Source organism: Schistocerca americana, chromosome X (assembly GCF_021461395.2).
Source record: "Schistocerca americana isolate TAMUIC-IGC-003095 chromosome X, iqSchAmer2.1, whole genome shotgun sequence".
In the NCBI taxonomy this organism is placed as follows: domain Eukaryota; kingdom Metazoa; phylum Arthropoda; class Insecta; order Orthoptera; family Acrididae; genus Schistocerca; species Schistocerca americana.
Window position 1 is genome coordinate 231,463,936 of NC_060130.1, and position 144,179 is coordinate 231,608,114.

Genomic DNA, 144,179 nt, shown 5'->3' on the forward strand with positions numbered 1-144,179 from the left:
ACAAGGAGCGTGTGTCCTTTGTTGTGTATTGTTTGGTTGCGATCGTGCTTCTGGGGTGCGTAGTGAGGACGACCCCACTGCCTCACATACGATATGCAGAAGAACATCAGATTGTATGCCCGTAAGACTCGAAGCATAATCATTTTCAATAATACATTGGATAAAATCCCGTGAGATGGCTGCTCTCTGGGCTTGAACAATCTGCAAGACGAGTTGATGTGATTTTTCGTACCAACACTCGTATCAGCAAATTACAGTAAAACACATCACTATACAAGAAAGTCGTTAACCGCTATACTTGTGCACAGCCATTAACTAACAATTTATGAAAACCGTGTAGGGACCATTGCCATCTAGCTGGCAAGTTCTCTTGAGCAGAATGCAAAGCGTGCAATCTGAACTACCATGACACATGCCCGTTTTGTTTTACAATATTAGTGAGTATGATGCTCATTTTCCTGTTGATCCCTTGGCTGATTGTGGTTTTTGCAGTGTTCTGGTTAGTGTTCTACCTGACAGCACTAGAAAATATATTTCATTTTCCAAGCGAATCATCAAGAGTATTACGCTGTGCATAGTCGACTCACTACTGTGCATGGATGACTTTAACCATATGCTGAAACCATGCATTATGGAACCATGCAACAGACTTGACCTGTGTGTCCTGATGTTACTTAGTTTCAGCTCATGATAAAGCAAAAGGTTTTCCCACATGAAAAGCTGGATTCGATAGAGAAACTCAATGAAATCATATTGTCCCACATTTTCGAGTAATCTTACCGACAATGCCATAACGGATACGGAATGTAGACGTGAACTATGGGCATGACCTGAGTATTTGGCAGTAGTTCAAAATCTCTGATTTAGAGGGTTATGCTGTTCCTTAAATGGACGCAGATGTAGGCGTCCTTGCAGACATTTTCGAAACAGAGTGTACTCGTGTAAACATATACGTTGGGTCCTGAATTCTACTACACCACACAATGTCTTTCAAAGGACGCAATGCTGAAAAGCACAGAAGTCAACATCGAACCCAAAACCGAAGTCGACATGCAGTTTTTTCTTGAGTGTGGGATTCATGGGTGTGGTGTCACCGCCGGACACCACACTTGCTAGGTGGTAGCTTTAAATCGGCCGCGGTCCATTAGTACATGTCGGACCCGCGTGTCGCCACTGTGTGATCGCAGACCGAGCGCCACCACAAGGCAGGTCTCGAGAGACTGACTAGCACTCGCCCCAGTTGTACGGACGACGTAGCTAGCGACTATACTGACGAAGCCTCGCTCCTTTGCCGAGCCGATAGTTAGAATAGCCTTCAGCTAAGTCAATGGCTACGACCTAGCAAGGCGCCATTAGTAACATTGCATGTATCTAAAGAGTCTCACTTGTATCGCCACAATCTCCAGATGTACCAAAAGGATGGATTAAAATTAAGTATTCCAGAAGCTACGTACTTTTCTTTGTAGCATTCATTACGTATCCTGTTTCAGACCTCACGCCATCCTGCTTTAACTTAGCGCGTGCCTTTCGGCTTCCTCTCATTGTGTCTAGGCTGTCTTGTCTAGACACAACAATGGGATACTTTACAAATGTGCCCACAGGCACAGCAAGGCAAATACCCTGCGGATGGGTGAAGAGCTCAACAAAACATTTGGTTTACATCCTATACTTCAATATCAACACTTTATATATGTGGGGTCCTCTTCCCCCCGCCCCCCTCCCACCCAGTCGCTTATTATAGGGTGCCTGAGGCCTGAGGGATGCTGCGCTCTCGGAATCCTATGCAACCATTTCAAGCAAATAACATTAAAAGTTTTTATTACAAATAAGAAGATTGACAATACTTAACTCTGAATTTACAACGGTGTTGAAAGCGATGGGCGACATGAAAACAGAAAGTCTTTTGCTGCATACAAGGCCCATGTAAGCAGTTGATATGGATCACACGTCACTGCCATAGTAGTGCTCTCCTAGTATAGTGCGAATACTGTCCTGGTCTGCAAGTCCCGGTCTGGTACTGTCCTAATACTGTGCGGATACAGTCCGGCAGAGGCCTCGCGTGGATCTGCACGGAGATAGCTTGTCCTCCGACGTGTGATGGAGTTCGCAGCAGTTATTGCTTTGCCTCCCATGCATGGCGATGTAATGCGTCTTCACATGTAGATTGTCTTCTTGGGTGTCTCCTCAGCACAGTTTGCGGCCCAGCGTCCGGATTTGGGCGCTGTGTGACGGGCCAGCACGTTCGTAAAAGGTGCGGGCGGTCGCCTGGAAGAGGTCACGGAGCAGAGGTACTTCCGCGATGTTGTGAAGATGAGCGGTGGTAAAATCGTAAGGCAGGTGTAAGGCCAGCCGAAGGATGCGATTCTGCAGTGTCTCCAGCTTCTTCAGGTTCGTGTCGGCGGCGTTCCCCCAGACGACGGCGGCGTATTGGAGTACAGGGCGGAGCAGCGCCTTGTAGAGAGTGATTCCCAGCCGCGGTGGTAGTTGGGAGCCGGGATTCAGCACCGGGTACAGGACGCGGAGCCTGTTCCGCACTTTGGTCTTCACTTCGCGGATGTGCGGAACCCACGTGAGTCGGCGGTCGATGGTGACGCCGAGGTAATGCGCCGTTGGGCGCCACGGGACAGGGCTGTCACCGACGTTGAGCGGTTGCAGACCTGCAGGAACGAGTCGCCTGGTGACGATCAGGAACTGCGCCTTGGCCCCATTGAATTGTAGACGCCACTTGACGGCCCAGGCCGCCAGGGTGTCAACGGCGACCTGCAGATGGCGGCGCATGACGGCGGCATTGAGGCTCCTCGTATATAGAGCCGTGTCATCCGCGTACAGGGCGAGCCGCACACGGTCGATCTTCGGCGCATCAGAAGTGTACAGCGAGTACAGGAGTGGCCCCAAGACCGAGCCCTGTGGCACACCGGCGTTGATGCGGCGGACGGAGGACAAGCCGTGCGCGGCCCGCACATGGAAGGTCCTATCGGCAAGATAGGAACGGATGAGACGGACGTGCGACGTCGGGACCCCAAGTTCAAAAAGTCTGAATGGGAGGCCGCGGTGCCACACGCTGTCGAAAGCACGCGACACGTCCAGGAACACCGCGCCGAAGTACTCGCGCTGCTCGAGGGCGCGAACGTATCTTCCACTAGCCGAAGGAGTTGGTGAACTGCCGAGTGGCCCCTGCGAAAGCCGAACTGCTCTTCGGGCAGGAGGTCTTCCTCGTCAACGTGGCGCTGCACCCGCCTGATGTACACCCTTTCAAAGACCTTGGAGACGGCCGGCAGTAAACTAATGGGTCTGTAGTTCGCGGGCTGACGCAGATCCTTCCCCATCTTCGGGACCGCCACGATCTCTGCATGCTTCCAGGACTGAGGAAAACTGCAGGACCGGAGGATTACATTAAAGACGTCGGCGAGATGAGTGACAGCCACCGGCGGCAACTTCTGGAGTAGGGCGTTGGAAACTTCGTCTGGGCCCGCAGCTTTCCTGGGGTTCAGGGCACGCAGGATGCACGACACCTCCTCCGCCGTCGTCTCTTCAATGACGTCATCGCCGTCGCGTGCCTCCAAGTAGCGTGGCAGCCGGTCAGCAACCAGGTCGTCGTGGACAGCGTCGGTCGGGTCTTCGATCGGCGCAAACGCAGCCTCAAAGACGTCGGCGAGGGCATCAGCCTTCGCAGCTGGTTCGCAGACAGCATGACCATGGACCATCAGCGGAGGGATACGTTGCGTGCGGCGTAGGAAACGCTTCGTCGTCTGCCAGGCCGTGCCGTCGTCAAGACAGAGGGTGGCGACCTTGTTATTCCAGTCGCGATTGCGATGGTTGTCAATGGCGGCCCGGATGTCCCGACGCATCCTGTTGAGGAGGCGCTTGGTGTCGGCATTGCTTGTCCTCTGCCACTCCCGGTAGACCCGGTTTGTTCGCAGTGATGGCCGCAAGGATGTCCGGCGGCAGCTGTCGGGAGTAGTCAGGCGGAGTGTGAGGTCGGTGCGGCGTAGCTATAGTGGCAGCGTCGATCGTGGTTGCCGCGAAGTGCAGAAGTGCTGCGTCCGCTCCAGCTTCCGCAGGGGGCGGCGCGGCGGCGAGTGAGTCGGTCACGGCTGCTTGAAACCTGTCCCAGTCGATGCCAGCAAGTGAGATGCCTCTCCCGGGCTGTTGTAGGGCGTCTAGGTCGATATCAAAAACCACTGGGACATGATCAGAAGACAGTGCCGTCCTCGTCGTGGCGGTGATCTGATCAGGGATGCCCTTGACGACCGCGATGTCGATTATATCCGGGAGGCCACGGGAAGGGAAGATTGTCGGGTCGTACGGCCCCACCATAAGCGCACGGTGACGTTCCGCTACCCGGAGCAGGCAGTGGCCAGCGGCATTGGTGGTCCTGGAGTTCCAGGAGACATGTTTACTATTGAAGTCCCCGGCGACGAACACCTGCCCCCTCAAGGAGAGCAGAGCATCGATGTCAGCAGGGTCCAGTGGACGAGACGGCGGTCGATAGGCAGCGACAAACGTGATGGCGCCCGCCGAGGTGTGAACGACGACACCAGTGGCCTCCAGCGTTGCCAGTAGTGGAAGTTGTATCACGTGATGACGAATGCCATTGCGGACGTAATCGGCTGTCCCACCACCCGCCGTCAGTCGATCGGTGCGATAGCTGGAGTAGTTTGCCGGCCTGACGTCGACCCCAGGCTTCAGGTGGGTTTCGTTGATAAGGCAGACGTCGACGGCTTCATCTCGAAGAAATTGGCGGAGTTCGCCAGCTGGAGTGCGGACGCCGTTGGCATTCCACTCGACGACCGTGAGCCCTCTAACGCTGCCCACGGTGCAGCTGGTGAGGGTTGACAGCGGTCGGGGCCGGAGAGGCCATCGGCACTGCAGCGGTGAGTTGCTGTGACAGGACTTCGATCAACTTCGTAGCACTGGTCACCAGGGCAGTGAGCTGCGCGACGAGGTTGGCCAGATCAGCGGTGGAGGCAGCCGGCGTGGCCCCGTCGCTGGAAGGGGGAGGCGGGGCTGCTTCGCTGTGAGAGTCCACCTGGGGCTGCTCGACTGACGGTGCTGAGCGCTGGGTACCCACGGGGCGGTGACCCCCGCGCCGGTGGTTGGGGGGGCGCGGTTCGGCCGACGTCCCGGGAGGGGCAGTACACGGGTCCGCCACTAGCAGCTGTGGTGGAGGCGCAGGAGCCTCAGGTGTCGGCACGGCCTCGGATGCGGCAGGAGCAGGAGCAGCCGACGCAGCCGGGACGGCGGAGGGCGCCCCTGACGTTGCCGCCGCGAAAGAGACCCCGGGCCGTCTCGTTGCCGGCTTCTTCGGACGTGGCGCTGGTGTTTGGCCACGTTGGCGAGCGATGGCACGCTTCCACACCTCACACCCACGATAACTGGCCACGTGAGCACCGCCACAGAGTGCACATGTCGGCTTCTCGGTGGGCGGACGGGGACACGCAAGTCCTGCGTGGGCGCCGGCGCATTTAACACGTCTGTCCGGCATAGAGCAGTGGCGCGCGACGTGATTGATCCGCTGGCAGCGAAAGCACTGCACAGGGCCTCTCCGGGAGCGAAGATCTTCGGTCCGAACCGGAACGTCGGTGACCCGCGTCAATTGGTAGAGTTTGCGGTTCTCCACGGTGTCGGAGCAGACGACCAGGAAGAGCGGCATATCATCGCGTGATTTAGGCGACTTCATCTTCACGACTGCCCGGACGTAGAAGCCCAGGTCAGCGAGTTCACGATGCAGGTGATCGGTTTTCATGTTGAACGGGAGGTCGCGGATTACAATCTTCAAGACCTTGTCAGGTGCGGAAGCGTGGGTATAGAATGGGATACCACGCTCAGACGCCTCCTGAGTGACTCGGCGATAATCGTCAGCAGTGTGGAGTGTGACCCTGTACAGGTCACGCCCGGCAGGCTTCACGGTGTACACGGCCGTTGTCCAGCTGCGCAACAACTTCTGCAGTTCCCCATAGGCCGGCCGAAACTGGAGGACCAACGGAAGATGGGAGACTTTCTTCGGCGCAGGATCGCGCGGCAGCTGGTCCGGCGCGTCAGCGAGCGCGTCGAATGAGTTGGCGACGGCAGTTGGAAGCATTGTCGATGACTGCATGCGTCTTGCAGTTCGCCGGGCCGGGACAAAACCGTCGGCGTCAGGGGCGAAATCCTGCTTGGCCCTCTTCTCGATCGGCGAGCTGCGAACAGCGGACGTCGCGGCCGTTGCCCTCCTCTTCTGTTTCCCGCTTCGTCCGCGTGGCTGAGGGACGGTGGAGCTCTCACCTTCAGAATCGGGGAGCGGAGCAGACAGCGCTGTCTTCAAGGTTTCTGGAGCTGTGTCCATCAAATCCATAGCCATAGCACTGGTCGTCGTAAGTGGGGGGCCAGATGGGGCCGCCGACGGCGCAAGCGCGGCCGGACGGCGATCTGCCACACCCTTCGCGTCGCTAGCCAGCACAGGTACGTCCTTCTCGCGGCTGCACATCCCAGCGACTTGTGCGTCGTGCGTCCCTGGGTGACGCGTCCGGCCGAGGCTGGCAGGAGAGGCGCTAATATTCTCTTCGGCTAGAGTGCGCTCCTGTCGTGGTGCGGGCCTTGTTAGCCGGCTATTGGCTGACGCCGTTTCACAGCCTTCTTTGCTCTCGCGATCTTCGTCTTCATGCCGCCGCTTGTATGTCATGCAACAATCTCTGCTTACTGAAGGGTTTCGACGACTGTCTGATGATGAAATCATCGGATTGGACGTACTCTCAAATGTGGCAGCGGGTTATGATGTAGGATGTGTCGTGGACGTGGACATGGCATATCCTAATAGTCTGCAAAGGCGCGTACAGCGATTTTCTCTTATGTCCAGAGCACTGTGTTCTGCTAAACGGATCCGTCTCCTAGCTGATGACACTATAGAGTGAAAAAAGAGATATATTGCACTATAGAAACCTCCCCCAGTGCCTAAGTTTGCGAATAAGACTGCTTAGAGTCATCCACGCTGTTAAATTCGATGAGTCACAATGACGAAGAAATACACTGAAATTAACATTTGTAAGATACCATCCCTGAGCAATAACGTTGAGAAAATTAAAAAAAAATTATGAATGACGCAATATTTTGAAAACATTGCAGAATATTAGAAACCACCACGAAATTCACTTAACGTGAGATGGACGTTATTGGGCAAAAATTTATGTTGCCAGGTCAAGTTTCACATGGGACACAATCTTCAACCAAGAATTTGTCGCTCTAGGGATGGATTAGGCTTGGTAAAGTTCAAAAAATCTGTTTTTGTTGGTATGTCTAGACTGAACCTATCCAAACTCCACATATACCAGTTTCATTACTGGTTTTCAAAAACTAATTTTTCAGCCCCATTCGGTAAAAGGTTGTGATCTGCATCAAGAAATGAGGTGCCACCTCAATGCATTTGACATGCGTAAATGCGATGGATAATCCTTATTTCATAACGCCAACAAAGAAAAAGACTGTCCGTGTAATGGAAGACGAGGCGAATATCTCACTGACTAAGCAGTTTTATGGCTTAAATCTAAAATGGTCCCACTCAAAGGCAAACGAAGAGCGTTCTGCATGAGGTTTCAATGGCTCGTATGCCTGACGATTACCTGGAACGCCTGGGTTGTTGACTGGTGGTCCTGCTCCTCTTAATCAACATAAGGCGCGCCAGGTTAATATTCAATTCGTAAGCCATGAGACACACACTGCACCGCAGCTGAAAATAGGTCTATAACGTCGTTATAATAAGTAGGCCATTTGTGAGGATGGAATCGGAACCCTCCGTACTTGCAATATTCACTTGGGTGACAGAGACATATTTGTAAATGAACATGTGTGCATTTGTGAGCATATGCAGAATAGTACGACCCATTTATCATAGTGTTTAAGTACCTGAACTGAATACAATTTATGTGTCTAATTTGATTGCAGTCCATGAACTGTATATATTGTAGTTTCATTGGTTTTTATTTTTTTCCCTGCTTCTTGTCATCCAAGTCAGTATTATTATTAGCTTTTTGTCTATTTTTTTATTTCCCATGTAACAAAACGTCTCTAACACTGCAACTTCATTATCAGGGAAAGGTATTGTACAGTCTCTTTCTAACATTACAATAGCTGTAAAGTTTGGGTGTAAACTTTTTGAAGACTCCCACGAGAAGAAGAACATATTGCATATAAAAAAGGTTATGCATTAAATGAAAATTTGTAGCGAAGGACAATAATTATGTAGAAAGTGCTTAAAACTGCATAAAAAGTTTGTAAAGGTGTTGCATGCAAATTCAAGAGGCCCCTCCAGAGATGATGTAGCAAAACGTGTTCTTCGTTTCATTTCCTAAACCCGAAAAGAGAGCGATACAAAAACTGGACATGGGACGATAATTAGGATCCAATACGAGCCAAAGGCAGACAAGTTCTCGTGTACTATCATCTACGTTATGAGAACAATTAACAAAAATTGTATCAAGCAGGCCACTTCAATCTGCCTGCTCAACGGCATGATTGGCTAACTCCAATGCTAATTAACTCATTAACGCCGTAAAGTATCAATTTTTTATCTGAACAATTATTCCTCAGCAAAGCATACTCTACAACACCCTTACACGCTTTCCAGGATGATTCTGACCACCCTGTGTATTTTGAATAACCAAAAAATAGTTTGTTACCACATACCTGTATAACTGCTGTTAGTTACTAATCATACCTTGATACCAGCGCCCAGTTGTACTAGTATACATACAAGAGGTTCAAATTACTCATTGTGAAAGCAAGTGTTCGATACATGAGTACAAATGCTGCTAAGATAAAAGTGCAGTATGTAGATGGGAAGTGTAACTGTGTTCACAAAATAATTACTTGGAATTTTGCGTACTGTATCACACATATTGGTCCAGAGGACACATGATCGTATCCGGTTCTATAGACGCATCAAAGACATGTTTAAAACTCTCCTGTACTATATGAATGCCATAGACGACATGTGTCGATGTAACTTCATGATAAAGTAAAAAATTAACCACACTGCGAATAAATTTATTACCATATATTTTTCTTCAAACCTTACTTGCACATGTAGTGGAGCTTGTTCAAACGTGTTGGTAAAGAAGGAGAAGAAGTTACAATAATAATAATAATAATTTAAAAATCATTTATTAGTCACCAAACTTAAAATTAATTTTACATTATCTGGAGCAGACATAGAAAAGTTGGAATCATTGTATTTTTCTTCATCTTAATACTCTTGCTTAAGTCTTGAGAGGGATGGCCACCCATATGATTCCAGGTTTTGAACTGCAGTGTTATTGTAAAACTATATATCCACAAAACACTCGTTTTGCTGCAGGAAAGTATTTCTCTCTCACTTAATAAAATAATCACAAAATTTTTGCTGACGTTGAAGGCGTGGGGCCAGACCTACGATTTCGCTCAGAAGATAGATTTAGAATAGGTAAATCTATGTTTATAGCATTTGTTGACTTAGGAAAAGGTTTTGACGGTGTTGACAGGAACTCACTCTTAGAAATTCCGAAGTAGCGTGGTAAAATACATTGAGCGAGATGTTATTTACAACTTGTATAGAAACCAGACTGCAGTTATAAAAGTCGAGGTGCATGGAAGGGAAGCAATGGTTGAGAAGTGAGGGAGACATGTTTGTAGCCTATTCCCGACATTATTCAATCTTTACATTGAGCAATCAGTACAGGGAACCAATGAAAAGACATGAAAAGTACGTGGAAGGGCAGTTGAACGGAAGGAGCAGTGTCTTGCAAAGCGTATAGCAAATGAGGAGCAATAAAAGCAAAAGAAGCGTAATTCAATGTAGAGGAATTGAATCAGGCTATGCTGAGGAAATTAGATTAGGAAATGGGACACTAAAAGTAGAAGATGAATTTTACTATTTGGGCATTAAAATAACTGATGACTGACGAAGTAAAGAAGATACACTCCTGGAAATGGAAAAAAGAACACATTGACACCGGTGTGTCAGACACACCATACTTGCTCCGGACACTGCGAGAGGGCTGTACAACCAATGATCACACGCACGGCACAGCGGACACACCAGGAACCGCGGTGTTGGCCGTCGAATGGCGCTAGCTGCGCAGCATTCGTGCACCGCCGCCGTCAGTGTCAGCCAGTTTGCCGTGGCATACGGAGCTCCATCGCAGTCTTTAACACTGGTAGCGTGCAGCGACAGCGTGGACGTGAACCGTATGTGCAGTTGACGGACTTTGAGCGAGGGCGTATAGTGGGCATGCGGGAGGCCGGGTGGACGTACCGCCGAATTGCTCAACACGTGGGGCGTGAGGTCTCCACAGTACATCGATGTTGTCGCCAGTGGTCGGCGGAAGGTGCACGTGCCCGTCGACCTGGGACCGGACCGCAGCGACGCACGGATGCACGCCAAGACCGTAGGATCCTACGCAGTGCTGTAGGGGACCGCACCGCCACTTCCCAGCAAATTAGGGACACTGTTGCTCCTGGGGCATCGGCGAGGACCATTCGCAACCGTCTCCATGAAGCTGGGCTACGGTCCCGCACACCGTTAGGCCGTCTTCCGCTCACGCCCCAACATCGTGCAGCCCGCCTCCAGTGGTGTCGCGACAGGCGTGAATGGAGGGACGAATGGAGACGTGTCGTCTTCAGCGATGAGAGTCGCTTCTGCCTTGGTGCCAATGATGGTCGTATGCGTGTTTGGCGCCGTGCAGGTGAGCGGCACAATCAGGACCGCATACGACCGAGGCACACAGGGCCAACACCCGGCATCATGGTGTGGGGAGCGATCTCCTATACTGGCCGTACACCACTGGTGATCGTCGAGAGGACACTGAATAGTGCACGGTACATTCAAACCGTCATCGAACCCATCGTTCTACCATTCCTAGACCGGCAAGGGAACTTGCTGTTCCAACAGGACAATGCACGTCCGCATGTATCCCGTGCCACCCAACGTGCTCTAGAAGGTGTAAGTCAACTACCCTGGCCAGCAAGATCTCCGGATCTGTCCCCCATTGAGCATGTTTGGGACTGGATGAAGCGTCGTCTCACGCGGTCTGCACGTCCAGCACGAACGCTGGTCCAACTGAGGCGCCAGGTGGAAATGGCATGGCAAGCCGTTCCACAGGGCTACATCCAGCATCTCTACGATCGTCTCCATGGGAGAATAGCAGCCTGCATTGCTGCGAAAGGTGGATATACACTGTACTAGTGCCGACATTGTGCATGCTCTGTTGCCTGTGTCTATGTGCCTGTGGATCTGTCAGTGTGATCATTTGATGTATCTGACCCCAGGAATGTGTCAATGAAGTTTCCCCTTCCTGGGACAATGAATTCACGGTGTTCTTATTTCAATTTCCAGGAGTGTATTTGTCTGGAGTGTAGCCTTTATGGAAGTGAAACGTGGCCGACAAACATTTCACACAAGAGGAGGACAGAACTTTTTGTAATGTGGTGGTACGGAAAAAAACGTGAAGATCTGATGGTAGATCACGTAAATAATGAGTAGGTACTGAAGAGAATTGAAGAGGAAAGGAATATGTGGCACAACTTGGGATCAGTTGGTAAGACACGTTCTGAGACCTCAAGGGGTCACCAGTTTAGTATTAGCAGGAAGTGTAATGTTAACATTATAGATGGCAACCAAGATAAGAAGACAATATACGGGTTCACATGGATATAGGTTGCAGCAGTAGTATTCGCCGATGAGCTGAATCAAACCAATTTTCGGACTGAAGACAACAACAACAACAACAATTTTCTTTCAAAAGCTTTGCTAACAATAAATTCGAAAACAAGATTTCCGGCGACGTCAGGAATTTTTGGAAAATAAATCAACTTATTCTCTGTAAAGATTACCGTGGGTTCACTAATTGACACCGTAAACGAAACGACAGAGAAAATAGTGGATGAAAGCCAGTGTGCCTGCATCAAATAGGGAGAGGTTGATATTATTGACGAGAGCTTAATAGGCTGCAATGGATTCTTCTTGAATATTACCTAGCTAAGTGAAGACGTAGACCAGTAGGTTGCATGGGTTTGTGTAGGGCTTTGTTCATCATATTTTTCGGTGGTGCTTTGTAGGCTGCTCGTCCACTCACACTAAGATGATTGATTTTGATAAAACTTGCCCTAAGGTACGGTTGATAGATTCTGGCCCACTAACACGCTACAACAAATACTTCCATAGGTATGAGAGCTGTTTCGTTTCTTGCGTCGAAATAATACGTCGCAACATCAAAGTCATCACGATCGATGGCTAGAATATGAAAACGGTAGGAACTACTGTAAAGGAGTTTGTCAGTTCATACCTGCATGAAGGAATTCTATCGGAAGATGAAATGTATGAAACAGTCTGACATGGTTCCATAAATTAGGAAGACTAATTCGGTTAAGGGTAATAATGAACCTTACTCCGCAACTGAACACCCAGAGACAAAATTTCAGTTCTGTCATATAACTTGCGCTCCTGGACTATTTGTTGGTGCACGGATAGCACACCACCTTCACATCATAAAAAATAGACACGAGGTTCCCTTTCACCTGAAAGAGTATTTTTATTATGCAAAAGTGAAATGTGTGATTTGCAGCCTAGATTAGCATCTACGTGACTACAGTGCAATTCACAGTTATGTGTTCGGCAGGCTATATTTCGACCGTATCGCTCTCGAATGACACATGAGATAAATGAGCACCTAAATCTTTCCGTGCGATATCTGATTTCTCTCATTTTATTATGTCGTTCATCTCTCCCTATCTATCCGGCAGTCTACAAAATAGTTTCGCTTTCGGTGGAGAAAATTCATGATAGAAATTTCGTGTAAAGATTTAGCCGAAAAGAAAATAGCATTTGTTTTAATGATTTCCACATGATCTCACATACCACACCAGTGAGTCTCTCTACCACATTTCAACATTTCACTACAGCACAAAACAAGTTGCCTTTCGTTGCACTTTTTCGATGTCTTCCAGCAATGTTATCTGGTAAGGATGCAATACCTTGCTGAACATTCCAAAAGAGGACGAACAAGTGAACTGTAGGTAGTGTCTTCAGCACATTCAGCCTACACAGTGACTTTCAAGCTTTCACACACACTAAATTTTGATAGATTTTGTGTATTGTGCCTTAACGTTGTACCTAGATTACACAGTACCTAACGCAGTATCAAAAAATATAGCATGATACAGTTTACAGTTAATGTAGACCTAAATCCTAGACATACAAAGTGTGCACACGCATGAAAGGACATAGAAGTTGGAAAAGTAATAAATAAATAAATAAAAAGGAGAACTAGGTGTGCGTCTAGGAAGTAGAGTTTACATAGGAATAACCCGACGTCGTCACAGCCAGTCCATATAAGATGATACGGAACGTCAGTGATGGATTATGCCCGTCAATTTTTGGCTCGTTGTCTGCCCTAAAAGCCTGAGAGGATACGCAATGGAGTGGGATGCAGCTATTCGCCGTGCTGATGTTCTTCCACAAAATTACGAAATCATCATCTCCAACACACTCATTCCTTTACGTGTTTTTATATAGCAGCTCCCTTGCTCCTTGTAGACGAACATTTATCGACTCAGTCCGCGAACAGAATTGTAGCTTGATGGAGAAGAGCGGAAGGTCTCATAGTTTCATGGTCCAGCGGCGAAGTTTCTGGCTCCATGTTAAGGAGGTCCACCGTTCCGCAGGGATGAGCAGGTCGCAAGGACACACACTACACGCCACCTGGCACAGAGACCAGCTGTGTGCAGCTGCCGGTACACGGTGGGCCTTGAAACGTGTCTCCTAGGCAGATTTGATAACAGTTACGCCGCATATCTTCACCAGTTGTTTCATTTCGTTTTGCCATTAACGTCACAGACCGTAAACGTTGAGTGAACTTTTGGGGTCGATGTTAATTTTTCCGGTGGCTTAATATGCGTAGCATGCTTCCAAGCTGTCTTTACACCCTTCCCATCAGTTCAGAAGACAAATTACGTCCGTTATCTCCATTCTGGACGTGCATTCTCTCACCTGACACAAATGATGTTTCAGTAATTAATGCAACGATACGCGTGAAAGAAGTTTGGTGCACACTCTATCAGGCACCTGCAACTATTTGACGTTGCAATCTTCAGGATGCATTCGTGACTAAATCTCAATGTTGCTGGACGTCAAAATATTACATTTATAGTAGTTGCTACAGTTTTCATGTATTTCAGCATCTTTTGAGCAAGTAACCACATTGTAGTTTCCTTTTTTGAGTCAGAGTAATCTCGCTTTGTCCCTTACCTTTATCCTCTACATTTCCTTAATTATTTTTTAAAATCATTAGTTTGACTTCTGATAGCAACAGCTCTTAATGTGTACAATAGTAATAAAAATTATAATAAAATACTTCTACACTCTGCCGGCCATTGTGGCCGAGCGGTTCTAGGCGCTTCGGTCTGGAACCGCTACGGTCGCAGGTTCGAATCCTTCCTCGGGCATGGAGGTGTGTGACGTCCTTAGGTTAGTTAGGTTTAAGTAGTTCTAACTTCTAGGGACTGATGACCTCAGATGTTAAGTCCCATAGTGCTCAGAGCCATTTTTTGAACTTCTACACTCTACGTGGAAATAAATAAATATTCGTTGGGTAGCACTGGCGCATCTGTTGTTCAAGGGAAAAAGAGTAGAGATATCAAACACGTAAAAATAAATATTTGCTATCTTCAACCAACCGGGTACATCTAACAGCGCAGTACTTCACTAGACGTAGTCTTGGTAGAGATAGTATGCCCTTGATATCCTCTTAGTTCTGAACTTTCAACCACATACAAGGGGTCGGTAATCTAACGTGAACTTACGTTAGAACTACCGCGCAAACTGGCGCATTTACATAAACAAATCGTCGACAGAGTGAAGAGAAACTATAATCGAGAGGAAAGTCTGAGAACCGACAGAGAATTGAATGCAAAACGTTTTGCTCTCTATTCTGACATCGACCTGTTGGTATAAACAATATACAAGCTGCCAGAATGAGTTTTTCACCTTGTACCGGGGTGATCGCTGCTATGAAACTTCTTAGCACATAAAACTGTGTGCCGGATTGAGACCTCTATTACAGGCAGTATTCAACTGAGTTTCATCCTGCACAGACCGAACAGCAGTCTCTGAGAATTAAAAACACTTAGAACTTAGGATTTATGTGTTTTGGAGAAAAAAACCGATAGCTGTCTTATGCGGATCTTGGTGGTGGTATACGGACCTGTCGCGTCACTGTGATGGGGTGCAGCTACGAGAGTTTGCTTCCAAAAGTGGAATATTGGAGAAAAGTTTAATTTAAAACTCATACTAATCATACTTTGGTTCATATCATTGGACCTACACACCAACAGTAAGCAAAGGACATAGCATTTAACAAAGGAAACATCCCATTGCACTCCTCTCATATTTAGTAGTAAAATGTCCCAGTGGACAGAGAGTCAAAAATTGAACACAGATCAAGCACGAAAACAAGAATAAGATGTACTAAACTGTGAAAAAAGAAGCAAAATCGAAACAGTGAACGGTCCAAGGTCAAGATGTTAAACATCGAGCGACTTGTGAGAATCACGGCCTCGTGGTTGCGTTGTAACAATGTTAGGCTGCGAAGCCGATGATCCGTGTTCTAATCTCCCTCGTGTCTACCACCCCCTCCTCCCCCTTCCCACTTTTTTTTGGAAAAGTTACGATCTTTTCGTCCGGTCATTGACGTTCTGTTCTCCTTCAGTCTTGGCAACTGTCATACTATACACTGGTTTTGGAATATGAGTCATGTGGTAATAACAGTTTACTGTCGCAAGTAAATGTAATGAATAGTGAGAGCAGGCGAGATGCTGCATAGATCTCTCACAGAGATGAGACCAACAGATGAACAGCTGTGAACTATGTCACAACAAAAGGAATTCAAGAGTCAAAACTTCCAAAATGGAACGCAGGAGTCGTAACATCTGGTACTTGTGTAGAACAAAGCAGGTACATACGTCTACCACGACACAGGCACAGATGTGGAATACAGCTAACAGACAAGTCAATGACCGGACGGACAGTTCGTGCGCGGGGGACATTTGAATACGGATCGCGCCCTTTGTAGCCCAACACCGTGTCAACCGACGGCGCTGGTATTCAAATGCACTCGATGTTACATATCTTCAGCTTGGAACGTTCACTGTTTCGATTTTTTTTTTCACAGCTCAGTACATCTTCTTCCTGTTAACATGCTTGATATATGTTCAGTTTCTGATGGGCTGTCCACTGGCCCATCATACCTCTAAATTTGACGGGGCTGCGATGGGGAGTTTCCATTGTAAGCATGATGCACCAGTTAACGACAGAGTGTCCTGCAAAAGAGTCCCTGATTTCAAAATTAAATAGCTCAAAAATTAATATCAATAGACGAGTGCAACAAAATGTATGTTTATTCTGAAGGATATAAGAATATTATACAGAAATTTTACAAAGTTTCGAGGTAATTCGAAAAGCTGTTCACAGATGGCGCTGCACGCTGTGTAACTCATACAGTATCAGCGTGCATAATTAAACTCGACATCTGCAAGCAGTCTTTGAAGTCACATCATAATCTTTTCCGAATTCCCACCACTTGCAGTACGGAGATGGCGCAAACGATCAACGAAATTTGCAATCAAATCCTGTAGTGTCTCAGCGGAAATGGATTGAGATGCCACAAAGTTCGCCGATTCAAGCTCGTCCAACGTGGTGCGAGGGTTCTGGTAGACATATTCTTTCAATGTGCCACACAAAAAGTAATCACAAAGAGTCTGATCTGACAAATATGAAGGCCACTCCATCTCTGCGCCAGTAAATGTGCACTAATATAAAGCAATGACTCTATTCCCACAATATGCGTCAAGAAAGCGAAAACGTTTTCGGTGTGATGTGGTTTGGGCTCATCTTGCATGAACCGCTCTGTGCTTGGTCGATCCTCCAACGCTAGCTGAGTGGCGACAGATTGTTCCAAAATTGCAATGTAACGTTCACTTGTGATCGTTTCTCGCATGACAAAATGACCAGTTATGTCTGCTCTGCATACCAATCCCAAACAGTAACCTTGGGAGAATGCACTTGCTTCGCTTAACACAAATGGTGATTTTCGGAAACTCAGAATCACCTTGCCTTAATATGCAACGTAATTGCTTGGTAGTCAGAAGATATTTAATGGTGTCATTGTGCTGGAACATCAGCTTGATGCAGTGTGCAGACAGTATGTGTCCTACGTATTGCAGTTCGCGTTGAAAGAAGATGGACTTATGTTTGTTACATTTCTAATTTGCCCGTTATAAAATTTTGAAAATAGATTCCAGTTCCTATAAGAGTTCCGGTGGAGTTGTGTCAGAGAAAATTATGTCCTCAAAATAGTTCACGGCATTCGGAATTAATGATTCTGAATACTGTGTGAACAAACTCGGTGCATTGGTTATTCCGCAGAGTAACCGTTTGTAATGGTAGAGACCAAATGGAGTGTTTATCGCCATAAATCTCTCTTTGTCTTCGTCCAAAAGAATTTGCAAATACGCTTCTTTAAGATTCAGCTTGGCAAAGTACATACCACAAGCTAGATCCAGCTTGGCAAAGTACATACCACAAGCTAATTTTAAGATCAATTCTTCCAGCTTGAGAACAGAGTGGGAATTTTCATAGATCGAGAATTAACTGTCGCTTTGAAATCGCCGCAGGTGAGAAGTGAGCCGTTCCGTTTCTGTACAACAATGGTTGATGTTGCCCACTAGCTACTGGTTGCGGCTTCGATGACTACTTAATCATGTTCATGCTTTATTTTTTAACGGCAAACTTTGCAGAACTTCGGCACCGTATTTGGCTTCAGCTTAATGTGGGCCTTTGATACTGCTTTTTGCAGCCGAGAAGAAATAATCGTATTTTTGCAACAGCAGATTTAGTTTTCATTTGGAATGACAGTATGAATCTGATTTGCTTCTTTATGAATGGTGAAGCCCGAAGCTTTGAAGAGGCACAATCCTCATAAATTTCTAATACGTAACATCTGTTGAAAACTGTCTGCAGGTTAACGAATGATTTTGACGATGCTGTGTCAATTTGAAAACTGAACAGCAATTCGTTAACTCGAAGAGCTACAGAAAATGGTTTTTTATTGACAGGAAAGATGGTTGGTATTCACGTGTGTCGCCCGTCAAAGTTTTGGAATTACGGATGTTCGTTATGAAGAGTACTTGACTTTTTACCATTAACCATAGCAGTTTGTTTGCGTGTCTCCCGTTTTGGTCTGTTATGCTTCGTTTCGCACACCTTAGCTTCATGCCTCGTCTGTCTGAAGTAATTACAACGTGCGTTGCAATGGAAACTATCATCACTTTTGTGTTTTACACCTCAGCTTGAACAAGGCTGTGATTTAGAACTTATAAACTTGTTTTCTGGCTGTTTAAGTCGAGTAGCGTGTGTTTGTCCGAATATCCAAATGAATGGCAAACGATCTTGTAAAGACCAGTTTGTTAGTAGATGATAAGCACGTCGCGAATTAGTGAATCTGCATAAGATTTCTTGACCATTCATTAATGTTTTTCACAACGAAATTTATGTTTCCGAGTCAAGCCTTGGAATTGAGTAATCCACTCCTTATAGCTTCTACATGACTTCATGAAACAAAAAAATCCAGCAGCAACATGAATTTGAGAGTCGAAATAATTTTCAAGCATTTCTATAATGTTAGAATATGAGAGCGTCACAGGTTCCCAAGTAAGTGACAATTTCTGAAGAATTTGAAATATAGCGACACACCACGACAAACAATATTTCCGAGATTAAATTCGAAGTGCTGAAAGTACTGAATATTTATTATTTTTCACTTTATCCTGTACACGATCAACTGTTAGTGTCACACTAGATTTTCTTTGTCGCAAGTCTTTCTCTTCACCGATACGACTCTACCACTTTTAGAGTTGCTCGTATTTCAGTATTTATCGAAGGTCACTATCCAACGGCAGTCCACTCCGTTTTGTACGAAAAGTGTTGTGCAGGCCACATGGATTCATCATAATTTCACTGGGTTTTCCGTACCGCAACAGCCAGACCGAAACTGGTTGCAGCGGATGTATATTCTTTGCATTAATAATCACTTTTACAGATACTTCCCGACATTTAATATTCTACATCGCATTTGCACGCAATTCACTGCTACATCTGCGTGTCGATATAAAATAACGCCTACGGGCTTCACGAAATGATATTCACCACAACTTACTAAACATCTGTGCTCCTTTCAAAGCAGATCGCCTGTGGAACCTCATATTACCGGATAAGCTCGAATGAACGGAAATACAGCAAGAAATGTTCATTTTCTCTCAGAATGCACAACCCAACTGACTGACTCTATCGTGTAACGGTGTTCGAGCTGGTTTTAATGTCAGGGAGCAGGAAGGAAACAGATTTTTCAACGAAATACTGACCTCGGTCGTTCGCGTGGTACAGTGTTACAGGAAGTAATCAGTCTGGAAATCTAAATTCAACTATCGTTATGCCTTAGCAGCGATCAACACACTTAAATTAATATTCACTAAACACGGAAAAGCCTTTCGAGACTCGGGCTCTCATCATCAGGCTGTCATCCTTCAAACAATCAAACAAAAACTACTGTGTGTGAAATCTTATGGGACTTAACTGCTAAGGTGATCAGTCCCTAAGCTTACACACTACCTAACCTAAATTATCCTAAGGACAAACACACACACCCATGCCCGAGGGAGGACTCTAACCTCTGCCGGGACCAGCCGCACAGTCCATGACTGCAGCGCCCTAGATCGCTCGGCTAATCCTGCGCACAAAAACTGCTAACACATTCATAGTAACCGTCATAACATGTAGTATGATTGAGAAAAGTTCCCGAGAACGCAGCAAGTAGCAAGTAACTAACAAAATTTGGCACAAGCAATAACAATACAGCATCATAAATTTAGAAAAAGCGATCACCAACCATACTAGCCTCGGATAAAGTATTGGACTAAGTGAACAAAAAGGTTGATTCTATTAGAATAAGCCAACGTGTCCCCGATAACGATGCTCCAGCCGACAAGTAGCATCTGTACGCTGTTGTGCACACAAAAGCACTAAGGGCGAGTGCGACTACAGAGGGGATAGAAGTGGGCGAATACAAAGCAAGACGAGGATTTTTAATATATGTGTTTTAGTATTCCCTCAGAATTATTGAGATTCTTGGGAGAGCCAGCTATCAAAAAAGTGTTCCACCTAGCTGGCTTTTATTGTGTGCCCCAGGGAAGCGTGATAGTACCGCTTTTGATCTCTATATACATACATGATTTAGCGGACAGGGTGGACAGCAATCTGCGGTTGTTTGCTGATGATACAGTACTGTACGGCAAGGTGTCGAAGTTGAGTGACTGTAGGAAGGTAGAAGACGACTTAGACAAAATTTGCTGTTGGTGTTATGAATAGCAGCTAGCCCTAATTGAAAAAATGTAAGTTAATGCGGATGAGTAAGAAGAACAAACCTATAATGTTCGGATGCAGTCTTACTAGTGTTCCGTTTGACACAGTCAATTCGTTTAAATATCTGTGTGTAACGTTGCAAAGCAATATGAGGTGGAACGACCATGTGAAAACTGTAGTATGGAAGGCAAATGGTCGGCATTGGTTTATTGGGCGAATTTTAGGAAAGAGTGGTTCACCTGTAAAGGTTGGTTCAAATGGCTCTGTGCACTATGGGACTTAACATCTGAGGTCATCAGTCCCCTAGAACTTAGAACTACGTAAACCTAACTAACCTAAGGACATCACACACATCCACGCCCGAGGCAGGATTCGAACCTGCGTCCGTAGCGGTCGCGCGGTTCCAAACTGTAGCGCCTAGAACCGCTCGGCCACTCCGGCCGGCCCTGTAAAGGAGACCGCAAATAACACGCTGGTGCGACCTACTATTCAGTACTGCTAGAGTGTTTGGAATCCGTACCAGGTCGGACTGAAGGAAAACATCGAAACGATTCAGAGGCTGGCTGCTACATTTGTTACCAGTAGATTTGAATAACACATAAGTGTTACGCAGATGCTTGGGGAACTCAAACGGGAATCCCTGGATGGAAGGCGACATTCTTTTTGAGAAACACTTCTGAGAAAATTTAGAGAACCGGCATTTGAAGCAGACTGCCGAACGACTCTACTGCTGCAACATACATAGCGCGTAAGGACCACGAAGAGAAGCTACGAGAAATTAGGGCTCATATAGAGGTGTACAGACAGTCTTTATTATTTCGCTTAATTTGTGAGTGGAACAGGAGCGGAAATAACAAGTAGTGGCACAGGGTACCCTCCGCCACGCACCGTACGGTGGCTCGCGGAGTATCGATGTAGATGTAGAATTCAGGAAGAATGTTATAATTCCAATTCCAAAGACGGCAATCACTGACACGTATGAATCCTACTGAACCATCACTTTATTAACTTATGGTTGCAAAATACTGAAACGAATTATTTAGAGAAGAATGAAAAAACTGACAGAAGCTGACCTTGGAAAAGATCAGTTTGGGTTCCAGAAAAATGAAGGAACACGTGAGGCAATATTGACATTACGACTGATCTTAGAAGATGGACGAAGAAAGGAATTAGAGACAGCATTTCATAATGTTGACAGGATTACACTACTTAAAATTTTAACGGTAGTAGAGATAAGATGCAAAGACCTAAATGTTATTTCAACTTTTATAGAAGCGAGACTAAAGTTATGAGAGTAAGTACATAACAGGAAAGTAGTGATAGAGAAGTGAGTGGGACATGTGTGTAGTCTATCACCGATGTTATTCAGTCTGTACGTTTAGCAAGCTGTGAAGGAAACCTGGCGAAATTTTGAAAGGGAGTTCAAATTCGGCAAGCAAGAAATAAAACTTTAACGTTTGGCGATGACTCTGTAATTCTGTCAGAGGTGACTAAAATCTCGCAAGAACAGCTGAACGGAATGGATAGTGTCTTACAAAGAGATTGTAAGGTGATCGTCAACAAAAGTAAAACATGGGTAATGGAATCTAGTCGAATTAAATCAGGCGAAGCTGAGGAAGTTAGATCAGGAAGTGAGACGGCAAGGAATTAACGTGTTTTGCTATTTGGCCAGCAAAGTAACTGCTGTGGCCGAACCAGGGAAGATATAAAACACAGAATGGCAATATCAGGGAAAGCATTTCTGAAAAATAAAAATTTGTTTACATTTTTTATACAATTAGGCGTTAGAAAGTCTTTCTTGTAGATTATAGCAACTGAGACGAAAGGAGAACAGAAGCTTTTGCATTGTGGTGCTATACGAGGATGCAAAAGCTTAGAAGGATAGATCGAATTACAAAACAGTGGGTACTGAATCGAAATGAGAAAAAAAGAAATTCACGTCACAAACTGATTAAAAGAAGGGATCAGTTGATAGTACATATCCTGAGACATCAAAAAGTTGTCAGTTTGGTAATGGAAGGAAATATGGGGAGTAAAAACTGTACAGGGAGGTTAGTGCTTGAATACTGTAAACACGTGCAAATGGTTGTAGGTTGTGAGGATTATGCAGCGATGAACAAGCTTGCATACAACACGTGGGAAGTTGCATCAAACCAGTCTTCGGACTCAAGCCCCCAACAACAACAACAGTACGCGTGTTTTAGTAGTTCTTATGACATGATTTGAACAGTGCTTCGTTTTGTACACCGTCGCTTCATGCCTCGTCTTTCTGCAGTAATTACAACGTGCGTTGCAATGCAAACTATCATCACTTTTGTGTTTTACACCTCAGCGTGAACAAGGCTGTAATTTAGAATTTCTAAACTTGTTTTCTGATGATGAGAACGTTGGCCCTTGAAACATTACTTGCTGCGTGCTCGGCAACTTTTCTCAGACATACCATACATTATGACTGCTCCTATGAACGTTCCTATGTTTTGTGAACTTTGCTTTAAGTGTGCTAATTGCTAGAAAGCTGTAACAATTGAATACAACAATTACTACTTCATGCCTTCAGAAGTGGATAACAGTAAACGTAACTAGTTGCTACTCATTCTCACTATATACTACAATCAGATCTGATGAGAAGCCCAAACTTTGTCATGGTTTCTTCAGTTAATGGCCAACATGTTGTTTGCTCTACAGATTTTACGTTTGACCAGTTTCCTCAAAACTGAAAAATTATTAATGATTCCGAAATATTCATGGTTGTTATTAGTATGGCACATCAGTCTATACCGTTTTTATTTTTTAAATCTATTTTTGATGACATAATACTAGTTACTATAACATAAATAATTGTGTCAACGATAAATGATTTAGTTTTTTAAGCAATTTATATCACGGACGTAGTTAAACAAACGAAATATTAACTCAAGCGGGTCCGCAGCTCGTGGTCGTGCGGTAGCGTTCTCGCATCCCGCGCCCGGGTTCCCGGTTTCGATTCCCGGCGGGGTCAGGGACTTTCTCTGCCTCGTGATGACTGGCTGTTGTGTGCTGTCCTTAGGTTAGTTAGGTTTAATTAGTTCTAAATTCTAGGGGACTGATGACCATAGATGTTAAGTCCCATAGTGCTCAGAGCCATTTGAGCCAACTCAAGCGGCTTGTGTTGATGTGGTGTTTCCTTACACGCTACCACGTGCTGTCATGAATACTTTGAGTTTTCATATTAAATACCGTGATTAACAAAGCAAATGTGATTGCTTTCTCCTCGATTTTAGTCTCTAAAGAATCATTTACAGAAATGTGACATATCTCTATAGATAGCTGTGAACGAGACGTCAACACTAGCAGCTCAGTTAGCTTACTAGCTCTATTCTTTATAATTTTTTATTTTATTTTCATTTTATTTTATTTTATTTTTTATTTTTATATTATTTTTTCATAAAATTTTTCAAAATTAGTTAATGCTGATGGGGTATTCTGCAAAATTGCCAATTTTTACAGAAGTTGATTACACACTTTTCGAGAACATTAACTACATATCAACTTTTATATGACAAACAATTTGATATATCATCATTTCGAAAATATTTCCTCTAAACCTAAAATTCCAATTTACCCTTCTGGTTTTGTTTTCCTCCTTAAAAGTGAAAGGGGGCAAAAAAAAAAAGGTACGTATTCCACTATTTTGCCTCCTCTACACGCCCAGAAAGTTTCATCAAGATGTTTTACTGACATATGGGAATGTTCCCTGGTCAGTTCGTGCTGATCAGCACGCCACGCCTTCCTGCGAGAGCTTCACCAGCCGGCCTGTCCTAGGTATTGCGGCCACTTGTAAACACACAGCTCCACTTTCTCTTTGAGCGCCCATCCTGGCTGTGACTGATGGAGTGAGATACTACTCGCTAGATTTAGAGCTATTCTTTGTTGCGATTTTGGCTGTGATTTTGTCGTGCTCCCGGTACTTCGCGTGACTGATCTTCTTGCTGCTGGAGTGCAAGTGTTGAGAAACAGCACTTACAGGAGCATGTATTAGTTATTATGATGTAGGTTTGTATCTGAATGAACATATAAATGTTGGTGACAAGCTTCTTAACCACTGAGAAGAACGTAAGATATTCGCTTGTTTACCTTTGTCCTCATGAGCCTCCTATTCAAACCAAAATTCTCCTCAGTTTCAGGTCTGTACTCCATGAAGCGGTCATGTGGCTCCTGCCTTGCTGCGTCTACCACACGTTGCCTCTCCAGTATGTGACCTGATCGATAGCATCTAGAGCACGGCTAGTCTTTACGTATGGTTACAGGTCTGAGCCGGCCGTTGTGGCCGAGCGGTTCAAGGCGCTTCGGTCCGGAACGGCGCTGCTGCTACGGTCGCAGGTTCGAATCCTGCATCGGGCATGGATGTGTGTGATGTCCTTAGGTTAGTTAGGTTTAAGTAGTTCTACGTCTAGGGGACTGATGACTTCAGATGTTAAGTCCCATAGTGCTGAGAGCCATTTGAACCATTTTGAATTTGAACCATTTTTCAAATTAGGAACTCTGCCTTAATGTTCTCCGCCAAATTTGGTGAGTTGAAAATTATAGCTAGAGCAGCAGTTCTTTCAAGCTGGCGGTCAACTCACTTTCAGATATGTGTGAAATACTACTCCGTCAGGCGAGCATCCTTTCGCAATTTTTTTTCATCACAATGTCAGCAATATCTCAAAATTAGAAATAAAACTGGATGTTCACCTAATTTTTATCGTTTAAGAAGACGTTCTTGTTGCTTACCTGTTGTTGTCTTAAGAACAATCGCTCCATTTTGAAGTCTTTTCTCTGATTTTAAATCTGTTGTCACGCATTATGGGGCCTTTTGACTATAGAAAGGTGACACCTTGTTGACGTCTCTGATTTTCTTGTCATTACAATAAATACTTGTAGATACAGATGTACTGTGTTACTAACGCCAGATGTCTGTTATCTTGATTTCAAAAATGGTTCAAATGGTTCTGAGCACTATGGGACTCAACTGCTGTGGTCATAAGTCCCCTAGAACTTAGAACTACTTAAACCTAACTAACCTAAGGACATCACACACATCCATGCCCGAGGCAGGATTCGAACCTGTGACCGTAGCAGTCGCGCTATCTTGATTTCTCTGGAGGACTAATCTGTTGCGTTCAACAGGGTAGCTGGATGTTACTTAGATCCTACAGCTCACCCTGAAAACTGGAGGGTTTTCCGTTGAGAGAATGATGATTTGTTTTCATTCCACGTACAGCTAGACAGTTTATAGTCTACTCAGTCAGAGCCTCACATACCTGAACTTGCATAATGCATCAGGCGTTTTCCGATAAAGACTGTTTCACTTCAGACACTATTCACACTACTGGTTTTCAGCAAATCTTGATAGTGAGGTTTATTTGTTCCCTGTGACACATACTATTCCACCAACGCGCCATTTAGCACAACCTTGGAGCCACGTACGGCGTATCGAAAACTCGTGCATTACAAAGTGTAGCGATAGTGTCTGGCAGAATTCATAAAGTGAAAACTGCGCTACACCTGCGTTGTCCACGGCTAGAATACCACATTTACGTGCGTGTTACATCTTAAATTGCTTTAAACAGCTACTCCAAGACACTTTGTGACTGAATTCAAAGACTCATCACTAATTACGTAGTTAATCGTTACTGGCTATGTTGTCTATAATAGCACATTACATTTATTTATACCAACGGCGTTGCCATAATTGTAACACCGGTTCCCGCCAGATCGCCGAAGCTAAGCGCTGACAGGCTGGGCTAGCACTTGGATGGGTGACCATCCGGTCTGCCGAGCGCTGTTGGCAAGCGGGGTGCACTCAGCCCTTGTGAGGCACACTGAGGAGCTACTTGATTGAGGAGTAGCGGCTCCGGTCTCGTAAACTGGCATACGGCCGGGAGAGCGGTGTGCTGGCAACATGCACCTCCATATTCGCATACCGTGAAGCCTGTGCGCTGAGGATGACGCGGCAGCCATTCGGTACCCATGGGTCCTCCAGGGCCTGTGGATTTATATTGTGACGACAGCGGTACATGTCGCTATGCGATACTAATTCATTTTCTATCGCTACTTGCAGTAATTTTAGTGAGGATACTGGAGCGATGTGTCTGGAAAGGCAGCCTCACGCACGCCACACTGTGGCTGTGTGACGCCAGAAATGTCTCTATGGCCTTTTTTTCCGCAGAAAACAAACCGTGTATCTCACGAGGTGAAGAGGACTTCCTCTGAGGATTCGGACAGTTTCGTGCAAGTTGGGAAACGACCCCTCTGCGGCTATTGAATGCCGGGCAGCCTGCACTGCTTGTGATCGGTGAGTGTCGTGGCCACCCACCGCCCCCAGAAAATAACAAAGCACGACATTTTTGCATTTCCGTGGAGTTTAAAGGGTCAGACGCCGTGGCGCTGTTCAACCAGTGTGGGAGAGCCAGCTGCATTTGCTCTACAAATTTGGTTCAACCAATGGTATTGGGTCGCTTCTGTGAGAGTTTTCTAACATACGTTTGACCAGTCATGAAGACACTGCTTCAGCCCAGTACCAACTTCGTTCAAAAAAGTGTGTAATCTGCACAAAAGAATGGAAGTTATGTGTGTTTTCCCTTGATTTTTCACGAATTTAGCAACAGTTCTCGCGCAACAGCATGGAATCGTCGCTCCACTTATTGGTTTTTGAAAGTAGGAAATTTAAGGCTGCGAACCTAGATTCAGGGCATTCTATTCCCGGCCATCGAGGAGAGGGGGTCATCTCTGGCCGCTTTCTGGTGCTGACCGGCACACGATGGCTGCTTTGGGGAATGTAAGTGTCGCAATTGTGGCAGCGCGATCCATGTTCTGTGCAGCTCGTTACTTGCTTACTTTGCCATGCAACTTGTGTTGCTTGGTTTGGTTATAGTTTACGTCTTTTTGTTGTAACATTAACTTTCATTTCGCAAGCTGCCCACATAAACAGATTTTGTTGCGCTCCCTCTGTGCAGTCTTCTACACTGTTGATACCTCCCCGCTATATTAATGTCATTTTGAAAGATTTGAAGTGCGTAGAAATTTGCTCTCTGTTAACGTCAATGTTGTTTACATTTATCATCAGAAGAAATAAATAACTATTAATCACAGAACTTAGATTTCAAGATGATTAACTTGCCCCACAACTTTTCCTGGTTAGGTGACCCATTACAAAATAAATATAACTTGTTGTATACCCAATTGGTTTACTTAACTGTGTCGTGGTTGTCGTTGTGCACATTGGCCAATTGCTTATTATTTTCTGATAGCAACGACCGTTGCACTCGCTCGTCCTACATCAGTAAGATTTGGTTTGACGTGTTATCTTGTGACAGCAATGAGCGTTGCACTGGCTCGTCTTATATGACTACGAGTTGGTTTCATTAACCAGAGGCTACAACATTCAGTATTGTGGGTCAGCTGCTGCTGTCTTTGTACCAAGTACTAAGCCTTGCTGCGTCGCATAACGATGTAACGAAATTACCTTGTTGTATAAGACAGCATCTCATGCGAATAGCTTCACATAAAAAAAGACGTCTTCTGCTAACTAGCGTAACTGTAATGCTCCTGTCATACTTCGTCGACGTAAACATGAAACTGCTTTAGCTTCGGACGATATCTGTCAAGTGAGAGCTAAGTTATGAGTTTTAGTTGCTGGAACATCTTCAGTCCATGTGTACGTCTGTAGTGAACTAGGCGACGTTGCGGAAGAGTCAGACACAAATTGAAATTGGAGAAACACGATATCACAGTACGCCTTCTGTGTTCTCGATCTTGCTGCCAAATGACAGAGATACAGCGGTCCGGATCTCATGAAAGAACAGAGTAAACTGAGTTTCATAGGGATGGTGTGTGCGGAAGAGGTGTTCATTCCTATATAGGAATTTTTCGGTTACCAAAAGTCATCACAGGATAACAAAAAATATTTTCTATAGTTTTACAACAAATTGATGTCAACGGGACGTCTGCAGTTTTGGGCAGGTGTCTTGGGACCCATATCAAAGACTGTAAAGGTCTGCAACTATCCGTATTCACGTGGAGCGCTGCGTCGTTTTACTAGAAGAGATGCTAGTTCTATTTTTAACATAGGGAATTGACTGGTTCTCAATCAGGTACAGTAGATTTTATGTTGTCGATCGTTTTCTTTTTTTTTCAATTCTGCGTTAACTTACTTTTACAGAGCGAACAGGAAATCTGCCGACAAAGTTTCTGATTGTTCAAATATATTTTCTCAGTATTATGGCATAAGGCGTCATGGTCTCTGTTGGATCGTTACACAGTAATAACGTAATTATAGTTGATTCACCGTGTTACTACAGCTAATTTTGTTTCATTGAAAATACAGTGACAACAGTAAAGTAGCCGGTAAAATGTTATCGCGAAAATGTACAAACGAAACACACAGATGCAAAAGTACTCTGATGCAACTGCCGTCGTTGTGGGAACAGCTCAGCATAGTGTCTTTGCGCTGATATTCCATTGTATTCGGGGAAGCCGTACATGAGGTGGTTATTGGCCAATGTTACTTCATAAAATCTGCTCATACTGCTCTTTACCAGTGTCAGCCTACAACTGACATTGCTGGAAAAAAAAAAGCGAGACAGAACAGACCAATACTAAATGGAAGCCTGAGGGAAAGAGTAAAGTGCGCATTACCGTTGTCAACATCAAGTACTGTGGATGAATGGAACAATCTGTTGTGAAACAAGGCACACAGCTCATGCCGTCAACATCTGCACTGTTGCGCACATTTTTCAGTGCCACGCAGATACAAAGCTAAACCGAGGCAAGAAGTAAGACTGAAATGCAATTACTCTGTGACGAGCCATTGGAGACTACTGGACCCTTATACGAAAATACTCAGAAAGTATTCCTGTACGGTCTGCAATGTTTTGTCGGTGGAGTGGAGTTCATCCTGTATCTATTATTTACGCATCAGGGTGACGCTCGAAAGTAGTAACTATATTGTGACCTTCGACGAAACAATCTCGGAATGCAGCATTTGAGATTTAAGCCCTGATATATCGCATTCCATTTCTGTGTCGTCATTACTCGTGAGGATCAGACCCTTGCTTCATTTAACACAGGTCGTGGTAAGACAGTGAGGTTTGTGAACAAATCATTTGATTCATGATCGATTCATTATCCGACTTCGTAAGTAACCCTCGAGCTGGTGTTAGAACGCTCAGAAACACATCAGTGTTACATCCATCCAGGAAAAGTATCCAAACTCAACCTGCGCTGTGCCCTGTAGGCGAGGCGACGCTACGTACCGCGCGGGTCGTATAAATAGCGTCGTAGTCGGAATAAGACGGCGCGGGAGACCAGAACGGGCCCTGTGTGAAACTCATAGGCTTTAAGCATGGTTGCCGCTGTCGGAGATTTCAGTATTCCGTTCATTTACAAGTCTGGTTTCATATAGAAAGGGAAACATGATAAAACATGCCCTAGTTAACCAAGCTAATAAGATATTTTGCTCTCCGAAAAAGGCAACAGTTCGAAAAGTTATTTTCACTAATTAACTAATACTTTAGTGTTGCCTCTGCCAGAGAAGTTCGCACTGTACCCACTGCTGGAGTAGCAGCCCATAAGCCGAACTTGGTACTAACAACAGTTAGGTGCTGTCTCACCACATGCTTAAAATTACGCACCACAACAGAGCAGTGGAAATAAACCTTTTTAAGTAACGAAGCACTGCATGTCATACGATGATCCAACTAAGAAGTATAGGATTTGAGAATCTTTTATGAACTATAATTAAATGTGCAGATGTTTTGTTTCGGTGTGATACTATCTTAGCGGACAGAGCTCCGATAAATGGCTACTTTAGATGGTTATGTCATGATGGAGACGTACGAAGATAATGTAAGAGCTTATTTGATGTGTACCACAGATGAACAATTTCTTCGTTGCCCACCGGGGTGGCCGAGCGGTTCTAGGCGCTACAGTCTGGAGCCGCGCGACTGCTACGGTCGCAGGTTCGAATCCTGCCTCGGGCATGGATGTGTGTGATGCCCTTAGGTTAGTTAGGTTTATGTAGTTCTAAGTTCTAGGGGACTGATGACCTCAGAAGTTAAGTCCCGTAGTGCTCAGAGCCATTTGAACCATTTGATCTTCGTTTATGTTGACAGTATTATGAGGTTTTTTGAATAGGGGAAATCTCCTATCATGAGGAACATCTCGTAATACAGTTATAAAGTCATTGACGATGTGTACTCTTGCACTGTCCTGCTTGAAATAACCGTGAGTCTTTTCCCTTGTTAATTGCGAGTTCCCTGGAAAGCTCAACACTGACGCCATGGGCGTACATCGAGAGCTTTCCTGGAAAAACTGTAGCTCCGAAACATCACAAGTATAGTATGGGCGTATGAGCGCACACGGAGAGCTTTCCTGGAAAAACTGTAGCTCCGAAACTTCACAAGTATAGTAGTTGTTGTACTAAGCCTCTGTATGCTACTCATGGACATTTACAGTATTGCTCCGCCCATCAACGAAGTTGTGAAGCTACTTACACCTATCCCCCACCATGCCTGCTTACACCAGGCGCGGATCGTTTTAATAACTCTCTTTTTAGGAGATTTTTATGACTGTGAAAACTGCTATTTTTCCCGTAGACGATTTTGCGGTGGTGACTATTCTGCAAACAGAAGAAATATTTTTCCATAAGGGGCAATTTCCTCAATCATCTACAGTCCAATCTCGATGTTACTGAGTCCAAAATAACAGCGCTCAAATCTGGACTATCATGAGTGGCAAATGGCCGGATGTCTTGCACACAGACCAAAATTTCAGAGTTATAGAAGAACTATATGTTAGGAAACTATAATACCGGAGTCAGCTGTAAGCTCTGTAACAGCCGTCTTGCAGATATCACTGGACTTTATCCTTCTCGTAAGTCCAGGAACAGACCTGAAGTGGAGTGTCCTTCTCCCTTGTAGTGGCCTACGAAGAACATGCCATGTTAATCGCAATTACTGCCAAAGACTTGAAATCACACTTGGTGCTGCTGAGACTTTAGCCCGTGACTGCCCTACTTCTAGGCGCTAGAAAATTCCATCACGCAAAACTTGGTCCAAATGGTGGCTTTTTGGCATTGTGGCACTTCATCAATATACTTCAATCTGCTCTAAATGACAGTGCAAAGACATCTGCGGCTTTATGAGCCTAATGCAGATCTTTTCCCTATGAGTGAGTTAGGAAGCAGAGAGTACTCCTTTCCTGTACAAAGACGCTGGTTTCGGTTTGTGAGGAAAGCGTAGCGCTCATTTATAGCGCATGTACACCTTTTCTTTTCCTATTTTTCTCTTTTAGCGATTACACTAAAGGTATGTGTGCTAGTGGCGGACTGGGGGAGCATCATTCTGGGGCTGTTTGCTGACAACCCTGTGGTGTATGGGAAGGTGTTGCCCTTGAGTGACTGTAGGAGGATACAAGGTGACGTAGACAAAATTTTTAGTTGCTGTGACGAGTGGCAGGAAACTAAGGTAACGCAGATAAGTAGGGAAAACAAACCCAAAATGTTCGGCTACAGTATTAGCAGTGTGCTGCTTGACACAGTGATGTGGTTAAATATCTAGGCGTAACGTCGCAAAGCCATATGAAGTGGAATGAGCACGTAAGGACTGTCGTGGGGAAGGCGAATGTTCGACTTTGGTTCATTGGTAGAATTTTAGGAAAGTATAGTTCATCTGTAAAGGAGACTGCATACAAAACACCAGTGCGACCTATTGTTGGTACTGTTTAAGTATTTCGGATCCGCACCGGATCGGATTAAAGAACGACATGAAGCAATTCTGAGACCGTCTCCTAGATTTGTTACCGGTAGAATCGAAAAACCGCAAGTATTACGGAGACGGTCCTACAGTGTAACTGGAACATGTATCACATAAACGTATTTGCCAGTAATCTTTGGACTATTGGTCATTATTTTTCAAGCAGCCTCCAAACCTTGTTAGTATCCACCGAGACAGCAACGTATAAGCTACTGTGCGATTTTGTCAGCAGTGCCAACATCCCAATATAGCTATTTGCAATGCTAATCTAACGCTATTGGTAATGGAATGCCAGGGGAAGACCAAAGCACACTTAACTGACTGTATTCCCACTGGCTGCTCAGCAGAATACGGAACACTCCGCCTCTAAATGTGTGCCACTACGTACTTCTTAGATGTATGTGTCTGAATGCTGATGTTCCTACACGTATTGCTGTAACACCTAAATCTGGTTCTTCTAGTATATTGCCCTCATGTTCTACCAGATGATACGTAAGGAGCTGCACAAATATTCAATCCCCTATTCGCAGCGTTTGAAACAATTCATATAGGACATACAAATGGACACTTTATTGCTAATTTTGATACTCAGTCATTAATATGTATTGAACTGAGTATCTCTCAAACGTGTACCAAAGACGATTTATCATTTCTTATTGTGTTACCAGTAGAATTTTTATGGCATACTACCTCTGTGTAGTCTGTGTTACATTTCCGTCTCGTTGACTCGTTTCAGTATACCGTGAATGTAAAATTTCTTTAATGTCGGAATCTGTCGATTGGTAAGCTTATGTAACTTTGAACCAGAGTAGAACTTCAACTTATATATATCTGTATTGTCAAAACAAACTATGGTGTAATACTCCAATTGCTGAGATGGCTGTATGGGCACGTTCCGAAAGCCAATAAATTAAAAAAGTCTCTGTAAACAGCGGTCGGAAAGTTTTACCAATCGTGCAATTCCTCGAAAGTAAAAATGCCACTCCTTGGTCGCGGAGACATTCGAGATTTGCTGTGTGAACGTCTTCATCGTTGGAAGAATCAGTTCCTCGTATACGGATCAGTTCCTCGATTACGTGGAGATTGTCAAGAGTGATTGATGTCGATGGCCTTCCTTTCCGTCCAGCATCATCCACGTCTGGATCAAATTTTTGGCACCATTTCACTACTGCTGGACGTGACATTTCATTTTGTTCATATACTGCTAGACTTTCAAGGTGGATCTGCATCCAGGTTAGATGTTTTTCGTGCAAGAATGATACTGTTCACTGTGCTTCAGCCATGAAGTGCGTGTCCAGTAGCTGTGTCGTTTCATTCGCACACTGTGCTGCACCTGTTATCCTTGCTACCGAAGAACTGTGTCCGCAGACAGCCATGACATATACTCTCTTCTAACAATGCACCACTATTGTTGCACAATGCTCTTAGATTGCGACGAAATGTGTAACATTTGTTTTAAGTACGATCGTAGAAGCGCATTGACAAAAATCCGCGACACAAAGCACTGACGAAAATAATATCATTACATTCAAGAATCATGAAGGCTTTTGGTATAAAAAAATGGTAAAATTTCCACCACAGTAAACCCACCTCCGTAGCCGAGACCCCTAACGAAGGCCCGTCCAGTGATGCTCGACTCGGATATCATCCGATTCGAATCCTGGTGGTAGATGAAAGTTTCACTGCCAATATTTCGCCCACGAGGGGAGAAGGGGTATATGCGTAAAGTTCCTTATCACTAGGCTTTTCCCCAATGTCTGAGATTAAATTTCAAACTTTTCCATTGTGTCTAATGAAGTGAGGGCATGTGACACTGTTGAATGTGATCCGCCCGTAGGATAGGAACGTTAAACTCAAGGCCTCCTTGGTGCTATTTGAGAGCAACAGCCTCTGTGCTGCCACAGACGTTCACCCTCTTCCTTCTCTCAGTATCAACATACAACATAAACGTAGCATTACATTATAAATGCATCCATTACACTCACCTCTACTCTAAAAACGTACATAACACAACTGTCACATATCCTGGTTATAAGAATTAGTTGTAACGTGAATTCAAGAACGCATTGCAAAAATTTGTTCAAATGTCTCGTTATACTTCCTACCGTTTCTCATTATAGTTATGCCTTAATTAAATCTGTCATAATAAATAATAGATTTCTTTTTAAAATCAACAATGCAGTTCATGGAATCAATGCCAAAAGTATAACAACCTTCACAAGCACTTAATCTCACTTTGTTGCATAAAGTACTCCATTATTCGGCAATATAGTTTCAATAGCTACCTAGCAACCTCAAAAGTGTCAGCTTCTAATAAAGCACAGCTTAAGAGTAAACTAAAGAATTTATAAATGGCCATCTCCTTCTGTCTCACACAGGAATTTCTTAGCAGTTGTCGGCCGAAGTGGCCGTGCGGTTAAAGGCGCTGCAGTCTGGAACCGCAAGACCGCTACGGTCGCAGGTTCGAATCCTGCCTCGGGCATGGATGTTTGTGATGTCCTTAGGTTAGTTAGGTTTAACTAGTTCTAAGTTCTAGGGGACTAATGACCTCAGCGGTTGAGTCCCATAGTACTCAGAGCCATCTTAGCAGTTGTATTTAACAATACCACGTAGCATAATTTCTATATAGTAATTGACCTCGGCGGAGCATCACTGCAGTAATGCGCTCTATGTGGGAAAGCATTTAAGGATGTTTTGTAAAAATGTATAATGGGTATTTGTTCCACATCCTCGAGAATTTCTTCACTATGGGTCTACGGGCTGAAAAGTCTGTCTAACACAGTCTATTCAAATCTTCATTTCTTGCTTAAATTTTGTTGAGCGATACATGTAGTGTGTTGGCCATGTTGTTTCTCTTACACGCAGTCTTACATGCGTTCTCCTAGTTTTTAACAGTGATTATTTCCACAGCTGCGTATGCTTTAGGTGTTAATTAGTTTGTTGGCACAAGCCACATAATAAGATGTTTTACGTTTTGAACGCGTCGAATCTGCTGTAATTTTTGAAAAAGTCTACAAATAACGCTAAGAGGGAGAAATGTTAAGTATTTAATTCTTTATCGATATCAAATTCTCCGCCAGATGCCTTAGAAGGATCTAAAACCACATCTGCTTGCCTTCTAATAAATCGGAAACGCAACCTTTAGGTTAATGTAACTACTCAATTTTGCATCACCGTGTATAGTGTTGTGAAGAAAGACCTGTATTTTAGCCGCTATAGTCAGACTCTTTCAACCGTGTATAGTGTTGTAAAGAAACAAACTGTGTTCTAGCTGCTATAGTCCAACTCTTTCAGTGTTTCTTTTAACGAAATGGAGCAGGTATGTATGCACAAACGAGTCTGATGAGTGGGATCGTGTGAATTGGAAATATGACCTGTAAAGAGTCGTTGACGGCTTCGGCAGTTCCCACATATCCTCAAACGTGGATTGGAATGTTTTATTTTTTCTGTGACATGGATAAATACTTACCAGTTTAAATGAACAATCAGATATGCAAGATGCTAATAAGTGTCAAGTGTACTGTCCAGTTTTTACATTTCCACCTCTCACGCCTCTTTCTCAGATCTATATGGAATGCAGCCTTCGGTACCTGCCGATTTTCGACACCCACATACAAGTAAAATAATAACGAACATGGCAATTTTGCGCCTGAGGAACGAACATTTCCAGTACTCATTCTTAGGCGATGAATGTGTTTTATCTGTCTTTGTTAGTTAGGGAGTCTAAAGTGTTTAAATCGACATTGTTGAGGCCTCACCGTCTTAGCTTTCATTATCTCTTGTACTTATAGTTTTCTTTCGTCGTACACATAAATGAATAAAACCGTGTGAGGAATCTTAATTTTGGCCTTCTTAATATTAATATATTCAGCATCCTATGTTTCAAAAAGTTAATTGCTTTCACGTGTCTGCTAACTAAAAGGAAGAACATTTGGCGGAATGTTTGCTGTGTTGTATGTAGTAACAGGACTCCCAATACTTTCCTTTCTTTTTTTCCTATATTGCATAATTCAAATGAAAAAAATACCCTCATTATTTAATTTTAATATTGGAAATTTTTAGCAAGCAGGGGGCTAAAATAAATCAAAATTTCATAAATGAGTTTCAGAGTTGCGTATTTTGTAACAGATTCGAAAAATAATTGCAATAATATCCATTACTGGGCGTTAACTTGTGTTGGGTCTCAGAGTTTAAAAAAGTACAAGGTAAGTTGCGTAACATGTATTACAGGTACAAACTGTCTGCACTCGAACTCCGACACGTTTAGTGTAACGTAACCTAATGAGGTGTTCAGATCCTGAACAACAAGGTTAAATACATAGTTTTACAAGTATTTCGCTGCCAAAGTGTCAACGTAACTTCACTTTCTCGGCAACTCATTTCCGCTTACAGTTCCAGACTACTTCTTTCTCTTGTCGAATCTTAGATGTTCTCTAATGAGGAAATTTCGGTACGTAGTGAAAGAAAAAAAAAATGTTCAAATGTGTGTAAAATCTTACGGGACTTAACTGCTAAGGTCATCAGTCCCTAAGCGTACACACTACTTAACCTAAATTATCCTAAGAACAAACACACACACCCATGCCCGAGGGAGGACTCGAACCTCCGCCGGGATCAGCTGCACAGTCCATGACTGCAGTGCCATAGACCGCACGGCTAATCCCCGTATTGAAAGAACAACTTGTCATTACCGGGGACTGAATGTGGCATACAACACTTCTTATAAGTAATCTATACATGCTGTCAACCTGATTTATATATATACTGATAATTATTGAATAATGAAGGAATAATTTACTTAAATCGGTCTCATGTGTTCCCACCTGAGACATTCAGCTACAAAGAAAACAAAGAGAAGGAAGATTATGGTTGAATTTTCATCGGCGTCTAGCACATTACAGACAGAGCTAAGTAGGATAAGAATAGAGCAGAAAAGGAATCGACGTGGCCAAACATTTCTTCGACTTCTTCGTGGAGATTGAAGATCGCGGCCGGAAACCACGCTCTGTTAACGTACGATTCTAATGCCACATAAGCCGAGCAGACGGGTAGCCCGTTGAGGTGTCTCTGCTGTTCCGCAATTACAGACGCGCAATTGCATTGAAGGAGTATCACTGCGCAGGCGCGCCGATATTGTCACGCGGATTGTTTCGCCACAGCCGCCGCATCTGGGTCGGTGCTATAAGGCGACTCGCGAGGCAAATTATGCGACGTTTAGCACTAGCGACTAGCTAGAAAACATTTGTCGGTGGAGAAAGATCTAGTATATTCACTTTTACGCTTATAAAACAGTCTTATTAAGAGTCACCATTTTCCTGTTAACCCGTGAGATAGGGCCAAAATTGTCACAACTCCGAGATCAATGATTAATTCCCTGTAGCACCGGAGGTGGATTCTGAAGAACTCTCTAATACAACCACTGGACTGGCAACGTACACCGCTATGCCAACACATCTACTCTAACCCTAACTGTTTCGTTTCATTTCCCACACAAATTTCCTCAAAAGAAAAGCAGACTGACAGTTCGAAGCAACTCCAACGACGCACCACTTCAAGTTTCCACAGCAACAAATGTAGTTTATTGGTATCAGTTACATCTCACTCATTAAACAATTCCTCCAGCTAGCTAATTCCTCCACAATCTGATAAAAGGCTTGTGTCAAAAAGTTGAAATTCTCGCCTAAAAAGCTAAAAACTTCTAATATTATTTCCATAGTGGCACAGGGAGACAGATTTGCGAATTCTCCCCTAAACTTTTTCTAGTAGCACATTAACTTTATCGATCACCGCCAATAGCAACTCAGATTTTTTTTTAAATGTGCGAGGGTGTTTCGCTTGTAATACTATGTTTCTCTTCAGTGACGAGACAATTTGCGCATTTCAGATCAGTATCAAATAATGAGCGATCACTGACGATGAAGTAACTGCTTGAAACAGAACAGCCGGCCGAAGTGGCTGAGCGGTTCTAGGCGCTACAGTCTGGCACCACGCGACCGCCACGATCGCAGGTTCGAATCCTGCCTCGGGAATGGATGTGTGTGATGTCCTTAGATTAGTTAGGTTTAAGTAGTTCTAAGTTCTAGGGGGCTGATGACCTCAGAAGTTAAGTCCCATAGTGCTCAGACCCATTTGAAACATTTTTTGAAACAGAACATAACTTTACTGCACGGGTATCCAGAGCTAAACTTTTGAATATTCAATACAAACCGTTGCAGCAGTTGTAAATCCTTTATTAAAGGCACGAACGGTGTCATAATTTTAAATTAGATCACCGGAGCAAAGCTGAATAAAAAAAAGAGAGACAGTTAATAATATTACGCAGTTACTGTATGGCAGTGATAAGAAGTGTCCGGAAGACTGAACACTTACGTAAAGCTGTCACGCCGCTTTTACAGTCCGATGTCAAGACATTCTTTAAAATATGGGAAATTTCCCAAAAAGAGACAGTTATGGATTAAAAGCTCGACATGAAACTGGAACCTATGAACACATGGGACGACAGAAAAGATTATAAAACGCATCGGAAAGAGGGAGGTGGGAGGAAGGGGGGAGGAAAGGTGTATGGTAAACAGTACCTCAGCTGAAGCCGCTCCGGGACGGAATGCTGCACGGACTGACCGGATGTCAAAACACAGGCCCCGAGGAAAGCAGCGCATGCGCAGAAGCTTTAACAAAATGGCTGGAAACCGCCGCACGAAAATAAACATATTAATAACAATAGCAGCTGTCTAGTAAATAACTCTTAGATAGACAGATAAAAGCCTAGAACCTGTTGTGGGCCATTTATAAACATAACATTTAGAATTAAAATACCTTAAAAATTGTTATAATTTTTTAAAAATTAAAGAAAATTTTTAAAAGTTATTTAAAAGGGAGTACACCCCTAGTAAAAGCGCCAAGGAGGAGGAGGTAAGGTAGAGAGGGCGGATGAATCAGGCTATTCACTTAAATAACCAAAGTTAGCCAAAATGGTTTTATGCCTCAATTCAGTTTTACAATTTAGTGCTTGGTTTGAAGATTTTCTTAACACACAACAAATCTGCAGCTGTTTCTAGATGTTAAGAACGTCATACTTGCGTTCCGTATGCAAAATTGTGAGTCCAGATGTAATACGAGAAATCCGAACCAGAAATATGTTCCTTAAACCTAACTTCAAAAGACCTTCCAGTTTGGGCTGTATACTTAGATTGTCAATCATCACAGGTGACGTGAACATTTGACGACTTGACGACTTGTGGGGCTCCTGTTTCGTCCTCTTCCTGTGTTTAAACCTCAGCCCATTATTCTTAGGAATGAAATACGCTGGTTAGTAGTCAACTATATATCCACTTTAAATGAAGCCGTTCCGTAGTACGGAATCTTACAATAAGAAACGATCCTAGAGTCCTTCTCCTGCAAGGGGAGTACAGCTGAAATATCCTGTTAGTTCTATCAACATACCGTGACCATAGCAGGACTTTACTGTAGTACACAGGTGACCCGCAAGAAATACGATATACTAATTTGGCCATAAAAGTGCCGAACAAAACGACAAAGGGGAATCCATAGCCAGGACATGATTCTAAACGTAGACGCCATCACCAAACATGAAATAGTTGAATTTAAAACGAAATCCAGGAATTTCAAGACATCCTCCATCTCTTCTGGCGGCCTCCCACTGTTATAGATACGAAGGCACTGATTTTTGAGTATTTAAAAGTCTTCCTTATGCTAGCTAGATAATTATAGGTTATGTCAAATCTACTTTTTGTGATACTGTTGTCTTCAAAAAACTGATGCACTTTGCGTACGCAAAGCTCTACATAAATAATTACCGCCGCTTTAGAGTTGTCAACGCGTACTATAAGGGCCTCTTAGTCCGAAATTTTTTTATTGATACCAACTGTAACGCTGTTCTCTGTGGGAACAGCTGATCAGTGTTTCTGCCCACCCCCTCCCCCCATATCACAGGGATGACAACCGATTATTTTATTAACACTAATCGCCACCTCATTTCGTTGAGCCACAAATCTATAAATCTGTTGCTATGAGGCAGCATGGTGTGAATTATGGGCCAGATCTTTAGTAAGACATTCCATTTCGTTCTCGTCAAAACCAACATTAGTTAGATGTACAATATTAGTGTCAAACCGAAACTCACCATCATAACAGAATTTTCGCTATGGTGTTTCGACACACTTAAGAGTTTACTAATTTTGTGTTGAAGGCGTCTAGCTCAACCCTTTCCTAGTTGTCGAATGCACATTCATTGATCAAAAGAAAAATTTGGCCACTTAACATCTGAGAAAGAAACGAGACTGATATTAATCCTCATTTATACTTTCTGCTCTACAAACTGCATTCGTACTTCATCCCGTAAACTGAAGAATATAAGCCTGTGTAACCTGGACCCTGACAGGGAAATGTTCCTACTGAACATGTGTTTTACGTAGTTGGGAATCTCCTTGTGTGTTAAATGCATTTAATTAAAACTGACGTTTGCTATCACTCTTGCAAGCGATTTCTAGAAATACAGATATTTATAAAATACCCCTAGCAGTCTTGAACATGACAGTTTATTGGACGGGAATCCACAGTCAAAATTTTGCATATTGAATAAAAACGGCTGCAGCTGTTGTAAATCCTTTATTATAGGGACGACCGGTTTCGTAACTTTAAATTACGTCATCAGGTGAAAATATGAATAAAAATATGAAAGAGCCCGTAAACGATATTAAACAAAGACCATATGATAGTGATGAAAAGTGCCCAGAAGATTGGATACTTTCATTAAGTGGTCATCCCACTTTTACAATCCGATCTCGTCTGGCATTGTCTGCTGAAAGAGAGAAGGTGCTACATGTGTGGAAAACTCTTCGAACTCGAAACTCCCATTACGGTACGGTGTTTATCACAAAGCTACATACTTATGTTACATACCGCCATGTTACACGCTAAGATTCGGACCCCTATACAGGAAAAGGGCTTAAGATATGTAGACATAATCATGTACATAGTGATGTAGAATGTTAATAACGATCGTTTTATTAAATAAGCTTTAAGAGTTCTCACATAAAAATTTCAGCACTCTTTCGTAATCCAAACGAGGTTGCGATGAAAATAAAATATTCGCTATACCTGAAGTACGTCAACAAAACGGAAAATAGTTTCCGTTTAACCTATCCCCTGAAAGTGAATGAACTCTATCAGAATTCAGACTTCGAAAATACCTATTACAGTACTCGTTAACGATTATAGTGTGAGTAGGCTGTTTAGGTTTTTATGTTGGTAACACCACGTAGCGCTCTGTATGAAAATCACTGACTGTGGTGTGTACAGTCTGTGGCTGGTTGGCATTGTTGAAATATTCGCTATTGTAGTGTTGGGCAGTTGGATGTGAACAGCGCGTAGCGTTGCGCAGCTGGAGGTGAGCCGCCAGCAGTGGTGGATGTGGGGAGAGAGATGGCAGAATTTTAAGAGCGGACGATCTGGACGTGTAAAGAGTAAATTTGTAATACTGGATGACACGAACTGATTATATATATATATATACTGTATTAGTCTGTACCAGTCAGTAGTCAAGTTTCAGTCTGCGCCTAATAATATTATCATATTCCTGTACATAGCCATGAAGAGAAATGTATAGACACTTTGTCAATTATCAGAGATATGTGAGAATAAGATTAACGTACCAAGGCCAAAGGAACTTCAGATTGTCAATTGTAAATAGCATCCAGAATCAAGTTACGTAAGGTTTATGCTTGTTACTATTTTAATAAATGTGTGTGAAAATTAATCAAGTTCTGTTTAAAGTTGGTCACTGTCAATCTGCTACTCTAAGCCTGCAAGTGGCATTTCTATCATCTGACCTAACGGCAGAAGATAAACACGCCACGATAAGACCACGAGACATATTGCTGACACTCGCCTACTTCGTTAGAAAATGGCTCTGAGCACTATGGGACTTAACATCCATGGTCATCAGTCCGCTAGAACTTAGAACTACTTAAACCTAACTAACCTAAGGACATCACACAACACCCAGCCATCACGAGGCAGAGAAAATCCCTGACCCCACCGGGAATCGAACACGGGAACCCGGGCGTGGGAAGCGAGAACGCTACCGCACGACCACGAGATGCGGGCTACTTCGTTAGAGGGACAAGTCAAATAGTCTGATGGTGTGTGTACCGAAGGTCTTCCAGTACACACACCACACTATGCCTATCAGTAGTTAGTGCCTTCAGTAGTTAGAATCTTTTATTTAACTGGCAGTAGTAGCGCTCGCTGTATTGCAGTAGTTCGAGTAACGAAGATTTTTGTGAGGTAAGTGATTCATGAAAGGTATAGATTATTGTTAGTCAGGGCCATTCTTTTGTAGGGATTTTTGAAAGTCAGATTGCGTTGCGCTAAAAATATTGTGGGTCAGTTTAGTGTTGATCAGAATAAGGAAAGAGAGTAATGTCTGAGTACATTCAGTTTTGCTCAGCTGTTTGAAAATCAAATAACGTAGAGGTTTATCAGCACAGTAATTCAATAATGTTCCTAAGTGGACGTTTCATTAGAGGTGGTAAAATTTCTCATATACTCGTCCAGCATATCAATAGCGACAGAACACTTGTTCAGGTTGGGAAAGGCAGCAACAGCAAATACTCTTGCTCCTTTAAGGAGCTGTCCTGAAATTTGCCTGAAGTGATACGAAAAGGCCGGCCGGTGTGGCCGTGCGGTTCTAGGCGCTTCAGTCTGGAACCGCGTGACCGCTACGGTCGCAGGTTCGAATCCTGCATCGGGCATGGATGAGTGTGATGTCCTTAGGTTAGTTAGGTTTAATTAGTTCTAAGTTCTAGGCGACTAATGACGTCAAAAGTTAAGTCGCATAGTGCTCAGAGACATTTAAACCTTTTTTTGATAAGAAAATCTAAACGGAAAATGATGGGTTGGAATTTGAACTTTGCCCATTAGTCATTAAATGGTGCTGAGGTAATAAAAATGTGTACTAATAGGAAATAGATTAACAGTAACGGCTATGAAACATCCTGGCAGATTAAAACTGTGTGCCGGACCGAGACTCGAACTCGGGACCTTTGCCTTTCGCGGGCAAGCGCTTGCCCGCCAAAGGCAAAGGTCCCGAGTTCGAGTCTCGGTCCGGCACACGGTTTTAATCTGCCAGGAAGATTCATATCAGCGCACACTCTGCTGTAGACTGAAAATTTCATTCTAGAAACAGTAACGGCTGTCCAGTAACGGAACAATATTTATTAGAACAGAATTCTGAAACAGCTACGCAACGTTTCTAGAGTAGATGTTCGGCTCGGAGGAACATGAGTGACTTTCGTTTTATTTGCGAGGAAAGAAGACGTGTTCGGTGAGTTAGTTGGTGGCAGTTTGCCTGGTGATAAATGGGAGCGACGAGTCGGCGAGTCGGGGGCGCGTTTAATGCATTGGGCGGCTGCGGCGTGGGAAGAGCGGCTGGCGCCAGCCGCGGCGGAAGCACTTCCGCAGGTCGCCAGCCGCACGCCTCGCCGCGCCCACCCCAGTTGCCATCCACGCACACTGTCTTCAGGGAAAACACCGACATTCTCAGCCGCTATGCAGCTCCGCAACCGGACAAAACAACTGCAACGGCACCAAGGATGCACTGGAAGACAATAACGGTTACGTCACTAGTGAAAGCTGCAGAGCGATACGATCGAAGCTCTGACTCTTAATCACTATTTTCTGTGGTGACACCACACTTGCTAGGTGGTAGCCTTTAAATCGGCCGCGGTCCGTTAGTATACGTCGGACCCGCGTGTCACCACTATCATTGATTGCAGACCGAGCTCCTTCACACGACAGGTTCTAACAACCCTACCACAACAAAGGTCAAAATTTTAATAACGATTGTGGTGTTGCTCACGCTGCTAAATACTGCATTTTCGGGCAACAACAGTCATATTATGTGGCAGGTGTCATTAGAGCACAGTTAATAGTCATTTCATGTAATAATGAAAAAACTAGGCACTCATCTTTTCGTGTTTCCCACGCTGGTCTCGTCGTAAAATCGTGGCTCAATCGTTGAAAATCTAGGTGGTTGTGATTCCAAGCTCGGATGCAAAGAAGCCTAGGTTTTATTCTGTTATATTCAAAAGTTTTGTAGATGCGCTTCTCAAACCAGTCTTGGAGATTAAACCTTTCAAAGTTAGCACAATAGTGATGTAAAAAAAAAAAAAAAAAAAAATCAGCACTCCGAATTTAAGTTACACTTCCTTTTAATTGCTTTGATTGCAATATCACGTAAACACAAAACATCACTTCACAATACAAAACATACTTGAAAACATCTAGCCCGCATCTCGTGGTCGTGCGGTAGCGTTCTCGCTTCCCACGCCCGGGTTCCCGGGTTCGATTCCCGGCGGGGTCAGGGATTTTCTCTGCCTCGTGATGGCTGGGTGTTGTGTGATGTCCTTAGGTTAGTTAGGTTTAAGTAGTTCTAAGTTCTAGGGGACTGATGACCACAGCTGTTAAGTCCCATAGTGCTCAGAGCCATTTGAACCATCTGAAAACATCTCTCTCACAGTCACTGTTAAAGTTCACATTTTATAAGCGGACTACGTTATGCGTCTTTCCAACATGACGTCCAACACTTGACCGTCTAAAGGTCATACTCTCTAACAACTCAACAACTAACGAACTATCGCTTACGCGCCCAAAAATCAGACTTAGAAGTACGTCAAAGATCATAGTGACAAAAGAAAGAATACACATAAGAATAATATCATTGCAGTATAAACATATCGATGTATCACAAATAAAATAAAATCTGAATGTTGTCTCAGAAATATGTTAAGTAGATAACAGAAATACAGTAGAATATTACTGGTATCGAGAGGATCAGGTGAGGTACCATAACGGTTATGTAATTCAAGTACCATTACAAGGTCTAGCCTAGAGAGACTCCCTAGCACTCGCCCCAGTTGTACAGCCGACTTTGCTAGCGATGGTTCACTGTCTACATACGCTCTCATTTGCAGTGACGGCAGTTTCGCATAGCCTTCAGCTACGTCATTTGCTACGACCTAGCAAGGCGCCATATTCAGTTACTATACGTACTATCTTCAAGAATGTATTCTGTACAGATAATATTGTGAATCATGTACCGTCAAGAACGACGTTCGTCATTAATGGATTAAAGTTAAGTATCAGACTAATTTGTCCGCTTTCTGAATTCTCATTCCTTGTCATGTTCCAGACCTCACGTCAGTATAGTTCTTCCCTCCTCACGCCAGCCTGCATGAGCTAAAACGCGTGCATTTCGTCCTCCACTCGTAACACGGTGTTGGCTCTTCTGCTAACACAAAATTTTCTGTATGTACCATGAGGCAAAATAAGAGGTTGTGCACCTAACGATATTACAAGAAAGAAATGGTGAATGAATTTGCTTGCGAGACGGTTTGATTTTCCCTTTAGGTGACACAGTCTTTCTCAAGTGACACAGCTTTCCACCAACCATCGAACAATCGGTAAGAGTTCTGCTGCATTTTAATTGGGAATGTTGTTCTTAGCTATCCATTAGCTACATTCAGTTGGCAATTCCCACCTTTTTAGAGGACCACTTTGTCACTAGATGTCACGTGGTGGGTTGCACGGGAACATTTACAAAATGGATGTAATATTTCAGGCACTGTTAACAACATATTAATTATGTTTTCTTAATAAAGAAATATAAAATGATGTAAACAGTTTATTACATCTAAGTACTCACTACTGCTCGAAAAAAAAATTAATGGTTATATTGCGAAAGAAAGCTGTAGACCAGTACCATCAGAACTCTTGACTCGTAATCTGTATTTCCTGTATCTTCCATGAGGCAAAGTAAGAGTTCAAAAATGGTTCAAATGGCTCTAAGCATTATGGGACTTAACATCTGAGGTCATCAGTCCCCTGGACTTAGAACTACTTAAACCTAACTAACCTAATGACATCACACACATCCATGCCCGAGGCAGGATTCGTACCTGCGACCGTAGCAGCCGCGTAGTTCCAGACTGAAGCGCCTAGAACCGCTCGACCACGGCGGCCGGCCAAAGTAAGAGGATCTGCACATAACGATATAACATGAAAGGGATTGCTGGAGGTATTTGCTTGCGAGGTTGGTTTGTTTACCCTTTAATTCACAAAGTGGTTCTCAAGCTGAACTGATTTCCAATGTCCGCTGGAGGAACAGATGATGTTTTTTGGTCGGTACTTCAGTCTAGTGACTGATTTTAGAATCACATGAAGGAGTGCGCACTAGAGACCACCATAAGCTGTTTCCACCATTTTCCACAGTTTCTTTTCTCACTAGACATGAGATTGTGTTTCGTGAAACATTTGTAAATATTTCACATTCTACACATTTTACTGCTATATGATATATTAAAGCTATTTGGAATATATTGTTAGTTCCCCAATTCCATAATTTTATAGAAGTAAAATTCTGTATAGTTTTATGTCTAGTTAAATAACTTGTTGACGGTAAAGCAATAATTCTTCGATTATGTACCATCTTGTACCTTGAATCAGAAGAAGACATTTTACCATGGGATATTTGCTAACCAGGTGAGTTACGTTAATGTCTTAACGATTTTAGTTCTCTTGAAAATGGAAATTTTTGTTAGTTTCCAACAGCTTCAGTTTTAAAACGTGTTTAACTTGTGACTAATTCTTGATAATACTTCTACGTTATTTGATTCCACTTAATGATTATTGGTGTGTAGTAGAGCAATAATGTAACAGATGTCTAAATACAGTACTGACAAGATTTTCTCAATTTGAACCTTTTAAAATTTCAGTAGAATATTTGTTCCTAGGTACATGACCAAGTTGTACCTTGGAATATGATTTTACATTTCCAAAAACCTTAATTTTCCAGAGAATTTTTTTTTTTAATTTCAGGAAAAGACTGCAGCTCGTAGAAAGCAAGTGCAGTCACTTAAAAATGGAATCAGAAAATGTGTTAAAATTCTGTTACAGACCTGGCTACAGTCGATAGTGTGAAAAGTGTTGCAAGGTACAAGACTGTCCGCTAATATTGCATTTCTACAGCAGCTTTTCTCTCAGCTGACGTAACTGTCATGTTTATAGTGTGGCGTTTTGTCACCAGACGGCCCGTACCGGACAGCTCTTATACGAGAACTATGAACTGCCTGATGGCACATCCTAAAATGAGAATGAGGCAAAATTTCAAGCAGGCTTTGTCAGTTCACTTTTATAAAACGTACATAGGCAAGATTACGCTGACTTTTTCATAAATCTAATTAATATCTGTCTTACAGGCAGTGCTCCTCTTTCAGGTTCTTCAGGAGCAGCACAATGTATACATCGCAGTTCGACATAAAAAACTCAGCTGTAACATAGAGATCAACAAACAATAAAACCGCTGTTACAACAAAAGGAACTTGGCTTCATCTAAATTGGATGGCACTAGAGTGAGGTAATTCTTTACCAGCGACATCTTATATTTCGTTAATATTTAAAAAATAATTGATGTATTTACTTTATTACATCCAAAAGTCACATAAAAAGTACAATTTCTTTTCCAGTTTTAAAGCAGTGCCGTATAGAGGGTTCAGGTTGTTTTATACACGACTTCACGTCAAAATGGTCCGCGATCCATTGCAAATGGCGAAGTTCACATCCATAGTCGACGGCACTGAAAGATACGGAAAATCAGTGTCATATGACCTCACGTCGATATTTCTCTAGCTACATATTTCGAAGTTGATTAAATAGTGGAGGAACATGATCCTCTGTTTCAGCACAGCTCTACACATGATCCTTCAAATTTTGATGTCGCCCAGCTGCTTTTCTTGTAGCGGGTGATTAGCCAGTTTTATTGCTTGTTGACCTTTATCTTACAGATACAGAGTTTTTTATAGCAGCCTGCGATGTATACATGGTGTTCCTCCTGAAAGGCCCTTAAGAGGCGCACGGCAGGAAGAACAAATTAGAGCTGCCTGGTGGCTATACAATACAATGTGAATAAATAAGAACATAAATAGAATTCGTGGGCAGATGTTTGTGATGAAAATTACTCCATCGGTGAAACAGCCAGTATCAAGAAGAATAAAAATAGATTTTTTGGATGTTATTTCGAAATTAGAGAAACAAAATTATATACAAATGATATAACGCTAAGTGTAATACCGTTTAAATATTTTACCATACATTTGTATATATTTCCTGGAGCAAACCATTGTTAAAGTTTTCATGCGTTATACTATTTGGATAACACATTCCCAATTATTTCAGTGTGTAGAATTTGCCATACGACCTTTGTCAAGAACATCCATCACGAAATTTTTGACTATACATGTACTCAACTACTACGACTACGGGATTCTTAAAGGAGAAATTATATTCGGATTTACATTCACCATTCTGTACTGGGCAGTGTGACGTGTGGTGCAATTAACGCTCCTGCTAATGAGAGCCAATCTCCATTGACGGGGTGTTGCCTTTCAGTGGTGTAATCTCTCGTTGTCTAAAGTGAGTCCACCTTTAAGGACTTGGAATATAAAAGAGATTAACTTTAGTGCTCGTGAAGACACAGAATAAAATTAATGGTCGCATTAAAGATTTTATAAAAAAAGTTATGGCCTGAAGATCTCATAATATAGACACACTGCAGACAATCAAAAGACAGAATGAAAAGTAATCAGGAAAATTTTAGGTCCAAATTATACTGAAGAAGGAGTACATAGATTAACAGCAAATAAAGACATTGAAAGGTATACCAATATTTATTCGGATATGAGAAAAAAATCCAGGTGAAAATTCTAGGGTCATATTAAAAGAATGGAACCAATGACATTAAATCGACAGAATGTGGAATTCTACTAAACTAGCAGTAACACTAAAACTAAAGTAATGAAAGGGACCCGTGCGGTACAAGGGACGCAGGAAAGAAGCACAAATATCTCAGCTTGAGTACCAAACAGAAAACTTTTTGGACAGGAAATTTGCTCCTGGACGGTTGGCGTTGTACAAAAATCTCAAGAAGACCGGAACAATTTAGTCTAACGAACGGATAAGAGCTTATTTTGAGAGAATGAAAGTAATATGGGCACAGATTGACGGTGTCCAGTAACACCAAAATGCGAACATTAATAACAATAACATAAATCCGTGATTTAAGTGACCTCTGGGCTTCTTAGATCGAAGCTTATGGTTCACTGCTACTCGTTACCACAATTACTACTTACAAAGACATGGTAAACACTGGTAAAATAGTAGTCGGCGGAAGCGGTATTTTCTGCTGTTCTGCGAAGATGCACGGATACTGTTAGTGTGAACTAAATATGCATGAGTGTCGTTAGAACGTTTCATTGTCAGTGATAGAAAGAGAAAGAATGCGAGCGAGGTAAGAGTTTAACGTTCCGTCGACATCGACGTGGCCCAGTGGGAGGTTCGAGTCCTCCCTCTGGCATGGGTGTGTGTATTGTACTTAGCGTAAGTTAGTTTAAGTTAAATTAAGTAGTGTGTAAGGCTAGGGACCGATGACCTCATCAGTTAGCTCCCATAGAAACTTACCACTTCAGATTTTCACCTCAGATTTTTCAGATCGACGTGAAGTAAGACAGCTTGCTAGATCAAAGGAACAAAGGGCTCTGTTAAATAATTCATTTTGGCATTCACCACGGGCGAATTTTGGAAATCCATGGAAAACAAAAATATCAGAATAGGAAGTTGTAGCTCCCTAGTTCAGTTATCACGGAAGTGTTACAGAGATTACGACAGTCCCTGTTCTTCAGACCACATAAACGAGGCTTTGAATATGCCACGTACTATTAACGGATGTGAACGTTCTGGGAAACCATATGTCCCGTATGAATCCTGGGAATAAGCCTTAGAACTTCACACATCCTTATTCTGGCTTCTTGTTTCTTCGTTAGTTGAAAGCAGAGGACACCACATCGAAGTAGTTTTGGCTCTCAGTTTGAAGTGCATACCTATGCCGTTATGTAACTGGGAGAGCAAATCACCAGCCTAGATCCATAATGCCCAGCCCCGGCTGAAACCTGGCGCACAGGGCGAAAGGCTACGGAAAGGATTGCAACATCCAGCCTATCTGGACGGCTGGTGCCTCCACTCAAGACAACAACCTACATATGATCAGTTCAACAAGTGTATGAAGCCTACTGCATTGCTGAAACAACAAAAGAGAAAAGATTTTAAGAAAAGTGGATTGGTGCCTCCAAAATTGCCACACAAATACGTGGATTTTACTTGGGAATATCTGGAAGCCAGGAAAAGTTCTTTTCACGAAACACTGTTGGAAAAATTTAGGTTGCCAGCAACTTATATATGAGCTAAAACGATCTTTTTGGGCAACAAGACATGAATTCAACGACAAAATATAACATCTACATTTTGTGTTCAAAAAATGATTCAAATGGCTCTGAGCACTATGAGACTTGACTTCCGAGGCCATCAGTCCCCTAGAACTTAGAACTACTTAAACCTATCTAACCTAAGGACATCACACACATCCATGCCCGAGGCAGGATTCGAACCTGCGGCCGTAGCGGTCGCGCGGTTCCAGACTGTAGCGCCTAGAACCGCTCGACTTTTTGTGTAACCGAGGGAATGTTTCCATGGCACAACATGACTAGCAGAATGGATCGGTTCACAGGACATATCTTGAGGTATCAAAGATTAGTTGATATGGTAATGGGGGAAAATAAAGGCTGTAAAAATTGTAAAACGATACCAAGGGGTGACTAATAAGCAGATTAAAAGTGTTGTAGACAGCAGTAGATGTGCTGAAATGAATAGGCTTGCACGGTATAGAATAGTGTGTAGTGCTGTCTCAAATCAAGATTCTGACTGAAGACCAGAGCAACAACACTGATTGTCATATACGACCAACAAAAGATGTTATGGTGACGTGGGCGTTTGACATTGTCAGCTACTTCAGCTGCTACGATAGTACTTGCAACATATAGCAGGTTGTAGAGCTTTATTGTGTACGTGGTATCTTAACACATCAAACATGTACGAAAAGAATAAAATATTAACACACGTACGTACAATATTTACGAGTTGAAAGAGTGATTATACATAACTTGGAATGCTATGAGTCCTTCAGTGGTGACAGATCAGTTTTTGAATTGTCATTTAGACAAACTGGTTCATTTGATAGCAGTAGTAAGATAAACCTCTGGCTATATCGTGCTATATCGACGTATGCCCACTGCAAGCCTTCCGGGATCTGCGGGCGGAGCTCGGTGTGCGACGCTTGAAAGTGTCTTGCCGACGGAAGAGTTAAACGCAGTGAGTGATGCGAAGACGTCCTCGCCCGTCGGATACTGCAGGCGCTGGAGAGATCAGGGCTCGCTGAGCTGCGCTGGCGGGATGTTTCAGTGTATCGTCCCCCGACGAGACGTGAGCGCCGTGTGTGGTCTACGAGGACACCGTGCATACTGGAAGCTTAATACCACATGCTCCTGTCAGCATGGTCGCGGCCATCTGTTTCAGCACGGCAGTACAGGATACCTTCTTGCCCTGAATTTCGTAGCGTGTTATCATGCACAGTAGGAAAAGTTTTCTTTGCCAGATATATACCGTATCGAAAATGCGTTTGATAAGATCAGTTTGAAATCGATCTAAAAATGTCCTGAAGAGATAAACTGATTTCTCGGCTCGAAAGAGCATTTTGGATATTACTTGAGAATCAGACGAAACACAGCACTGGTTGGAAGACTTGAAGTAACGAATGTCTCATTGGAGCTCGCGCGATGTCATAAAATACGTGTTTTCTACTTCGGAATTAACGTAGTTGTTTCACTTTGAAACATTTTATTTGCGTTACAAATTGGTTCAAATGGCTCTGAGCACTATGGGACTTAACCTCTGAGGTCATCAGTCCCCTAGAACTTAGAACTACTTAAACCTATCTAACCTAAGGACATCACACACATCCATGCTCGAGGCAGGATTCGAACCTGCGGTCGTAGCGGTCGCGCGGTTCCACACTGAAGCGCCTAGAACCGCTCGGCCACATCAGCCGGCTACACCATCGCTGTTTGTTTAGGAACTTATAAGCTACCCACATCCTGCCTAGCTCAGGAAATCCAGTTGCATTAAGAACAGAAGATAGGAAAGGGGAAATCTCATCCACTAATGTTCCATACTGTTTCTGATAATTGTCAAAATGGTTCAAATGGCTCTGAGCACTATGGGACTTAACATCTGAGGTCATCAGTCCCATATAACAATAGAACTACTTAAACCTAACGACATAACACACATCCATGCCCGAGGCAGGATTCAAACCTGCTACCGTAGCGGTCACTGCGGTTCCAGACTGTAGCGCCTAGAACCGCTCGGCCACTATTTGTGTTACAATTAGTTATGTACGCATATATGTCATTAATTTTCCTGTTGCAATGAAATTACCCACTATCGTAGTTTTTCATTCTGATTTAGATTTTCGTGTAAAAGAAAGCTCACACATAATGCACCACGGCGGTTCGCAGGTCAATTTTTAGAACATGACAAATATAAAAATATAAGTCGGTAATTTTAAGTGTTTTAGTTAGGTGGGACTTTTTCCGCACAAGTCTTAATGGTTATCACTAGACTTAGTTTAAGAGAAAGTATAAAGTGAGTTTGCTTTAAAAACTTAACTTTTCGTAGCGTAACTCGGATAGAGTAGTTCTGAATAGTATTGAAACACGCAACATTTCTACGGCACATATATGTTGTTAGCGGTTATTTCAAAGTTTTCTTCACCATTACCCCACATTTATCAAATGGCTCACATGGCTCTGAGCACTATGGGACTTAACATCTATGGTCATCAGTCCCCTAGAACTTTGAACTACTTAAACCTAATTAACCTAAGGACATCACACAACAGCCAAATTTATCCAGCCCAAGGATAAGATGATCTCTTAATGAATGACGAGATGGATTTCTGTTTCCCATAGTTACTAGGACAAAATGTTAGTTTTCTAGCGCAGTGTTCTGTAATGTAATGATTGGTTGTTTTGGGGAAGGAGACCAGACAGCGAGGTCAACGGTCTCATCGGATTAGGGAAGGACGGGGAAGGAAGTCAGCCGTGCCCTTTGAAAGGAACCATCCCGGCATTTGCCTGAAGCGATTTAGATAAATCACGGAAAACCTAAATCAGGATGGCCGGACGCGGGATTGAACCGTCTTCCTCCCGAATGCGAGTCCAGTGTCTAACCACTGCGCCACCTCGCTCGGTGTAATGTAATTTCCTGAGAGATTATAACGTGCGCTGAACTTGTACTTATGCCCTGAAGCTTCCCTGTCGTGGATGTTAGTATCTGTGGTTGAAACGCCATTTTTAATTTAAGGGAAAAGGCTTTCGCAACAGGTTTCTTACATAAAATGTTGTCACTCACAGAGATATCCCGGCGCCAACGATGGTATGACGTCGTAAAACTGATAGCTTCTGCACATAGCTTAGCGAGTAACCCGTTTTTCCATTAACGAAGATTCTAATTTTCATGGCACCCTTGAGTACTGAATTCCAGTAGTTGTGTATGAATAATAGAAACATTCTTTCTATCATGTTCGGCGAAGTATTGAAGCGATGTTTGATATAATTTTGTTTTTCTTTTTGTCTTATTTTTGTTGAGGAAATTGCGTTTTCTAGTGGCTATATGATAAATCTGTATTGTTTCCTTCATTTTTACCATAGCGAACCTCTGTTTCACGTTGCAGACCAATAATTTTCGAATCAAACCTGGATTAAACATTGGAAATTTCAGTTTTGATATAAATACTGTTTATTCTTTAGTAATGGGCAGGAGGATAACTATGCAGAACAAAAATGTTCCGTAGGCTACCCAGGCCTTTATACACTCCTGGAAATGGAAAAAAGAACACATTGACACCGGTGTGTCAGACCCACCATACTTGCTCCGGACACTGCGAGAGGGCTGTACAAGCAATGATCACACGCACGGCACAGCGGACACACCAGGAACCGCGGTGTTGGCCGTCGAATGGCGCTAGCTGCGCAGCATTTGTGCACCGCCGCCGTCAGTGTCAGCCAGTTTGCCGTGGCATACGGAGCTCCATCGCAGTCTTTAACACTGGTAGCATGCCGCGACAGCGTGGAAGTGAACCGTATGTGCAGTTGACGGACTTTGAGCGAGGGCGTAGAATTGCTCAACACGTGGGACGTGAGGTCTCCACAGTACATCGATGTTGTCGCCAGTGGTCGGCGGAAGGTGCACGTGCCCGTCGACCTGGGACCGGACAGCAGCGACGCACGGATGCACACCAAGACCGTAGGATCCTACGCAGTGCCGTAGGGGACCGCACTGCCACCTTCCAGCAAATTAGGGACACTGTTGCTCCTGGGGTATCGGCGACGACCATTCGCAACCGTCTCCATGAAGCTGGGCTACGGTCCCGCACACCGTTAGGCCGTCTTCCGCTCACGCCCCAACATCGTGCAGCCCGCCTCCAGTGGTGTCGCGACAGGCGTTAATGGAGGGACGAATGGAGACGTGTCGTCTTCAGCGATGAGAGTCGCTTCTGCCTTGGTGCCAATGATGGTCGTATGCGTGTTTGGCGCCGTGCAGGTGAGCGCCACAATCAGGACTGCATACGACCGAGGCACACAGGGCCAACACCCGGCATCATGGTGTGGGGAGCGATCTCCTACACTGGCCGTACACCACTGGTGATCGTCGAGGGGACACTGAATAGTGCGCGGTACATCCAAACCGTCATCGAACCCATCGTTCTACCATTCCTAGACCGGCAAGGGAACTTGCTGTTCCAACAGGACAATGCACGTCCGCATGTATCCCGTGCCACACAACGTGCTCTAGAAGGTGTAAGTCAACTACCCTGGCCAGCAAGATCTCCGGATCTGTCCCCCATTGAGCATGTTTGGGACTGGATGAAGCGTCGTCTCACGCGGTCTGCACGTCCAGCACGAACGCTGGTCCAACTGAGGCACCAGGTGGAAATGGCATGGCAAGCCGTTCCACAGGACTACATCCAGCATCTCTACGATCGTGTCCATGGGAGAATAGCAGCCTGCATTGCTGCGAAAGGTGGATATACACTGTACTAGTGCCGACATTGTGCATGCTCTGTTGCCTGTGTGTATGTGCCTGTGGTTCTGTCAGTGTGATCATGTGATGTATCTGACCCCAGGAATGTGTCAATAAAGTTTCCCCTTCCTGGTACAATGAATTCACGGTGTTCTTATTTCAATTTCCAGGAGTGTATATTCTCGCTCAGCTTCTAGAAGGTTCACCGCTTCCGGTTTTTACGGGAATTTAGTAAGACTAGAAACTAAACTCCTCCAGAACAAGCCATGAAGGCCCAATGGTACCGACCGGCCGCCGTGTCATCCTCAGCCCATAGGCGTAATTGGGTGCGGATATGGAGAGGCATGAGGTCAGCACACTGCTCTCCCGGACGCATGTCAGTTTCCGAGACCGAAGCCGCTACTTCTTAATCAAGTAGCTCCTCAGTTTGCCTCACAAGGGTTGAGTGCACCCCGATTGCCAACAGCGCTGGGCAAACTAGGTGGTAACCCACCCAAGTGCTAGCCCAGCCCGACAGCGCTTAACTTCGGTGATCTGACGGGAACTGGTGTTACCACTGCGGCAAAGCCGTTGGCAACTTGGTAAGACATTGATCCCATATCTAACGAAAGCGACCATTATGAGATAACTCGCGACAGGTATGCAACAGACCCAGCGTACAGGTAACGCTGGTATGATATTAACTGCCCAAAGCTTCTAGGAAAACTTACGGTAGCCTACTGTTACCTACGGGTAGAGTCTATCACAACTCTATTCGTAAGGCCATATCATGCCTTTGGTGATTTTCCTGATTTATATTCTGGGAAGTGGCACTGGGAAGTGGTGCCATGCAACAACCGCCAAATTTACACATGAAAGAACCTCGAATCTTGAGACAACAACTATCGTCACAAGTGACAACATCTCTTCGATTTTATTAGCCACTCGTAGGAAAGCTTTAATCTTTCGCCTGTATAAGATTCTTCTTACATTTCGAGGTATGCATGGATTAAGACTGAAATAAGTAAATAAAAAAATTAAATCTTTGATTAGTAATGAAATAAATTTATTACAATATCCATATAATTATTACTACAAGATATTGGCAGAGAACTAAACCTCATTTCTTCAGTTTTAGTCAACATGTATACATCTGTTGAGTGGCAGAGACCAGTCACGTCTGTTTCACTGATAGGGCCAGTAGTAGTAGAAGTAGTGGCAGTTATAGTACTTGTTGAAGAGATGATAGTCATGTAGAATTGCTGGCTGGAACACTCTGAGTGCAGAGCAACCACCTAGCTGGAAAATAATTTGTTTCGTAGTGAGCAGTGGAATCTTTCCATCACAGAATGAGTATTGTGTCTTGTAGTTGGCTGAGAGAGGTGTGTGGAGCATTTAGTGGCATGACTGTGTTATTGATGACGCTTCGACAGTAGAAAGAGGCTGAAATGTGGTGTCAGCTCACACTTATCAGTAGGGAAGCACCGTGGGTGTGAGCCCACGTGCAAGGGGTGTAGGTGAGCCGCGCTTCTGGTGATAAGTTAACTATTCAAGGTCAAACCCTCCCCAACCCCAAGTGTATGGGTAAGATCTAAGTGTATGGGAGGTGGTTAGTTGAATAATCTTCAAAAGTAATGTGGTCTGACTGGGACGTGGTCGAACACACCTGAAACGATACAAAGAAACCCTGTCTCTTCTTCTACATAGCGGTTCTAGGCGCTCAGTCCGGAGCCGCGCGACTACTACGGTCGCAGGTTCGAATCCTGCCTCGAGCATGGATGTGTGTGATGTCCTTAGGTTAGTTAGGTTTAAGTAGTTCTAAGTTCTAGGGGACTGATGACCATAGATATTAAGTCCCATAGTCCTCAGAGCCATTTGAATCTTCTTCTACAAAAATCACTCTAAATTTCATAGTCTACACATACATTTCATATGAGCTGGAGGTGCAAGCATTTACTAATAAGTAATGGAAGAACGAACCCGATTTTCTACCACCGGTCATGTGGCGTGCTAGCAGAACAAAGACACCAACTTTAAAATCCCTGAAATTAAAGGCAAATATAAAATTCAGCTCCACATTTCGCACAAGTGTGCCATGCGAATCTGCCTTAAATAATGGAAGTAATTTCCCCTTACTAACTGCATTAGAGAATAATATGTACCGTTGTACTAAATACCAGGTGACTGCCAACGCACTCAGCAACAAAGTGCTCCATCTCAAAAACACAAGAATCATACAATTCACAACTGAAACTATGGTATGGATATGAAAATTTATCAGTTTTATAAGTAGTGGCATGGCTGTGAGGAAATGAGAAAACTTTATTGAGAGTAATGTTTTGACAATACATAAGACGTGGTGTGTGGCGGGTATCTAGAATCGGGCCAGCTGTCCGTCTGAAGTAGGACTTGTTGACACATTGCCGAGGAAACAGCGGAACTGTAATGGCTAGCGAGGACAACACTCTAGGGCGACAAGGTGCTGATATACAGCCGGATTGTTCAAGAACATTCTAGAAGGTTCCCTGGGGATGTCGGTTCTTACGAAGATCTTCAGAAGAGCCAGGGAAAAACTACTTTACGGTAGAAACGCGCACAAGAACCTCTGAATAACCAGTATATAAGCGACTAGTGCAGAGAACCAAAAGTACTGAAGTGTGGCAGTTTGAAGCAGTCAGTACCAGAAGCTAGAAAAAAATGTTCAAATGTGTGTCAAATCTTATGGGACTTAACTGCTAAGGCCATCAGTCCCTAAGCTTACACACACACACACCCATGTCCGATGGAGGACTTGAACCTCCGCCGGGACCAGATGCACAGTCCCTGACTGCACCGCCCGAGACCGCTCGGCTAATCCCGCGCGGCCCACGAGCTAGAAGAAGTCATTACTAGAAAGTAATTGCAATTAGTGGTCATACGGTGCAGTACCAAAGCGAACCTTTAAGTCATTATAGACTGATACTCTGATGTTGCTGCATTAAACTATGCGAAGACATAGTAATACAACTGCATTTCCGGTAAGCATTGCCGCTGGTGGCCGAGCGGTTCTGGCGCTACAGTCTGGAACCGCGCGACCGCTACGGTGGCAGGTTCGAATCCTGCCTCGGGCTTGGATATGTGTGTTGTCCTTAGGTTAGTTAGGTTTAAGTAGTTCTAAGTTCTAGGGGACTTATGACCTCAGCAGTTGAGTCCCATAGTGCTCAGAGCCATTTGAACCAGCCAGCCGGTAAGCATTCAGCAACAGTTATTATCTTGAGTTCTCTGCCTGTTATAGAAGAATAAACACTGTAGATTTTGTCTCTAGTAGCAATGACTAATATCTGATATTATCTGTGTGTAAAAATCTAGGGAGGAATAATCGCTGCCTCGCAGTTTTCTCCTATTGTGAATAACTTATCTGACTGCTCGAGTCGCCACTCGTATCAGTTAACATTTTCTGTCCGTCAGAATATAAAGAGGCAGAAGTGCTGTTTCGCGCTGGTCCCCAATTGTGGATAAGGTGTTACCAAACGAGTTGCAAGCAGAACTCTCGTCTCTGAAAGTGATAGATAAAACTCAAGAACCAGGGGTTGCTGGAAAGTGCTAATAATAGAGTGGTACGGTGTTGCAAACATATACAGCCACTGTAAGACACTTCTCCAAATAAGACTGAATTGCTGGTAAAATGAATTGTTCCTAAATTGAATCTTTAAGTGCTCGCACCCTTATTGTCTTTCTACGAATCAAACCTATTCTCCCTTCCGAAATCACCTGTGCTAAGCATCCTATCAGACTTTCTGTTTCTCACTCCGTTGAAAGTATCTTAGTAGACCGCTGTCCACATTGTTGTCAAAGCCCTGATTCTGCTACGCAGGCAAAGCCTTCGTCCAAACGGGTGATAGGACCTGATCCGTGACGCGCTTCTATGATACGAGGGCGTGCTGAAAAGTGATACTTCAAATTTTTGTGTGGAAACTCTTAACGTTTAAAAAATGTTTATTAGCATTCTAAAGCCTTATTCTTCACATCTATATATTTATTTCTTAACGTATTCACACTGACGATGAGCACATTTCTCTCAACAAGGAAGTAGTTAGTTAGTACTATCACAGTAGAATGCCTGAATTTGTTGACAGAGCCGCAACCTCACCTCTGGTTGCACCACTTCATCACTATCACAGTGAAGTCCTAGGTTTCATTTGCGTTCTGGAAACAGATGAAAATCGGATGCTGCCAAGTCGGGACTGTTTGGAGGATCGTTGATGACAGTGAAACCAAGCGTTGGATTATTGCACATGTCGCAGCGCTCGTGTGTGATGTGGTATTGTCATGTTGAAGTAGAGAGTGTTACACGTGTGAACGTTTCCTGTGGTTAGAAACTCAATTACAGCACGCTCTTTCTCACGCACCGACATAGTTACGTTACTCGCCGCGACGTTACACCATATAATTCGGAGTCCTCTTGCAGCAGATGGGTGCAACTTGCGGCAGCGATGTGGGGAAGTCGACCATGTAACACGTATGACATGTAATTCCTCAATCTATGTTGAGAACAGAATAAAAAATTCGGAGGAATTATTTTCAGCACGTAGCTGTGAAAAATTTAGTGTCATGTGTGTGGGTTGCGAAGTGAAGAAATTGAAACGTCCCCTTTTGAACAATTACAAATGACTGTGGTTAAACTGACACACAATATTTTGTTAGCGCAACGCAATCTGACTTTCAATAATCCCTACAAAAGAATGGGCCCTGACTAACAGTAAACTATACCTTTCACAAATCACTTACCTCACAAAAATCTTCGCTACTCAAGCTACTGCAATACAGCGAGCGCCACTACTGCCAGCTAAATAAAAGATTCAAACTACTGAAGGCACTAACTACTGATAGGGATAGTTAGCAAATGAAAGATATTAATAGAGAACAAACAATGTATTTACCTTGATATCATCATATATAAATATAGCAGTTCATGACAAATTTCAAAACTCCGCCATCTCTCTCCCCACATCCACCACTGCTGGCGGCTCACCTCCAACTGCGCAACGCTACGCGCTGTTCACATCCAGCTGCCGCTGCCCAACACTACAATGGCAGACAACAATGCAAACTAGCCACAGACTGCACACAGCACAGCCAGTGATTTTCATATTGAGCGCTACGTAACGTTGCCAATAAGAAAACATAAACAGCCTACTTGCAAAACATAAACAGCCTACTTACATAGCCCCCATGCTCCCCACAAAAAATTTTACAAATTGTTTTGGGCAGTGGCCAATACATATTTGTTAAAATTTTTCATAATCGTAATTACAATAACAAAGAAATCAAATGCACACACTTATTGATACAATGTTGGTCAAAAGCTAAAATTTTCTCACAGTCCATAAAGATAGTCCTGATTCATCACAGTAAAATAGCACTGTTTTTCTCAAAGTCTGAGCAGTAAAAGAAAATGCACACAGAAGTAGTGGATTTCCATGCTGTCTTGAAGAAGTAGTGTTGTCCTTCCAACGGAAAGACAGTGCTGACTCTCGACATGCAGACAAGTAATGGGTCACAACGGAGCAAACCCACAGCAGAGTCATTCGAAGTTTTGAAGAATATTGGTAGGTTGGTCGTCACAGAGCAGACCCACTGTAGTCCTGGTAGAGATTACGGTATGGGCGGGCCACCAGAGGTGCAGACCCACTGCAGTCCTTGTAGAAATAATGGTATTGGTGAGTCATCAAAGGTGTATACCCACTGTAGTCCTAGTAGAAATAATGGTATTGGTGGGTCATCAAAGATGCAGACCCACTGCAGTTCTTGTAGAGATGGTCAGCAGCCATCTGTTGTGACTGTGCAGGTGCACAATCACCATTGAAGAGTCTTGCGGATAATGTAGCAAGTCCATAACCACCACTTGTGCACTCACAAAGTTTTTGGAATTGTCCTTAGAACCAGCAATGCTGTTATCCAGTCCCTTGCTGAATTATTAACACACGTGCAAACACCAACAGTCCCTACTTCTCACATATTGTCCATATACTATGACCAACAGAAACGTGTGCAGTGAAATGTAACTTAATTTGAAGAACTGGTGTCTATACAATTATAAATTTACAACATGAAAATACAATTACAAAGGTACAAAATACATCATTAAAGAACATAATAGTACAGATAACATTTGTAGTAATATGGGCTTTACAAAAGAATCGAAATAACATATACATCAATGTTACAGGAATTATGAGATAAGTAGATACATAAAATATCAGAATAACTTTTGGAACATCAACTTTACACATGAGCATTAAAACAAAACAGAATAAATAATGTCTAAGCATATTTACAAGGTAAATAACATATTATTAATGCCAATTATATTTGAGGATAACAGTATTCCTCATCATAGTGAATGTAGCTTAGTACTAGAAGAAGAAAAAATCCAATGAAACTAGACAGAGACAGGAAGAAAACAAATACACAAGGGTACACAAACATATACTGGGATAATACAAAAGGAAAGGACAGGATTTGTTGCACTGCAGTATTTTGCAAACAAAACTTTCTTTACTTCTTGGAGATCTCCCTTCATTCATCATTATTCCCAAAAAGTCCTATCTATACCTGATTTCTGTATTCTATTCATATTTCTTTCAATATAATTATTTCTCAGTGTACAATACTCATTTTGGCCGAAATCTTTTTCATATAACTTCACAACGCATTCTTTACCTACTCTCCATAGTCAGTTTCTTATATAGTCTACCCCTCTTAAGCTAACTTAAATCTACTGAGCTCAGATGCTTAACTAAGGGACGAAGCAATGCAGCAGCACAAAACAATTAATACAAACAACAATAAAAAAAATGGAAATTTGCAAAGCAAGCTACAGTAAATCTAAATTACCACGCAATTCAACATTACAACTAATATGAGGCAATGCGCAGCAAACAAGAAAAATAAATCTGGCTTAGCAGAGTAACACAAATTAAAATTCAGTAGCACGAAAATGAAATAACTTATATCTAAACATGACATAGCTCAAGCAGAAAAATATTACACTAAAAATGGCCATGCCTAATACCTATGTCACATCTTAACACTAGAGTGATGCATCACAAAAACTTACTCTGCAAGAAAGTTACCAAGTCAATAAAAAAATTACTTATGCAATTCATGTGAAAGGAAATGTCTATTTGTGCTCTCTTTTCTAAGAAAGTATATCATAAACGTATTCTTTACTGGGTCTGTAGACAGAAAATAGTGATATTAGTACGTATATTAAATTTTATAATAACCAATGCTGCAGTGCAGCTAGGAACTAAATATTAAACAAAATAGGCAAAACAAGGCGTCAAACGTCATTCACTAGCCATATGGCATTTCATAATGCAGTAAACAATCTTTCAACTAGCAAGACAATAGACATAAAATGTTTCTCATCATTTCATTTCAGTAAATATCATAAATTAAGAACTCTAGAGTGTAATCATGTTTTCAAGTTTGAGGGTGTCGTATTTACGATGCTTTCTACAAAGGAATTTCGATAGCGAGAATAATGGCCTCCCCTTTTTTTTTCTACCACCTAATGGCTTTTTTTCAAGGCGGCTGGCACACCTGGCCGCTCACAACGAATTACGTCACGGTCACTTACCTTTCTTACTGAAATATTTACGACAGCAGTATCCGCTACAGTGACAGTCTCATATAAAAATATTTCACAGGTCAAGAATTTGGGTTACAAATCTGTAGAAACAAAATCCTGTAAATATAACAGAGTCCCTAAACACTACTCATTATTCCTTACCTCATTACACATATACATATTCGTCGACACTTCTTCAATATTTCATCATGAGAAATACGTAGCATAATAAACATTCCTCAACAACATAATACACATCGTCGTCGTAATAATAACATCATAACACCTCAGTCAAATCTCAAAATCGTCATAGCTTTCTGCAATAATTTCAAACCCTAAAAAATATTCTCTGCTCATTTCAATAATGTCATCTACCTCAAACGTACTTTAAAAATCATGATCTCATACCAAATACATCATTCAAAGCTCTCGTAGTATCACAATGGTTCCGAAAAATATGAGCAGTTCGCAAAGTACAGACAAAATACACTCCTGGAAATGGAAAAAAGAACACATTGACACCGGTGTGTCAGACCCACCATACTTGCTCCGGACACTGCGAGAGGGCTGTACAAGCAATGATCACACGCACGGCACAGCGGACACACCAGGAACCGCGGTGTTGGCCGTCGAATGGCGCTAGCTGCGCAGCATTTGTGCACCGCCGCCGTCAGTGTCAGCCAGTTTGCCATGGCATACGGAGCTCCATCGCAATCTTTAACACTGGTAGCATGCCGCGACAGCGTGGACGTGAACCGTATGTGCAGTTGACGGACTTTGAGCGAGGGCGTATAGTGGGCATGCGGGAGGCCGGGTGGACGTACCGCCGAATTGCTCAACACGTGGGGCGTGATGTCTCCACAGTACATCGATGTTGTCGCCAGTGGTCGGCGGAAGGTGCACGTGCCCGTCGATCTGGTACCGGACCGCAGCGACGCGCGGATGCACGCCAAGACCGTAGGATCCTACGCAGTGCCGTAGGGGACCGCACCGCCACTTCCCAGCAAATTAGGGACACTGTTGCTCCTGGGGTATCGGCGAGGACCATTCGCAACCGTCTCCATGAAGCTGGGCTACGGTCCCACACACCGTTAGGCCGTCTTCCGCTCACGCCCCAACATCGTGCAGCCCGCCTCCAGTGGTGTCGCGACAGGCGTGAATGGAGGGACGAATGGAGATGTGTCGTCTTCAGTGATGAGAGTCGCTTCTGCCTTGGTGCCAATGATGGTCGTATGCGTGTTTGGCGCCGTGCAGGTGAGCGCCACAATCAGGACTGCATACGATGGAGGCACACAGGGCCAACACCCGGCATCATGGTGTGTGGAGCGATCTCCTACACTGGCCGTACACCACTGGTGATCGTCGAGGGGACACTGAATAGTGCACGGTACATCCAAACCGTCATCGAACCCATCGTTCTACCATTCCTAGACCGGCAAGGGAACTTGCTGTTCCAACAGGACAATGCACGTCCGCATGTATCCCGTGCCACCCAACGTGCTCTAGAAGGTGTAAGTCAACTACCCTGGCCAGCAAGATCTCCGGATCTGTCCCCCATTGAGCATGTTTGGGACTGGATGAAGCGTCGTCTCACGCGGTCTGCACGTCCAGCACGAACGCTGGTCCAACTGAGGCGCCAGGTGGAAATGGCATGGCAAGCCGTTCCACAGGACTACATCCAGCATCTCTACGATCGTCTCCATGGGAGAATAGCAGCCTGCATTGCTGTGAAAGGTGGATATACACTGTACTAGTGCCGACATTGTGCATGCTCTGTTGCCTGTGTGTATGTGCCTGTGGTTCTGTCAGTGTGATCATGTGATGTATCTGACCCCAGGAATGTGTCAATAAAGTTTCCCCTTCCTGGGACAGTGAATTCACGGTGTTCTTATTTCAATTTCCAGGAGTGTACAACTTCATAAGTGTGAAGTAATCCAACTCTGTTATTGCGTAAACATCTGTCACTGACGTAGTAAAAAAAATGTTTGTTTCTCTGTCAAATAATCAGATAGCTGTGTAATTCTGTGTTAGAGAAATATGGTACCGAAGTGTAAAGTTGTATAAGCAAATACCATATTAGCTAGGACTCCTTGTGCTTGCCAAACACATGGTACACAAAGTAAGTGTGTACCCCCCTGAGGATCAATGTAATTATACCCTCAGGTGCTACAGATTACAGCAAAGGAATGAAATGTATCACGGAAAAACTTCGTATCATTGTTCTTCAAATATCTTTAAAAATAAATGTTTCAAGTACAAAATTAATCACTCAAATGCGTGTCCTGTAGCGCTAAATGTGCGTCTTGCTGTAAGATAATTCTGTGGAAGTGTCGTAATTATCGTCCTCCGAAAGCTAAGTTCTGCAGAAGTCAATGTACTTACCCCATCATAAACGAAAGTGAAATGCTTTGTGTATAGATATCGTAGTTATTACGTACATTACTGTGATCAAGAAAGTACTGTGCTGTAACGTATTGTTGTGCTACAGAAAAGGCTGTCTCCTTGTAGCTATACCACAAAGTTACTACTAAAACATGTTTTACTTTCCAGAAGAATTCAGAAAAATTGTGCAGATATAAAACAGATACACCGCAAAAGCAACAATATAAATTGTGTCACACATTAGTAGCGTCGTGATATAGTCGTGTAGCTGTCAAATAAACTAACCACTTTGCCATCTGGTATCTCACTGAAAGTACTTTAAATCCAGAACATATTTTCAAGTAAACCAAAATGTTGCATTAAAATCTCATTAGCAGTACTGGTAAATGTTCTAAGTATGTAAGCCTGATAGTCGTTACGTAATCGTGCAACTAACAAGCAAGAATGTACACACACAATAACACTGTGTCGTCTGTTCACAATAACAATGCATTCGTAATTTCTGTTTAAATAAGTTCTCTTGGATCTTGACTGGATATTTAAGTTCAAACATTGTTGCATGTTAACAGATTCTAAGTCTGACAAAGCATACTAGTAACGTGAAGTGAAAAGTTTTATGGCAAAGACAAAGTTAAAAAGCAGATTATCTTTCTATAAACGGTTTTACATGTGAAATGTGGTGTAAACCTTTACTCTTCCTAGTACACAGAGTTTCAACTTCAACGCAATTATCATGTGGTTACGTCGGTAAGGAACACTGGAATTTTTCTCAAGGTTAGCGTCTGTGTTATTTTTCTCTGAGCCAGCCGGCGCACGCGGCTGCCTGCTGTGCGAGTCATTGTCTGTCTCTTTGTTGGCGCGCGCCGTTATTGGGATTTGGAGACCTAACTTCTACAAATTCACCGTGACGAGAGGGCCCTGCCCTGTTTAAATCCCGCCAGTTCTGATGCAATTCAGGTCTGTCGTTATGATCATATCGTCTGTCGTCATGTCGGTAGATTCCGTAGTTTCTTCCTTGTCGGTCACGTGGTGGGGAATTTCTCCCTGAATCGTAACTGCACGCTGAACTGTTGCGTCTGAAGTTATTCTGTCTCCCTTCATCATAATTGTTTTTGTTCCCATATTGTCTGCTTCTATGGTAATCTCTGTCATATTCATTACTACGGAAATGCGATCTTTCTCTGTAACTAGTATTACTCTGCCAGTGGTTGTCATATGGGTGGTGTCTGTTTTGGTCACGATTTGCGTTGTAAGAATAGACTTGTCGTGTCCAGTTATTGTTTCTGTCGTCACGGAATTGTGACGGATGTGACCTGTAGTGATTGTTTTCCTGTTTTCGCATCCGGCGACTGTCTGTGTCAATTTCTAGTTCTTGTAACAGTCCCTGAAAAGCTTCAATGTCGTCTTTGCAACGTCCTGCTAAAATAATATGTCGTAAATGTTCAGGCAATTTGAGTAAGCAAATGCGGATGAGTTCTGAGGGGCTGTATGGGTTTGAAAGATACTGATTCTTATGCAACATGTCTTCAAAATATTTCACAAGACTGGAAAATTCAGATTGTTCGAAATGTTTCATCATTATGATGCCATGTTTTACTCGGTCTTGTGTGGCTTGAGACCAATATGCTGAGAGGAAGGCATGGTAAAACTCTCCTTCACTGTGGCAATCGTGAATGACCGATCGCATTCTTACAGCTGGTTCATTCTCTAAGTAGCCACACATAAATTCTAATCTGTGCTCTAATGACCAGTTGGGAGGAAAACAATGAGAGAATTGATGGAGCCACGCTTGTGGATGAATGTCGTTGCCGGAATTCTTAAATGTTTTGAATTTACGTGTAGTAATGAACAGCTTATAGTCAAAATCATCATGTCGGCGAGTCGCATGTCGGTCATTGTTACGTCGTGTCGGCTGTTAAATCTCAAAATTCGGTGCACATTGCCAATTTCTTTCATAATTTCCGAAATGCGCTGTGTTATTATTTTGTGGCTGTTCCGTATTTCTATGTCCCTCTTCCCGTATTGGGGCGCGAGTGTCCTCTGAAATACGTAATTCTTGTACTACTTGTGCCAACTGATCTTGCACTTCCCGGATTTCTCTTTTGTACTGTGTATTGATTTGATTTTGATTTTGTTTGAATTTTCTAATTTCTACATACTCTTCAGTGTCAGTGAAGGCTACCGGTGTTGTGTCATTCAGATCATCATCTACCTTTGTAAATAAGTTAGTGAACTGATCTGAAAGTTCGGCTACTTTATCCGATAGTGAAATTATTTCCTCTGTATGTTTTTCTGAACCAAGTTTCAGAGTATCTACTGTGTCCTTTAAGTTTTCCTGAGTTTTTGCAAGTTGCGTAACCGAATCGGTAGATGCAACTGAGTCAATTTTAGCTTGCAAGGTGTCGTGATTTTCATGAACAATGGTTTGCAGTTCTTTTATGGCTGCTTCGTGATTCTGTAATACATTTTCATGCCGCGAAAAAATGGGTTGAAAATGCTCACAAATTTGTGTTTTTACGTCATTACAGACTTTTTGACATTTCGATTCAATGTTATGTAACTCACTAGTTAAATCTTCACGTGTTTGTTCAAGTGTGGTGTCTAACTTTTGAAGAGTTTGTTCCACTGTGTCTAACTTTTGCTGTGTTTGTCTCTGATTTTGTTCCATTGTGTCTAACTTTTCAAGCTTTTGTCCCATTTGTTGCATTAATTGTAATAACAATGCACTGGTGTCTGAAACATGTTCCTCAGTGCTTTTCGGCAGTGAATTTGCACCGGCAACATTCACATTTTGACAAGCGGAAAATGTGTCTTGACTCATTTGAGAAAACGGTGAGGACGCAAAACCTGAATCTACAGTATTTGCAAAATTGTGTCCTGTCATTTCGGATTCCTGAGGCGAGCTGTTGCCGACCGATCAATCGATAATGCTTCCCTCTTCACTAATTGTTTCACTGTCCACGCCATTGTTTGCAGCCCGCTCCATTTCCCTATGCACAATTACCAAATTACTACTTTGAACATCAGTTAATTCATTACTCGGTGGCGCTAACACACTGCTTTCATTTTCACTGTCATTTCTCAGTTTACTTTGGAGCCTAGTATTACGTTTTTCACACGCCATTATTGTCACAGTATTTCACACGACAACACAGAAAAACACAATTTGAAGATCAAAAATAAGAGAACACATTAACATAGCATTTGCATGCATGCCACAACTGTTTTACTGTACAACAATGAACGTCTGCAACTACAAAGGAGATTTTCTCTACAATTACGCGCTAGCAATAAACAAAATCTACACTAATTACACAAACTACAACAAAAAATCAGAAGATTCCAGTGAGGTATCCTCGGCTAAGGGTCGACATGTGAAACGTCCCCTTTTGAACAATTACAAATGACTGTGCTTAAACTGACACACAATATTTTGTTAGCGCAACGCAATCTGACTTTCAATAATCCCTACAAAAGAATGGGCCCTGACTAACAGTAAACTATACCTTTCACAAATCACTTACCTCACAAAAATCTTCGCTACTTAAGCTACTGCAATACAGCGAGCGCCACTACTGCCAGCTAAATAAAAGATTCAAACTACTGAAGGCACTAACTACTGACAGGGATAGTTAGCAAATGAAAGATATTAATAGAGAACAAACAATGTATTTACCTTGATATCATCATATATAAATATAGCAGTTCATGACAAATTTCAAAACTCCGCCATCTCTCTCCCCACATCCACCACTGCTGGCGGCTCACCTCCAACTGCGCAACGCTACGCGCTGTTCACATCCAGCTGCCGCTGCCCAACACTACAATGGCAGACAACAATGCAAACTAGCCACAGACTGCACACAGCACAGCCAGTGATTTTCATATTGAGCGCTACGTAACGTTGCCAATAAGAAAACATAAACAGCCTACTTACAAAACATAAACAGCCTACTTACAAAATATTCTAAAGTAGGGAATCATGTATAGAGTATCGGAGGAAAAGTAAGAAGATTGTTGGTATCAACCCCTCGAACTGTCTACGGCAAGATGATCGAACATAAGGTCTGTGTAACCGTTCAAAAGAAGCAGTACCCATTCTGAGAGTCGAGCAGAAACTTGGTAAACTTGTCCAGGACAGACAAGTTGCAGGAAAGCCCAACACTGGAAGCATTTCTTGTAGAAGGAGCTACAAGGATACCTTGCAGTGCCACAGTATCATCAGCACAAAGAGTCCAAGCAAAAGACAACAGCAATAGTCATAAGACTCTGTGTATAACACTGTATTAATGTAAGATGACTTCAGGTAGTAGTTCAGACATTAGAGGCATCATTGCGAAGGTTGCTCCTGTATTCATACAGAAATCGTCTAGCGGGGCTAAGTCCGAACTGGGGGCGTTCGTTAAATAGTTCAAATGGCTGTGAGCGCTATGGGACTTAACATCGGAGGTCATCAGTCCCCTAGAAATTAGAATTACTTAAACCTAACTAACCTAAGGACATCACACACATCCATTCCCGAGGCAGGATTCGAACCTGCGGCCGTAGCGGTCGCACGGTTCCAGACTGAAGCGCCTAGAACCGATCGGTCACAGCGGCCGGCGGAGTTCGTTAAGAATGTGAATTACTACTCTGCAAATAGTGACTGCTATGTGAGAATTTAGTGTTATGAACAGAAGTCGAGATATTTTGCTCCATAGCGTAACTGCAGGAAATGTTGGCACTGCAAGGACTATTACCACTGCGCGAACTGAACTGATAGTGTGTCAATGGTGCATCGTCTTTTCTGTCTGTTTGCGAAAGGATCTCCATCTTCGCCAGTACTAGGTGGAAGGAAAGTCGCCTTCAGCTGACAGTGCTCTATCTGGCGGCTGGCAACACTATAAGTGGACGAATACGGCACACTGATGAATATGTCGTGGAAGCACAAATTTATTCCGAAGAGTGAGTGCGAAATGGAGGCGGCTGCTCGCAACTGAGAGGACGCCTGGCGAGTGGTGTTCCTGTGTGGTGGCGGCCTCTTTTGGTATTGTGTATCTCTTGAGTCACGTACACAACAGAGTGGTAACCACAGTTAATGGGAAACATATTAAAACACATGAAAGGGGACATCCTTCAAGACAGTCCATGAGTCAGACTATGAAGAAAGTTGACACGAATGCGAACAGTAGATGTCAAGTAGGATCTACGAATAGAAGGGTAGCTTCCAAATGAAACAGAAATTAAATGAACCACTGAATGTAAGAGGATGACGAAGGAAACATTTGACATGCAAATCAATGGCAAGCCAGGAAACGTAAAGTGGTGAGTTACCTATAAGTTTACTGGTAAATAACGTGGAACGAGGAAGTGGCATGAGAATAGGTTCTAGAGAAGAACAAATCTTAAGGTTGTGTGCAGAATCAAGATCGAATCCACGAAACGAAAAAGAAATGTCTATTCCCAAATCAGAAATTAGGACAGGATAGGACAGAGCAAGGGAAATGTACTATCAGTGTATTGATTAAAAACGTAGCTGGATGTGATCTCAGCACAGCGGAAGTATTAGACAAAGTAAAAGAGAAAGTGACACCAGCAAGTGCAGTCAAGAAGGTATGAACTGTATAGACATACACTGAAACCGCATTGTCTGGGTTAGTGGCTCAATCAAAATGGATCATTTGAATAAAGAATAGTGACACAAACTCTGTAGTGCGTATTATGATGTATTGTGTCATACAAAGAAACGATAAGCCATGCACTCTCAGTATTCCCAGAGCACGCAGAAAAGGTTGTGAGTATAGACGATACAGAATACTGCAACCACAAAAGGCAGTACTGCAGTAACAAATCGAGAAACTGGTTAATGAATATATAATCATTTAAAGTCAGAGTCCATGGAATGCACTTGTGTTGTCAGTACCGAAAAAACGAGACGCCTGTGAAATAGTGAAGCGTAGATTGTTAACAGACTGTAGGAAATTTAACGAAATTTCAGGGGACAAGCCCTTCCCATCCCTGGTATACGTAAGATATAAGACCAAATGGGGAAAGCCAAAGTATTCCTCCACTCTACATCTGGCCAGTGGATGCTATCAGATTTTAATGGAACCAGCAGGTGGAGAAAAGACAGCAGTCAGTGCAAATTATTAGCATTGTGAGTACAAAATGATGCCATTGGGGCTGAATAATGCACCAAGTACGTTTTAGAGACTAATGAATGTTGCTTCGGCAGTATAGTAAGGGACAACGTTTTAATGTATTTAGATGATACAATTTTGTATGGAAATTCATGAAACGCACATAATGAGAAGCTACAGGATATCTAGGATAGATTAAGGGCACATATTAAAGTTACAACCAGGTAAGTACGAAATCCTAGGAAAGGAGGTAATACTCTTTGGACACAAAATAATGGCTGAAGGTGTGGAACGAGATGAGCGAAGCGGGTAAAAGGTGAAGAACTTTTCAGTTCCGAAACTCACGAATTAAAAGCATATTTAGAGCTTGCTGGGAATTATTGTCAGTTAATTTCAAAGTTAAATAAAGTTGTGAAGCCATTGCGTAAATTGCTGAAGACTTAAGTGACATATGAGTGGGGAGATCAGAAACAGGCAGTACTTGAGGACCTGAGGCAGAGATTAGTGAATCCTTCCACACTCAACTATCCAAATTTCTATAATTCGTTTACAGTGACTACTGATACCAGTACAGAAGCGCTGGGAGCAGTTCTGCCCCATCGGAAGATAGGCACAGATTTACCAGCAGTCTATGCTTCACGGTAATCGATTAAGGCTGAAAGGAACTATTTTACACCTGCGTTAGTGAGCTTAACAATTGTATGGCCCACAAAGCAGCTCAAGGCATGTTTCTATGGGAGAAATTTTACCTTAGTAACAGACCACAAACCACTAACATGTTAGAGATCCATCATCAAGCTTACTAAAATGGAGGCTAAAACTAGACGATTGTTCTTATGACAATGTGAACATACCCAGAAAGTTCTATGCAAATGCAGATGTATGAAGTCAGATGCAATCTGATGGTGTAGAGGATACAAATGAAAGTACAGGATACGCAAGAATGGTTAGGAAAAACAACGAATAAAAGGATGATGGCTAGGGCCATAGCGTAGATGTAAAGGCCAATATTACTAAGGAGCTGCACGATAATCTCTTAGGCAGAAATCAACGGATGCACAAAACCTAGGCCATATAAGAATTGTAAACAGTGGAAAGGCCTGAAAAGAGAGACATTGTGATGACAGCATTTGATAAACGTAACATGAGCATTATAGATCTTTCAGATACAACATCTGGCTATACATACACCTTCACATTTGAAGATGACCTGAGCATGGTCATGGTCGTGGAGTCAACCTAAAGCAGGACACTGAGACAGTGGTGCAGATAATTGTAGAAGAACTTATGTTAAGGTACTAAATTTCAACAGCGCTGTTGACAGATCAGGGATCAAATTTTTGAAGAAAAGTGTTCGAGGTGGTATATAAATTATTAAGAATCCAGAAGGTCCAGAGCACAGCGTTTCACCCAGAGACAAAAGGGGCACCCGAGACAGCACACAGGACCCTGGTAGAATATTTGTGACACTTCATAAAAGAGGGACCTAGTACTTGGGAGCTATAGGTACAATATAGTATTTTTGCAATACAACGCCACATAGCAGCTCTGGGTAAATACCATCTGAATTAATGTTTTGGGAGAAAAGTGAAAAATTAGGTCAAGAGATAAGATCCAATTGTATGACAAGAGCATTAGAAAGGATCATTCTAAGAAGCTAGATGCGCAATTCCGACGACTGTAGAACGGTGACTGCAGTAGACTTGGCGAGTGTGACATTTAAGATGTCTAGAAAAAAGAGGATGAAAGTACATGCAAACCAGTTGAAGCGTTATTATTAAACAACAAGAAAAGTCATGATTAGACAGTAGCACGGGAAATTGTGACGTATGTGAAAATGATGACGCTTGATGAGATATTCTATAGAGCGGCCCGAGTAAGAAAGAAGGCTATGCAACAATACAGAGAAGGATTAAGTATCAGTAGAACAGAAGGTAACCTTCTAAGTAATGAAACTTATAGTAATATGGTCAGATTAGAGCAACATTTTCTGGGCTGAATCACACAGCAGACTATATAATAACTAATGAGCAAATATTAAAGAAAAACAGCGTGAATAGGTTGCAACTATTCATTACATATTTACTGAAGATGAGACATGGACATCTAAAGAAAACAGCCAAGTTCATGGCCATCGGTAACACAATATGCAATTAGACTCACTACTTAAAAAATTAAGCACTGAGTATGAACAGTTCATAAGTACCACTGTGGATACATAAAAAGTGACCCAAGCACTACATATCATTAATCCAATACATATAGTAAAATATTTAAGTTTAATTCAAGATGGTTTTAGAAATGTACGATTCCCAGTACCCTCATCAGAAGCACATGAAAATGCTCCTGAAAATAATGTATTTAAATGTATTCTTACCATATCATGTATTAGCTTACGCCATTAGTCCATTCTACTGGTACAGAACAAACAGTTCAATTTATATAGAATGTTGTCACTCTAAACAGGAACAAGAGATTATAGAGGGAATTACATTTATATACAGCCAGAGAAAGGATATTTACTGTTAGATAATTCTAAGAAGAAGAATTTGTATGTTAAACTTTCAGTATATCTATCAGAGATTCCTAAAGGAATAAAGATATGTAAACAGACTTTTGTAATGTTGTCCACGTCTGAAGAGAGCCCACTCAGTTAGCCGTGTGGTCTAACGTACGGCTTTCCGGAGTGAGAAGGAGTGCCTGGTGCCCGGCACGAATCCGCCCGGGGGAGTTGTGTCGAGGTCCGGTGAGCCGGCCAGTCTGTGGATGGTTTTTAGGCGGTTTTCCATCTGCCTCGGTTAATACGGGCTGGTTCCCCTTATTACGCCTCAGCTACACTATGTCGTTGAATGCTGTGCAAACAAGTTCTCCAGGTACGCGTACACCACCATTACTCTACCATGCAAACAGAGGGATTGCACTCGGCTGGTGTGAGACGTTCCCTGGGCGAACCACCGGGGCCGAACCGTACGATAACCCTGAAAGAGTGGTTCAGTGTGAGGCGGCGGAGGGGTGATATGGACTGCGGTAGTCGCCGTGGGATTGTGGACCACTGCGGCTGCGGCGGGGACAGAGTCTCTCCGTCGTTTCTAGGCCCCCGGTTAACATACAATACAATACATACAATGTCTGACCAGAACGAGTGTGAAGTTCAGTCTCTGAAAGTAAGAATATACCAAGGAAATGCATCTGAAATTTAATCACTGTAGAAGAAAGTTTGTGGACACATCTTAATGATAAAGAGTGGCTATACACAAGCCTGAGGGAAGAAAATTTGACCACTTTGTATGAGGAGCAGACCTCCAGCGATATTCACCTGCAAGGTGTGGGATTGCTAATGTTCAATACAAACTGTAAATGGTATGGATCACAGGCGAACATTCAGTCAAGTAGTATAATGCAGATCAATGTCACTACATGTGACATTGTCTCCAATATTACAATGGAAACCGCTTATTGTGAAGAACTGGAGGAAAAGTTGAACACATCAGGGGTTCCATTAGAAATACCATTAACGCATGTAGTGACTAGATTAGACGAACTAGGAGTGCATGGGAAAAGGCTGGACGATGTAGCGCAACTGACTGATAAACAACAAATAGATAATGAGAGAAGAATCAACCACTGTTCCAGAACTACATACACAGGCTTAATCTTAAATACTGTAATAGTTATAGATTGCTATAGCTCACGCTACCCACGTTGTAGATACATATATAAGTTTGTACGGATGATGTTGAATATGGAAATTGTGCCAGTCTGCGTGTTAAGACTGTTATAGTCAACACACCTGAATCTACTCGACTGAGAAGAACAGATGACATTGTCATCTACGGGAGATATCCTCATCAAGAAGGAGTTAAAGTGTAGTTAAACAATCGAAGGTAGGACATACACTCCTGGAAATTGATATAAGAACACCGTGAATTCATTGTCCCAGGAAGGGGAAACTTTATTGACACATTCCTGGGGTCAGATACATCACATGATCGCACTGACAGAACCACAGGCACATAGACACTGGCAACAGAGCATGCACAATGTCGGCACTAGTACAGTGTATATCCACCTTTCGCAGCAATGCAGGCTGCTATTCTCCCATGGAGACGATCGTAGAGATGATGGATGTAGTCCTGTGGAACGGCTTGCCATGCCATTTCCACCTGGCGCCTCAGTTGGACCAGCGTTCGTGCTGGACGTGCAGACCGCGTGAGACGACGCTTCATCCAGTCCCAAACATGCTCAATGGGGGACAGATCCGGAGATCTTGCTGGCCAGGGTAGTTGACTTACACCTTCTAGAGCACGTTGGATGGCACGGGATACATGCGGACGTGCATTGTCCTGTTGGAACAGCAAGTTCGCTTGCCGGTCTAGGAATGGTAGAACGATGGGTTCGATGACGGTTTGGATGTACCGTGCACTATTCAGTGTTCCCTCGACGATCACCAGTGGTGTACGGCCAGTGTAGGAGATCGCTCCCCACACCATGATGCCGGGTGTATGCCCTGTGTGCCTCCATCGTATGCAGTCCTGATTGTGGCGCTCACCTGCACGGCGCCAAACACGCATACGACCATCATTGGCACCAAGGCAGAAGCGACTCTCATCGCTGAAGACGACACGTCTCCATTCGTCCCTCCATTCACGCCTGTCGCGACACCACTGGAGGCGGGCTGCACGATGTTGGGGCGTGAGCGGAAGACGGCCTAACGGTGTGCGGGACCGTAGCCCAGCTTCATGGAGACGGTTGCGAATGGTCCTCGCCGATACCCCAGGAGCAACAGTGTCCCTAATTTGCTGGGAAGTGGCGGTGCGGTCGCCTACGGCACTGCGTAGGATCCTACGGTCTTGGCGTGCATCCGTGCGTCGCTGCGGTCCGGTCCCAGGTCGACGGGCACGTGCACCTTCCGCCGACCACTGGCGACAACATCGATGTACTGTGGAGACCTCACGCCCCACGTATTGAGCAATTCGGCGGTACGTCCACCCGGCCTCCCGCATGCCCACTATACGCCCTCGCTCAAAGTCCGTCAACTGCACATACGGTTCACGTCCACGCTGTCGCGGCATGCTACCAGTGTTAAAGACTGCGATGGAGCTCCGTATGCCACGGCAAACTGGCTGACACTGACGGCGGCGGTGCACAAATGCTGCGCAGCTAGCGCCATTCGACGGCCAACACCGCGGTTCCTGGTGTGTCCGCTGTGCCGTGCGTGTGATCATTGCTTGTACAGCCCTCTCGCAGTGCCCGGAGCAAGTATGGTGGGTCTGACACACCGGTGTCAATGTGTTCTTTTTTCCATTTCCAGGAGTGTATATTGGCATCTTGTAACTATAATGCAAGAAATATCGTGTAAAAACAAATGTGTTTGTAAATTTAAAAGGATTAATGACACACTGTATAAGTGCTCATGAATTATTACAGGGGGGGGGGGGGGTGCGCCAGTGTTCCATCCATATTAAGTAAGAGTTGCTGGCAGGACACTGAAGAAATGGCTGTGATGTAATGGGTAGCGAGGCAAGTTCCTTTGGGCGCCATGGTGACTAGCAGACGCTAGAATACAGCCAGATTGCTTGGAACATACTAGAAGGTTGTAGAGGAATCTCAGTCCTTAGTAAGACATTCGGAAAACTAGGGGAAAACAGCTCTAGAGGAGAGACTTGCACAAGAATCCCTGAAAACCAGTATATAAGCAGCTGGCACAGAAGATCAAAAGCAGTTGAGAGAAGTATTTAGAAGCAATCAATACCAAGAGTTACAGAACAATCACAGTATGTAGTCGTTAGTGACAGTAACGCGACAGACCCCAAAGTCACTATAGAGTGGCGCATTGACAGCTCTACAGTAAAATACTGTGACTATACACATTCTAGGGAGGACAACTGAGTATCTGGTAAGTATCCAGCACCAGTTGTTATCTTGGGTTCTTTGCCTGTTAAAGAACAAGGATTACTGCAGTATTTGTATCTGGTAGCAATAATTAGTGATTGATATTTTCTGCATGTCAGAGTATAGGGAGAAACAACTGCAACGTCGCTTTTGTCTTCAGCTGTGGTTAGGGTAAGTGGTTGTGTATTGTCAAAACGAGCTGCAGGTAGACCACTCGTCTCTGAAAGTGGAAGGTAGAACCGAGCAACCAGGACTTGCTGAAAACGCCTAACATACGAGGTGCATTCAAGTTCTAAGGCCTCCGATTTTTTTTCTAATTAACTACTCACCCGAAATCGATGAAACTGGCGTTACTTCTCGACGTGATCGCCCTGCAGACGTACACATTTTTCACAACGCTGACGCCATGATTCCATGGCAGCGGCGAAGGCTTCTTTAGGAGTTTGTTTTGACCACTGGAAAATCGCTGAGGCAATAGCAGCACAGCTGGTGAATGTGCGGCCACGGAGAGTGTCTTTCATTGTTGGAAAAAGCCAAAAGTCACTAGGAGCCAGGTCAGGTGAGTAGGGTGCATGAGGAATCACTTCAAAGTTGTTATCACGAAGAAACTGTTGCGTAACGTTAGCTCGATGTGCGGGTGCGTTGTCTTGGTGATACAGCACACGCGCAGTCCTTCCCGGACGTTTTTGTTGCAGTGCAGGAAGGAATTTGTTCTTCAAAACATTTTCGTAGGATGCACCTGTTACCGTAGTGCCCTTTGGAACGCAATGGGTAAGGATTACGCCCTCGCTGTCCCAGAACATGGACACCATCATTTTTTCAGCACTGGCAGTTAACCAAAATTTTTTTGGTGGCGATGAATCTGTGTGCTTCCATTGAGCTGACTTGCGCTTTGTTTCTGGATTGAAAAATGGCATCCACGTCTCATCCATTGTCACAACCGACGAAAAGAAAGTCCCATTCATGCTGTCGTTGCGCGTCAACATTGCTTGGCAACATGCCACACGGGCAGCCATGTGGTCGTCCGTCAGCATTCGTGGCACCCACCTGGATGACACTTTTCGCATTTTCAGGTCGTCATGCAGGATTGTGTGCACAGAACCCACAGAAATGCCAACTCTGGAGGCGATCTGTTCAACAGTCATTCGGCGATCCCCCAAAACAATTATCTCCACTTTCTCGATTATGTCGTCAGACCGGCTTGTGCGAGCCCGAGGTTGTTTCGGTTTGTTGTCACATGATGTTCTGCCTTCATTAAACTGTCGCACCCACGAACGCACTTTCGACACATCCATAACTCCATCATCACATGTCTCCTTCAACTGTCGATGAATTTCAATTGGTTTCACACCACGCAAATTCAGAAAACGAATGGTTGTACGCTGTTCAAGTAAGGAAAACGTCGCCATTTTAAGTATTTAAAACAGTTCTCATTCTCGCCGCTGGCGGTAAAATTCCATCTGCCATATGGTGCTGCCATCTCTGGGACGTATTGACAATGAACGCGGCCTCATTTTAAAACAATGCGCATGTTTCTATCTCTTTCCAGTGCGGAGAAAAAAAATCGGAGGCCTTAGAACTTGAATGCACCTCGTATAAAGTGGTAGGACGTACTTATTCACTTGCGAACATACACAGCCACTGTAAGACACCTCTCAGAATGACACTGAGATGTTGGGAAAATAAATTGTTCTTAAATTAAGTCCCTGAGCACTTGCACCCTCGTTTACTTCCTACAAATCAGAACTTCTCTTCATTCCAAAATCAGCTATGCTAAGCATCCTAGGAGACTGTCTTCCTTTGATTCCCTTATAGATGACTTAATACATCTGAGCAAACATTGTCACCTGCATCATGGCTGCGCTACCCAGGCACCAATGCTGGTGATAGGACTTTTGCTGGGATGCAACAATTACTCATATGATTATTTGCGAGATATCCAAAATACTCAAATATAGATTTTTAAATATGGACACACAGACTAAGTAAATCAAATACCTCCACCCACAGACTGTACAAAGACACGTCCGACCTTAGCCAGTCAAAGCAGCAAAGTGTGCTTGTACTGGGCGAGCGGTGGCCCTCCCTAACTATCCCTATAGTGCGAAGGCCACTGCAGATGACGACGGTATCCACTTGGCAACCCGCATCTACCTGTATCAGAGGCTGAAGGGCTGAAATGTCGCAGTGTTGCATTAACTCGTGCTGCGTGGCTGTGGCTGATGAATCAAAGAGTTTGTTTGTGGACGTTTGCGGCTTCCGTTTAACACGACTTACCTGTGTAATTGTGACATATCGGACGCTGCTAAAATTGTAGCATTTAGGCATGAGTACAGTCGACGATAAAAACAAATATAAATGTAGAATTCTGTAAACCCCGTACGTTTTTACAGGTATGTGTGCAGCTGTGCTATCTAAACGACTTCCGCCAAAATATTTTGAATACAACTTTATACAGAACGTTAAAATCATGTTTTGGATTCATAAATATGATGCCTGAATCTTCTCATAATAGACTGTGCGGCTGGTCCCGGCGGAGGTTAGAGGCCTCCCTCGGGCATGGGTGTGTGTGTTTGTCCTTAGGATAATTTAGGTTAATTAGTGTGTACGCTTAGGGACTGATGACCTTAGCAGTTAAGTCCCATAAGATTTCACACACATTTGAACATTTTTTTTTCTTCTCATAAGAGTTTATACCTTTATATTATTAAAATTTCCACATATTCGCTTGAATTAATAGACTTTGCAAATGCAATAACTAAAGTAGCAAGTAAGAAGCTTATGTATCAACGCTTAGATTTCCTATTGAAGAGAAAACAGAAAACGCTCGATTAAAAGCACACATAGAAGTGACTGGAATTCATCCAACAGAAGTGTTGCTTTCACCAAGCAGTTTGAGAAATGTGATTTATCAAGAGTGGAAGTTAAAAGGACGTTGATGGGAATATCAAGAGTTCCCTCGTCAGGGGCCACTACTTTTACCAGAAGTTCTGCCAAAATTGTTTCCTGCATTGCTGTCTTATTTAAGCAAAGTTAATCCTACAACAAGGTACGATCCAAAATTCAGAAGGAAATGTGCAAGCAAGGAAGAGAAGGAGAAGAATGTGGCCTGATTAAAGAAGGACATTGTACGAAATTTACAACGTTTGTGTGCTGAGTACTAAGAAAGAGTAAACAATGCAGGAAAGTGGAGTGTTACAATTAAAGACAATTATATATTATTTTATACTATAGATTTTCCTAGTTTTTCGAAGTTGAAAGTGACTACTGTAGACAATAAGAAACTGATTGCAAATTTATTGTTACCAAATAAATGTATACTTTATTATTAATCTGCTACTACAAAAGTCAGTTAGTATTTCTCTTTCCTTATGTCACAAATTCCTCGTTTCAATTTTGTTCTGTGCTATGAATTAAGAAAATTATGGTGACACCATTACTGCTGCTGTTGTTTGTAGTGAAGGGAAACAGGTATATGATAGTGCAGCACGGAGATAAATCGATTTCATTGCAGCAATATTTCTAATTATGTAAGAGATGCCGTATATAATTAATTCCACAGAATTCTACAGACCAAACATTAGAGTGCTTGCAACATACTCTACAGTTTAATACTGTGTGTTATGGGCTAAACTCAGTGGTACTGAATAGTGAAGACAGCTAAAAAAACAGACTGGTTCGGTTATCTTTATGTACTGTATGTACTACGTTGTTGCAGTGTGCAAGGAGACTACATTTTTCTGTCCATGAGCTGATCTGTGATTATAAACAAAACACATTAAATGTGCTGATGATATTGTGTAAAAAGTTGGTTAAAATAGTCATTATTACATCACAGCCGAATACAAAGTTGTATTATGTTGCAGTTCCTAAAAACTGTTTGATGTCATTAATATAAGAATGAACGTGATTGTACATTACAAATAACAGTAGACTGTAATAATTGCAAGTGAGGGAAATGTTGGCTGTAGGCATCTCATAACACTGCATGGTTGCTGCACTTGGAACTCTGGGATATGAAACGTCATAATATACTTTTATGAAGTAGGCGTTAGTTACCGAAAAGTATATCATGTTAGTTTGCAACCATAGGGACGAAATGGGAATGAATTGTGTAATAGCAACATGAAGTCTGTATATTACTGCGAGGAATTAGCTTTTAAAATTACTGTTACTTGTTGGAATCATATTCATAAAAATTATCTGATTACAAATTTGGATTAGTTGTCATATCATCTGGCCTGGGCAGAATCTAAAGTGTAATCTCGACCTAATCGACACACCGGCGTCCCAAGCTGCGACGTGTCAGCTTGACGACCCCGGCTTCCAAGAGACTACCTGCTTGGACAGATGCCCCGATGGTCAACCTAAGCCTGCACTAGCACACAACGCGGCCACCCTTACGAAACTTTTACTCTCAGTAACACATAGAGAATTATAACAGGAAAAATGAGAAAGGAAGTACACAGGTGGACAAATATCAATGTAAACATCGACAGTAAAACTACTCACTTCTTTTCGAGAGGCATGCTAACTTCGCAGACAAGTGCTAAGTGTTAATGAAAAAGAGCAATGATCTGCTACAGCAGAATATGAAATGGATCTAATGGATCCGTCTCTTCTGCTGAAGGTCATTTTCGGATAAGGTATTTAGAACGACTTCACATGATTCCCTGTGTTGTGACCCTACTTAATCAATTACTGCGATGCTAATGTGTGGTGTGGGTTGTGTGAATCAGAAATGAGAAAATGCGCATGTGTTCTGATGCTTTGTTACTGTCTTTGGTTTTGATGGTGTGATTTTACTGTTGTTTTTTGCATCACTCAGCTTAAGCGCATTAACATTTATGTTACATGGTACGACAGCGCACAAGGACCGGCGCATCGCTGGAGCGAACATGGCCGTGGGTATCTGACCACTGATGGAGACGGGTCGAAGGTCGTCGCTCCTCCGAGGGGGGGGGAGCCCTTTTGTTCACAGAGAATATACCGAAAGTGTTTCGGAGAGGCTTAATAATTGTTAAATTACTAACTTGGATGCTGAAACGAAAAGAAGTGTGTTACTGTGTACGGGACACTTCGTATGGTGTGTGTTCTGCCCTGTAATAAATAGTTACACAAGTACAATCCTCTAACATTTAACTGCAATACAGTGCAATTCTAGAGTGTTACGAAGTGAACTGTTGATAATTTTTAAGCTATGAACGGAGGCAAGAGGTTACATTTCTTCTCCTGATTAAACTGTCGAATGCTGAATTTTTCAATGGAAAAGCAGAAGAGAGTTGATACGATAGAAATTACGAACCAAACAGATACCTCGACATCAGCGAAATTTATGCTTGAGTTTTTTGAAGTGATATAAACTCTCTGGAGCAGTCGAGAACCGTTTTGGCGTACAGAGACTCATCGGTAACCATAATAACGAAGGTTTTTCTCTATTTCGCCCCCCCTCCCCCCTGCATTAACAGCTGCACCTGCTTTTCTCTCTCGTACCAACGCTTAATGACAAGTTAGCCATACGCCTAAGCCGGCCGGGGTGGGCGAGCGGTTCTAGGCGCTACAGTCTGGTACCGCGCGACCGCTACGGTCGCAGGTTCGAATCCTGCCTCGGGCATGGATGTGTGTGATGTCCTTAGGTTAGTTAGGTTTAAGTAGTTCTAAGTTCTAGGGGACTGATGACCACAGATGTTAAGTCCCATAGTGCTCAGAGCCATTTTGTAGACCCGTCTCCATTACAGGCGTACAACCTATTTTTGCCATCTCCATTCCATTCCAGATTTAGAATTTCATGGCTATTTATGTCTGGTTTGAGCCAGATTTCTCTCCGTATTACTATGTGGCCATTGTTACAGTTTATAAGCGAGGTTAGTTCTTCTACATTTTCATGGACATTTCTGCTGTTAGTTTACTAATACTGCATTAACATTTCCTTTCTCCGATCTACCCTGACAAATGCTGCTGTGTATAATTAATGGTGGTTGTATTCGACCCGGTCTCAAATCAAAAAATATCTTATGGTGCCTATGGAAGGGTGTGGAGGGGTTCCTCTGTCCTAAGAATGTCACAAGGGCACGTCTAAGCTAAGATCTACAAAATCTTCACAGAGACGTCCATTCCACTCGAATGGCAAGAGCAGGCCTGCCTTTAACGTCCCCATCCGACGGATTGAGCAGCATTGTCAGTGTCACGTGACATCGCCCCAAGAGACTGGACAGATTTGGAATGTAATCCAGGATACTAGGGCAGTGTCTGGTGATCAGAAATTTTACTCTACCACCTGTGCCGGCCGCGGTGGCCGAGCTGTTCTAGGCGCTTCAGTCCGGAACCACACGGTTGCTACGGTCTCAGGTTCGAATCCTGCCTCGGGCATGGATGTGTGTGATGTCCTTAGGTCAGTTAGGTTTAAGTAGTTCAAAGTCTAGTGGACTGATGACCTGAGATGTTAAGTCCCATAGTGCTTAGAGCCATTTGAACCAACCACCTATCTCCCTGTGCTGTTCAAATACTCATGACAAAAATTTGTTTCACCACCAGAGTTCGACTAGCTACATCGTGTCAAGCACCACTTTACAAGCGATCTTTGCTACCGTGGCAGATGGAGTGTTGGAGTTCACTTATTAGACTGTTACCACAAACTGAAGTTTTCCCTGACTATCCGTAGGCGTGCGCCTTTCGAAACACTACAGCTCCACAGATTTTCGTAATTGGTTATAAACAGCCATGCCCTAGAGGCAAAGTTGGAATTTTCCTATAAACATCCTCCTTTCGAGTGGCGAGGCGATGCCAACACTTATAATCGACTGTCGTACCGTTAAGCAAACAAGCAAAGAAAACCCTTAGAGACAGTTATGCTTAAGAACATAATCTCTGTAAAAGTTCGCTAAACCTGTAAAAATGAAGATAAGAGGCAATGATAAAAAAGCAATAATGCTCCTGCTTGTAGCCGATTCTCACTGTAGCATTGAAAATATCATCTAGACACCATATCAAGACTCTGTTTTCTAACTACGGTTCGAGTTAGGACAGTGGATGAGACACAGGAGAACAGTGGATGACACACAGGAGAACAGTGGATGAGACACAGGAAGAGTGAAGTACAAATCTTCGTCCGGCCATCCGTACATACGTTTTTTACGCTTTGTCTAAACCACGTTAGACGAATTAAGGGATGGGTATTTAAAAAAAGCCTTATCCACTCAGTTCCCCTGCCCATCTGCAACTGAACTAATGCTCCGTCGCTAATCACTACGTTGTCCACGGAATGTTAAATCATAATCTTCAATCTTCTTTCTTTCCGATTTTCAGCCTTAACTTCAACTGAGCTCAGAGTTCGCAGGACATGTGTCGCAGATTTTTGCATGATCAGTTGCGTTTTTCGTTATATAATAATGCATATGTTCCTAATTATTTCGTGGAAACTTTCAATGGGCCTGTGTAACAATTTTTCGACAGATCTTTTATTACGTCTGTACTGCATTTCAAGTTTGCGACAAAATGAAGTAGACATAGCTTAAGCTATAATTACGCAGAGGTGTACCAGGAAATTATTTTCTTCGTCCTAAGCGATACCCTAGTTTAAGAAGTTGTTCCTTGGGCATGCCTTAAGAGCTATGAGCATTTGTTCATCTTGGCCACTTTGAAACACATCTCTTCTACTGACCATGTGCTTATAGTTCTTAAAGTATGCATTACAGACCCTATATTTACTGGAGTTTTTTTTTCTTGTTTTGATCCTTACTGCCTCCATAATTCAATTAGCTTCTGTTAAAAGTGTCATACACAGTGTAATGAAACTGCACTGACAAGGTGTCAGAGGTGATATTAGGGACCAAAACAAGAAAAAAAATCTAGTAAACTTGGGCATGCCTTAAGAGCTATGAGCATTTGTTCATCTTCGCCACTTTGAAACACATCTCTTCTACTGACCATGTGCTTATAGTTCTTAAGGTATGCATTACAGACTCTATATTTACTGGAGTTTTCTTTCTTGTTTTGATCCTTACTGCCTCCTCCCAAAAAATTGAGAGCAAGCAGCGCACAGCATAATAAATGCATTTTATATTATCGAAGACGAACAAGTGCTCATAGCTCTTAAGTATATATAATTAGTGCTCGTGTTTATAAAGTATTTTTTTCTTGTTTTGGTCCATACTATCACCACTGAACGTTTTTCGATGGAGTTCTGGTTCACTCAATATGAATCGATACTTACGTGTCAAAACTAAAATTCCAGTTTCTCTAAGACCGTGACCTAGAACTTTCAGCTTTTTCTTTTTTCTCCTTTGAACTTACAAGTAGTGCTCACCCTTATTTGATTCAACAACTACCAAAAGTTGTTCACTAACTGTCAGAGAAGCGGCCAACAACAGAATCGTCCACAAAGTTAAAACTAATTCTAAAGTAGTGGCTCCGTCTTGGGGTCAGGGGATGAATGCCCACAGCAGTATCACATACTAGCTTAGAGAAGGCCTACAACTAGAGACTCGACTAACGATGTTCCATCTTGTCATCCACTTATGTGTCTATCAGTAGTGTTCTGAATATAGTCACAGTGGTTTCATTGATAAATAAAACAGTCATTACCGAAAATTTTGGATCAACAACACCCTAAGTATGAAGTTATTGGAGAAAGTGTACTTAGCTTTTCGTTTACGTTAGGAGCAGACAGTTCGACTCGGATTCACCACGTTTCCTTAGGAAGTAGTTCAAATGGTTCAAATGGCGCTGAGCACTATGGGACTTAACATCTGAGGTCATCAGTCCTAGAGCTTAGAACTACTTAAACCAAACTAACCTAAGGACAGCACACGCATCCATGCCCGAGGCAGGATTCGAACCTGCGACCGTAGCGGTCGCGCGGTTCCGGACTGAAGCGCCTAGAACGGCTTGGCCACCACGGCCGGCCTTAGGAAGTGTCTCAGTGTCAGAAAGTCATAGGCCCGATCGACGATCAAACACGGAGCTTTTCATACGTACATGTATACACAATGGCTCACTGAGCAAAATATTAGTTTTCGATCAAATGCAAAACAGAGCCCACTAAACTTATTAAGGATACTTCAGAACTGTATAGCATAAACTATAAAATATCCTAGAGCTCTTAACTGCCTGTAGACGACTAATATGGTATAATATGTCCGTGTGTGTGTTGTACGTGTGTCAATGTACCAGAAACCATGCCTTAGCATTTCCCTTTGCAGAAATTCTAGCTTTCCTACCGCGTCAAACTTCTGACCTTCCTCGCTCCGACTCGTATAATGTTATCCTTTCGTTATTCCGCCTCTTTCTCATGGTCACCTCCCTCTTGGCGGCCCCCTCCTGCAGATCCGAATGGATGACTAATCCGAAATCTTTTGCCAATACCCGTTGGCAGAACCAAGGTTACTTATTATGTCGGAAGTCTTCGGCGCCATTGCTGATGATTCTTGCTCCAAATTTAAGCAGTGGCTGGGTTCGAACCCGGGCCGATGATTTTCTGCTTACCAATCAAAGACCACCCTAGACCACAGGTTATTTCAAATCCATTTGGTCACAGGGGCAGAACATGAAGTTCAGATGGTAGTTCAGTTCTGCATGGCAACACCCAACAGCAGTCACGCAGACCGGGAATACTGCTGTACTCCGTAGCCAAGATTTGTCACCTCATTATCGCCGCAAATACGACACTACACTCTGCATGTACTCAACGAAGACACCGACACATCGAAAGCCACTGCACAGTGCACCGGACGTTGCGTCCACCAGTATTATCGATTTCCTTTCCTAGTCCACACACGTATCGAATGAGAAAATTATGGTTGATTACATGCATCTGTAAGCGCCGTAATCTCCCTTATCTTCCTCTCGTAATCCCTGCACCAGATATACAATGGTGGAAACACAATGGTCACACAGTCTTCTTCGAACATAGGTTGTCTAAATTAATCTAAAAGTGTGTGGCCAGAATAAGGTCGTCTTTCTAGCAAGGATTCCAGTTTAAGTTCCCTGGGCGTTTGAAGCTTGTTGTCATGTCTGCTTGATAAGGACTCTAAACGCTGGAGTAGTGCTGTAGAACTCGTTTTGCTATTCCCTTTAAAGATCATTTCACATCGCTTCTGGTGCTGAATTTATGAGATTTAAGTCTACGGTGCCTGCAGTGCTTTAGCCTGGGAAAGAGTGAGTTACTCGTAGATGACGGCGCAGGCTGGGGGAAGTATTAGGGGTTATTTTTATACGCAAATTTTCGTTCGACGCTCCCGTCATGTTAGCGGGACGGCGTGTTATGGCGAGGAAGTTGTTTGACACGTGCGGGGACACAGAGCAGGAACGACAAGTGTATTTCCGGAGTCTTCGGCGACGAGGAGTTTGCTACTGTTAGTGACGGCCTGTACATACAAACTTTCACCACTGTCCATATTGGAATGCACCTGATTTGTGTGAATGCTTGTGATAGCGAACTTTCGTCAGCTCCTTCCAAGTTTGTAAATTCTATTCTGAGTCAATTTTGAAGCTATAAAATCAGTGTAGTTGGACAAAGTAACAAATAACACAGAAAAGGTACGTATAGTAAGAAAATCTTACACTGCGCTCGGAAATTAAGTAGTCGTACTTGAGAGAACACGTACAAATAGTAGCTCGGAAATTACCGCTAATGTTCTCTCAGGTTACAATACTCTCTCCACAATCTTGTACAATGAAGGAGATTCTTGTTAATACTATTATAAATATTATTTTAAAAAGCGTCACAGGCGACAGAACTAAAAATTGAAAATAATAAACCAGACTATGCAGAGAACTAGGCCTATATCTCGACTAAATATCAACAAATAATTGTGCTCAATTGATAACTTTTTATGCTTATTTCATCCTCTAAGTGCCTCTAATGTTCCAGAGCGTTGCGACTTCAGAGTGTCGAATTTTCCAAGAAAAGTGTGTCGAGGACAGGTAAGAGTCCACGTGAATACATGTTTCCGGAGATGAAAACCAAACTAACAGATTGGTGTCACCCACGGTCATACCGATCTATGTATGAAGTGCGATCATCGACAGAGAAATTGTGATGACGGTACGATGAAACACATAATGAACTCTTTCTAAGGCAAGTACGATGTCGAACGTAAACTCCCAAAATGTTTACTTGCGAAACAAAGGTGATTCTCGAATGCATTTGTTTGGTAAACTCAAGGACAAGAATGTGAAAACTTTTACAGACTGTTCTTTACGCTTGTCTAGAGAAATATTGGCGTTACCAAGATATTCACTGGCATTCCCCTGATCTTGGATATATTCATGTAACTTATATTTCCGGTAATTCGTTCGTGGGCACTGAAGAACATGTGCAGTTTTATGCATACAGACTTCGTTCAAAGTGTAACTACACCATGTAATAGTACAAGTTGTTATATCGTAACAGTAGGAGCCGCGGCGATGGCTCTCCATGCATATACAAAGACTATTGGTATCATTTTTGCAATCGCAGGATATTATTAAAGTTCGTTCTAATTTATACTTACGAGTTTCCTTGGTGATCTATTTGCCACAAACAATATAGGATAACGAAGGCTATGTGCAACATATATATGCGAGATCAATGGGAATGACAGAGGCAATATGCATCCTTTCGATAGAGACAACATTATCAAGTTATAGAAAAATACTTTATATTGTAAAATAGTGAATTTGCACTTTTTAACGAAGAGTAGTGATTCATGACTAGATCCATTCATATCACATAATATCGTTCAGTGTGACAATGTGTGTGGATGTGAAACGAGCCGATTACACGGTTTTAGTTACAGGCATAAGGGCGACGTAAGACTTTTTCTGCCTGTCGCATATGTGGTATGTCGACATAAATTATAATTTCTTTTTACTTTTCTACATATCGCTCAATAACGTAAGTGAAGTGTCAACAATATCTGTGGCATAATTTCGTCTGTAAACATATATAAACTAGTTGTTCTTGGTGTATCTCGTTCACATTGAAGGAGCAGAACTGAAGTCTGTCATAAAATATTTTAGTTTGTGCGCTTAATTGTGAATTTAAACATCTTTATGAATGTCTAAAGTTAGTCTTCTGCATAATTTTCAACAGTTAAAAAAATAGACAACTGAATTTAAGCGCTTACTTACTACTCTAGAAGATGATCCGTACGAAGGATATCATAAAATTGCGGCAGCCACAGGTGATAACACAGGGAAAGTGAACAACATACGAGGAATGTTCCGAAAGTAAGTTTAGTCATTGTTTTTGAAAGAGTAGAAGGTGAACCAGGTTACACAAACAAACGTTATATGAATCCCCAACCGTTGATGATTTACCGAAAGAAATGGCGTCAGGGGAGGAGGAATGACGTATTCACAGAGCTCCGAAGAACAGAGACTAGCAGCAGTTTGGCATGCCCGCGCTTATTCGACTACACATGACCATGGCAGACGGACGTATACTGCAACGTGGCCGCGTGCTGTTATCTGGTACGCATAGGCATTTGGGACTAATGTGCCCGTCGCCCATGAGCGTCTAGAGACTATGCTTGTTGAAGGGGTTATGTCTCGTCTGTTGGTTGGTCGCTGGTGTTTCACCAACCAATGCTGAGATGGGACAGGCTGTGCAACAATTCCATGCATTGCAGGGTACCGGGTTTTACCTGAGTGTTTTATTCAAACTGATTGTATGCTACGACAAATGCCTCAACGTCGTAGAAAAATAACGCAAAGTGTATAGTTCATGATACTACGCTGTATTTGTTTTTGGTAAGAAAATTTCTGCCTGAAAAAAAATGACTAGCGATTAAAGCTGCGTGAAACAGCAGACGCCACGAACGAAAGAGTAAAATATATTTTATACGAAAGATTAGCTTTGAGACACTTTTAAGCAAGATAGATCCCACATCTGTGGAATGCTAACCGAAAGCAAGTATGAAAACGAATTTCTCAACAATATTTAGATTGCTTTTAAAAATAATCATACCGATTGCGTGCCGACGATTTGCTTCTGTGGATGAGACATATGCACTCTACTCTACACCAGAAATGAGAAACCAGTCAAAGCAATGGGTGATTGCTGGTGGCTCTGCTTAGGAAAAGATGAAGTCGGTTTCGTCTTTAGCAAGGTTATGACCAGTGGGCTGTGGAAGACTCACGGTATTTTTATTGTTGATTACCTTCAAAGGAATGAAACAATAACTGACGAACAACTGGTAAGAAAAAATACCTAACACAACAGCTGGATTGCAGAAAGAAAAGAAAAAGTCCGTTTTTTTCACCTGACCACAAAGATGCTTTTTTGACAGAAAACAGAGCGACGTGAAATACACATGGAAGGAACATCCACTCTACTTATTACTACCTCTTCTAGCACATAAAGAGATTTGAAATGAAGCTGGAGAGTGTTTCAGGACGACTAATTTTTCACACCTACAGAATCAGATTTTTTAAAAAATATTTCACTGTTTTACACTGGAATGAACCTTGTTTCTTAGGCTGCATTATGTCGACACCAAACTGACAGAAGCTACCAGAAATAATTTTGTGTGCAAATTGACATGAAGAACCTGAAGAGAAACACCCGGAAATGTGAGGAGTGTATAGCTGACTCTACAACTGAACACACATACCCTGTATGGTACAGATCTCACCACAGCAAAGCACTTGGTGTTGCTGTTAGTAATAGTGATCTGTCGACTTGGATCTACTTTGACCTTGGAATGACCTTCAAGGTCATCACATGATCGTAATATGATCCAAAAGGTCATGTATACCTCCTTCAATGAAACTGAATTCGTAACATCATCAATAAATAAAATCAGCAAATCGATAATTGGAAATGAAATGCAACATCCACCTCCCCCACTACATTTCCCCTCCCTGTCCCCTATTTCCCGCCAATCATAACACAATATTAAAAATAGTGTTAATAGAAAATTGAAAAGCCACTCCCCTCCCCTTATCTCCAAACAATCAGGCAGTGCAGTGCTTCTTACCTGAAGCCAATCACAGTGTGGAAAAATGGAAGATAGCAGAAATAGCTCAACTGTGTCAATGAGAAACTAAAAGTTGCTCCCATCCACATCTCAAGCCCATCATAGTGCACGACTCAAACTCCAAACTGATGGAAATAAACCAATTGTGTGCACTATATCCACACCCACTCCTCTTTCCAACCAATCAGAATACAGTTTTTAAATTAGCTGTGTGGTCAGAAGTATCCAGATGACTTGAATTATTTATCAAATAAACACGTGACGCACCTCTCCCTCCACTCCTCTAATCAGAGCCTAGTATTACTATTACACTGTAGCTCCATTTGGGTTGTTGACAAAAGTATCCGAAATATTCATCGAAAAAAAGTCAAAGCATCTCAATGGCCTAGAATACCGATAATGACGAACTATGTTTTATTTACTGAATTCCAAACAGTAGTCAATGGACTGGCAGACCAGTCCCTTTGGTAAATTTCAGAATGCAGCATTCGAATTAATGTGTACCATATTCTCTACAAATAATGAAGGAAGCAGCATTTGCTTATAAAATGTGAGTAGCAAATGAGGAATATGTAGTTGTCGAACGTGAGTTTCACCTTAAACACTATTCCATAAACTCTGAAAACGCAAAATAAAATGAGTAGCTGTTTTACATCCCAGTTGTTTACTGTCACCAACAAATGTCTCCACTGTTAAAAAGCAACGAAACTTCAGTCTCGGCACAATGAACTGTTCTCAATATACCTAAGAAGTGTCTGTACTGGTAAAAACGTTCATTATTTGATATATGGACCAAAATTAGTTTAAGACACAACTGAGACTTAAATTAATTATTTTACAAATATATAATGTCACAGTATTCTAAAACGTCTGTAAAATAATCTCGAAATGCAGAAAGTGTGATGGTTACATCGCTTATCACAATGTTATTTTTTCATTAATTTGTATGTCATCTCTAAAACATGATTGTGATGTGTCAGGGGAAGGCAGAATAGAGATAATATATAACTAGACAAATGTAATCGATAACAAGCATTGAAAATTATTTGGGTCCGAGGTGGGGTAAAATGGAAGAAAAACGTAGTATGGCTGATATTAATTAATTTGCCTGACCTATGACGCTTGTCAAAAGTTTGCATTGTTCTAAAATACATAAGAAAATGTAATTTTTGCATTGCAGCAACATATAATGACACAGAGTGTTTTCAGTCTGTGCAAAAATGTGTGATGTTTATGTGAATTGTCACATTGCTTACATGAAAATTATTTTCCACACATATCTGCCATAATGATGATCTGTAAAGTATATCAGAAGAGGGGAGAGTGAAGGTAATGTATCACTAGAAAAATATAATCAATAGCAATTGTTGGAAATGATTGGGACCTATTCGAGCTTAAGTATAAGAAAAACGTTGTAAGGTTCGAATTAATTATTTTACCACAAGTATGATGCATATTAAAACGTGACAATATTTTAAATGTGACAATCACTGCAAAACAAACTGCTGCTGTATTTGAAACTTTGGCTTGATACAGACCTTTAATCAGCTACACCAACATCTAATACAAGTACCATGACACACACGTGCGACACGGTTATTTTAGGAAAGGCAGGAATAAGATTTTCGATTTTAGGAATGAGTAATATGTTTTTTTGCGATGTATGACGAAAGTTCGATATGTGTAGCACACTTGGAAGCTCTATTGACCTTTAAGCTAAATATTTTCCCAGTACTAAAGTGACTATATAACTTGTTAAAATACACACAGCTTGCATCCTTATCATAATATGCAGGACACTTCGAAAATTTGAGCAAAAATGAAGTTGCTGTGTATAAGATTTCACACATTTTTCAAGTTCCAGGCTAAATATTTCTGCACATAAATTGTTTGTATTACCTGTTAAAATACCCACAGTTCCCTTCTTGGCACTACCAATAAAAAACTTTTTCGTTAAGCAGCACTCTTAAGAGTTACACAAGTGTGCTATATCTGTCTGCTACTATATAGAAAGAAGAATTATATTTTTTTAACAATAGTGATTTATCCTTCACAGCTAACAGAGTACAAACCTGCAGATTAAGAGTCCATTTTATTGATCAAACTGTTCATTGATACTGAATTTATTATGAGATATGTGCTCTTACTGTGGCTACGACATTGTTCTGATGCAGTGCATGAGAAAACATCTACGGCAATGTGTCTGCACGGAAAGAATGGCACTCCTTTTTCATCTCGGAAACAAATTACATACAGGCAGCCATTGTCTTAAAGAGCCTTCAATATTTTATCGTAAGAGTTCCATGATTCACTCAACATTGTTACCATCACTGTCTTGTGTTGAAACACACGAATTTGATCGTAAACACCTCCTCAGATTTTCTTAGTTAGGGAGGTGTGGAATGTGGTTGTATAGGTAGGGGACGGGTCTGGAACTTGGATGCACAGGAGCTTGCAATGGTTTCAACTGCGAGGATGGAATAAAAATTTCGGCGCACAATGACACAGTTTGAGGGGTAATTTGCATCAAGTTGATGCACTTTTGGTGCAAGTTGATACGGTTTCAGAGGTAATTTGATACAGTTTTGGGGTAAGTTTATACACTTTGGGGGAAAGTTATAGAGTTTATGATATTTGTCTCATGTACAACTTCAGTAGTTTCTTATAATCAACTGATTTTGACCTTTTCTGTATTAATAACACTGAACAGTATTTCTGATAATATGACCAGCTTGGCTGGACAACTGATCACAGAATCAAGGCGAGCATTCGAGAGCTGCCTTGATGCTGTGTATGGCTGGGCAAGATGAGCCAGGAGGGTTGAATGTTACCACAGCATGAATGAGGCTGCTCAATAATTGCAGCTGTGTGGACAGTGTGTGGCACTGGGAAAATTCCATGGGCAGCAGGGCTTCAGTAACACTTTCTGCCCAACAGGGGATGAACACCAAGATGGCTTGGCAACTGAAATCATTGAATATTTACAAAAATAATCAAAACTTACCTTAGTTGAGCTCCAGAGAATATATGGACATCATTGAAATTTTTTTAAGCCCTTCAACTCAATAAAATAGTCACCATATTCATATTACATTGTGATTAAAAGGTGTCATAGTTTAAATGTTTATTTATAACAAAGTAATAACCGGTTTCAAACGTGTTACTAATACATGTGAGTCACCAAAAGGTAGAAGAACTGCCCAAATTCACATATCAGTTAGCTTTAGCAGTAGGGCCTCTGATTAAGTAATTTATGTATACAGAATTTATTGAGTTTCGTAAGAATTAAGTAATGTGGTCTGGAGTCACGTAGTGCTGCAATGGCTGGTGGAATACCAAAATACATTGCACTAAGTTTTGTGACTTTCTCTCAGAGCAAATGCTAATTAATATATTAAAACAACCAAATGTGGATACTTTGTTAAATGGTTCAAATGGCTCTGAGCACTATGGGACTTAACTTCTGAGGTCATCAGTCCCCCAGAACTCAGAACTACTTAAACATAACTAACCTAAGCACATCACACACATCCATGCCCGAGGCAGGATTCGAACCTGCGACCGTAGCGGTCGCGCAGTTCCAGACTGTAGCGCCTAGAACCGCTCGGCCACTCCGTCCGGTGATACTTTGTTATGTAGAAGGTGAAATATACATATATTTCGGAATATGTTTACTAAAAATGTACAGGGTGATTCACGAGAAAAGATACATGCTTTGAGGGTTGATTGTATTAGTCTTTCTGAACAAAAAAACTTCATATGGACGTATGCCCTACTCCGAATGGTTTCCGAAATAGAACACATTTAATATCACTTTTTTACGTGTTTCTTGAATAACTCGAAAACCGCACCCTCCAGCGAAAACGTGTCGCAGTACAAAATTAAACTATATTAAATTTCCTACAAAACAGCTAAATGTCTGAAGATGGCCTTGTAAGCCGAAAACCGGTTAACAATAAAAGTAATATTGTAGAACAAAAGCAAACTTGTGCTTTTCATTTATTATAATGTTGTTCTAGCAAGAACCGACGAAAGATTCTGTTAATATGAAAAAAGGTACTATTCATTTTTTCTCTGGAACTAATGGTTTGAGCGAAGAGAGCGCGAGAATGCTGAAAAACTCGCTCGACACGCACACGCTGTATCTTACGTAGGTTTTGTAGGCCAATTGGAGGTAGCATATTAAGGTAGCACGTTGAGACCAACAGTTTGATACGGGACACTTTTGATCTATTAAGTCGAGAAACTACCTCAAATTGGCCTACAAAAAATACGTAAACTTCAGCGCATGCGCGTCGAGCGAGATTTTCAACATTCTCACGCTCTGAAACTTCCTGGCAGAACAAAACTGTGTGCCCGACCGAGACTCGAACTCGGGACCTATGCCTTTCGCGGGCAAGTGCTCTACCATCTGAGCTACCGAAGCACGAATCACGCACCCTGTGAGGACCGGGCGTGATTCGTGCTTCGGTAGCTCAGATGGTGGAGCACTTGCCCGCGAAAGGCAAAGGTCCCGATTTCGACTCTCGGTCGGGCACACAGTTTTAATCTGCCAGGAAGTTTCATATCAGCGTACACTCCGCTGCAGAGTGAAAATCTCATTCTGGATTCTCACGTTCTCTTTGCTCAAACCATTATTTGTGATAAAATAATGAATAGTACCTTTTTTGTAGGAAATTTAATATAGTTTAATTTAGTACTGCGACACGGTTTCGCTGGAGGTCGCCGTTTTTGGAGTTATTCAAGAAAAGTGTACAATAGTGATACTAAATGTGTTCTATCTCGGAAATCACTCGGAATAGGGCGTAAGTCCATATGAATTTTTTTGTTCAGAATCACTAATTCTATCACTCCTCAAAGCATGTACTTTTCCTCCTAACTCATCCTGAATAAAGTCTGCTAAACAATGTAAACATATTATTTCCATAAGGTGTCCCAGAGAAAGTAACAGTCTTGGCTGCAGTGGGTGGTCATATGACTGAGATCTTGGCTTTTAGAGCAGAGTGTGCCTCGTGGTTTTTGGTTGTTGGTCTTGTTCTGTAAGCTTGATAAGAGTATGTAGCCACCAGGCTGCATGTGTTGAAGTTTCTCAGTATAACCATAGTACGGATTTTTCTATACGACTGCGTGAATGGTATAGTATTACACGACTGTAGAGTAGAACTCATAACAGTGACTGAAATTCCTTAATTCTTTAGTGCTGTTTTGGGTAGCTTGTGCAAACATTGAAATTGTTAAAACTGTATATTATGTGCTACAGCACGTTTGGAATTTTCTTATGTCGCTCACCTGGCTTTTTTCTGCGCTGTCGATCGATTTATTTAAATGACTGCAGTAAATTTCTTTAGAATTGTATGATCACCTTCTCACATTTGTTTCTTATTTTCTTACTTGTGGCCCGCATCTCGTGGTCGTGCGGTAGCGTTCTCGCTTACCACGCCCGGGTTCCCGGGTTCGATTCCCGGCGGGTCAGGGATTTTCTCTGCCTCGTGATGGCTGGGTGTTGTGTGATGTCCTTAGGTTAGTTAGGTTTAAGTAGTTCGAAGTTCTAGGGGACTGATGACCATAGATGTTAAGTCCCATAGTGCTCAGAGCCATTTGAACCATTTTTTTCTTACTTGTGATAACTTTACTAGTTGACTTAAACCTGTGCCATGAAGTAGTTCAGTTGATTTTCATTTATCAAAGTGGTTTTGAATGCGTGTTAATTAACCTATGCTTAATCATATTACACTACTGGCCATTAAAATTGATACACCACGAAGATTACGTGCTACAGACGTGAAATTTAACCGACAGGAAGAAGATGTTGTGATATGCAAATGATTAGCTTTTTAGAGTATTCACACAAGGTTGGCGGCGGTGGCGACACCTACAACGTGCTGACATGAGGATAGCTTCCAGCCGATTTCTCATACACAACCAGCAGTTGACCGGAGTTGCCTGGTGAAACGTTGTTGTGATGCCTCGTGTAAGAGGAGAAATGCGTAACATCACGTTTCCGACTTTCATAAAGGACAGATTTTAGCCTATCGCGATTGCGGTTTATCGTATCGGGACATTGCTGCTCGCGTTGGTCGAGATCCAATGACTGTTAGCAGAATCAGTGGGTTCAGGAGGGTGCTGGATCCCAACGGCCTCGTATCACTAGCAGTCGAGATGATAGGCATCTTATCCGCATGCCTGTTAACGGATCGTGCAGCCACGTCTCGATCCCTGAGTCAACAGATGGGGACGTTTGCAGGACAACAACCATCTGCACGAACAGTTCGACAGACGTTTGCAGCAGCATGGACTATCAGCTCGGAGACCATGTCTGCATTTACCCTTGAGGCTGCGTCACAGACAGGAGCGCCTGCGATTGTGTACTCAACGACGAACCTGGGTGCACGAATGACAAAACGTCATTTTGTCGGAAGGATCCAGGTTCTGTTTACAGCATCATGATGGTCGCATCCGTGTTTGGTGACATCGCGGTGAACGCACATTGGAAGCGTGTATTCGTCATCGCCATACTGGCGTATCATCTGGCATAATGGTATGAGGAGCCATTGGTTACACGTGTCGGTCACCTATTTCTCGCATTGACGGCACTTTGAACAGTGGACGTTACATTTCAGATTTGTTACGACCCGTGGCTCTACCCTTCATTCGATCTCTGCGAAACCCTACATTTCAGCAGGATAATTCACGACCGCATGTTGCAGATCCTGTACGGGCCTTTCTGGATACAGAAAATCTTCGACTGCTGCCCTGGCCAGCACATTCTCCAGATCTCTCACCAATTGAAAACGTCTGGTCAATGGTGGCCGAGCAACTGGCTCGTCACAGTACTCCAGTCACTACTCTTGATGAACTGTGGTATCGTGTTGAAGCTTCATGGGCAGCTGTACCTGTACACGCCATCCAAGCTCTGTTAGACTCAATGCTCAGGCGTATCAAGGCCGTTATTACGGCCAGAGGTGGTTGTTCTGGGTACTGATTTCTCAGGATCTATGCACCCAAATTGCGTGAAAATGTAATCACATGTCAGTTCTAGTATAATACATTTGTCCAATGAATACCTGTATGTTATCTGCATTTCTTCTTAGTGTACCAATTTCAATGGCCAGTAGTGTATTATTGACTCACTATTAAGCTAAGCCACGTCGATGTTTAAATATTATTTGAGGCAAAAGGCAGCAGTACTCAACTGACCTTTAGATATAGTTGAACAGTATTATAGTATGTTGTGTGCTTGCCCAGTCACTGCTTATTGCTATTGTTAGAAACTCAGTGAGCATGCAGCTGGTCTGCTCATTCGAAATAATATACCAGTGAACTCATATCTGGGAGTCTATTGCTGTTCAGTCTATAAACGTATGATAGTACTTCTGCGATATAATATTTTTATTTAAGCGATTCCAAGTACCATGAAGTCGTCTCCAATTCCATCTTTAGTGGAACTTTCCTGTTGGGCTGATGCCGATTTTATATTTAATGGGCTCGCTCGTAATATATTTTGAGGCCTGCCTTTGCTGATATTTTGTGTATTTATTCTATAGCGTAGTTAGTCTTAGTAATAACTAGTGATTCATAAGCGAAGCATTTAACATTGATTTTGGATGCATAATTTTAAATGTTTATACTTTTGATATCGTTTTCCCTTTATCTTATAAATTAGAACTATATTAAACATTAAGCGGGAGGAACCGTCTCCTCGTCAAACTGTTATATGTTTCTAATAAGGCTTAGAGATTGCACAAAAGAATTTTACTTTCTTGTTGTATTTTTAGTAGTACTCTTGTAGTACCAGTTTAAATCGCCTGTGTATCTTCATTGCAATGTTATTGGATACCTACTGATATTATAATTTAAGAACAAAATATCATGTAGATAGGTATTTAAAGGTCTAATTTGACAAGAATGAGACAAGCAGTTGACCGTGCGAGCAATACCGACATTTCCCGGAAGTAATTTGGGGGAAAGCATTCTAATCAGGTCTCTATAAAACAGCACAATCTGATTCAGTTTGTCTCTAGTGTACAACACTGTTCCGTAAAGAAGTTATTCAATAGTGCTAGTCCTATACAGCCTCCTTATTTCGTAATACTTCAGCTCATCATACACACTACATACACTACTTACACATTATTCTATATGTGGCACTACACACGCTACCAGCTGACATCAACAGGACCATGGCGGTGATACTTGATTTAAGATCTGTGTACTGTAACTTCTTATTTGTTTTTTCGAAAGATTGAGTCAGCATTCTTTCATAATGAGTGAGATGTTGAGCTCGGAAAAAGGACACTATGTTAGTATTATATGGCTCTGGAGTACGGTTCTCCAAAAACGAAAGGAAAACTTTGTAGCGGGAAAGCACGATGTGAAAAGTCAGTGATGTTTCCTTCTTCTTCTTCTCCTTCTTCTTCTTCTCCTTCTTCTTCTTCTTCTTCTTATTATTATTTATACAGGTTTGGGCACTATTGGACGACGCGACTTACAACAAAGGTCATTTTCACAGTTTTGTTTTAGTTTTTCTATGTGACCATATTACTTTCATTATATGAAGACTGGTTCTTTTATGCTCGTCATATCAAGTTTCTTGGGACGTCTTGGATGTTTCTGCTAGATGAATTGCACAGTAGTGAATATTCTACCTAAAATGTTTTTTGTCTGGTATATCAAGTTGCATTATTCCTCCTTCCTTCAGATCTTCTGTTACTGCACTCATCAATTATGGTGTTTCAGTTTCTGCTTTATAGCGACTCTCGCAGTGACCTGTCTAGTTAATCTCATTGGTTTTATTCTTTTAATATACCCACATATCTTTAACCTCAGCTTCTTTCGCATCCGAATAAATGTTGGTATACTTTTCGATTTTTTGTTTGCTTTTAATCTTTGTGTTCCTTCTACAGTATAATGCGCACCAAAAATTTTCCTAATAACTTTACGTACACTATTTTGGATTTCTTCGGTGTCTGTCTTTCTGTTTAAAACGAGTGTTTCAGCCCCATGCAGAAACTTCTGACTTTATGATTGTTGTGACTCAGTTTTGTGTATCGTGAGGTGAATTGTTATTGCAGATAATTTTTGTAAGTCTGAAGCCTGTGTCCATTTCGAGCCACCAAATTTCCTAACCAGTCTTTTCCAATCCACTGTCCTGAAAGGTTTCGCCGAAACGTAAGACGGAAAAACTCTCTCAATTTTTTCGTACTTAGTTTTTAGAAATTTATGTGTCAGGTTGTTGCTAGACATATATTTTGTTTTTTCGAGTGATATTTGGAGACCTGTTCTTTCTGTTGTTTCTTTGAGAATTTCTGTTTATTTCTGTGCTGTTAGAATGTCCTGATAAGATCACTAGCCTGTCTGCAAATGCTAAGCAATCTACGCTAATGATATACGGGGTGAAAAGTGTTTAAACCGACAAACTCTCTGAGGTTGTAGGGGACATCATTTTTTCCTATGAGGAGTATTTAAACCGGTAGAGGTAGATTTCTCTGGCGGCAAGTTAATTAAACCAACAAACACTTTTCCATTTTTTTTGACCAAGAGCTAACACATTAACACAACCCAGTTTCAATTACAGTAGATTTTCAAAAATGCCTCCATTGACACGTAAACAAAGATTCCACAGTCGGATCATGTTCTGTCTGACACGGGCAAAACCCTAGGAGTATCCTGAATTGTTCCTGCTGCTGCTACTATCCGGGCTACCAGATCCTCTTCTGATGTAACAGGAGTTGCGTAAACAAGGTTGCGCATCTCTCCCCACACAAAAAAGTCCAGAGGGGACATATCTGGGGATCGAGCAGGCCACGGTACAGAACCACCTCTGCCAACCACGTTTCTGGGAATCGTCGGTCCAGGAATCGACGCACACGACGACTGGAATGTGCCGGCGCCCCGTCATGTTGGAACCACATGCGTTGTCTTGTAGGGAGCGGGACGTCTTCCAGCAATTCTGGCAATGCACTGGCGAGAAAATTGTAATAGTGCCTGCCATTTAACGGCCTAGGAAGCAGATACGGCCCAATTAAACAGTCCCCAGCAACACCGACCCATACATTAACGAAGAACCGCCCTTGATGAGCGCTAGTAACTGTGGCATGTGGGTTATCCTTACTCCAAATATGCGAATTGTGCATGTTGAAGACTCCATCACGTCCGAACTTTGCTTCAGCGGTAAACAACACAGAGGATGGAAATGTAGCATGCATTTCACACTGTTCCAGGTACCACTGCGAAAACTGTGCTGATAATCAACTGGTCCCAGGTTGTGGACACGTTGTAAGTGAAATGGATGTAACAACTGCCCTCGAAGGACTGTTCTTACAATCGTCTGATTCGTCCCCATGTTACGTGCAATTGCACGAGTGCTGATTGAAAGATCCCGCTTCACATGCTGCAGGACAGCTTCCTCAAATTGCAGCGTTATTACCGTGCGACGATGTCTCTGTCCAGATAATCTGCTAAATGGCCCGGTCTGACGCAGACGTTGGTACACAGCAGCAAAGGTCGTATGATGCGGGATACGGTGATTAGGATATTGTTGTTGATAAACCCGCTGTGCAGCTCGTCCGTTGTGGTGCGCTACGTAGTACGCACCAACTGTATCAGTGTACTCACTCCAGGTGTATCGCTCCATTAGTTGTTGTTGTTGTGGTCTTCAGTCCTGAGACTGGTTTGATGCAGCTCTCCATGCTAGTCTATCCTGTGCAAGCTTCTTCATCTCCCATTACCTACTGCAACCTACATCCTTCTGAATCTGCTTAGTGTATTCGTCTCTTGGTCTCCCTCTACGATTTTTACCCTCCACACTGCCCTCCAATACTATACTGGTGATCGCTTGATGCCTCAGACCATGTCCTACCAACCGATCCCTTCTTATAGTCAAGTTGTGCCACAAACTTCTCTTCTCCCCAATCCTATTCAACACTTTCTCATTAGTTATGTGATCTACCCATCTAATCTTCAGCATTCTTCTGTAGCACCACATTTCGAAAGATTCTATTCTCTTCCTGTCCAAACTATTTATCGTCCACGTTTCACTTCCATACATGGCTACACTCCATACAAATACTTTCAGAAACGACTTCCTGATACTTAAATCTATACTCGATGTTAACAAATTTCTCTTCTTCAGAAATTCTTTCCTTGCCATTGCCAGTCTACATTTTATATCCTCTCTATTTCGACCATCATCAGTTATTTTGCTCCCCAAATAGCAAAACTCCTTTACTACTTTAAGTGTCTCATTTCCTAATCTAATTTCCGCAGCATCACCTGACTTAATTCGACTACATTCCATTATCCCCGTTTCGCTTTTGTTGATGTTCATCTTATATCCTCCTTTCAAGACACTATCCATTCCGTTCAACTGCTCTTCCAAGTCCTTTGCTGTCTCTGACAGACTCCATTAGTAACGAGAGACAATGCACTACTACACTGGTGGACAGCAGTTGCCTACAACTGAAGAGCTTAATACGGCCTCCACCGGTTTAAATAATCCTCATAGGAAAAAAATGACATTAGGGAAAAATGTTTGTTTTGATGTCCCCTACAATCTCCCAGAGTTTGTCGGTTTAAATACTTTTCACCCTATATTAATATCGCTTCCAGAGTCCGTGTCTCTTCCGCACATGCCTTGCTCTTCCTGAATGCTGTATGCTAATCGCCAGTCATATGGTCAGCGATTTAGGAGAGCTTCGGAAAGAATCTGTATTGTTTACTTTCATTTCTACTTAATTTGTGCATCCTTATGTTAGTTGTTTGTTTTTGACGCGACAAATGCATAAGTAGCAGCGAAGGTGCAGGACAGAGAGGGGCGCTGGCCAGGTGAGCGTGGCCGCGGTGGGAAGGTGCGGCCGCGTCGCTCGGCGGCGGTTCCCACGCAGCGGCGGAGATCAGCAGGCGTTGCGCGTGCCCGCCCACGTGGGCGCTGGCGCGCCAGCCGCCGCCACCGCCGCCGCCGCCGCTGTCTCCGCTCCACGCCGCGCCGGCACGCCGTAATTAAACGAATTACCGCCAGCAGCACTGCTTTAGACTCTGATGAGGTCGCGACCCTGCCGCCCGCCACCGAGCCCCCACTCTGATTAGCCTGATTCACAGCTACAATTGCCTCGCGCCTAATTCCCGAGAAACGGCGTTCGCTGTCAAGTAGAAGAGTAAACTCAGCAGCGATTGCACGCTTCTTGACAAAAAAACCGGCGCTGAGCTGGGCTAAGAAATTCGGCTGACGGAAGCAACAGAGAGCTTTCTGACTGGAATAAATAGTTAATGGAGTTGCATACGGTTCACCAAAGGCGCATTACTGTTGCACATTTAGCCTATGTTAATGATCTCGAACGACTGGCCACCGTGTTACTAGTAGAGGCCGAAATGCACGCGTTTTAGCTCACGCAGGCTGGCGTGAGGAGGGAAGGACTATACTGACGTGAGGTCTGGAACATGGCAAGGAATTAGAATTCAGAAAGCGGACGTAATTAGTTTGATACTTAACTTTAATCCGTTAATGATGAACGTCGCTCTTGAAGGTACATGATTCACAATATTATCTGTTCAGAATACATTCTTGAAGAATATGGCGCCTTGCTAGATCGTAGCAAATGACGTAGCTGAGGGCTATGCTAAACTGTCGTCTCTGCAAATGAGAGCGTATGTAGGCAGTGAACCATCGTTAGCAAAGTCGGCTGTACAACTGGGGCGAGTGCTAGGGAGTCTAGACTAGACCTGTCGTGTGGCGGCGCTCGGTCTGCAATCACTGATAGTGACGACACGCGGGTCCGACGTATACTAACGGACCGCGGCCGATTTAAAAACTACCAGCTAGCAAGTGTGGTGTCTGGCGGTGACACCACAGGTTTCGCCGCTTTCTTTGACGTGTTTATGTTCGTTTTCCTTTTTTTATTTATTAACAGTAACGCAATTTGTTGTAATCTGTCCGACGTAAATTGTAGCTATTTGATTCGAGTTATCTTCCTGGTACACTATGTGATCAAAAGTATCCGGACACCCACAAAAACATACGCTTTTCGTATTAGGTGCACTGTGCTGCCACCTACTGCCAGGTACTACATATCAGCGAGCTTAGTACTCATTAGACATCGTGAGAGAGCAGAAAGGGGCGCTCCGCGGAACTCACGGACTTCGAACGTGGTCAGGTGATTGGGTGTCACTTGTGTCATACGTCTGTAAGCGAGATTTCCACACTTCTAAACATCCCTAGGTCAACTGTTGCCGATGTGGTAGTGAAGCAGACACGTGAAGGGACACGTACAGCACAAATGCGTACAGGCCGACCTTGTCTGGCAACTGACAAAGACCGCCGACAGTTGAAGAGCGTCGTAATATGTAATAGGCAGACATCTATTCAGACTGTCACAAGCAAATTCCAAACTGCATCAGAATGCAATCCGAAAACAAAGGAAGTAGGTTACAGTACCCTTGTTCGCCACTGCTTGAATACTGCTCACCAGTGTGGGATCCGTACTAGATAGGGTTGACAGAAGAGATAGAGAAGATCCAACGGAGAGCAGCGCGCTTCGTTACAGGATCATTTAGTAATTGCGAAAGCGCTACGGAGATGACAGATGAACTCCAGCGGAAGACTCTGCAGGAGAGACGCTCAGTAGCTCGGTACGAGCTTTTGTTGAAGTTTCGAGAACATACCTTCACCGAGGAGTCAAGCAGTATATTGCTCCCTCCTACGTATATCTCGCGAAGAGACCATGACGATAAAATCAGAGAGATTAGAGCCCACACAGAGGCATACCGACAATCCTTCTTTCCACGAACAATACGAGACTGGAATAGAAGGGAGAACCGATAGAGGTACTCAAGGTACCCTCCGCCACACGCCGTCAGGTGGCTTGTGGAGTATGGATGTAAATGTAGATGTAGAATCCACTGCAAGTACTATGACAGTTAAGTGGGAGGTGAGAAAACTTGGATCGCCTCGTCGAGCGGCTGCTGATAAGCCACAAATCACGCGGCAAATGCCAAACGGCGCCTCGCTTGGTATAAGGAGCGTAAACATTGGACGAATGAACAGTGGGAAAACGTTGTGTGGAGTGACGAATTACGGTACACGATGTGGCGATTCGATGGTAGGGTGTGGGTGAACGTCATCTGCCAGCGCGTGTAGTGCGAACAGTAAAATTCGAAGGCGGTGGTATGGTGTGGTCGTGTTTTTCACCCTTGTTGGTTTGCGCGGCACTATCACAGCACAGACCTACATTGATGTTTTAAGCACCTTCTTGCTTACCACTGTTGAAGAGCAATTCGGGGATGGCGATTGCATCTTTCAACACAATCGAGCACCTGTTCATAATGCACGGCCTGTGGCGGAGTGCTTACACGGCAATAACATCCCTGTAATGGACTGGCCCGCACAGAGTCCTGACCTGAATCCTATAGAATATTACGATTAAAGGTGAAAATATCTTCCGAACTAATTTGGACCTTTTCTTGGCATCATGCTCATATACACGTACAAAACAGTATTGATTTCAAACGCTCTGAATGTGTATTTTTGTTTGACTAAATTGTGTGAATTTTCTCTATTATCATTTTTTATTCTTCTGCGTATCTAGGAAATGTGACGTCATAGAGAAAAACTGATTTTGCCAGTGTATTCAGCATCCCAAAACTAGGTAAACCCACACATTTACAAAGCAGATGCAGAAAAAAAGTTTAAATTTGTTAACTAGTGTTATTATCGAACCTTTGTGAACTTTATGAGAAAAATATGTAAGAGCCCACAAACTCCAATATATGCGAAGAACTGTAGCAACATCCTTGTCAGGACTGGTATACAATCCTGTTTGCGACCACTAAGGATTTATCTACACAAATTCACTGAAACATTCAGGGTATTTTTGATGTCTACGGTAACTCATGCTGCTTTGTTCCCTCCCTATCATTTACCAATTTCTCTTATTCAAAGGGAAGAGATTTGTTGATGGCTATGGGTCATAACTCGAATGAAGATGTTATGTCAGTCATGAGTGAATACTTTACACAAATTCTATAATTCCATTTCAGCCATCCTATCTACTCAATGGAAAATGGTTGGACAGGGTGTGGTGACACAGAAGATAGTACGTAAGGCGATAAACCATGCTTGATGTAGAAAACACAGTTGTTCACTGCTAGTCTGAGAACTTTTCCATGTTGCTCTCGCATTAAACGGCTTTTGCCTCTGTTAAGGGTAGTGCAAGTAGTTGTTCCTTGCCACATTCATGTAGAAAAAGAGAAATCCTTAGTGCAAATATTGTCAACTGCTATCTTTCGTTGAATACTTGCCACCTTGTAACCATCCATAAACGCCTCACACATTCTGTCTTATTTGCCACCGTACTTTGCTGATGGAGAATGGTTTGTGATTTCAGAAAAATTTCGTAACTGAAACAAACTAAAGTTGCGGTCAGAGTGTCTACATTTTCACATTTCTTACTCTCTGAGACACAATGAAAACGAATTTCAGTTTAGTTCCGTCTAGAGGTTTTAATTTTCAGAACATAAGAAGAAAACGAACTTCACATTAGAAAAACTATACAGTCCACATTATATAATAATCACAGATATTCCCTTACAAAGAGTAAACAGCTACTAGCTTTGTCAGAAATCTCCACAGATATTTCCTTAGATCCAGTAAGCACCTAATAAATATACACTATGTGGTCAAAAGTATCCGGACACCTGGCTGAAAATGACTTGCAAGTTCGTGGCACCCTCCATAGGTAATGCTGAAATTCAGTATGGTGTTGGCCCACCCTTAGCCCTGATGACAGCTTCCACTCTCGCAGGCATACGTTCAATTAGGCGCTGGAAGGTTTCTTGGGGAAAGGCAGCCTATTCCTCACGGAGTGCTGCGCTGAGGAGAGATATCGATGTCGGTCGGTGAGGCCTGGCACGAAGTCGCCGTTCCAAAACATCCCAAAGTCTACATAGTTTTTGTCTTTTCTATTACCCAAAAAGCCCTTCACAATTGCTTTACAAGAAGGCCAAGCAGATAATTGGATATCTGTGAGTTTGGTGTCACAGGTTTGATCTTTCAGCAATTTTCTTATTTGTGGTCCAACAAATATACTCTCTTTCAGCTTTACCTCACTTAATTTGGGAAACTTCTCTATTAAGTGATTGAAGGAATCACCTTCTTTACCTAAACCTTGTACAAAGTTCTTGATAAGGCCCAACTTGATATGAAGGTGAGGCAAATTGATTTTAAGGGGCTCAACCAATGGGATATTGTTCACATTTACGATTCCAGGAACATATGACTTCCTTATAGGCCATTCCTAGATTGTATAGTGGTTCTTGGAGTCACGGGTGCCCCAGAGGCACAAAAAGCAGCAATATTTCCTGAATCCAGCCTGTAAATCCGTAAGGACTGCACCAACTTTTAAATCACAGCAAAGCTGCCATTCTTGATCCTTATATTTGATTGCCTCTAGCAGCAAAGCCATGGTTTCACAGGTTTCTTCCATGTCTACTGCGTAAGGCAAAGGTACCGATGAAAATGCATTGCCATTATGCAGTAGTACAGCTTTCAAGCTGTTTTACTGGAGTCAATAAGTAGTCGCCACTTCTGTGGATTATGTTGAACACCTAGCTGCATCATCAGACCATTGACATCTCTACATACACACACTGAATTCTGCATATCGTAATATTGTGCGAAGAAAGCACCTCTTGATCTGAAACAGGAAATTTTTGTCCCTGGAGCTAAAAGGTTCCGTTGCTGCAGTCTCGACTCCAAGAGTTCAGATTGCTGTTTCGAAAGTCTTAGATCGCGAAGCAAATCGTTCAATTCCTTTTGATTAAAGAGCTGAGACGAAGTGTGATGATATTGAGGGCAGTACTCTTCTATATGTTCAATACTTTCTGATTCACTTGACATGGTGTCTGGTTCCAAGGCTTTCAAGTTACAGACAGGAACAGGCAATCCCTCATCATGGGGAACAGGCAAATGCACTGAAGATACGTTTGGATACCTTATTTTATGTCTAGTTTTGCTTGAATGTCCCGAAATATTTGTAAGACAGAAGTAATAGTCTGAATAATGGTGACTAGGCTCACAACGCACCATTGGAACAGCGAATGGCGTGACTCGACGTTTTCTTTTCAACCACTCGGTTAAGGTTGAAGTACAGGTTATGCAGGCAATATGAGGTGCAAAATTTTTATCTTGATCACCAACAGGAGAATCACAATACCATTTATATGCCTTCTTAACCAAATCTGTGATTGGTTTTTTTAGGATTTTGGAGTGAATTTCCCACACACATAACAAAAATTGTCGGGGTGGTTTAGACAGCAACGAGATTTACTAGTTGCCATTTTTCTTAGTGTAAGTTTTAAACACAAAAAGGTTTCACTATCTTCCACAGGAAACACTCACTGAGCATCTCTTTCACACCACTGGATTACAACACCAACCATTTACTGACGATTTATAGATCTTCAGGCTCTCCTCTGTAAATCAAAAACAAACAAACTTCAGAACAGAAGAAAAGCAAAAAACGAAATACCGAATACGAAAAAAAACTTTTAAAAACTCAAAAATGGTACGTGCTAGAATATTTTGAAAGTATATTCGGATTCTACGCACCAAAATACATAGAAGTTGTTGTATCACATCCCAGACGCAAAATGGCTGTTGACTAGTGTAATCAAATCCAACTAGTGTGTGGACCAGAGGAGACGTACTGCTTCGCTCACATACTCATCAAATCGGTCTCAGAATTTTCAGCCTGATGGGTGAATGCATCATCATCTTGATGCAGAGATGCGAGATGAAGGGAATGTAGGTGGCGAGCTAATGGAAAAGTTACGTATGAGATTTGACGATTGGGGTGAAGACGGTTGGTGTTCGGGAAACCATGGCAATTAACCAGAATTATGGGATTCTTAACAGTGTTACAGTTGTAGAACTAGACTGTGCGCAACTACTCCTTTCAACTGTGAAAGTAACTTCACTAACGTAATACTCTCTCCAGTCATGACTGGTGCGACAACGAATGCTGCACAAATGCATTTGCAGGATGTGTCGACTATTAGATCTGCTAACCAGGAACCGTTGATGAAGTGCCTTGAGAATTTAATAATGAATATTATTCAGTAATAAATATTTAAGTCAACATTTAGGGAAACAGAACGGAGATCTGAATCAAAAGTTAGGAACACTAAAGATTTGCGTCAAAGGTTAAAGAAACAGAAACCGTACATATTATAAAAATGTATGCATGTATATATGTGTGTGTGTGTGTGTGTGTGTGTATGTATGTTTCACATCTCCTCCTAAACCACTAGACCAGTTTCAACCAGCTCGGCACACACATCCCTTACTGTCAAGCAACAACCGCTGTCGGGGTAAGAACCACCTATCCATCATAATTCAAAAGATATGACGTCATAAAGAATGAGTTGCTTGAAAAACTGTCGCATCATGCATGACGTTTAAATGTATCATTTCTGCGCTACTAACTCTATTCGCAATAGACTTCGCTGACGGTATCCACACACGACGTCAATTGCAATTACGAAATTATATCATGGTAGCACACACTGTTCAGGGGATATGAGGTCATGGACACTGAGATACGTGAAAAGCTGTCGCCTCATTACGTAACGTTTAAAGTTAATAGCAACAAAATGTTGCTACTAACTCTATTGGCGACATGCTTCGCAGACAGTATCTACATACGCGGCTGAATGTACCTACAGAATTATATCAATGTGTGTCACATGTATTAGGAGATATGACATCATAAACACAGAGGTACGTGAAGAACTATTGCCTCGTTACATAAAGTTTAGATTCATTGCTTCTCTGCCATAAACTCTATTCGCAACATGTTCCCAAGTAGTATTCACATAATCCGCTAAATGGATATACACAACTACATCATTGTACCTCACATAGTTCAAGAGATATGACGTCATAAACACTGAAATGTGTGAAAAATGCCACATCATGCATGAAGTTTTAATACATTTGTTCAAATTCAAGTGGTTCATATGGTTCTAAGCATTATGGGACTAAACATCTGAGGTCATCAGTACCCTAGACTTAGAATTACTTAAACCTAACTAACCTAAGGACATCACACACATCCATGAGCAAGGCAGGATTCGAATCTGCGACCGTAGCAGCAGCGAGGTTCCGGACTGAAGCTCCTAGAACCACTCGCCCACACAGGCCGGCTACATTTATTCTTTACTACTAAGACATTCCTACAGTCTAGTCAAAGTAAGGAAGTCTCTGACACACATGGTAGCGCTTTTGACTACTTTCAACTGTGAAGTGCAAACAGCTTTAGGCTAAAAAAATAGCCGTCTGCAGAACTATGAAGAGGCGTTGCCATAGAGACGGTTACAAAAGCGCATAGTAGACACGAGAAGCAGCTGTACTTGTACATGGAAATGAATTTTTTTCGATATTTCACTACGAACATAGTTGATTTGTTGTTTCTGTTCATAACGGAAAACACGCAAAGTGAATACTCGGACAATGCTGGGTTTGCCAGCAAGTGAGAATATAAATGGAAAATTAACTGAGTTAAAAGATTTGCAGGAAATGGTATATGGGAAACTAACTGCAATGAAAGGTCGGCAGGAAACTTATACAAAGGAGTATAGGGAAATGGGAGAAATGCTTTTAGCCAACACTAATAAAGTATTAAGTGATTTGCATGAGAAATTTCAAAATTATTTCATTCAATTTTGAGGAGGGGTAAGAATCGAATGGGAAGCAGAGGCTAAGACGATGGAAGAGAGTATCATACAGATTGAAGGGGAACAGGGTAAGTGGGAGGAAATTGTGGAAAAGATCCAGCTTGATTTGGAAGCTTTGAGTGCACAAGAGAGAAAGAACAAGGAAACATTATTATCCAAATTCAGCCATAAAAATTTAGGAGATGATGGGAGCCTCAGGGAGCAAATGTTGAAACAAGCCGTCTCAGTTAAAGTGTTAAAAATGAAATTCGAGTCCCTGAGATTTTCCATAGTGGACAAAAATTTAAATTTGATATGTGAATTCAGTAAGCTCGGGAAGAATAGTGAAGAACTAGCTAATTCGGTGAGAAGTGGGGAAGGCACGTAATCCATTACGATTTCATAGTCATAAAAGATTATGTCATTATTAAAGCTGAAGCAAGAACAATACGACTTCAGTTATCAACATCAAAACTTGACCAGTGAATTATATGAACGTCTTGAACAGGTAGAATAGAAGAGGTGCCATCCGCTCAGTAGTAGAGACAATATAAATTTGAACGATTGAGAAGTGAATCCGATTATGGGTACAGTCAGAACATTCATGGCTCTCGGCCCGGTTTCCAGAACGGGATATATGTTGGATGTCTCTCACCTCGACAGGAGAGGCAAGGTTTTGATTATAAACATTTACTATCTCTGAAAAAGTTCAAGGTATTTCGCACTTATACGAATGGAATATACCCATTCGCATGGTTAGAGAAATGTGCCAAAGAGTTTGGCCAAACTATTTTAGAAGTATTATGGAGTAAAAGTGCTATCCTCTTGACTTGCAAGCTAATTACTGGCAAATTAAGTTACACCCCAGATGCTGACAGTACTCAGCATTCTTCTGCTAAGGAAAATGCTATCAGTTCAGACATCTTTCATTTGGCCTCAACTTATCTTTTACCACATTAATTCGTGGTGTTGATTCTGTTGTTAAGATGAGCTGAAATCGAAAATATTGTTATTGGAGAGAGGTTCTGGTACGAACATAATGAAGCTCTAGGTCAACTGTTACGTGTCTTTGAACGAATGCGTACAACAGTCAGCCTAGAGAAGTTACAATTTTAAAGAGAAATTATCAAGTTTTTGAAGCATATCAATTCGCCAGATAGGATCCAGCTCAACCCACAGAAGATTGAGGTGGTTAGAGAGTACCCAGAACCTGAGACTAAGAAACAGGTGAGAGCACTGCTCAGGTTACTGAAGTTTTGTAAGCAGTTTATTGACATGAGAATTCTGTGAACTCCACGATTACGTAGCTTGACAGGAAAAAGGGGAGGCTTGGAACAGGGAACAAGTGGCGCAGAGTTCTACAGTATTAAGAATGCATTGATTATCACATACATTTTCTCACACTCATACTTTACTAAACTGTTCTGTGTTGTGACTGACAGTTCACGAACTGTTTTTGCGGTTTTGTTGTTGCAATAAACTAAAGGATATCAGCCTATGTCATTTTGCTAGAGGCGTCCTCACCATGTGCGAATATAACTATTCAGTTACTGAGCAGGAAGCCTTGACTATTCTATGGGCCTTTACTAAACTTGGTATTACTAGTTAAGAAGAACAACAGAGATGTTGGCAGATTATCTAACACTGCAATTCCTCATAATTGCCAAACTCACTCATGGGAAGCTTGCTCTCTAGACATTCTGTCTTCAAGAGTTCTGCTTTACTATTGAATATATCCCTGGTAACCAGAACATAATTGTAGATGTATTGTAACAAGCACCCAACAATTTACAACACAGTAACCGAGGTAACAGACGAGACAATTTCAGCCTGCTTCACTTGATAAGTTTAACTATCGAGAACTACGTGAAAACTTTACTCAAGAATAGGTTAAGGACCCATTACTAAAGGACATTAAAATGCTGTGGTATGGAGAAAACCGAGGTGTTTTGTGGGAATATTATTTGGTTAAAGATGATGTGTTGTTCAAGTGACAGCAACCGGTGGTCTCTACGTTAGTTATTAGTTACCAGCAAGGAACTAATTAATATATTAATTTGCGTTGTACATTTAGGATATGCGGATTTTGAGGCACACAAATAGTTTCACAAATAGAGAGAGGCGTGTTATTTTAAAGAAAAGGTTTCAACAAATTGTAAAGACTCTCAGAAGTCAAAGTCGGCTGGTATGTCTTATGCCGCCTCTATTTGGCGCATAATTCCGTTTATTTCACGAGACCTTATGGCAACAGACTTGTTTTGGTCAATCACTAGAACACACTCTGGATTTGTATAAATTTTAGCAACTACCGTGTGAACATCGAAATACGCTACATTTATGTGTCTACGAAAAGCCATGGGGAAATCAGAGCTCCAATTGCACTTCTTGTATGAGGTCGAGTCAGTGAATAAAGTGGTTTCCAACGATGGGCAGCAGCTGAAGTGAAAATTTTGCATGCAGATGCTGAGGAGATGACAGATTCAACCCGTATTTATTTCATTGTATCATTAACCCTTCTTGAATCCAGCCAAAATGGTGATGCGAGAGCTGGGGAAGCTTTGCTGTCTCTACTGACACAGAGAGCTTTGTACATGAGACAATTATCTGAAGTCATTTCAAGATGTGATTAACGAGATGGCAAATGACTCTCCTCGCCTGCTCTCCGAATTGGTGTTGTTAAAATAAAGAGTCCCCAAACTTAACTAAAGAAACAGTAACATCGCATATATACTGTAAGATGCGTCATACATTTGTTATTGATTTGACCTTAAAGAATCTAAAGTAAGCAGCAGAACTTCTAAAAAGCGGTGATAGAAAGGAGAAGAGGTATGTTGCGGTCTGTGTGGATTGTATGGTCTCATAAGGAGTCAAATAAATGAAATGCCCTTACAAAGAAGTTTTTCAGGTTTTTCCAAGGACCATTTGTCTACATCGCAACCCACACACGAATGGGGTTGAAATAAAAATGCTGGAAAGCGAGCTAGCTGCACCATATCACAAATTTGAAACTGTGGAGTGAATGATGACAAGGAAAAGCGAAGAGAAGGAGCTGAAATGCTATTTTATTTGCAATGAAAGTCGCTGCTGTGAGTATTTTCTGCGAAATTATATCCTGTACATGTTACTTTGTTAAGCTTCGTCTGATAATGAGATTGAGTGATGAATGTGTGTGAATGCCAGTATCCATGGTATTTTATTTTAATATCGTAGGTAAGTACGAATAAGTTTGTCATAGAGGTATCCCGCTTAGACAATGTTTGTGTTTACACTGATAATTGCGTCATTTGGAAATTCTGTGAGGGTATAAGATAATAAAAGTTGATTTATTTTTCTTGGTGTTTCTGACTGAATGATGTCAGGTGTATGAAATGTTGATCTGGTCTGACAGTTATATGACAGGGAAATTTATTTTTAGAGAGAGTTTAAAATTTTCAGTTTTTTTATTATTCTTCTGTATTTGATTCCTGTTTTTTGATTTTGGATTTTTGCTTTCGACTATTGGTTCATGTGATCTAAGTATGTAAAGTGACTTTTGATATTAACTGTTCCACTACTAAGACATAATCGCATAACTGGGAGGATGAGCTTGCATATCTTTTGTGACATGTAGATGACAAATTAATCAAGTGAAGGGAATGTTCGATCTGTGTGTATTACGGATGTGGCAACCTCAGGTCCCCTAGCTGATTGTAGCCTCATATATATTCTTAATTTTCTGAGCCGCTGTCGCTTCGTTTACTGTTCTTCATCGGTGTAAGTTTCGATTTTCCAGTGTTTGCACGTTTGTTGTGAGAGAGTATCAAATCACTTACCATGCGCGAAAGAGGATGAATTCCGAAACTACACACGATAAAATTAATCAATACGTGTCACTTATTAAGCTGTGAGACTGATAGGAATTTGACGGTATTTTTTTACAAGTTTCGGAAGTGAAATGGGGAGTTATGATTGTGACTGGTTTAAGTGACGCATGTTTGTTTTTGTGGACTGTTTGATTCTCTATGAGGTGAGGAAGAGCTTTCCCCACAATTCGAGAATGTTGCAGGGAGGAGGCTCTTATTGTAAGAGAATGCCTTGTACATGTAGTGCTCTGCAGCTTCTAAAAGTTGTAAATAAATCATTGGTCTAATATTTCACTAGCACTCTTTAATGACAACACATTTCTTTGTTCTGCTAAGAGAGATAATATAAAACGAATGTAGCATTACATTTATTCTACGATGTATAAGAAAACTAATATTTGCATCTAGAGCAATTGACAGTGAGAATTACGAATATTTTCATAAGTTATACAGTTATATGTAATTCATATAATTGCGTTATTACGAAATTTTGTCATTGGCATACTCTGCAGAACCATATTACAAGGCAAGTGGCATTACAATGAACTGAATCATCACGTATGCATGAGGCAGTACTATAGACGCCGTAAGTAACGTATTATAAGAAATATGTGTCTTTTGTGTAATACATATACCGCTGATACTGGGTAACACCAGAAACTAGTCTGGTAAAATAAACCAACAAGTAGCTTATGTCAAACAATTAATGATAAATACGATTTATTTACAAGCTCTTCTTGTAGTTCAAAAAAATGGTTCAAATGGCTCTGAGCACTATGCGACTTAACTTCTGATGTCATCAGTCGCCTAGAACTTAGAACTACTTAAACCTAACTAACCTAAGGACATCACACACATCCATGCCCGAAGCAGGATTCGAACCTGCGACCGTAGCGGTCGCTCGGTTCCAGACTGCAGCGCCTAGAACCGCACGGCCACTCCGGCCGGCTGTAGTTCTAGGGTGAAGTTTGCGCAGTAGTCCCCAAACCTTTTTGTGGGTTTAGTGTTGTCCTGAGATACTGGTGCAGAAGTTATGAAATATTGAAGGATGCACAACAGCCTATTAGGGGTGGTGACGTAAAAGTTATTAAGTGGTTTGGCAGCACTGTAGCCTACTGAAGATGATTCTGTGGACTGTACTTCGCTGGTTCAGGACACACGATAGACGATTTGAGATAATTTGTAGATTGTTTACCTCTGGTTACAGGAACCGCCAAAAACACTGCTTCATGCATTGGGTGTGAGGCAACAAAATTAATCTTTTAGACTGCAGGAGGATTCAAGTCTGGTGAGGAAGCTGTGAGTTTGGACGGATACTAATGTGCGTTCATCTTCCAGAGCAAGAGAGGACACACTTCGTTGTTGATGTTTTGATAAATGCAGTATAACCATCAGTGGAATGAGTGGAAGAATTGAGTCGGAAGCAACTAATGATCGGAAAAAGAGGTTGGAACAAGGAAGATAACCTCCTTTATTTGGTTGGAGTTAGTAAGGTAAGTTAACAGAGATCTTGGCGGATTACTATGAGATATGGTACAATAATTGTTATGTTTCAGCAAGAAGCTCACCTTCAAGATCAGAGAACAGGAAAGGAATAATGACATGAGGGAGATAGGAACTCGAAACCAAGAGAAAGTGAAAGTGGAGGAACACGAAGTGTGCAGTATAGTATGTAAACTATAACGAAACGACAAACAAATAAAGCTATATAGAGGATGCCGTTACAGGGCAGATTCGTGAAAATGAGTTCTGAGGATCGTGGAAACAACTGACATAAGGAGTATTTCAAGGAAGTAGTAGGCTATCTCAAGGGATATCCCAAAATTAGTGTGGTAAAATTGCTACGGTAGTGCAGTTTTCTTTTATTTTCCTTAGTATGCACACTAAATTGTAGTTTTTGTTTAACAAGGAGCATGCAGCATACTGCGTACTGTAACGAAGGAATGGTTGAGTAGATATTTCACCAGTATCCGTCCAAAGAACCCAACATCCTTACCACCACGAACGTTCTGTTATATCTATAGTCTGTAAGTTTTTGAAGGCCAGTAGTTTCAAAATAGGGTGTAATTATTGAACGGAAATCAAATTAAATTTATTTACAGTAGATGTTTCACAGCTATCAATGTAATATACCACTCAAAATACGTATAAAGTTCTTTACCTGGTAGCCCAGTAATGATTCAAGCTTTCATTAGGGATTGTCCTTACAGAATGATTATCGTAGAGTTTTTTGTGTTTGTAAGTCCATGAACCGTTGTAAATATTTTGTGTATTCATGTTATGTTGGTTCTCTATCTAGGCTTTGTAAAGTTGTGTGCAGAAAAACACACGAGCAATCGGTGCACACTGACAGGGTGTGAGACACATGGCAGCAAAGTGAGGGGACTTTTACTGGCCGTGAACAGCGACTGCATTCAACGGAGAGCGAGACAGGCGGGCTGAGTGAATGTGTGCCGCCGGGGTGTACGGCGAACCGCGTCTTCGATTGTAGCCGCCGGCAGGTGGGGATGGGCGCTCCAGGGGTGCAGCCCCTCGAGGACTGTAGCATTCGACGGCAAATAGACGACCCCCCTGCTTCGCGCTGCTTCAGTCGAAACGGAACGCGCTTTAGTCCGTGGGCATATTCGTGAGCGACTAGCGGTCTCGGTGTTGGAAGTGGCCCTTCCCGGAAGAACCCCGCGTCTGCCCTGTAAGCACAACCAAAAGCAGTTGCCCGTTTCCCGTCCAGCAGTGAAGGACAGCGAACGGTGATTTACGTTGATTCCAATCGTGTAATTTTAGTTGCCAGTGGTAGTCAGTTCAGCTTGCATATTTTGTGATATACCTAGTTATTCAGAAGTGATGACTAAGTGTACTACATCGCAAGACAATGTGCACTATTTAAAGAAGAGTTATTTTCGGAGTAAAGAACGTTCAGTCATCTCTAACGTAATTACAGCTTTTATTGAAGAGTTGAGCCAAAAAGAACTTCTGGCTAATGCTGCCTGTCCAGAAGAAAGGTCTGCAATTTATACAAAAGTCAGCCTTGCCACAATAGGACGCATCAGAAAAAAACGCGAAAATAAACCATGTCGTTTACTGGAATCGCCAAGGAAGAGCGCTAAGAATTTTGAGAGGAAACCCATCGATATAGACAGCTATAAAAAATAGGTAATTCGACAAGCAGTAGAGGACTCTCACATCAATCAAAAAATGGTTCAAATGTTACACAAATTACTAATTCTAATAAGACAAAAAGTCCATTTCCCTTGGAAAAATATTGTTTTGCACAAGATGCAACCTGAGAGTTCTCTGGAAGGGATATGTAAGTAAAAGAACTGGTAGACCGTGACGATGTGATTGACTGGAGTTTGCAGTACGTGATATAAGTAAGGAAATTAAGAGAGCAAGGCGGAAAATTCTTTTATATCGATGAAACTTCAGTGAAAAACATTACTTTTAGAGAATTTTGTGTGGGTCCTGGCTTTGACGGCATCATGAACTGTGTTAGGGGAAGGTAAATACTGGCTCTAATGTTGTCTTTATTTATTACTCTACATCAATGTTGTTCACTATGGGATATTCCCCGTTACATATTATACACTTATGCCAGCGCTTTTTCCAAAACCTGAAACACTTCTGGAACTTCATCTTTGGGACAGTATTTAGTCCTCTCGGCGATGCATTTCTCACCTCATCTCTGCCTGTAAAAGGCAGACTTTTAAAGTTTTCTTTATTTTTTTCGGTAAGAAAATGTTACAAAGAGCGAATGTGGGGGCTAGGACATGTTTACAAAATTGATTTGGGGCACGAATTCACGAACACACAACGAAATATGAGCAGATACATTTCGTGGTGCAAATACTATGAATTCCTCCGACACAAATTCAGACTTTTTTGGGTTACTTCAAACAAAGTACGTTGAACTTGAAAATAGTACTCTTTACTATTAGTCTCACTTTGTGGCAAGAACTGATGGTGCACTATAACGTTAAAATCGAAGAAAGCTGTGAGTATAATCGTCACAATGCCCACCTTTGTAGAGCTTTTTTCGATCTTGGTGATCCAGGATGCTTCCACAGGAACGACTGACCCTTAGTTTCAACGTCACATTCATCAATTGATGTTTCTTCAGCAGTTATTACTCGTTTGAATAGCTCTATATCGTTGTGTACCTCATTTAGTGACTCTTGAGCAACTTGCGTTCAACGCTGTTTTTATTCAAATATCAAGAATTTCAGAAGAACTTCACCCGTGACCTCTAAAACAATTTCATGGAATGAGTCAGTTGACACGTAACATCATCAGCGACTTCTCTGACTGCAATATGGCTACCTTTCATAGTCATTTGTTTTAATTTTTCCACGATTTCATCGGTCGATGTGCTGGGGCGTCTAGGGCGCTCGTAATCTTCAACGTCCTCACTGCCTTTTTCGAAACGCTTATGTCACCTGTAAACCCTTGTTTTATTCCTAGTAGACTCATCAAAAGCAATATTTATTCATTTCTGAAACTTTGATGGGACTTTATACCTTTCTTAGAACAAAATTTATGCAACTGCTCTAATCCATTTCTGTACAAAATAAATCATCAGTGATACTACCAAAACACCTGAAACCTTTTTGACAGCTGACTAAACATCAAATATGCCTAGCATAGTACAAATACACGTTTACCAACACAATCACAAAAATGTGGAGCTTCTCTGACTAATAGAACACGTGAAATTCCAAACCCATCGTTACTCTTTGAACAATCCTCGCGTAGCTAGAATTGTGCGTTTCAACACAGTCCTTCAAAGATAACTTCTACTTCTTACGAGAAACACAAAGTAAGAATAAGTCTCAAATTCCATTGCATGATTGTGCCGTATGGTGTTGAAAATTGTACCGGAATATAGCCACCGTTTCAGGAGGGGGTAGGAGACGTACATAAATCATGACTTCCTGACTTCCATTCCTAATTTAATATAATTTACTCTATAATGTTGTTAGTCACAAGAAGGTAATCATCTTTTGTATTCCGTATGGTATTAATGCACATATCTAAAAATAAACGCTGCCTGCACGTATCTGTACATGTAATAACCTGTAGAAGCGCCTTGTGGGTGGGCGGAGTGGGGACTCGCTCGTTGGCTCTTGAGTTTACAGACAGACTATAGCAACTGCCTGGTTCTTTCCGTGATTCCGTCAGACATCGGACGCCAGCCGTTGAACGCGTCCGCCATAGGTGATTCAACTGATTGGAGGCGAGACTGGTGAGCAGGGCATCCTGCTGAAGGTGCAGAGCACGAGCCACGAATTTGACCAGAGAGATGGTTGGCAGTAGGTGTGCGGGACACAGGATTGGTTCTGACACCAAGATTTACAACGGTGGAGCTCGATCATGTCGTTGTACTCTGCCGCACCCACCAGGTGAGTGATACCTGTGCCCGAGTCTATGACTCCATATTTATTCATATCTGGGGCTCTGTGTAGCTTACTGGGCGATTACTGCTGCTACATTATCGTTAATATACCATATTTCTTCACGGCATCTGGTCCTGACGACTACCAAATCAATTACATAAGCATACCTCACTCAACCTGTTGCGCGGACAGTTTATCACTGGTTATAGCAACAATGGTAACAGGACTCGTATTTTCTTCCTGTCAGTGAAGCAACGATCTCACCAAAATGTTGTTCAAAAATGGTTCAAATGGCTCTGAGCCCTATGAGACTTAACTTCTGAGGTCATCAGTCCCCTAGAACTTAGAACTACTTAAACCTAACTAACCTAAGGACATCACACACATCAATGCCCGAGGCAGGATTTGAACCTGCGACCGTACGGACGCGCGGTTCCAGACTGTAGCGCCTAGAACCGCTCGGCCACCCCGGCCGGCTCCTAATGTTGCTGCTCAAGCAACATATAGAAGGAAAAAGCGAGGACTAGGCTAGCCCATAAATTGAACGCCATTACTCGCACCAGCGTGCGTCGGTGAATATGAATTACGTGACGTGAAAGTACTACTCAAACAGGATTTAAGGACGAACAAATATCGTGGAGAATATGTAAACCTGGATCTAGGATTGTAAAGTGTATCAAATAAAAAGGACAATTTCTGTGACACGTGTGCTTCTTTTGTATAAGTAAACAATCCTCTTTCCAACAAAAGTAAAACATATCCCAAGTAAATGAGTTGCGTAACACATGGCGAGTTTGAGTAATTACTATATTAGGATGAAGACTGCAATAGTTTAGTTATGTATTCTGTGTTTATGACGATATTGCGCCCACACCTGTGTAGTTTTTGTTGAATATGTATAACTAATCTTATATTGAATGTATCTTTAAGAGTCAAGAATAGCTTCTTCAGATATTTAGTGTCATTATTATGAGAGGTAATTACACAAAAACATTTGGCAAACACATTCTTTGGTAAATTTCGAAGTTTTTCGACCATATTATTTTGTTTCCGAAATAAGATCATTTCGTCAGTGTCTTTAGTTTTTTTACCGATTTCTATTTGTAAGGCTCATATTGTATACTTTGATGTATGTAATATCAGTGGTGTATTGGTATGTATTGTCCTCTGTAATTAATGCATGATGGAGTTCTTAGTGTTAATGTTATGAGACGTGAGATGTATGGGTGTGTGAATGGTTTAAAACTGTACCGTGTTCAAACCAAAGGATGAATTAGTTCGTCTTTCTGTATGGGTGTTGAACTACGTAATGTAAGCGCCTGTAACACTTTAATTAATGGCATGTGATTCTACATATAGGCATGGATTATATCAAATAATATAGACATAATAAGGAATGGGAGGGTGAATGTTACAGCTATGGTAAATCTGAAACAAGGAAAACCAGGAAAGTGCATTATCTGGGTGCAATTCATTTATAATTGTAATGTAATTTCATGCTCGTAAAATTTTCGTGTCTGAGTGAGAACAGTGTTTCGATAACCGTAAATAAACGGTAAAGTAATGTCAGAACCACACTCCTCTCCACAATCCCAAACTATGAGCAGTATGAAAAAAAAAAAAATTGCTCTGAGCATTATGGGACTTAACATCTGAGGTCATCAGTCCCCCAGAACTTAGAACTACTTAAACCTAACTAAACTAAGGACATCACACACATCCATGCCCGAGGAAGGATTCGAACCTGCGACCGTAACGGTCGCGCGGTTCCAGACTGAAGCGCCTAGAACTGCTCGGCCACATCGGCCGGCTTGGGAAATGCAACCTGACCACAGTTAACAATAGAGTAATGATACAAAAAATACTTGCCTATGTTACACTCTATCAACTCTTAGAGAGAGAAATGGTGGCATATATTTTCGTTTCATGTGGCACGTAATGAAAGCCTCCTATTTATTGCCAACTGGGTCCCTTCATTGGGAGGAACCTCAACCTGTATTCAGCAAACATGAGCTCTAAAGTGAATGCTTTTTCAGCTATGAGGACTTGTTTATCTACACAACTATGAAAAATATCTCATCTACTGAACAAGTGCTCACAGCTCTTAAGAGACGCATTCTAGAGGCCATGTTTCCTGCAAATTTTTTCCTGGCTTGGTCCATACTACCATCTCTGAAAATTTGTCAGTGGAGTTCTGGTTCAACCTGTCTGTCCCATGGGACACGACTGTTGAATCACCCTGTAAGAAACATTTGATAGATGAAAAAAATTAGCTGTTTCACAAATGAAGTTTTATATGCACAAATGTCGTACATAGCGTGTAGAAGGGTAATATACAGATGGTGAAAGGATGTGTATGAAAACTTGTGCTCAGTGTTAATTTTATATTGTGGTTCAACATCACGTGAGGTCACACAGATTTCATAAAAAAATAGCAGGAGATTCATTACGCAAATGAGAGGGTCATAGTCCCTCGATATATGTACACCATGAAAAATACTTTTTTAGTATGATCCCTTAATGAAATGTTATTTATCAAATGATAAGGATACAGTTGTTAAAATAATCAACCCCAGTGTGATGGTTAAGGATGGGAATGCAGTACAGGGAACAGGAATGGAGAATATTCGCGTAGCCATGTACTGACAGAAACACGGTCTTCGGCAACTTCGGTACTACCACACACTGGGCTACCAAGTCTCTGAGAGTGAGTGGAAGTGCTGAGGAAACACGGCTGGTCAGCTGAAGCTTATCTATGACCATTATGTAAAGTGGGATGCGTATACAGAAACCAGTAACCAAAAGAAATTTCCTACACTTATATTTAGGCATCATATTATCAATTAGTTAGTGTCAGACACTATTTGAAGTGGGCACTGACAGTGAGAAAACTTAGTGCATGTGGTTGGATGAACGCCAAAATTTACACTATCACAAATAAATTCAAAATCTGTGAAGTAAACAAAAATTCATTATGGATGTGAGTATTCGTCACACGCAGGTTATTTGAGCTCTATTGTTTATGCAAGTTCATTTATCAAATGTGTGTGAAATCTTATGGGACTTAACTGCTAAGGTCATCAGTCCCTAAGCTTACACACCACTTAACCTAAATTAACCTAAGGACAAACACACACACTCATGCCCGAGGGAGGACTCGAACCTCCGCCGGGACCAGCCGCACAGTCTATGACTGCAGCGCCTCAGACCGTTCGGCTAATACCGCGCGCCGTTCATTTATCAATAAACTTTGAGTAAAGGCCACACGGCCAGGTGAGGTGCAGAATTTGAACAGAGTCCATTAAATTCAATATCCACGAAACAAATAGAGTTTCCGCATGCATGCCATTACTAATTATATTCTGCAATTTGTGTTGCATCATTTAAGATGAGACACTGATCAAGAATCTTCGAGTAAGGCCCACATGATCAGCTGAAGGCTACAATTTAGTCAAAGTGGATTAAATACAAAATCCAAAAAACCAATAAAACTTCGTCACACATGCAAATACTCACTATACTCAAGGCTTTACAGTGAGGTGACAAAAGTCATGGGATACTCCCTAATACCTCGTTGGATCTCCTTTCGCCAACCGTACTGCAGCAACTCGACGTGGTACGGACTCAACAACTCGTTGGAAGCACCTGCAGAAATAGTGAACGATGCTGTGTCTACAGCCATCCGTAATTGCGTAAGTGTTGGTGGTGCAGGATTTTGTGCATATATTGTCGCATAAATAGTCAATAGGTGGCCACATCATTCGCTTGAATTTGTTAGAATATTCTTCAAACCAATCGCGAACAATTGTGGTCAGGTGACATGGCGCCTTGTCATCCATAAAAATTCCATCAGTATGGGAAATGGTGTTCATGAATGGTGGCAAATGTTATCCAAGTAGCCGAAAATAATCATTTGATGATCGATGCAGTTGGACCAGAGGGCCTAGTCCTTTTCATGTAAACACAGCATCCACCATTATGAAGCCACCACCAGCTTGCACAGTGCGTTGTTGACAACTTGGATTCATGGCTTCGTTGAGTCTGCGCCACACTCCAACACTACCATCGCTCTCATCAACTCAAATCGGGACTCGTCTGACCAGGCCACGGTTTTCCACTCCCACAGGGTCCAACTGATATGATCACGAACCCAGGAGAAGCGCTGCAGGTGATGTCTTGCTGTTAGTAAAGGCACTCGTGCTGTTCGTCTGCTGCCATAGCCCGTTAGCGCCAAATTTAGCTCCACTGACCTAACGGACACATTCGTCACAAGTCCTACATTGATTTCTGCTGTTATTGCACGCAGTGTTACTTGTCTGTTAGCACTGCCAACTCTACACAAACACCGCTGCTCTCGGTCGTTAAGTGAAGGCTGTCGGCCAGAATTCTCCGTTGTCAGAGACAGTGCTTGAAATTTGGTATTCTCACCACACTCTTAACACCGTGGATCTGAAATCTGGTATTCTCGGCACACTCTTGACACTATGGATCTCGGAATATCGAATCCCCTAAAGATTTCCGAAGTGGAATGCCACACGCGTCTAGCTCCAACAACCATTCCGCGTCCAAAACCTGTTAATTCCCGCCGTTGGGCCATAACCACATCGGAAACGATTTCACATGAATCACTTGGGTACAAATGACGGTTCCGCCAATGCAATGCCCTTTTATACCTCGTGCACGCGATACTGCCGCCATCTGTATATGTGCATACCGCTGTCGTATGATGCATATCGCCATCCAGTGACTTTTGTCGTCTCAGTATGTTTTGTCCATCCTGCAAAGGAATGGGAGATTTCCGTCACCAACTGTTCACCTAAGCCATGCAAAAACAGACTTCTTACCGGGGGCACTGACCAACCTCGTTTCGGCGCTGTCTATCTACATATTAAGTTGGCACTATAATACCACCTCTCTATGAAAACTCGGGGATATATGACAGCGAATTACAAAATACTCGTTTTCTCCCGCGTATTATCTCATGTAGGGTAATATCTGAAACAAAACAGATTGTAGGGGAAAGTGAATGAACACAGGGGATATTAGACGCTGGGGCAGCGTAATATAGCAGGAAGACTAGACACTTTCAGCAAACGCAGGCGCCAGGCACATTTAACTCATATGAAAGGGATTCTGTTGCTCCGTCTCAATGTAACAACTTCGTGTACATGCATACACTAATCTGTAAATGAACACAACATATCAGCGTGCAAAAATTAATTATGCTATTAGCTCGCAAAACCGCTGATTGTATGTCATTACAGTATGCTGTACAAGCACTCTGTCCAAATTTAGGTTAGTTTAGTTAAGTTATCGTCTTTTTCTCTAGTTATGATGTGGAATGAGTCGGTTTTACAATTAATATACTTTCTCAATGAAAAATGTAACAACATGATGACCACAACTACTAAACTACTTTTACCTGTGCGGTGGTTTGTACTGAACCACGTTCAGTCCCAGTCCCTCTCTCTCTATTTCTCTCAGAACACACACACACACACAGACACACACACACACACACACACAGACACACACACACACACACACACACACACACACATTCACACATTACGCAATGAGAAATTCTTCTATGGAGTAGGAGTTCTGAGACAGATATGATTTCAGTTTGTGTTTGAAGTTAATTATACTATCTGTTAAATTCTATACCTCACTAAGTAGATTTTGAAAGAATTTTGTTGCCCTTGTGCAACTCATTAACTACCTTGCTTCTCCAATCAAAATATGCAATTCTTCTTATATGATCCGACTTTATACTTACGCACTCATATAACCATGTCTACGTTCTGATGAATTCTGGTCTGAAAATGGAAAAAGTGACGATTTCTTTGTCAGAGAAAGGATTGCAGGTTACGAGACGAAACCTTCGCGGTCAGATATTTCCAGATTAAATTAACACATTAGACATTGTTGAATACGAGAGCTCACTATTCAGTTATGTAATTTCGCGATCTTAGTCTCTGCTCGACCTCTGTGTTGTATAACATTTCAAACTATCGATTAAATGACCTTGTGGATGATATCGGAAGTTCACTGAGGCTTTTTGCGGATGATGCTGCGGTATATCGAGAGGTTGTAACAATGGAAAATTGTACTGAAATGCAGTAGGATCTGCAGCGAATTGACGCATGGTGCAGGGAATGGCAATTGAATCTCAATGTAGACACGTGTAATGTGCTGCGAATACATAGAAAGAAAGATCCCTTATCATTTAGCTACAATAAAGCAGGTCAGCAACTGGAAGCAGATAATTCCATAAATTATCTGGGAGTAGGCATTATGAATGATTTAAAATGGAATGATCATATAAAGTTGATCGTCGGTAAAGCAGATGCCAGACTGAGATTCATTGGAAGAATGCTAAGGAAATGCAATCCGAAAACAAAGGAAGTAGGTTACAGTACACTTGTCGCCCACTGCTTGAATACTGCTCTGCAGTGTGGGATCCGTACCAGATAGGATTGATAGAAGAGATAGAGAAGATCCAACGGAGAGCAGCGCGCTTCGTTACAGGATCATTATTTAGTAATCGCGAAAGCGTTACGGAGATTATAGATAAAACTCCAGTGGGAGATTCTGCAAGAGAGACGCTCAGTAGCTCGGTACGGGCTTTTGTTGAAGTTTCGAGAACATACCTTCACCGACGAGTCAAGCAGTATATTGCTCCCTCCTACGTATATCTCGCGAAGAGACCATGAGGACAAAATCAGTGAGATTAGAGCCCACACGGAGGCACACCGACAATCCTTCTTTCCACGAACAATACGAGACTGGAATAGAAGGGAGAACCGACAGAGGTACTCAAGGTACCCTCCGCCACACACTGTCAGGTGGCTTGCGGAGTATGGATGTAGATGGAGATGTAGATGTAGATCGATAAAGGTAAACAAATAAATTTCCTCTTTTACTTCATCAGCTGAATAAGAAAGAAAACATAGAAAAGAAAAGAAATGGAAAATGACGTACAGCTCTTTCGAGGTCTGCAACCGCTGTATCCTTAATTGGTTCACGACCACTTGTTATACGAGAGTAAAATCTGCTAGCGTATTATATGAGACAACAGCCAACAAAAGAAAAGAATATAATTTTTTCACAACACGTGACACAATAACTACTTCCATTACTATTCGCGTTGCCTTCGATCGTTGATTAAATATTTGTGTGCCGGAGACACTGCGTCGGTCACTGTAAACTGAAAAGCTAGGGACAGACAACAATAAATTTCCATTTCTGACTTTTACGCCAGTTGAGGCAGATATCTACATGTACATAAGAATTTAATTTTCTAAGACTCATATGGTAGCATACGTTTCGATTTCGCAGGATGAAAGCAAAAGAAGGCTTCTATAAATTTTGTTTGTTTCGAGGTAGCAGGAAGAAGCCAGTACTGACTCGTGCGTCCGCTTGACTCAAGAACACTAGGTTCTGCAGCAGAGGCCGGAGGATCGGCCACTACTGAGATGCGCCGTGGCTGGCCTCGTCGGGTGAATGGCGAGTGCCCGAAGGCCTGTAATTAACGAGCAAAGCTGGAGGAGGAGATCTGTGAGTCTTGCTACCAGATTAACGTGAGTCATACTCGGCAACTCTTCTGCTCCTGCACGAAGAGAGGATAAGGCGTCCTACTGTTCGCTGGGAGCGTGACACGAGAAGTATTGGCATCATTTACTGTCCGTTGAGGGGCATACAAATAGAATATTACGCGCCGCATCTCTCTGTATATTTCCTTATCACATGGACTGCAAAGCTATAAATTCTTTATTGATGCTACGGGTGTTTAAAGGACAAGTGCCAAATTGTTTTTCCTGCATAACTATTCCGGTATCGTCCGTTAGCGGGTTGGCCGCGCTTTTAAATACGCGCGCGGTCAGCCGCGCCAACGCGTTTCCGACAATGGCCACTGCTGAACGAGGCCGCTGCCAATGACATGCAAGCATCCCCTCTCCAGAGCTCCAGCTGCGGGTGTACTTACATTTGAAAATTCATGCACTAAGCCTATTTTGTGTGTTTGCCAGTCGAATGACATTTACATACTTTAATAGTGGCCAGGGCCAGTGATATGAATAGTTTCTATCCTGAAGACTAACTGATTTGTAAATTTGCGGTATCTGTATATGTTTCAACATTCAGAGCTACTGTTAGCAACTGACGCTGTAACTAAGTTATGTACTATTTTTACTATTTGATATTACATTTAGTTTAAATTAATATCTAAATTCTCTGTTCGTGAACAGCATGCGTTCCTCGCTCTTGTATCCACTAAAGAAAAAATGATTCAAATGGTTCTGAGCACTATGGGACTTAACATCTACGGTCATCAGTCCCCTAGAACTTAGAACTACTTAAACCTAACTAACCTAAGGACATCACACAACACCCAGCCACCACGAGGCAGTGAAAATCCCTGACCCGCCGGGATTCGAACCCGTGAACCCGGGCGTGGGAAGCGAGAACGCTACCGCACGACCACGAGCTGCGGACTATCCACCGAACAACCGCACAGTGTCCAAGGAATTTATAACAACTATAAGCAGCTTTACTGTATGGTTAAATGATGATGGCGTTCTCTTGGGTAAAATATTCCGGAGGTAAAATAGTCCCCCATTCGGATCTCCGGGCGGGGACTACTCAGGAGGACGTCGTTATCAGGAGAAAGAAAACTGGCGTTCTACGGATCGGAGCGTGGAATGTCAGATCCCTTAATCGAGTAGGTAGGTTAGAAAATTTCAAAAGGAAAATGGATAGGTTAAAGTTAGATATAGTAGGAATTAGTGAAGTTCGCTGGCAGGAGGAACAAGATTTTTGGTGAGGCGAACACAGGGTTATAAATACAAAATCAAATAGGGGTAATGCAGGAGTAGGTTTAATAATGAATAAAAAAATAGGAGTGCCCGTAAGCTACTACAAACAGCACAGTGAACGCATTATTGTGGCCAAGATGGACACGAAGCCCACGCCTACTACAGTAGTACAAGTTTATATGCGAACAAGCTCTGCAGATGACGAAGAAATTGAAGAAATGTATGATGAAATAAAGTGAAGGGAGACGAAAATTTAATAGTCATGGGTGACTGGAATTCGGTAGTAGGCAAAGGGAGAGAAGGAAACGTAGTAGGTGAATATGGATTGGGGCTAAGAAATGAAAGAGGAAGCCTCCTGGTAGAATTTTGCACAGAGCACAACTTAATCATAGCTAACACTTGGTTCAAGAATCATAAAAGAAGGTTGTATACATGGAAGAAGCCTGGAGATACTAACAGGTTTCAGATAGATTATATAATGGTAAAACAGAGATTAAGGAACCAGGTTTTAAATTGTAAAACATTTCCAGGGGCAGATGTGGACTCTGACTACAATCTATTGGTTATGAACTGTAGATTAAAACTGAAGAAACTGCAAAAAGGTGGCAATTTAAGGAGATGGGACCTGGATAAACTGACTAAACCAGAGGTTGTACAGAATTTCAGGGAGAGCATAAGGGAACAATTGACAGGAATGGGGGAAAGAAATACAGTAGAAGAAGAATGGGTAGCTTTGAGAGATGAAGTAGTGAAGGCAGCAGATGATCAAGTAGGTAAAAAGACGAGGGCTAGTAGAAATCCTTGGGTAACAGAAGAAATATTGAATTTAATTGATGAAAGGAGAAAATATAAAAATGCAGTAAATGAAGCAGGCAAAAAGGAATACAGGCGTATCAAAAATGAGATCCACAGGAAGTGCAAAATGGCTAAGCAGGGATGGCTAGAGGACAAATGTAAGGATGTAGAGGCTTATCTCACTAGGGGTAAGATAGATACTGCCTACAGGAAAATTAAAGAGACCTTAGGAGAAAAGAGAACCACTTGTATGAATATCAAGAGCTCAGATGGAAACCCAGTTCTAAGCAAAGAAGGGAAAGCAGAAAGGTGGAAGGAGTATATAGAGGGTCTATACAAGGGCGATGTACTTGAGGACAATATTATGAAAATGGAAGAGGATGTAGATGAAGATGAAATGGGAGATACGATACTGCGTGAAGAGTTTGACAGAGCACTGAAAGACCTGAGACAAAACAAAGCCCCGGGAGTAGACAATATTCCATTAGAACTACAGACGGCCTTGGGAGAGCCAGTCCTGACAAAACTCTACCGTCTGGTGAGAAAGATGTATGAGACAGGCGAAATACCCTCAGACATCAAGAAGAATATAATAATTCCAATTCCAAAGAAAGCAGGTGTTGACAGATGTGAAAATTACCGAACAATCAGTTTAATAAGTCACGGGTGCAAAATACTAACGCGAATTCTTTACAGACGAATGGAGAAACTGGTAGAAGCCGACCTCGGGGAAGATCAGTTTGGATTCCGTAGAAATGTTGGAACACGTGAGGCAATACTGACTCTACGACTTATTTTAGAAGCTAGATTAAGGAAAGGCAAACCTACGTTTCTAGCATTTGTAGACTTAGAGAAAGCTTTTGACAATGTTGACTGGAATACTCTCTTTAGAATTCTGAAGGTGGCAGGGGTAAAATACATGGAGCGAAAGGCTATTTACAATTTGTACAGAAACCAGATGGCAGTTATAAGAGTCGAGGGGCACGAAAGGGAAGCAGTGGTTGGGAAGGGAGTGAGACAGGGTTGTAGCCTCTCCCCTATGTTATTCAATCTGTATATCGAGCAAGCAGTGAAGGAAACGAAAGAAAAATTCGGAGTAGGTATTAAAATCCTAGGAGAAGAAATATAAACTTTGAGGTTCGCCGATGACATTGTAATTCTGTCAGAGACAGCAAGGGACTTAGAAGAGCAGTTGAACTGAATGGATAGTGTCTTGAAACGAGAATATAAGATGAACATCAACAAAAGCAAAACGAGGATAATGGAATGTAGTCGAATTAAGTCAGGTGATCCTGAGGGAATTAGATTAGGAAATGAGACACTTAAAGTAGTAAAGGAGTTTTGCTATTTGGGGAGCAAAATAACTGATGATGGTCGAAGTGGAGAGGGTATAAAATGTAGACTGGCAATGGCAAGGAAAGCGTTTCTGAAGAAGAGAAATTTGTTAACATCGACTATAGACTTAAGTGAAATTATTTGCATGGAGCGTAGCCGTGTATGGAAGTGAAACATGGACAATAACTAGTTTGGACAAGAAGCGGATAGAATCTTTCGAAATGTGGTGCTGCAGGAGAATGCTGAAGATTGTATGGATAGATCATATAACTAATGAGGAGGTATTGAATAGGATTGGGGAGAAGAGAAGTTTGTGCCACAACTTGATTAGAAGAAGGGATCGGTTGGTAGGACATCTTCTGAGGCATCAAGGGATCACCAATTTAGTATTGTAGGGCAGCGTGGAGGGTAAAAATCGTAGAGGCAGACCAAGAGATAAATACACTAAGCAGATTCAGAAGGATGTAGATTGCAGTATGTACTGGGAGATGAAGAAGCTTGCACAGGATAGAGTAGCATGGAGAGCTGCATCAAATCAGTCTCAGGACTGAAAACCACAACAAAAACAACAATAAAGAGTCCTAAGATTCTCTAAGAAATAATAGGAAGTCTTTCTTCATCATCATTTCATCCTCATTGACACGCAAGTCGTGTAACTGGCGTCAACTAAAAAGACTTGAAGCATGCGACCGGTCTACCCGACGGGAAGTGCTAAACATGCGCACGTTTCATTTGCTAGGGAGTTTGATTGGTTTTGATAAAGGATTTGAGAAAATTTACGAAGCGAATAAATATGAAACTTTAAAGGCTGTCATTGCACACTGAGTTATTTTTACACTGCTGGCCATTACAACTGAAACATCAAGAATATGTCAAACTACGAAATCTTATTTTTTGTGCGCATCCAGTATAGTAGGAAGAATACGTAATTAGATTTGTAGGTGCTTTGGGGGGGGGGGGCAGTATACAGAATATAAAGGACGGGAAGTTTAGTACACTGAGCTGCCGCTCCGTCAGCAACAACGATTCTAATGAGGCCGGGCATCGTGTCGAAATCAGCTCAAATGGCAGACGTCAATCTACACTGCTTTAGCTGTGTCAGCTGCATGCCAGAATTCGCCAGTTCGTCGATTACCGTGGCGAGGGTTATGCGGCATTTTGTTCGCAGGCCATGACCACATATTTTCAATACGTGAGAGATCTGGAGACCCTGTAGACAAGCGCAGCAGTGGAACACCTTATGTGTAGAGCTAGGTAGGACAGCATGGCAACATGCAGTGTTTCAAAAAGATAATGTCATGGAGAACTCTAAGCTAGGGCACTGTTACTGATCTTTGCAAGTCACAAACGTAACGATTTCGGTACGAATTAGCGGTTATGCAAACCAGAGGTGATCGTATAAGCGTATTGTTTACCCAAAAGCACCGCATACAATCAAGGCAAGTGTTGGTCCTGAATGAAGAAGGCGTATGCAAGCTGACAACGTTGGTTCTCCTCGAAGCCATCGTACACAGTCCCGTCCATCACGATGCCGTATGCAAAACTGGAATTCGTCTGTAAAGACGACGTGGTGCCACACCTACATCTGTTGTTGTGGATGGCCGGCCGAAGTGGCCGTGCGGTTAAAGGCGCTGCAGTCTGGAACCGCAAGACCGCTACGGTCGCAGGTTCGAATCCTGCCTCGGGCATGGATGTTTGTGATGTCCTTAGGTTAGTTAGGTTTAACTAGTTCTAAGTTCTAGGGGACTAATGACCTCAGCAGTTGAGTCCCATAGTGCTCAGAGCCATTTTTGTTGTTGTGGTTGGGCGCACCACTGTTACTACAGCTCTCTCTGTTCCACATTGAGGGAAAGCTGAACAATTGTCGCCGTGCTAACAGTCCGCAGTGCTCCAGATGTCACCTCACTGTCCAAGTGGACGCTTGTCTTCTTGCCAAAATGCCCATTTCCTGACTGAATGCATGAGACGTGGCTGTACGATCACGGATGGCCGAACGGACATGGGACCTGTTGGGATCCTGCATGGCGTTAAGAGTGACCACTTTGAACGTATCCATTCCATATTTGTATGAGGGGCTTGGTATCCCAGAAAACGTGAGCAGAAATATGGTGAGAAGATAAATTGCAATCTCGATAGGCAATGACATGCTCATGCCGAATTCCGACGTGTAATTGTAGACCTGTGTCCTTACACGAGGCATAACACGATCATCGTACATTCAGACGTGATCTCTGAATGACAAACACGATGTGTGATGAAACTTCCTGGCAGATTAAAACTGTGTGCCGGACCGAGACTCGAACTCGGGACCTTTGCCTTTCGCGGGCAAGTTCTCTAACGGCTGAGCTACCCAAGCGCGACTCACGCCCCGTCCTCACAGCTTTACTTCTGCCAGTACCTCGTCTCCTACCTTCCTAACTTCACAGAAGCTCTCCTGCGAACCTTGCAGAACTAGCACTCCTGGAAGAAAGGATACTGCGGAGACATGGCTTAGCCACAGCCTGGGGGATGTTTCTAGAATGAAAATTCCACTCTACAGCGGAGTTTGCGCTCATATGAAACTTCCTGGCAGATTAAAACTGTATGCCGGACCGAGACTCGAACTCGGGACCTTTGCCTTTCGCGGGCAAGTTCTCTAACGGCTGAGCTACCCAAGCACGACTCAGGCCCCGTCCTCACAGCTTCATTCTACGATGTGTGATGTTTGATTGTACCCTGCCGAAAGAAAAACCCTTTTAGAGGTTTCCAATTGACACAAAATTTGTAGTTGTAACAGTGCATATAGAGTATATGAAACGACTACATTTACAGATCAATAGCACAAGCGGTTATGAGGTAACAGGTACCGACCCATGCTCAATCACCCATATTAGTTCGTTGTGTAACCTCCATGGGCGGCAATACAGGAGCTGACTCTGGCTTCCAGTCGATTGCTGGATGGCGAGCACAGTCGAGGGATACGTTATGCCACTCCTACTCGTCCTGTTCACGTATTTATGTAAGAGTTGCTGGTTGGTGATTCACTTCTCGCCCCATCATATCTCACACGTACTCGATTGGAGACAAGTCCGGAGATCGTGTTGGCCAAGGAAGATACTGCACATCTTGAAGAGCACGTTAAGTTTCATGGGCAGCGTGTGGGCGAGCATTATCGTGTTGAACAACGCATCATAATCCTGTTGCAATGGCTGCAAAAGAACAGATTTAACAACTTCTGCACATAGCGAGCGTTGGTTAGCGTCCCCTCCAGAAACACCAAAAGTGGACGAGAGTTGTAGCTTACGGCACCTAGGCCTAGTGTGGTTCAAAAATGGCTCTGAGCACTATGGGACTCAACTGCTGAGGTCATTAGTCCCCTAGAACTTAGAACTAGTTAAACCTAACTAACCTAAGGACATCACAAACATCCATGCCCGAGGCAGGATTCGAACCTGCGACCGTAGCGGTCTTGTGGTTCCAGACTGCAGCGCCTTTAACCGCACGGCCACTTCGGCCGGCGCCTAGTGTGGGGCCAATGTGTCTTTGGAGGATACAGTCCACAGGAAAGCGCTCACCAGGTCTACTTAGCACTTGCAGACGGTCCATCAGTTTCACGAAGGGGTAATCAGCTTTCATTGCTGAAGACCAAGGAGCTCCATTCCACCTTCCATGGGATCCTGTGGTAGCACGAGTCGAGCTGTGCACGTCGATGCTGTGCAATGAGTGGAAGACGAACTACAGGCGTGCGTGCCCGTAATCCTGCAGATGATAATAGGTTCGTAACAGTTCGCGTACACACGTTTGTTCGCACTCGAAACCATCTTATCTGTACGATCTGCCACTGATGCCTTTACAGTATGATGATCCTGGCGACGGTCTGTGCTGCGTTTACGTCCAGAACGTCGCCTACGGGTGTGAGATTGCTCACGTGACCACTGATACAAGCACCGTTGCACAACTGATGCAGCATGCCCGACGTGTGTGGCAATTCTCCGAAAGGACCATCCCGCCACTCGGAAGGCCACAATGTGACCCCTTCGATCTCACTCAGTTGGCTATAGGAAGCACTAGTGGGTTTCCGTGACATGGTTGCCTGGTTGCTTCTTACCTTTGCACTACACTGAGCCTTCTTGCTGTGAGGATTCCCTGTTAAAAGGTAGACACAGATGGCGTTGTGGTAGCTATGCTATTTCGCTATCTGTTGGCGGACGACGTTGAAACCATTATCAGTATATCTACTATTCCCCAGGTGGCATATGCCGTCATTGGATAAAAATCGACGTCGTCTTTCCAGGTGCCCTAATTTTTTCCGGGAGTGTACCTATGGTATTGATGGAGTTCCTGCTAGCTTGTTTGTGCGGTTGCACTGCAATGCTGACCATCTGCGTATCGAAGATTGTAATATACTTCAAGCCAATTTCGCGTTTTTTGTAGGTCACGTTCATGGGCAGCGTTGTGATTTAAATTTTATAGGTAGTACTCCTTTGGATGATTTTTTTATTTTTCAGCGGAGCATTTAGTATAATGACATTTCCTCAGAAGAGGGCTGGATGCCGGACAAGCGTTCGAACAAGGAGTTTTGCCTGATGCAGGCAGAACTATTGCAATATCTACATCTACATCTGCATCCATACCCCGCAAGCCACCTGACGGTGTGTGGCGGGGGGTATCTTGAGTACCTCTATCGGTTCTCCCTTCTATTCCAGTCTCGTATTGTTCGTGGAAAGAAGGATTGTCGGTATGCCTCTGCGTGGACTCTAATCTCTCTGATTTTATCCTCATGGTCTCTTCGCGAGATATACGTAGGAGGGAACAATATACTGCTTGACTCCTCGGTGAAGGTATGTTCTCGAAACTTCAACAAAAGCCCGTACCGAGCTACCGAGCACCTCTCCTGCAGAGTCTTCCACTGGAGTTTATCTGTCATCTCCGTAACGCTTTCGCGATTACTAAGTGATCCTGTAACGAAGCGCGCTGCTCTCCGTTGGATCTTCTCTATCTCTTCTATCAACCCTATCTGGTACGGATCCCACACTGCTGAGCAGTATTCAAGCAGTGGGCGAACAAGTGTACTGTAACCTACTTCCTTTGTTTTCGGATTGCATTTCCTTAGGATTCTTCCAATGAATCTCAGTCTGGCATCTGCTTTACTGACGATCAGCTTTATATGATCATTCCATTTTAAATCACTCCTAATGCGTACTCCCAGATAATTTATGGAATTAACTGCTTCCAGTTGCTGACCTGCTATATTTTAGCTCAATGATAAGGGATCTTTCTTTCTATGTATTCGCAGCACATTACACGTGTCTACATTGAGATTCAATTGCCATTCCCTGCCCCATGCGTCAATTCGTTGCAGATCCTCCTGCATTTCAGTACAATTTTCCGTTGTTACAACCTCTCGATACACCACAGCATCATCTGCAAAAAGCCTCAGTGAACTTCCGATGCCATCCACAAGGTCATTTACGTATATTGTGAATAGCAACGGTCCTATGACACTCCCCTGCGGCACACCTGAAATCACTCTTACTTCGGAAGACTTCTCTCCATTGAGAATGACATGCTGCGTTCTGTTATCTAGGAACTCTGCAATCCAATCACACAATTGGTCTGATAGTCCATATGCTCTTACTTTGTTCATTAAACGACTGTGGGGAACTGTATAGAACGCCTTGCGGAAGTCAAGAAACACGGCATCTACCTGTGAACCCGTGACTATGGCCCTCTGAGTCTCGTGGACGAATAGCGCGTCTTTTTAGAAACCCATGCTGATTCCTACAGAGTAGATTTCTAGTCTCCAGAAAAGTCATTATGCTCGAACATAATACGTGTTCCAAAATTCTACAACTGATCGACGTTAGAGATATAGGTCTATAGTTCTGCACATCTGTTCGACGTCCCTTCTTGAAAACGGGGATGACCTGTGCCCTTTTCCAATCCTTTGGAACGCTACGCTCTTCTAGAGACCTACGGTGCACCGCTGCAAGAAGGGGGGCAAGTTCCTTCGCGTACTCTGTGTAAAATCGAACTGGTATCCCATCAGGTCCAGCGGCCTTTCCTCTTTTGACCGATTTTAATTCTTTCTCTATCCCTCTGTCATCTATTTCGATATCTACCATTTTGTCATCTGTGCGACAATCTAGAGAAGGAACTACAGTGCAGTCTTCCTCTGTGAAACAGCTTTGGAAAAAAACATTTAGTATTACGGCCTTTAGTCTGTCATCCTCTGTTTCAGTACCATTTTGGTCATTTTGTTTTGATACACCTACCGCTTTGACATAAGACCAAAATTTCTTAGGATTTTCGGCCAAGTCAGTACATAGAACTTTACTTTCGAATTCATTGAACGCCTCTCGCATAGCCCTCCTCACACTACATTTCGCTTCGCGTAATTTTTGTTTGTCTGCAAGGCTTTGGCTATGTTTATGTTTGCTGTGAAGTTCCCTTTGCTTCCGCAGCAGTTTTCTAACTCGGTTGTCGTAGCACGGTGGCTCTTTTCCATCTCTTACGATCTTGCTTGGCACATACTCATCTAACGCATAATGTACGATAGTTTTGAACTTTGTCCACTGATCCTTAACACTATCTGTACTTGAGACACCACGGGCTACAAAAAGCTCTTCAATCGGTCTGTGTGAACTGAGTCACAGCTGCGATTCCGATCCTGAGCTGGCTCAGATGATGAGATTGTTCAGTACCAAAGTCAGACATACACTTTTCGGTTCGTTAAACTGTCTTAATACCATGAAGTTTCTGCAGTTTCTTGATTTGCCTAAGTAGTCACTGAACACAACTACATCTCTTTCATTTTAGTTTTAACTATTACAAATTGAAATTAACAATTTCACAGAATTGTTGACCGCCAGAGGGCATGTAATTTTTATGTTGTTGTGGTGATCAGGATGGCAGATAGATTAGTGCGATGGCACTGAGTACTAATTAGTATTAATTAGCAGGGTGGGAGGCTCGTGGAGCAAAATAGATATCCGACGAAAAGTCATAGATACAGCAAATATCACGGCTTTATTTATTACGCGTGAAAAGTAACAGTCATAGTGTTGTCAGGTAGTGGTCAGCGCCAGAGACGCTCACTGGTCCCACTCGGGGACGTGTGCTCAGCTCACTACGTGGCTTCACGGAACAGCCAGCGCTCGGCGTCGCCACGTGAAGCAAGCGGTAGCTGAGGCGAAATTACATCGTCAGCACTCCAGCTATGTAGCGCCGCGTCAGGCAATCCGCGCGCTATGACAGAACCCGCAGTAGTCAGCCACCTCGGTTGATGAACATACGTGACTCAGTGCGGGAAGCATTTGATCATGTAGACTTGAACCAAGGACCCCAGTGGAGGGTGCAGTGATAGTTGTGTGTAAGGGAAAGCCTGTACTAGTAATGTGTTTCCACTCGCTGAGCAGCTAGTCAGGCTCATACACGAACCACGGACCACGAGGCAGGCACCGTGAAGTCAGTCCTCATCCGACCATCCTGATTTAGATTTTCCATGATTTCCCTAAACTGCTTAAGGTAAATGCTGGGATGGTTCCTTTGAAAGGGCACGGCCTATTTCCGTCCCATACTTGCTTAATCCGAGCTTGGTTCAAATGGCTCTGAGCACTATGGGACTTAACATTTAAGTTCATCAGTCCCCTAGAACTTAGAACTACTTAAACCTAACTAACCTAAGGACATCACACACATCCATGCCCGAGGCAGGATTCGAACCTGCGACCGTAGCGGTCGCGCGGTTTCAGACTGTAGCGCCCAGAACCGCTCGGCCACTCCGGCCGGCTTTCTGCTTCAATGTAGACGTGTAATTGCTCTTCCAATATTGTTTACAAACACTGTAACTTCTTTGGTGACAGTACTCAGTAAATGTCTGAAGATGGCCTTGTAAGTCGAAAACTGGTTAACACAATAAAAGTAATACGGTAGAACAAAAGCAAACTAGTGTTTTTCATTTTTTATAATGTTGTTCTACCAAGAACCAACGCAAGATTCAGTTAACATAATTCTTGTTGTGTTAGCAGAGATTGCTCCTAGCTTCTTGAAAGAGTACACTTTGTCAGCTTCCGTCCGTTCCATCCCTCTGAAGCTTCTTTCGTCAACCCATGCGCCACTTTCTGCTAACCTCGCCTTTGGTTTGCAAACGGTAAGTAAAATAGGCCATGGCGGAACATTGTCATTTTCTTAACGAGCACAGACTCTCAGCCATGTACCACTATTCACCCTTGTTTCCTCTGTGCTGCATACGTCTTTCACTAAGATATTATTCTGTCAAAGTCATCTCCACCTGTCAATGCCCACTTGCAGTCGAAATACGTATATCTCAGGGATTTGACGAGAGAAGAGCTTTCTTAGAACAGATCGTGCTTGTACCTAAAGATACCTATACTTTGTATGTGACCTTTATATTGGATTTTGCTTCTAGCCGTTGATGAGAAACTGGAACAGTTAATGAAGTTGTCAAAATATATACTAATGATACTAAGAAAAGTATCGAATATTACGAATTTTGTTTTCAACATGTCATTCGCTGGAGGACACATATTTTCTGCCAGTTTGGAGATGTTACGTCCACTAATGAGACAAAACATTATGACTAGTGCCCACCGCGAGACTGAATGCCCCCTTGTGACGTTGTGGACATATGACACGGTAAGAAAAGTATATAAGAGGAGCAGAAATGACTGGTAAATCATTCTGGCGACGATACGAGCAGCAAACGGGGAATCCTCTAGCACAAGTGACTTTCATTCTTATGGCCGTGCATCACGGAAACAGTGAAGCTGGTCGGCTGTTCGTGTGGTATAGTCTTGAGCATCTACGTAATGGTGTTGAAGACAGTGAAACCACAAGTAGGTGACTAGGCGTTGGACGATGAGGCTCATAACAGGACGTGGAGGTCCAGGTTTGGCCGTTCTGTAAAGAACGAGAGGCGTTATATGTGGCAGATGGCACAGTACAAGTGTTCCGGAGCACACTGTCCAGTGCACATTACAACACATGGGTTCCGCAAGCAGACGACTCTGTGGATCCAACGACAGTGGCAGTTAAGATCGCAGTAGATCACTGGGTACGTGTCACCTGGTCGAATGAATCACATTTCTTGTTACACTATGGGGATGATGGTGTCTGGATACGCTGTCATCCAGGCGAACGCATGTTGGGACATGCATCACACCACGAACGCAGGCCGGTGCTAGCAGTGTTACTTACGTTATGGGAGACATTCAACTGGGCCTCCATGGAACCTGTGGTAGTAATCTAAGGCGCCACTACTGCTGAGGACTACGAGAACATTATTGCCAACCACCTGCATCCCTTCATGCTTAATGTCTTTTCCGACGGCGATGGCATCTTGCAGCTACATAAATGTGCGTGTCACAAAGCCAGCATTATGCTACATTAGTTTTTAGAAGCGTGATAGTAAACTCACATTGATGAATTCCCACCAAATTTGCGTGCTCTGAACACAATGGAACACACCTGGGTCCTTCCGAGCACACGTTACCGACCCATATTTTACGGGTATAACGTGACCTGTGCCCAGACGTCTGGCACCTCATACCTCCAGAAATCTAGCAAGTAGCTGTTGAACCCGTTCCACATAAAATCGTTGGTGTATGGAGTTTCAAAGGTGTACGAATTCTGTACTAGGTAGATGTCCATAGTATACTATTATATATCATAAGTGTTATTATTATATTATTATTTTAGTATATTATTTATGTTTACAAAAGATTTCATCTTTCATTTGGCTGATTGATTTTCTAGATTTTTAAAAAAAATTTATCTGTGATTAGTTAGTTGCAGTCATTATATAGTTAGTTCATGTAAATCATTGATCTTGAATGCTAGAGTTGCTTTGGGAGATAGTGTCTCGGCCGTTCTGGTCTCCATGTGATGGTTTACCATATTCTTCAGTTAGATATTTTCTTCCTACCACAATGTAACCACCACTTTTGTGTTAGTTTTGGGTAGTTTCTACATTTGTTTGATTTTCAGCTTCATTAATCATATGTTTGTGAGTACATTGTTAGGAATACGAATATGGGTAACATCAAGTAAATGTGTTTACAACTCGAATTCATTCGGTAAGTCGCTGTGGAACACTAGCTGCTGAAATATCATTTGTTGCGTAAAAAAAAGTAAATTCTTAAATTTTATTCTCTTTATACCGATACATACTTAACACGTCATTCTCGATGAAAACTTGATGTGTCTCTCTTATTTCATCATTGAAGAGTACAGAACATTATTTACCAAGCAGAAAACCTCACAACTACAAGTACATAAGTTCCTTGCTTTCCGTCAGTGGCTGGGTATACAAATCACAAATGTTTTTTTTTTTTGTCGAAATGAAGCTAGTTACTTTGGGGCTCATTTCTGTCTACGGTCTCTACTGCGCTTTACATCAGACTAAAAGAATACTCTGTTGAATACTCGCATTTTTGCACGTTTTATTATATATATTCATATCAACATCTAGCAGCATAGTAACAGAAATTCTCACACCGATGAGCAAATTGCACAGTACTAGTATAATGCAGATTGTAGTACCAGAAAGAAAATTGGTGAACCATATGAACTACGTGAACAATCGCGGCCTTTATCGGATTATATTCTCCGCCGTATGAAGTGAAGAACCAACGTAAATAAACGTTAAGTAAAGTCCTCCAGTTTTGTTAACTATTTCGGGCAGAATTTTCCGTCAATTCAGAAAACAGCAATACTTTTCTTTATTGTGAATCCAACTAAAATACAGATTTATAGGCACAAACTTTTGATTTTGACGACGAAACATCGCAGCATAGAACTGTTGACAGGTTCGCATAGCTCCAGAATCGCCTTTGATTTATAAGCCAAAACGTTTGCTTTCGACGACAAAACGTCGGAACATAGAACTTCTGACAAATTTTCATAGCCGCAGAATCGCAGGCGCTTATAATGAGGTTCTGCTCAGTGATTTGCTTGTTCTATGCAAAATAGTTTATTTCATAGGTGATAGCACGAATAAGGTACACATTTTTTAAGGATAGAAAGGAAGTTCAGGAACCTGGGATAGCAAAGATATTGGCATGTGTAGAATGCCATTTCAGGACTATTTCGTTCGAGTTGTTAGTTGAATTGAGACCTGTGACCAGCTTCTAGCGTAACACAGGAGCTGGACATTAATACGGAAACATCGTCATAAGTGCATGCTTGTACATAAATGAGGATACTAGCGAAGCCTGAAGGTAGCGCTGTTGCATCTGACCACGATCTGCATTTGTACAATGTCCTGAATACGTTGCAGTTGTCAGTCGTGTTCAGAACAGTGTTCTGTGTAGTTGTAATTGTATTAAGTCGGAACTAAATCAATTTGAACGTGGGTAGACTGCTGGTACTCGTGTGGTGGGTGTAGCGTAACCAAAGAAGCCGAAGTGTTTGGTGTATCCATGGCGTATACTGTATACAGGGAAATCGGAGAAACATCGTCCGCTAAGTCACAACACGGACGAAAGTGTGTGTTGAGTGATCGTGACAGATGGTCACTGAAGAGAATTGTGACATAAAATAAGAGAACGAGAACCGGAGAACTCACTGCAGAACTGAATGTCGACTCGCAAACCCTGTCACCAACACAACAACATGAAGAGAGCTGCATAATCAGGAAGCACCAGGGCGACCTGGATTTCAAAAAATATTTATCAGTGATAAAGTGTCCATAATAGTGAAACGTGCTGCCGAAGCCAATTTAACCTGGACTATGGAGCAATGGAGGAAAGCCATTTGGTCTGGTGAGTCTTGTTTCACACTGTTCTCAACTTCTTTCTAAGTTTAGGTCACAAGAATGAAACATGGCGGGGATTTGGTGACAACTTTGTCAGTCATATCATGGTATTATATGGGCTGCTGTTAGAAAAAAGCAAAATATGAAAAAAATACAACGGAAATGAAATTCAAATAATTTGGAAGCACACTAAGACCTTACGTCTGACTCATGTGATGCAGATGGAGTCACTTACTCATTACTGTGAATTTACGTATAGGACAACTGATTAAAAATGGTGCGTAGTACCACATTGTACAAATATAGCCATGAAAAATACTGAAAATTTTTTTTGGGTGGTCCAAGCTTCATTTAACACCCGATCAATTTAAGATGAATCACAAGGATGGTGCTACGGAACTGTATTCATGTCTGATACAACTCTTATTCTGAAGTATCTCAGAAAATATTTAACAATTTCCGCCCACGCTATTGTTGCAAGCAAGTAGTTGAAGGCAATAAATTTCCACTTACAACTGTCTGCATCTAGAATGTTGTGAAGCTGTATGATTTTGAGAAAGAGAAAAACTGAACAGTGCTTGGAAGCAACGAGGAAATGTGATAACATCAGGACATTACGAAAAAATGAAAATTGATGCTGCTTAAACACTTTTAAATCATAGTGTTTCAGCAACAGCTAAGTATTAAGCAGAGAAAGAAATACTTTAAGGTTCCGCACATTTTATAGACAGAATTTTCCGATGGTTTAAGTTAAGGACCTGGAGGAACAGAGGAAGTCGCATGTGTAAACCTTTTGCAGGCAAACACGGCGATGCTCTGCGGGGTGTAACTGCTCCACTGGTGTGTAACTGCTGTCTGAAAATTCGGAAACTGAGAAGAGGGAAAGTGGAAACACTTTCACCCAGAAGATAACTCTAATTGTTAATTGCTGTGTTTGTTGCCATAAGTACTTCTGTAGTAGTAGTAGTAGTAGTAGTTCTGGCAACAAAGACCGCAATTAACAGTTAGAATTATCTTCTGAATGAAAAAGTTTCCACTGCGTTTTAGTTTGGAGGAGATGAAGCCGCGTGGTCTGGGGCGCCTTGACACGGTTCGCCCGGCTGCCCCGTCGTAGGTTCGAGTCCTCCCTAGGGGATGGGTGTGTGAGCTGCCCTTAGCGTAAGTTAATTTGATTAGATTAAGTAGTGTGTAAGCCTACGGACCGATGACCTCAGCAGCTTGGTACAATAGGAACTTTACCTTTCACAAGTCGCCCTGGAAAACGTTTTCAGCGTGGTCTCAGCAGATAATCCAGCTCCAAATCTCCTTAGTTTTAAGATAATTTTGCAACTTATTGCTGTGTCCTTCCGTACAAGTCT

The 144,179-nt window shown here is 42.6% G+C and overlaps 1 pseudogene; it reads right to left on the bottom strand.

The window, feature by feature from the left end:
• Positions 1-55,696: 55,696 nt before the first annotated feature.
• Positions 55,697-55,814, bottom strand: LOC124557115 (annotated as a pseudogene).
• Between the last annotated feature and the right edge of the window lie 88,365 nt (positions 55,815-144,179).